Source organism: Malus domestica, chromosome 02, assembly GCF_042453785.1.
Source record: "Malus domestica chromosome 02, GDT2T_hap1".
NCBI classification, from domain to species: domain Eukaryota; kingdom Viridiplantae; phylum Streptophyta; class Magnoliopsida; order Rosales; family Rosaceae; genus Malus; species Malus domestica.
In genome coordinates this window covers 14,649,835-14,794,013 of record NC_091662.1, presented here as the reverse complement: position 1 = coordinate 14,794,013, position 144,179 = coordinate 14,649,835, and the positions used below count along the sequence as shown (strand labels likewise).

General features: G+C 38.3%; 6 protein-coding genes and 2 long non-coding RNA genes across 10 annotated transcripts; 7 read left to right on the top strand and 1 right to left on the bottom strand.

The window, feature by feature from the left end:
• Positions 1-5,375: 5,375 nt before the first annotated feature.
• Positions 5,376-6,155, bottom strand: LOC114820733 (protein RALF-like 34). Its single transcript, XM_029091971.2, has one exon. The coding sequence runs from the start codon at positions 5,996-5,998 to the stop codon at positions 5,594-5,596; it is 405 nt and encodes a 134-aa protein (XP_028947804.1). The 5' UTR covers positions 5,999-6,155; the 3' UTR covers positions 5,376-5,593.
• Positions 6,156-9,539: 3,384 nt separating this feature from the next.
• Positions 9,540-11,210, top strand: LOC114823760 (uncharacterized). Its single transcript, XR_003771709.2, has 5 exons — positions 9,540-9,598; positions 9,758-9,828; positions 10,412-10,511; positions 10,828-10,899; positions 10,997-11,210. It is a non-coding gene; the product is annotated as an uncharacterized lncRNA (long non-coding RNA).
• Positions 11,211-26,133: 14,923 nt separating this feature from the next.
• On the top strand, positions 26,134-27,360 carry LOC103403135 (transcription factor HEC2). Its single transcript, XM_008341962.4, has one exon. The coding sequence runs from the start codon at positions 26,357-26,359 to the stop codon at positions 27,179-27,181; it is 825 nt and encodes a 274-aa protein (XP_008340184.2). The 5' UTR covers positions 26,134-26,356; the 3' UTR covers positions 27,182-27,360.
• Positions 27,361-36,567: 9,207 nt separating this feature from the next.
• Positions 36,568-38,469, top strand: LOC139191229 (uncharacterized). Its single transcript, XM_070811805.1, has 3 exons — positions 36,568-37,373; positions 37,554-37,744; positions 37,874-38,469. Exons 1-3 carry the CDS (start codon positions 36,568-36,570, stop codon positions 38,467-38,469), a joined length of 1,593 nt encoding a protein of 530 aa, XP_070667906.1.
• Positions 38,470-58,832: 20,363 nt separating this feature from the next.
• Positions 58,833-61,445, top strand: LOC139192963 (protein ANTAGONIST OF LIKE HETEROCHROMATIN PROTEIN 1-like). 2 transcript variants are annotated; one of them, XM_070815907.1, is made up of 4 exons: positions 58,833-59,187; positions 59,282-59,507; positions 60,258-60,616; positions 60,714-61,445. In XM_070815907.1, the coding sequence occupies exons 1-3, from the start codon at positions 58,900-58,902 to the stop codon at positions 60,599-60,601; spliced, it is 858 nt and encodes a 285-aa protein (XP_070672008.1). In that variant the 5' UTR covers positions 58,833-58,899; the 3' UTR covers positions 60,602-60,616; positions 60,714-61,445. The 2 variants fall into 2 exon arrangements, 1 of the variants encoding a protein (XP_070672008.1); XR_011577557.1 differs by lacking the exons at positions 60,258-60,616; positions 60,714-61,445 and adding an exon at positions 59,602-59,985.
• Positions 61,446-66,389: 4,944 nt separating this feature from the next.
• LOC103407183 (uncharacterized) lies at positions 66,390-69,215 on the top strand. The gene is made up of 5 exons (XR_003768182.2): positions 66,390-66,750; positions 66,974-67,086; positions 67,251-67,286; positions 67,425-67,528; positions 68,053-69,215. It is a non-coding gene; the product is annotated as an uncharacterized lncRNA (long non-coding RNA).
• Positions 69,216-69,671: 456 nt separating this feature from the next.
• On the top strand, positions 69,672-72,981 carry LOC103407138 (triacylglycerol lipase OBL1-like). The gene is made up of 5 exons (XM_029091964.2): positions 69,672-69,795; positions 71,023-71,216; positions 71,328-71,361; positions 71,567-72,198; positions 72,544-72,981. The coding sequence occupies exons 1-5, from the start codon at positions 69,705-69,707 to the stop codon at positions 72,709-72,711; spliced, it is 1,119 nt and encodes a 372-aa protein (XP_028947797.2). The 5' UTR covers positions 69,672-69,704; the 3' UTR covers positions 72,712-72,981.
• A 20,923-nt stretch (positions 72,982-93,904) lies between these two features.
• Positions 93,905-97,934, top strand: LOC103418353 (triacylglycerol lipase OBL1-like). Of its 2 annotated transcripts, none has more exons than XM_008356479.4 (5): positions 93,905-94,374; positions 96,019-96,212; positions 96,454-96,487; positions 96,622-97,238; positions 97,595-97,934. In XM_008356479.4, the coding sequence occupies exons 1-5, from the start codon at positions 93,975-93,977 to the stop codon at positions 97,865-97,867; spliced, it is 1,518 nt and encodes a 505-aa protein (XP_008354701.3). In that variant the 5' UTR covers positions 93,905-93,974; the 3' UTR covers positions 97,868-97,934. The 2 variants fall into 2 exon arrangements, with proteins under 2 accessions (XP_008354701.3, XP_070671994.1); XM_070815893.1 differs by having other exon boundaries at positions 94,018-95,741; positions 95,813-96,212.
• Positions 97,935-144,179: the final 46,245 nt, after the last annotated feature.

Here is a 144,179-nt window from a genome sequence, read left to right as displayed (position 1 = left end):
GCTCAATTAGGGGAAGTGATGGCCCATGCCTTTCAGAATGCAATTCGTCGTCCTCCTCCTCAGAGAACACCCCTGGAGCCTATGTATAATCTGAAATTAGACCGCTTTATGGGTAATGAGGGTCATGAAGGGGCAGAAAAGTGGTTAAACCATATTGAGAAGACTTTCCAAGTGATGCAGAGTCAAGAGAATCTTTCTGCTAATAGATGGGTTGAGACCACTACTTGGTTTTTAGGACGAGAGCAAGCAACTTGGTGGGTAAATCAGACTTAGTTTATGTCACTTGAGATGGCAGCTGATTGGGAAGTATTCAAAGAGAATTTTAATAAAAGATTTGTTCCTCCGGAGTACATTGATCGTAAGAAGCAGGAGTTCACTCAACTGAAGCAAAAGAATATGTCGGCGCATGAGTATTATAGGAAGTTTACAGACTTATCTCGTTATGATCCTGATACAGCTGGTAATCAGGCAGAGATGCTTCGCCGGTTTAAGCTGGGAATTAAAAGGAAATGGCGGACGTTTGCTAGAGCACTTCCTTGCACCACTTATCATGAGTTTTCTGAGATTTTGGTTCGGATGGAGGATTCCGACAACCTTCCTAGTAACAGTGAGGATGATGAAGATAAGAATGATAATCATAAGAAAGATGATAGGGGTAAAGGTATCTCCACTCAGGGACCCCATAAGACACAGAATTTCAAGAAAAGTGGAGCGAGCTCGAGTTCTTCCAGCAGAGGATTTAGTGTCACAAGCCCGAAGAGAGGTGGAAGATTTGCTGGTGGACCCAGGTTTCAGAGATAGAGAGATTTTGGTGGTGCTGGTGCTCTGTTATGCCGCCGTTGTAATTTTAGACATCATGGAAAGTGTAGGAGAAGTGGTGGTGCTTGCTACACTTGTGGACAGTTGGGACATATGGCTGCCCAGTGTCCCCAGAGTCAGCAGAGGTCTCAGCAGTCTACTATGCCCCATCCAGCGCTGATTCAGCAGAACTTTGGATCAGGCAGTTATGGTCAGACGGGTCGTGGTGGTGCTTACCACTATCAGGGTGATGTTGCTCCCTATGCTTCCGGACAATATCAGTATTCCCAGGATCCTTATTCTCAGACTGGTATTCCCAAGACCCTGGAGGTTATACTTCTTATTCTTCCATGCTAGCTAGTGGATCTCAGTGGCATCAGGGAGGTCAGCCCCGACAGCGAGAGGTTGCTGCTAGTAGTGCAGGACCGTTTAGGCAGTCTAGCCCGTCAGGACAGGGACGTACTTCTCAGGGGCAAGGTAACCAAGGCAACAGAGGTTGTGGTGGACGACAGCAAGCTCAGGGACGTGTTAATCACATCTCACTGCAAGATGCTCAGAATCATCCGGATTTGATTATAGGTACGTTAAACATCCTTAGTCACTTTGCTAGAGTTTTGATTGATTGTAGTGCTACACATTATGTGATTTCTCATATGTTTGCTCAAATGACACAACCTCACCTTACACCTCTAGGATTTAATTTAGAGTTTGCTATGCCTAAAAGGGAAATGTTATGTTGATAGTGTTTATCCAGGGTGTCCAGTGATGGTAGATGGTGTAGTTATGCCAGCTAATCTTATCCCGTTAGATATTGTGGATTTTGATGTGATTTTAGGGGCGGATTGGTTGCATTATAATCGTGCCCATATAGATTGTTACGGGAAATTAGTTACTTTTCATCGTCCCGGACTACCAGCGGTTACTTTTGTGGGTGAAAGAAGTGGGGTGAGACATGGTGTTATTTCTGCTATGAGAGCAAAGAAGTTGTTATCGAAAGGTTGTCAAGGATACTTCGCACATGTGGTGTTAAATGATGTTGTTCCTAGCAGTGTGGAGGAAGTTAGAGTAGTCAGGCACTATCCTGATGTATTCCCAAATGATTTGCCTGGATTATCGCCAGATAGAGATGTGGAGTTTTCTATTGATTTGCTTCCAGGTATGGATCCTATATCTTTGACTCCATATAGAATGGCTCCAGTTGAATTGAGAGAATTGAAAATTCAGTTACAGGAATTAACTGATAAAGGTTTCATTCAACCTAGTACTTCACCTTGGGGAGCTCCAGTGTTGTTTGTAAGAAAGAAAGATGGAACTTTGAGATTATGTATTGATTACAGGCAATTGAATCGGGTGACGATTAAAAACCGTTATCCATTGCCTCGTATCGATGATTTATTTGATCAGCTTAAAGGTGTATGTGTGTTCTCTAAGATTGATTTAAGATCTGGATATTATCAGTTGAAGATTAAAGATGATGATGTACTTAAAATGGCTTTCAGAACCTGTTACGGACATTATGAGTTTTTGGTGATGCCATTTGGATTGACTAACGCACCTGCAGCTTTCATGAGGCTAATGAATGAAGTATTCCAGCAATATCTTGATAGGTTTGTCATTGTTTTTATCGATGATATTCTGGTATACTTTAAGTCTAAAGCAGATCATATTCGACATCTTAACTTGATATTAAAGAAATTGAGGGAGCATCAGTTGTATGCCAAGTTCAGTAAATGCCAGTTCTGGTTGAATCAAGTGGCATTTTTGGGGCATGTAGTATCGGCACAAGAAATTCATGTAGATCCTTAAAAGATAGCAGCAGTGGAGAATTGGGAACAACCACGAACCGTCATTGAGGTACGGAGTTTTCTTGGTCTAGCAGGTTATTATCGGCGTTTTGTTCAAGATTTTTCTATGATTTCTTTGCCACTAACGAAATTAACCAGGAAGGATGTTAAGTTCGAGTGGGACGAGAATTGTGAGCAAAGTTTCCAGCAGCTGAAATGGCATGCATGCATATTATGAATTATATGAATTAGTAATTGATGCATATATATGTGAAATGGTGTTATGGACACACATGTGAGTATCAGGTGAGTTTATGTTTTTCATGTGAATTATCGATGAAGTGAATTGTGTTGAAAGCTTAAACTTGCACCCCTGGTGTTAGTGCTTATATTGTTCACCCTGCACCGCACGCTCACCTTGGATCCAAGTAGGTGCATGTCGTACAGACCATGAGAGGGTTCCGACATGTCGTACAGACCATAGAGTGGTTCCGACTGTAGGTGATTTTAGATTATTATACAGCTGTTGATGAGAGAAGCACTAGAGTGTATTCTTACACCATTCTTATCGTACAGACTACTTCAGGTAGTTCTGATTTATGTGCAGAGTAGTGCCGTACAGGTCACTGTGGTGACTCCGGTTGGTTTAGATATTAAGCTATGAAATTAATCCTACAGGACCAACTGCAGGGTCTCCGGTTGATTCATTATGTCACCTGTTATATTGATGCATTCTTAATCTGTTATTGACATTTATTGCATGGCATACTTTCTGGTTTTGATAAATATTGGTGATTTGAGAAATTTGAAGAAGTATATGCATATTATGTTATTTTCTGGGAAAGTATATAGGTTTTACAGCGAGGGGTTAGAAATGTTATTAATTGAAATGTTTTCAAAAGCTTTGTTTTACTGACCCACTCAATTTTGTTTTGCGCCTCTCCAGGTTCTAGTTAGCAGCGATTGGTGGCCCACGAGGATTCCCACGACGTACTGACATACTACATAAATGTAGGACTCACATTCGGGTGTTGTAATTTAGTTATGATCCTACTTGACTGCACCTAGTAGTTATGCTCTGAATATGTGTGTTTCACACTTAAACTTACTCTAACATGCCAGTTGGATATTATTGCTAGTATTTGGTTTTTATTTCTTCGTATTTTTCTTATCTATTGCTTCCGCGTCGCACTTTTGGTTACGTCACACTCACGTGACGGCCAGCACGTCTTGATTCTAGGATCGGTGTGTGTTACACGTGGCGCGATGTGATTGATTAATAATCTTATCAGAAATCCATCACCAATAATTGTATTTTCGGATAATGACACGTAGCGCAACGAGAACAATTAAAAATCTTATCGGAAATCCATCACCAATAATTGTCTTTTTCGGATTATGACGCGTGGCGTAACGAGAACGATTTAAAATCTTATCCGAAATTGCAAATAAAATTATTTTGTATTATTTTATAACTTTTCAGATAATGACACGTAGCACAACGAGAACGATTAAAAATCTTATATGAAATTACAAATAAAATTATTTTGTATTAGTCTATAAATAAAAAAAATACTAATATTTTATTGTCTATTATCAGGGCTATTTAAGGGCTGGTTTGGTATTGTTGTGCTTTGAAAAAAAACTGCTGTGAGAATAAGCGGCTGTGCTGTGAGAATAAGCGGCTGTGAAATAAATCAGCAGAGCGTTTGGTAAACTTTTTTGTAAAATTGCTTTTGGAAAAAAAAAACAGTCTGATAGTGGGTCTTTTCATTAAAGGAGCACTGTAGCCCCGTGTGCTTTGAAAAAAAACCAGTTTTCCAAAGCTGCAAATAGCAGCTTCAGCCTTTTCCTTTGATTTCAGCTTATTCTCACAGCAGCTTCCAAAAGAAGCCATTTTTTTTCAGTTTACCAAACACTTAAAACCCTAACAGCTTTTTTTCATAGGTGCTTTTTTTTTAAGCACCTCACTCCCAAACTAGGTCTAAGTGTAACTGTGGAGATGCAAAAGACGGTTATTGTTAATTAATGGCAGTTTTTATTCACTAGGTGGATAGCATAGTGTATTTCCTAGAGGGTTCCCTGGAACTGCTCTAAGTATTTGCAACAAAGATTAGAATCTCCAGCTAGGTCAAACTTTTCAAAAGTAGAAATGGTTTCCCAAAAGTGAAACTGCAAATATTTTCCCTAACCAAGCACCGGTACGAGGATTATATGATTCCTACTTATAAACTATTATCTATATAAACACAAACAAAAAACTTTGTGATTAAAATCTTAACACTTTGTGTTTTGATTAATATTTAAACAGTAATGCCACACACGAGTGAGATTTTTCCTGCATTTTATTTTCGGCAACATGTAATAATTGTAGCAACTAGCAAACAACAATCGATGGTGGTTGTTGAAAATTAAAGGAGTTGGTAGAGGGTAGTTGAGATAGTTAAGTACAGTTAAGCTCATTTTAAAAATTATAGTTCGAGGTTAGTACTGAGTATCATTGAACCAAATAATCATTTGAGCTTTAAAAATAACAATATTACAATCTTAAAAAACTAAGGATAATACTTGCATGAGCTCATTCCTCAAATTGCAAACAACGTATCTTCATCGTAAAAATTTTGCAATTGGACATATTCAATCTTTTAATCTTCATTTCAAGATCATCCAAACAAAAATTCATTTGAAAAGTACATTGTTTAGTCATTCAAATATTTCAAATAAATCAATGGTATATGTATCAAGTAGCATATGCATGATGAACCATAGATTTATTTAGATCACTAAACGATATCCGATTCAAAAGATTAATTAATTAACTTACTATAACACATAATTAGATATATATAAACAAGCACATTACACTCTTAACACTTCTGCAGCAGCAACAAGTAGATGCTTAATATGCCATGAACAATAAAACAACCTCGAACGCTAATACCCAAAACTTAGCTAATTGCCACTCAGCCCATCTAAACCCATCAAACAACAACATCATCGTCTCCACCTGATCATCGTCTGCATCGGGCGATTCTAGAGCATCCTCTGAAGTAAGGACGAACTGGGCCTCTGGCTTTGAAGCAATTGTGGGTGTAATAAGACCTCCCGGACCGCGGCGGGCACGGGATGCGATTTGCCGACAGCGCGCCGTACGAAATGTAGTACTTCATCCTCCTCCAGAACAGAGATCTGCGCGCGTACGCGTTTTCCACGTCCAGTTCCAAGTCCTCGCCGTCCTCGTCATCCGCCTCCTCGAGCTCGTCGTCCAGCAGCGACATTGTGGCGGCCGGCCAGTCCAGACCCTCCGTCACTAGCTTCAAGCTGGTTTCGTCGATTTGAGCTTGGATGAGAGGACCCAGATGGAGAAAAATGAGGAAGCAGCAGAGGAGGAGAGTGAAAGGAGTTGGAGAAGCCATGGAAAACCTAGAGAGAGAAAATCATAGGTTTTTTGGAGGGGTATTTAGTGAGAGAAATCTAGAGGTAGATTTGAGTTGTTTTTGGGGTTAGATGGAGACAGAGGGGGGGCCAAGGTTCACATGTGAGTGAAGAGAGGTGTGAGTGAGCAGGGCTCAGCTGATTGGGTTACAGCTGGGTTTCTTCAACGTAGGTATTAACTCGTTTCTGGTGACACCAATTTCCGCGGCGTTATTATTTGAAAATTTATAGTACTTCAGAGAATTATGTAACACCGTTTTGCGATGTTATTATTTGAAATTGGGTAAACTGTCGGTTTACCCCCTGAACTTTCATCTCACTTTCGATTTTCCCCCTGAACTTTTCTATTGGAAAATTAAGGACTCAAACTAATTTTTTTAGCCAATTTACCCCCTACCGTTAGTTTTTCATATATTCCATCCATATTTCCGTTAAATGAGACCATGTGCATAACATGTAAGGATAGTTAAGTCATTTCAATTTAAAAATGATTAAAAACTGAAAATAAATAATAATAATAATTTTTCCTCTATTTTTTTCCGCTAATTCCTATCCTCAATTTTAATTTTCCCTTTCATTCCTATGCATGAAAAATAACATATGGTGTTATTGTCTTCATAAGTAGCTAAGTTAATCTTTTTTTGAAGCATGTACTACCATTTTTATTTTCTCTAACAAATTAATAATTTGACAAATGCTCATAGTGTTATTGTCTCCAAAGCAGTGCATTAATATAAGAAACATGTCCATAAAAAAGACTAGGGTTTCTTATATTAATGCACTGCTTTTGAGACAATAGCACCATTAGCATTTGTCAAATTATTAATTTGTTAGAGAAAATAAAAATGGTAGACAATAACACCATATGTCATTTCTCATGCATATGAATGAGAAGGAAAAATAAAATCGAGGATATGAATTAGCGGGAAAAAATAGAGGGAAAGTTTTGCTTTTTTTATTATTTTCAGTTTTTTAATCATTTTTAAGAGTGAAGTAACTTAACTACCCTCACATGTTGTGCACATGGTCTCACTTAATGGAAATATGGATGGAATATATGAAAAACTAACGGTAGGGGGCAAATTGGCTAAAAAAATTAGTTTGAGTCCTTAATTTTCCAATGGAAAAGTTCAAGGGGGAAATCGAAAGTGAAGTGAAAGTTCAGGGGGTAAACCGACAGTTTACTCTTTGAAATTTTAGTATATTTGATAACTGTTTCGTTTGTCACACTGTTTATCAAATAAGATTTTCGTCTTCAATTAATAAAAAAAAATGAAACTTGAAAATGATGTGGATATCAAACCGGGCCCTTAGAGTTAGAATATTGAATACACAGTTACCAAGGGCCCTTTCATATAATCCAACGGTTGTTAAAGAAAAGGAGGCAGATTGTTTGCGCTCCTGTTTGGGTGTCATTTCCATCATTTCTTATTTGTACGGTTACGGTTAAGTTACGTCAATATTTTATATTTTTATTGCTTTTTGTCTTAATATCTCTATAAAAAAATTAATATAAAATATCAACATGGCTTAATCATGATCGCACAAAATATAAGAGCATAGAAGAGCACCCAAACAGGAGGCAGATAATCTGCCTCCTAAAGAAAATTGGGCATCCATTGGACCGGATCGAAAAGCTCTAACTGGCGGAATACCTTATACTCCAAATTATGGCTTCACCTGTTAATGTTTCACTTAAATAACAACACATTTATTTTTCATTAACTTACACTAAAAGTGAGACATATTAATGATGTCATCTTCATAATCATTAAATGGGACCTCATGTTTTTTCAGGGACAGTAAAAAAGATGGTGTTATTTATACATCTACTTTTACTTGTCATACGTATTTCTTAATTTTTGACCTTTTAATCTAATAAATTGAGAAAATCAATGAATAAAAATTAACAAAAATGTTTGAAAGATAAAAAAAAGATATACGAAAAGAAGTAAAGAACTACTCCATTCAAAATGTTCAAATTTCGGGTTTGTGGGGTGGGAGTAGCTTTTGGGTGTGCAAGGGTGTAGGGTTAGGGAGATTGAGGTGGGTGTGGGATTTTAGATGATATGGGATTTGAGTGGGGTCTACTACCCTTTGTTCGGTTTGATAGGTGAGGGTGTTTTGTGTAAAAATGAGGCGCGGGACATTTTAGAATCTGGGCGGCGCGGGGTGTACAGGATAGGTTAGGGATTCGACAATAAAATTTGGTGTTTAGTATTTATGGTACATTTATTAATCCGTAATTAGATTGAGATAAATTGAATTGAGAAGAAATTGGAATGAGATGAAATTAGAATCAGATTCTTGTTGAAATTGTTTACTAAAATTGTATAGAATCAGAATGCAAATAATGCATATTCTATATTAGCTGTTTACCAATTCACATGAATTGGAATCAAAACCAGTTTGATTACTAAAATACTTTGTTCAAAATAGATATAAAACCGATTCAACGGTTCAAAGAGTATTAGAATATCGACGGAATGCACAAACCCCAGAAATAAAAAATGCAAAATATTGTAATCGGAGCAAGATAAATAACAAATCAGGGATGGCGGAGCTTACAAGATTGGAGGTAAGAGTTGAAAATTCGTCTGAAGGGAGAAAACCCATTTGCCGGAGCTGTGATTGGAGGGCTGTGCAGTGAAAGTTGGCGTTTGTATGTAGCAAAGTAGCTTAGAGAAGGAGAAGGGCGAATAGTGCCTTGTGATGGTGGGTGATGAGAATTAATCCAATGGTTTAACAGGTGTTGACGTTGATGTTTCGGCTGGAATCTGAAACCTGAAGGTGCTGTGTTACCGGAGATAAGGGTTTATTGGGCAGAAAAAACTGATTCCGAGTTGAGGGCTTTCTTCAGGAATCCAAATACCACCTATTGGTTGGTAATCCGATTCTAGGCAAATCAGGGATCTGATTCCCTATTTTGGTGGGCCCCACATACAATTTCATTCCCTCAATGTTAGTAAACAAATGAATCACTTGGAATGAATGCAATTCTCATTCCACTCACTCCATTCCCCTTATGTAAACACGCCCTTAGTGTACGCGGCTGGTCGGGATTTGTTATCGTTTATCATTCTTATATATATATATATATATATATATATAAAGGGAGAAGGCTAGTTTGGTGAAGCATTAGATAACCTCTAAAATACCCTTACTTAATGACTCTATGTAAATCAACAAAAGAAGGATAAAGAGGTAATAACATTAACAATAGAATTTGAAACCTAATGGAAAGTGAAAAGGAAGACAGTTGCCAGTTTAGTTATCAGTCCTACTCCAACTTCCCACGATCGAAACCAGAGAACAGTTTGACGATTCCCACGATGAAACCAGAGAGTAGTTTAACGATTCCCACGATCTGAGTTCAGTTGAATGTTCAACAATAACTACCCCCATACCACTGCCATATACAGATGAATAATCGAAAATAGCCTAATTTTCGAAACCAGACTTCGAGATGCCGTCTTGGAGCCCATCCTCTTCACACCTTCGATCCCGGACACCCACTTTCAAGAGCCCAATCTCCTGGCTATTGCTCATCTTCCCTTCTCTCTTCTGATCACCATATTTAAGTAAGTTTTCCATTTTGTGCAAATCCCTAACCCCAACTTTCCTTACCATTTAGCTTTTGATTTCAACTTTTGATTCAAGATTTTTTCCAATTGCAATTTTTTTTTTGGTCCCATCATCTTCACACTTTTTTTTTTCTATCTTTCCTTCTGTGTCCTTAGTAGCTTCCATCACTCTTGCTCTCTCAAAGATTGCACTGAGGCAAAACACGCACTCACTCAAAGACAATCTGGTAACCATTTTCTTTTTATGCGATACTGTCTTAAGATTTTTTGTATTTTCCTTGGTTTTTTTTTGGGGGGGGGGGGTTGTTCAAGTTCTCGAGGGATTTCAAGTTTTTGGGTTGATGATTGAATGTGGAGCTTAATGTGTTTTTTTTGTGGCATTTTTTATAGAGGTAATTTCTTGGTGGGTTTTGTGTTTAATGTAGTCAATTTTGGGTTTTGTAGATTGAGACAACAAGACTGAAACTCGAAGACGAACAAGCAGAGGAGGAGGTCGGTGAAGAAAAGAGAAGCAAAAGTAAAAGGAAAAAAGCGTGAGTTATTTTTTATTATTCTCCCTTATGAAGAGCAATTTTTGGATTTTTTTAATTAGTGTTTGGTGGGAGGTTCAACACTAAGCAATTGCATACCACCAGTATTTAGAGATGAGTAATCGGAAGGAGGCTAAGTTTGGTTTTCAGGAGTTCGTTGTGTGGTTTCAGAAGCATGAGATGAACGAATATGTCCTCTTTGTACAAGATATTTTTTTTATCCTGCATCTCTGTTTAATGCCGACTTTGTTTTGATATTTTTTTTTATTGTTAATTTCAGGGTACTACCAGTTTAATGCCGACTCTGATTCCACACTTCAGAAAGGTATGCCTTTAATGTATGATAAATTTAGCCAACTTGCTTCTCTTGATTTGGAAGGGTATGACTCCAATCACTTTGTTTTCCTGCATCACCAATTGTAGAACAAAAGCTAATCCAATTGCTAATCTTAGCATCTGCTTCACCAATTCACCATCATCTTTTGATTTTGAGTGCCTTTATCTGATAGAGGGCAAGTACACAGTTTTATATCTTGGTAAACAATATCAGCACTGATTTCTTTTGTGAACTAAATACATGCATAATATGTGGTTGGTTTGAACTTTGTTATACATGCACTGATTTCCTTCTCTGAAGAGCATACTACATAATCTTTCCAATTTTCACTAAAATTATCTCCACAACTCATTTGCAAGGCTATAAGGAACTGGATTTAGAGAGGGCCTACCAAATAGAGATTTCTTTTACACTAAAACCTATTTCTCTCAGTAATGCTACACTTTCAAATTTAAAAATTTCGTGAGATAATCGCTTGAAGAAAACCTTGATTGATTGTTGATCTTGATTGAAAACTGTTGATTTCAGCAAGCTAACTCTCAAAGAGTTTAAAAAGGAGGAGCACGAGCAGTATGTATTTCTTTTTCTTTTTTCTTAATTTTTTATAAATGATTTGGGGGTAAACATTGAACCTTATATCTCCATCCACCAATATCGATCTCCATCTCTGTTCTTCCACTTCCTTTCCACCTCTCTCTGGTACTTTTTAATTTAAAAATGTATCTGTAAATTTTTTTCTGAATTTTATTTGCTTTCTACAGTGTTTCGAATCTTGAAATAAAATTAGAATAACTGCATGTTTTCCTTTCACAGTTTACTTTTTAAGTTTTTGGATAGATTGACTTGACCTTCACATTTTTGTGAATTTTTGCGTTAGTTGAAAATTGGTATGAGACTGAAAGCCTATGAGCATGAAGGTGGAGATTGATTTTTATCAAAATGTGAAATCCATCTCCTGAAAAATCAATTTCAGGGCTTTACAAATATCTTCCAGTGCTCTCCCTCACCATTCCTGAAATCACTCTCTCTCTCATTATTTTAAATCATTACTTTACGCAAAGTAAAAACGAAAAACATGATAACTTTTTAGGACATGCATGATAGAAAAAAGAGTTCCTCTTTGCACAATATATTTAAAGTATATCTTGACAATTACACGTGATGCAAAAATGCCTTTCGCACGCCCTACACGTTAGTGCGTGTGGAGAGGCTAGTATTTCATTACTAGCATATGTCCCACACTTTGTGTGTGAAATAATTTTTATTTTTATTTTAAAATGGGAAGGAGAAGGAGAGAAAAGGAATGTGGATTAGAGAGAGAATTTTTCCCTGTTATATTTGATTTTTCAAAATTAAAGGATATTAGGATCACCCTTGGGTGAGGTTTTGAAAAAAAAAATTGTAAAATTTAATTTGTGTGAATTTACTTTACTGCCCATTATTTTGTTTTGTGGTAGAAGACAAAATTGTCCCTTTACAAAGAGGGTTTTATTAATGTAATTTTAGATTATTTGTCTATTTTTATATTTAACTTAATAGTAGATGAATAAATTGGTTTCTATTGTCTAAGAGAATCAAGGAGATTCTCTTAAAATGAGATTTTTTCATGAACTCTTTGTTACCTCATATCTTAACGTTAATTCTTGTGCTAACATTATAAAACATAGTGTTAAAAATATGAGGTGACTAAGAGTCCATAGAGAGTTCCATTTTGTAGAGTCTCCTTAATATTTATCATTATCTAATTGGCATTCACAAGAATCAAAACTAAACTTTTTCAGTTGTAAGTGAAGAAGAGTACATTAGACACTAGATCATAGTCTTAAATGACAACCTATAAGCAAAGTAACACTGAGTAAAAGTATAGGGAGCTTTACTTATAAAGTCAAAAAACCACAAAATATATTTATGAGGACTCTACTAGTATTGAGTCATTTTAAGAAGATAAAAACCCAAACCCCAATAAACCTAAAAAAAAAAGGAGCCAAAATATAAGCATGAACATGACATATGAAATATACTACTCAAAAAGTGATATAGAAATTCTAAAATACAAATATGCGTATGATTTGCTTAGTTTTCATTGTATGAGATTAAACTAGAATAGACAAGTTTCTTTTGTCTCACATCGTTCACCTTAGGAAACGAGCGATGGCGTTGAATTGAAGCCGATGTCAAGCCTTTTGGGCTTTTTTTTTGTTTGGGGGGGGGGGGGGGGGGGGTAAGCAACGAGGCCTTTCGGTTCCTTTTGTGGTTAAACAAATGAAAGCAAATGCTTGGCCCAACTTAGAATTATTTACTTTTTGTTGTAGGCCTATTTGATTGAGCGATCTAGGGTTAGAGAGAGAGAGGGGTGCGGCAAACTTTAGGGAGAAGAGAGATTAATTTAATTGTGAGGTATGTTTGATTCACCTCATTATGCCTTTATTTATAGTAGTAGAAATGGTAAAACATTTCCTTTTAGGATTACAACATTTAATAGGTAATCTAGTCCTAATAGGAATATAAGATACATTCCCAGATTCCATAGGATTTACACAATCACATTCCTATTCTAAATATGACTGCAGCACTTTTAGATTTTTGGAAATTTCGAAAATTTTCATTTTTCGGACATAACATCCGGAATAATCATTTCATTTTGCAAATTTTCGAATTGGACGAAAGCTAAAATTAAACTCCAAGAATTCCGTTTTGGAATAATCAGTTAATTTCTGAAAAATGTCGAATTGGAATCGGAAGCTAATATTAAATTTGAAAAATTTTGGGTCGGAATTGGAAGCTAAATTAAATTCCAAACATTTCGGGATGGAATTTGGAACTCTTGTTTACGATCCGTTCCATCTGAAACAGAGTCCTACTTCAAACTTATTTTCAATCCGTAAAAACTATTTTTTGCAAGATCAATTTCAAAATTTTTTGCACTTCTGCAAGATCTTTCACAACATGCACTTTTGCAAGATCAACTTAATTTTAAATTTTTTTTTTTTGTACTTTTCAAGATCTTTCACAATTCTAGTATACGTGCACTTTTTGTAATATCAGTTTCAAAACTCTAGCAATTCTGCAAGGTCAATTTCAAAATTCCTGTATTTTTGGAAGATCAACTTCAAAATTTCAGCACTCCTGCAAGGTCAGTTTCAAAATTCTTGTATTTTTGGAAGATCAATTTCAAAATTCTAGCACTTATGCAAGATCAGTTTCAAAATTTTTGCATTTTTGTAAAATCAATTTCAAAATTCACACATCCAAATCATCAAAACTTCAAAATAAGAAAACCTTCAAGAAATACTAGAATCAAAAATAAAAATTCCAATGGTTCTTATAATGAAAAAAAACACTCATAAATCTAGGAAAATAATAGGAAGAAGTAGGTAGGAGAGAGAAAGACGAAGGAGGAGAAGAAAGAAAGACGAACCTAAGGGGGAGGGGGTGCATTCAATTGGAATTTTGAGGTTCTTTAATAAATCTAGAGTATTCAATCAGAATTTTATGTGATTTTTTTTGAAATTCAATGTGTATTCAATCAATATTTTAAAATATATTATTGAAATCATTATAAGTGTGGGTATATTTAAAGAAGTTTAACGATCAAGGTGTATTCAATTAATATTTTTTTTTAAAAAGTTGAAGAATTTGAGGCAATTAGAGAGATTTCGATTTCGTAGTGTATTTTAAGCATTCACAAATATTACCTTTCTCCTGAGATTTCAAGGGAATTAAATCACAAATTTACATGAAATCTCTACAAATCAATTAAGCTCTATTAAAGTCCATGAATTTATAAATCCATCAAAAATTTAATTGAATACGAGTATTGGCGAGGTGAAAAAATTCCTTGGGCCATGAGTTTTGTTGAGTGTGGGCTTGCTTCTGTTGATCATGGATTAGATAGTATTTAGGCCCGACTCATTTGCAACTAGTTTTTTATTGGGCCTTAGAGCCCTAACTGAATCATGGTTTTAATTGAATACATTTTAGATATAAATTGTTATGCAAATGCTAGTTGGAGTTCGGCTGTAGGAAGCTAAACTTTGAATGCAAAAATTCCCCCTCCTCTTCTTGGGGGAGTTGGTGCTAAGTTATTTATGATAAGGTTACCTATTAAATTTTTTACAAGAGAAACTTCGGTTTGGCTGGAGCATTATTCATTTTACTCTTAGATTTCAAAGAGGCATATACAAAACTCAGAATTAATGCAAATAACTCATCAAAGGAACGTAGTTACCAAGATAGCTACAATTAGATAATTTATGACAAACAATAGGATAATCTAAACCACAAAGAGAGATATTCAAACTTAGGTGCATTGAGAAAAATACACTGATATTGCTATAGTCAACTTGAGTAAGCTCAAGTCAACAAGTTTAGATAATTTCTTTATCTCCTATCAGACTTATGAATTGTGTTATGAATAAGATTTCAGTATATATGCTCAAAGCTCTTCCTTTGGATCCTGATTGTGTCTAATCTTATTTTTCTAATTTTTTTTTGGGAGATTTTAAATGCGGTCCCTAGCTATTGATATACTTTGACTAAAACTTTATTGGGTTTCAATTTTTATTGAAGTTCCTTACATTAATGTATTAATGTATTTCCATGTCGGTTATTATATTTGAACTTGAAAATTGAAATTTGTAGTTGCTTATATTAATGAGATTCTAAATAAAACCCATAATTTGTGGGATTGAAAATGATAAAGATAAATTATCCTCCCCACCGTGAAAGCAAAATCAATAAAAAAAATAGATCATGTTTTGCCATACAATGTATGTACATATATAAAAAACATATTGTATACTATATATAAAATATCATGTTTTGCCATACAATGCATGTACATATATATAAAACTTATTGTATACTATATAAAACATATTGTATACTATACATATATATAAAACATATAGGGTACATTCATCAAAATTAATAAAAAAATAATATTACCATAAAACGTGTGGTAGATTCTTCAGACCCAAAACAGGGGTACATTTTTCAAAACCACAAAAAAAAAAAAATATTAGTCTTAATAACAGTTGTAAATTTCTTTAAATAAACTTGACATAGTTACATTCTCAAATCAATGAAAAAGAACGTACCCATATAACTTAAAAAAATAGATTAGAAAAAAAGTGAACGGGTTTTACATAAAAATAAAGGCTACATTGCACATTATAACAAATTAGTATATTTAAGAAGTAGTACACTTCCTCTTCACTTGTAAGTGAGATGTCTTAGGTTCAATTCTCGCCAAAGGTGAATTTGAACACATTATTGTTAGCCCATTGTGAGGCTAAGTCCACCCCTTCCCCTTCCCCCTTAGTGTATATAATATCGTTTATTCAAAAAAAAAAAAAAGTAGTACACTTAAGGTTAAAAAATTATACAAAATGGTTCATTTAAGATTAAAGTTAAAAATAATTTTATATAAACTTAAGGGAGCTTTACCTATAGAAAACACACAAAATACATTTTATAGAATCCCACTAATTTTGAATTATTTTCAAGGATAGACAAAAACTCAAACCCCAACAAACTGAGACCAAAAAACAAGCAAACCAAGATTTAAAATTTTTAGCCATGCCCCTAATAGACAAAGACTTGTACTTAATTAACCAAAACTACACACTAACACCATATATAAAAACTTCAAACTGATTTGGGATTTGTAAACGTTAGCTTCAATAAGATTAGTTTCACAATTCATGCGTTTCTGCAAGATTAGTTTTAGAATTTTTTGCACTTCTGTAAGATCAAATTTCATAATTATAGTGCAAGATCAGTTTCAAAATTCCAGTGCAAGATCAGTTATAAAACTCTAGTGCAAGATCAATTTTAAAATCCTAGTGCAAGATCAGTTTCAATATTTAAGCATTTCCAAAATTTAAGCACTGTTGCAAAAATCAGTTTGAAACATTTTAGCTCATGCATCAGTTTCAAAATTTCAATACTTCTGCAAGACCAATTTCATAATTCCAGCACTTCTGCAAGATCAGTTTCAAAATTCTAGCACTTATGCAATATTAGTTTCAAAATTTTTAACACTTCTGCAAAATCAGTTTCAAAATTTCAGCGTTTCTACAAGATTAGTTTCAAATTTTTTGTAATTTTGCAAGATTAGTTTCAAAATTCATGCATTCAAATTAATCAAAACCTCCAAATCAAATACTTAAAAAAAATTATTGAAATAAAAAACCAATAATAAAAAATCTCAATCATTCTTAGAAAAGAAAAGAAAAACTCATAAATCTAGGAAACAATACGGAGACGAAGAGGAGGGATTGAGAAGTATGAAGAAAAAATAGGAGAGAGATGGACAAAGAAGAAGGATGAGAGAGATAAGAGCATTTCCACCCCAAAAAGCCCCTAGGGCAATAAGCAATTCAGTCCCCCCAAGTGAATGGTAATTGACTTTAGTGAACAGTAACAACCCAAGTGCATTTCCACCTCTAAATTGAATAGCTCAGACAATTCGTATCAAAATATTATTAATTTTTTTTTATAAAATAATGAAAGATAATTTTATTTTTAATTTCGGATGATAAAAAAAGATTGGTTGAAAGTATTTGAAAATATTGAAATATATTTTTTTAATTTTAAAATTAAATTTTATGTATTTTATGTATTTTTTATATTTTGTTATTAATTTTTTAATTGTTGCTGATGTCAACTTACGTCACATGGCCTAGAGGCTAGGCTAGTCGATTTTTGCCTAGGTGATCAACTAGGCTCCCCAAGCCTAGTGGATTGGAATGGGGTGGAGGAGTTTTGGGGGAAGGGAAGGGATTTAATTCACTATCCCCTAGGGAACTTGAGAGGGGTGAAAGTGCTCTAAGGAGGAGGGAGGGGACAGAGACATGAGTGAGAATGAGAAGGTAGAGAGAAAAAAGACAAAGAAGAAATAAGAGGAGAGAGAAAGAAACAATACATAATGACTCATTTTCAATTATAAAGGGGTAAAATTATAAATGCAAAAAGCAATTAGAAAAACAACCATAACATCATTTACGTGCATATGAATAAATTTTGTCACTCTTTGAAATAAATCAAATCCTTGGTTTCTGTCCAAAATATAGTTTTATAATTTGGATAATGTAATTGTTTTTAAAATTAATGAGTACTGTTGTAAGCCTAATTTACTGAAATATAATAAAGATAGGGAGAGAGGGGCCGACTGCATAAAGAGAGAAGAGAGATGAGAGAGATGTGTATTGTGAGGTGTGTGTTTATCACCTCATTTAACCCTAATAGGATAAAAACTCTATTAGTAGTAGGGAAGGTAAATTCTTGACCTTAATAGGATTACAACTCTATTAGGATAACATCTAACCCTAGAGAATCTTCTAAGGATATCCCAAATACTTTAGGATTTGTACAATTACATTCCTAATCTAATATGCAACAAGCACAAACTTATTTTATTTTATTTTATAATTTTGGAAATGTTTTAAATTGAATATTAATTAGGAGATTAATGTATTTGTGAGTATTAAAACCCTAAATCAATCACCAATGTTTATTTTAAGAAATTATGTAACTAACATGTAAATTCATTAATACATTAGAGACTTCGATAAAAATTTGAAAACTAGTAAGACCTCAATTAAAGAACATTAGTAGCTAAAGACTGAATGCTAACTTTTTTGTTTTTTGTTTTTTTTTTCTAGTCTAATATTTACAGATATGCAAGACTATTCTGGAAATGGAGACTAGAAACATCATCCCCATATAAATGAAAACCAAATTTACTCGTGACTATTTTGCGAAAAAAAGAACACATGATTTGAGAGGAAGAGAGCGAGATGAAGACGGACAAAAGCAGAGATTCATGAGGGACAAAACCAATTTGAAAGGTAAAGCGAAGAAGACAGAATCGAAGCATCGAGATAAACAATGATTATGGCTATCATGGGCAAAACCAACAATTCATTGTAGAAAGTAGGCAACATTACAACTAACAAAGAAGCAACCGAGGGCATTTTTGCCTTTCACTGTTAATGAACAGTGCTAAAAAAACAGAGTTTTAGTATATGTATAATGTCTTTATACATATACAATAATAGTTTACTGCTTTCATGCTTATCAGCACCATGACTTTACAAAGATGAGATTGAGACAGACAGGTACTGTAGCCAACGTTCCATATATAGAGTCCATTATAGCTACAGATTAGCATGATTTGATTTCAACAGAAATGTGGTCCATTCTCTCGACCCCCTCTGTTTAAATTCAAACATATATAGTAGAAACTCGATGAACCAAACCAACACGGACGCATGAATGCTCGATACGACTCCCGACTCCCAACTTGAATGAATTTTTAGCATTTCCATTTTGTCTTCTGCGAGTGTTCATCACGCAGTCTCAGCTTAGTTGAACTATTTAACTTTGAATTCATGGATCAATTATGTCCAAACTAGTTCAGTTCGGGTGCGAGAGATCGTGGCCATTTCTTTGGTCAAAACGTTACCAAATTGACCATTTACGCCCAGTTTAGTCGACCCTTTCTTTATATATATATATTTTTAAACAACTTACATGACACCAGTAAATCATTATTATGAACTCATTTACTAATAATATAACAATATCTGAATGAAAACTTACAAATATTTTTGTAGCACGGGATGCTACGGTGACAATGTATCTGTTTCATGGAAAAATCCTCCATTTCCAAGTATTAAGAAATCGATGTCAATGTTTTTCTACAATGTACTGTTACCGTTTCCGGTTTAATTCCCCAGTTCTAAATTTTGGAATGCATAATCACATTATTAGGGCGTGGATAACAACAAATGACATGAATCACCCCGAATGCATGCAATTGCAAGATATTATAGGCTAATTAAGTCAAGGTTAGTGGAAGGACATTGAACTAGTTACTCTAGGCCGTGGCCATACTCATCAAATCAAAGTATCAATAACGAATCCCAAGCAAGGTTATAAATCATGACCTCAAGTTTTAGATGATATTTCCACCACCACAACCCTTAAATATGCAATGTAGGGTTGACTCTGCCAATTCACCAAAACTGCATAAAAGAAGCAAATGTGGAAATTTGTACTTGTTTTTGAAGTTGAATTTTTGAGAGGGCTTTTGCATTCACCGTCACCAAGATTCCTCTCTCTCACTGACTAAATTTCAACAAATACGGAATTTAATCTCTTCTGTTACTTTCAAGTTTCATCAAGTATGAAAATGGTTTCTTGAGCAATAATGTTAATGTGACAAGTTAAGGCAAGACAATCTGAAAGGAAGCACTTCTACAGTTGCTTTTGGCTTGTGCGTTTGAGGTGCAAGTTTTATACTTTGTTATGTACAGGCAGCTAAGGATATCACAGAGACAGAGAGAGTGATAGCTTCTTTAGAACAAGGACAAGCCAGGAAGTAGACGCAGGGATTGGTCCCTGACAAAGGGAGGCCCAACACCCAAGACATGCACCAAGTTATTTGTCCCGATCAACCAGATCCTTCGTGACCTCAGAGACAAGCCATGGTTCAAGATGCCGCCACCCATGAGGGGAGATGTGGATGCAAATTTCCGCCTTCTTCTTCTTGGACAAAATTGCACCTACAAAACAATCAACACCTTTGGTCAAGGCCAAGAACCTCACGTGTCCACGATGAATGGGGGGGGGGCTTTGGCCAAAGAACCTCCAATGCCAAAGTTAGAATTTAGAGAGAAAAAATGTTTAGAGGATTTTTGGGAGTTTTGCAAGAGTATCAACTTAGTTTTTTAGAAGAAATAGGGTCATATATATAGGGAATGAGGTGTTATTTGGTGATTCAATTAGCAATTAATATATTAATTAGGTATAAATATATTAATTGGCTAATTATCATAATAAAAGAAATGTTTTGGGAGGTTTTTGGAGGTTATAGAATGAGGATAGATGAGACAAATTTGTACTTGTTACCTATTTTGGGTACTCCTGATTTGGTTGATGGATGATTCTCCACTGCTCGCGTGTAGGAGACCCGGTATGCCTCGAGGGTAAATTTGTCATCTTCACCCAAAAATTTACGTGTCGCTTTGTGATTATTTTTGGCTCCACAAAGGCCCCCACACCTGCTGGGCTGCTCGTAGGAAAGTGCAGCAGGTGTAGAGATCTTCTTGCTCTAGGAAACTTAGGACTGCTTCCTGTTTTGATGTAGATTCCCTCTTTAATATGAAATTAGATCCTTCTAGGAAAAGGAAATAAATTTCTCTCAAAACCTATTTAAGTCCACCTTAAGTGGGTTATTAAATCAACTTTGGAGAGTGATTTATTCTACCCTACAAGAGAAAGAGAGCTTAGAGGATATTTGTTCCCCATTCTCTAGCAATCTTCTACATCTTGCCCGTGCAAAGGACCGTCTTTCGTAGCTTTCTTCGTCTTCTCCGTGCCACACCAATGTAATAAAAACTTCATTTTTTCTTACCTTCTTCTTGGATAGTGCTATTGCGGGGCAGCCGTCGGGGTGGTGCAGCACGTTGGCTGGCATGGGCCAGGAGTCGGCTTGGCATATGCCAAGAAGGTGGTGTGGCAAGGGCCATTGTTTGTGCTGTTCGACTTGATTAAAGCCAAGGATTAGCTCGGCATAGGCCGAGGAAGTGGTGTGGCATGGGCAACGGTTTAGGTTGCCATGTTTGGGCTGTTTGCCAAAAATGAGAAAACTGCTTGAGTTTGATTTCTCCGCTGCCGTAGATGGAGTAGTCAATGATAAAGCTGCCAAGATCGGAGCTATTGAAGATAAAGTGTCGGATGAGTGAACTGTTAAGTGCAAAAGTGGCTGCTGCCCTTGACCATTTGTTGCCTAGTTGATCTTCAAGCATTTGATCTTTTAAGCTATGTGGCCTTCTCGCACTGAATAGCTTACCCAGATGGGTGTTAGGGAATTAGTTTACCCTCTCGCACTGGAGAGCAATTAGTTTAGCCTCTCACACTGGAGGGCAATTAGTTTACCCTCTCGCACTGGATAGCAAACCCATATGGGTGTCGGGGAATTGGTTTACCCTTTCGCACTGGAGAGCAATTAGTTTATCCTCTCGTACTAGAGAGTAAACCCATATGGGTGTTGGGGAATTGGTTTACCCTGGAGAGCAATTAGTTTATCCTCTCGCACTAGAGAGCATACCCTTTTGGGTGTCGGAGAATTAGTTTACCCTTTCGCACTGGAGACCAATTAGTTTATCCTCTCGCATTGGAGAGCAGACCGTTTTGGGTGTCGGGGAATTGGTTTACCCTCTTGCACTGGAGAGCAATTAGTTTATCCTCTCGTATTGGAGAGTAGACCCTTTTGAGGCTTACCCGATCGTGATGTGTTGGTCTAAGCTGTTATTCCATATGTTTGGCTCGTCTATGTCGCGGCTGCGGTGGGTGTGGTATGTTACTAGCAGGCGAGCATGTAACTCATAGGCTGCTGGTTGAACTTGAGCCGGATTGAATGACTGCTTCTTTCCGTCTGCTGTGCTGCCGCTTCGATGTAATGTGGAGGATAATCCTTGCGGGCCTAGCTGTGAATGAATACTTCGCTTGGAAGGCTACTCATGTTGATTATCGGAGTACATCCTCAACCGTGAGTGTATGCTCGTCCGTGGGCTTAGTCGATAATGCACGCTCCTCTATGCGCTAAGATGAGAGTATACGCTATCTCGGGGGCCAAATCGGGAGTGTACTCTGCTCAAACGCTAGGTTCGTGGATGGTCGAGTGGCTGCTTGCTGGGATGCTGTTGGAGAGGTTCTTCATCTGCCATTGTCCTACTTTGGGACACCTCGTTTGGGGCATGTTGCATCTTGGTGTGCTGCAAGAGCTGGTTTACCAAGGTCGTTTGCTGTGCTAGGGCGCTTGTTAACTCTATGACTTGTCGAGACAAGTGTTGTTCACCATTTGGATTGGAAAAGCTTGGAAGGAATGTGCCTCCTTAAGCAGTGGAAATGTGGTAGACTCCGAGAGTGAGATTTGAGTTGGGAAATGTCAAATCCGCGGAGAAATGTGGTGAGAATGCCCCTGGTTCGATTGTAAGCCCAAAAATTTGAAACCGGGATGGTTGAACTAATCTTAGACTGATTTGGGCTACGAGAGTGGGCTGCTCGGCTGGAGTAGGCTGGGCCATGGGAGTGGACTGCTCATCGGGAGCAGGCTAGGCCACGAGAGTAGGCTGCTCAATGGGAGCAGGCTGGGCCATGGGAATGGGCTGCTCGTCGGGAGCAGGCTGGGCCACAAGAGTGGGCTGCTCGGCTGGAGCAGGCTGGGCCACGAGAGCAGGCTATGCCATGGGAGTGGACTGCTCGTCGGGAGCAGGCTGCTCGGCGTGTGATGCTCGCGAATGCGAGGCTTGAGCTCGGCTTGGCAACGCATAGGGCTTGCATTGGGCATGGAGTGACATGGCTCAGGCCGTGGTGGTAGAGTCATGGACCTCGCCGTGGGTGATTGCCATGGTGGCCACCGCGGTGGTTGCCAGGGTTGAGCCTTGTGGTGGCGGTGCTGCTTCCCCTAAGATCACATTTAGTCTTGTGGATCGCCGCGGTCCCATTTCTTGAATATTGGAATTTTCACTTGTGGAATTTTCTAAATTTCTAACCATTGTATTTCTCTATCACATTTTATCAAAGAATCTTTGCAAATAAAAATTTCTAATAATAAGAACGTATGAAAAATACAAATGAACTAGTAAATAGAGAAAATAGAGAAAAAACCTTTTTGTGCGAAAGTCTTCTACGAGTGTGAATCTCAACTCTCAATGAAAGCACCAACTTGTGGATGCAAATTTCCGCCTTCTTCTTCTTGGATAAAATTGCACCTACAAAACAATCAACACCTTTGGTCAAGGCCAAGAACCTCATGCGCCCACGATGAATGGGGGGGGCTTTGGCCGAAGAACCTCCGATGCCAAAGTTAGAATTTAGAGAGAAAAAATGTTTAGAGGATTTTTGGGAGTTTTGCAAGAGTATCAACTTAGCTTTTTAGAAGAAATAGGGTCATATATATAGGGAATGAGGTGTTATTTGGTGATTCAATTAGCAATTAATATATTAATTAGGTATAAATATATTAATTGGCTAATTATCATAATAAAAGAAATGTTTTTGGAGGTTTTTGGAGGTTATGGAATGAGGATGGATGAGACAAATTTGAACTTGTTACCTATTTTGGGTACTCCTGATTTGGTTGATGGATGATTCTCCATTGCTCGCGTGTAGGAGACCCGGTATGCCTCGAGGGTAAATTTGTCATCTTCACCCAAAAATCCACGTGTCGCTTTGTGATTATTTTTGGCTTCACAGGAGACACCTCCAAGATGGACTAGACAAAGTTCTGTGCATTCCATAGAGTTCTGGGGCACACAACCAACGACTGCACCACATGGATGAAGTACATTGAGAAGCTCATGAAGGAAGGCAAGTGCGACCAGTATGCCGATGTCGAACCACTTTCTCAGGAATTTTATTATCTTTGCTCAAGATTCTTTGCAGTTAATAACATTTGATTTGATTTATACCATTCAAAATTGTTTACAATTTCTACTTCTCAATGTTCAATCTTTTTATTTAACACTATTACCGTAGCAAATCGATTATCGTAATAAACTTTATTTATGTCATACCAAGATTATATGATACTAGTTACCGATATGTTGGATAATAGCAGCTTGGGACGATATCAATATAATGTGAATATTTGCTACAATAATAGCGCTACTTGAGAAATGTTAGACTAGAGGAAATTAATTCGTAATTATTATATGTATTGTAGGGTATATATTTCTAATTGTAATTTGTGTATAATTCCTACATATTAACAAAACTCTTTTTGTCAACAAAAAACAAGTGGAGAGACAATTTGGTATTTTATCACAAAATAAAAACATAAGCAGTAATGTAATTTCGCATAAACAAAATTTTGTTGATTTTATTTTTCTATTCTTCCTTCCATCTCCTAAACCCTTTTTTTCTTTTTAATCACAAGCACATATTGTGTAGGCTACATTCTAGTGTATATTGTAATATAACTCCTTGTATTGTTGTGTGAAAATATTACCTCCTGTATTGATGGGTAATAAATATTATAATATATATAGAGTTATTTAAGTAGAAAACCTACACTATTACAATTGAAAAATATTATTATAATTTATAATAATTACGAAAATAATTTCAAATCACTTTTCTAACTCTAAAGGGTATCTGATTATATGAGGAGTGAGAATTTCTACTGATGTATATAATACATCGAAGTATAGTAGAATTTGTGTTTGAGAATCAGTTCAATAAAATTATCTGATATCTGATATGTAGAACGCAAAATTTTCTTTTTACTTTTGCCCGCTGTACTGTGCTTATTGTTTCAGTCAGGACTCTGGCATCTCGATCTTCTGCCTAGCATTCCTTTTACGTCGACGTCAAATTTACTAATCTTAATTAGTTACCACGTCCATGGAAACTGAAAAGGGTTCGCAGAGTTCAAAGTATGTTACTATTAGTTAACAAGGAAGACAGAGAGAAAAATGAAGAGTTGTTTTCTAGGGTAAAGAAGCAATCAGCATCACCGTCAGGCTTCTATTTCACCTTGGAAAGCGTGCCAAGAAAAGCAGTGAGAGGAGAGTGAGAGAGAGACTACGAAACAGCAGTCACCCCAGGATAAATACAATCTCCATGGATCATGAGCAAGCCACAGACGGTGACTCCACCCACCCGAGTATTTCCAACGCCGGGACTTATCCCGTGACAGTCACACTCGAATGGTTACGACGTTTAAACAGATATAGCTGAACTCTCTGTGCAGAGAGATTCTTGAGTATTACAGCTGTATATAATAACGTACTTAACTTTATCTTCTTATGACATTAAAATTTGAAACTGTTATAACTAACATGTTTGAGAAAATAGGTTGTTGGGTATATTGTATACAACAGTGTGTTTCTATCTCTTCGCCTGGTTGCATACATAAAATGACTCAATCTTTGTTATGAATGAATTATACTTGATACATGTGTATAAACTTATCTTTTTGTGTTCATAATCAGTCAATTATGTATTAACAGTTAAAAATTGAACGAATAAGGTTAAAAACTGTTCATTTGCGATTTCTATAGTCGAACTCTAAGAAGATGAGTTATGCTATATGTTATTATCTGACACATTTCATGTGACTGTGGGTTCCTAATTGATCCTTTTGTTTTCCATAAAGTGAAATGTTTTAGGCAAAGCAAATATCTTCAAGTCAAAGAGATCATACAACAGTTATAAGTTCATGCACCATTCTTCAACCATCCCATCGAAAAAAGTCCCATCAACTTAGTGGTGATTAATTTCAAGCTTTCAAAAACTCTACCCTTAATCTGATGAGAATACTACTACTCTTTGGATCTTTGATCATTTGTTTTTGTTCAAAATCAAAAGTGATTGTTATTGTGAAACTTTAATCTAATAATATATTGATATATAAACAAATTACACATGATAATGTATTATTAGATTAAAACTTCACGCGAAAGTAAATTTATTTTATATAAATCTTTCTCTTACATGATGGGCAGTCTCTATCAGATGCATAAATTCATTAAATTTTTTTTTTAAAGATTTTTCTATTGGTTTCCAGAGATGCTTAAAATAATGGTCACTTAGAACTTGCCATATAAAGTCCTTCCCCACTTACAATGAAGCCTGCTGGATCCTGTAAATTGGTTTTTTTTTCTCAGTATTTAAATCAATTCTCACTTCCACTACTTTATTCGCTTCCTTTCAACTTTTCTCCATCCTCCTTATCCCTGTCACAGCACCAATCTAACCCTAAACAAAGTCCCTTCTTCCTCACTCATCACCTCCCCCCATACCTCTGCCTCCTCTGTTTCTCACATTATTTCCATCCTGCTCTCTCTCTCTCTCGCTCGCGTCTAAGAAGCCATGGATGTTGACATGCTCAAATCATTATCATCGTCATCAGCAGCAGGAGGTGATCATCATCATCATCACATGGACATGATGACAATGATGATGCAAATGCAACAACAGCAGCACTCTCCCGATCACTTCTGCAATGACTCTTACCCCAACAACAATAATCCCACATTTCCAGAGATAGATTTTAATTGGGTTTCAAATCCTAACCCCAATAATCTTGAATCCATTTCTCCACTACCAATGTTCCATAACCCAAATCCAAATGCAGTTCCTCAACAACCCACATTGCTAAATCCTGCATTACCCTCCTCTGTTTCCTTCATGGGAAACCCCGTCCAAGAACCCGTAACCCCAAGACTAATTAAGCCTTCTGGTATTAGTCTTACAGGACTAGCAGTCCCATCCAGTACTTCTCCATACGAGAAGAGAAACTCTATGGCTGCAATGAGGGAGATGATATTCAGGATAGCAGCAATGCAGCCCATTCAGATAGACCCGGAGGCGGTGAAGCCGCCGAAGAGGAGGAACGTGAAGATTTCGAAAGACCCACAGAGCGTGGCGGCGAGGCACCGGAGGGAAAGGATAAGTGAGAAGATCAGAATCCTGCAAAGACTTGTTCCTGGTGGGACTAAAATGGACACTGCTTCTATGTTGGATGAGGCCATACATTATGTAAAGTTTTTGAAGAAGCAAGTGCAGACTTTGGAGAGAGCTGGGGCTGATAGACTGGACGGCGTTGGATTCCAAGGGAGTGGCAGTCAGTTGGGTAATGTGAATTACTCTAGTTTTCGGAGTCAGTTGGTGGGTTCTATGCAGATGCTTAGATGATCAGAGACTTGTTTTGAAATATCATGTACTAATCGTTGTGTACGTTTGAGAGATTGTTTCTGAGGGGGGAATGTAAAGTAGTTGTTACTTGTTGATGATTCTTGATGTTATTTTTAAAGGAAACTTGGATGTATGCATGCTTTTAGGGGTTGCATTAATCCATGCAGAACAGGATTTACATGATCACCAAATGTCCCAGCAAGTTCAAGTGCAAAGATATGTTAATAAAATGAAAAAATAAAAATAATGTTGTTCCAAAAGTTAATCCATAACAAACAACCACAAACTAATCATCTCCAATATCGTTTTTCAGCCGCGGAATCAACCAAAACGAAGAAGCATCTTCCCAAATATTTCTTCCTTGTTCCCGAAACTCAAACCGACCAAGTGCATGACGTTTTCCCTTGACTACATCGAAAGGAGACCTCCTCCATACCCATCTACACCAGTAAAACGTCCCCCCAACTCTTGAGGAGAAAGACCACCTCCTGCGAATCAGATATAATAAGAACTCTTCGAAAGTCCGTTTCCTGTAGTAGTAGTAATTAGCTGCCAAAAGTTGAGTTGATTATCTCATACTCATTCATTCTCATTTTGATTCTTGGCTTCTGTGACTCTGGGTGAGTAGTAAACATGCAAACATGCCATAAATTGAGTGGTATTAAAATTGCGCATGATCATGAAGATGATACACGTATGTACGATATATATACACACACTAAGAACAGTAAATAAAAGACAATTGATAGATGATGATTAGTCTTTATTACACTACCGATAATAATGTGGCAATGACAAATGAGATGCATGTTTAACAAGCTTTTTGTATGTCCAAAGACTCCAAACTCCTACACCCAAAAAGTTGACAAGTGAAGTCTGGGTGGTGGGTGGTGGGTGGTGTAGTTAGTTATCACTACTCTCGCACGCTATTCTCCCCGGTTCAAGCCCGGGCTCAGACAAAATTTTGGCCAACTGATGCTGAATTAAACCATTTTTGTTCCAACATTTGTTCACTAATAGAAGTTGACGGGTAGGGGAAGCCTGCCAAAGAAGTTGACGACTCATCGTCCCTCTCAAATTGCAAAATGACAGAGGAGACAGCCTCTCAAGTCTTACTTTTTTATCGGGTGGTGCTATCAAGGTTTTAAAATATGCGCTAGTCGGGCGGCGGGATGGGGCCTAGCGATTTGGTGGCTAGGCGGATTAGGCAAATTTAAGCAAATCTGTTATATTTCGTGTAAGTAAGTGGCTGTTTATACTTAAAATATATATAATTTTATCATACAAAATAGAATGACGTATATATTATGAAGTATTGGAATATAATGAAAACATGGATAACAAACATATAATATGTGTTCATTTAAGTATTCAACAAGTCTTTACAATTTATTGAAAAAATAAAATGTAAAATGAAAGTTATCTATTTTCTGTCTAAGTGAGTCGCAACCTAGGCGCGTCTAGGTGGGTTAGGCGGGTGCCTAGGCAGTCTAAGCGAACGCCTCAGCAGGTCTAGTTGCCATTTCTTAATTTTTAAATGCCTAAGCATTAATCAAGGTGGTGACCAGCCTGCCAACGGCGGCACTAGGGGGGATTTTATGAACAATGTGTGTTATCCACACATTCATTTTTGCCTCTTACACACCCCTTTCAATTTTTGGTCGTTAAATTAAATGAATTCAAGAAGATCAATGAACAAAGTTAACAAGGGTATGTGAAAAGTAAAAAAAAAGGTGTGAAATAGCACTACCCTTTTCATTTATCAACGAGCATGGGAGATTCGAGCTCGAATTTTTTTTCTAATTTTTCCAAAATTCTGGTAAGAGACGTATTACTAGATAAAGAGTTAAATGGTTCTGTAGTTACTTCAAAATAATATTGTGCTAACAACCTGGTCTCTTATAATGTAGCTAGCATCTCATAATTTAAGGGATTGGCTACAAAACGTCTAACATACCCAATATGGAGAATTAGGCGCGTAAATACTTAGTGAAATTTGTTGAGGAAGAATGGATCATGCATGTACTTATAAGGAGTTGGACAACTATTCATTTTTGCCAATGTAAACCTAGAGAAAGAAACTGAAAAATAAAGAGGTTGCGTCATTAAACAAATTGGTAATATAGAGAGTAACCTAACTCCTTATAAACACATACAAGAGCTTTTGTATAGGGTGGACTTAGCCTGACAATGAATGAGCAAAAATGTATTTCAAATTCGCATTTAACGAGAATCGAGCCTAAGAGCTCTCACTTATAAGTGAAGAGGAATACCACTAGACCGTAGTACTAAGTGGCTTAATTATTGGGGTCTTATGGGTTGGATGCAAATATTTTTCAAGATGAAGTCATATAAAGAAGTTACTGTTATCTAATAAGTCGATCCTTCACATCGAAAATCCTCTAGCGAGCTAGGAGAAGGCATAGAACTAGGAATGAACAGCTAGTGTTTCTTCTAGCATCATTTTTGCCATTGTTTGCATCTGAGAATGGCTCATATAAACATACTTAGAACAATGACCAAATCATCAGCTAACTCATAACTCTTGGGTACGTGGTTCTTTTGTTCCAAATATTGAGAGAAATTCCAAAATTTGAATCTCCCATCCCTGATTAATAGAAAAGAATAACGATAGGATTAGAATTAAGCTACGTCAGTAGTTTGATTTCCTTCCATTGTAACACAGGGAAAAAAAAAAAAAAAGAATTCATGGCCAATCATTAAGTATAAACGCCCCCACCCCGATCCCTAAGATATATAAAATAAAACGAGCAGAAAACAAAAAACCAGAGAGAAAATTGATATCTAGCGTTTCTCCTGCAGTAGAGGTGGGTGGTAGGTTGCCTCCCATGGCAGGGTCGAATAATGGAAGCGTTCATGTCTCTACGATCATGCCTCACTAAAAGCCATTTATCTTGTCTAGCATAAAAAAACGAATGAACAAAATAAAAAAGAAAATTGTAACAAAATAAAAATAAAAATGTGGTCAAACCGCATCTATGTTATACCAAATAGACCCCATGTGAGATACTAAGCTTCCAACATCCAAAAGAAGCTTTCATTATTTGAGAAAGCAAAGTGCCAAGCCCCGTTTCTCATAAATCCATGAAATGAATTGACTCTTTCAGCCCCCGCAACAATTGCATGCATTGTGTCATTTTTCCGACACATACATTCTTCTATCATAATATCGATTTTCATATTCCCATCCCATCTCCTACACTAGCAGTAACAAAGTTAGTCACGTATAACAACTTTAGTTTCCTTAAATATATAAAAATAGAGTTCTTTATTGTATGCGTTAGTCATCAGACTCATAAGTTTGTTATTCTTTGCTAGGGCATAGATTTATTATGACACATTGAATTGTATTTTCGTCAAATGTGATTTCGCAATAGAGATGAACCCTTAAAGTATATGTTCTCTTGTCATACAATTTGACATGTTATTTTATCAAATTATATTTAAACTATTGGATTGTTGAATTCCACATCGGCCGTAGAAAAAGAGAAGTAACAGTTTAAATACCGTAATCCCACTCTAACTAACACCGAGGCCTTTTGTGATAAACCTCCATACTTGACGTATTATGCATGTGGTAATTACTAAGTTAGAGACAGTATCAGTGTTGTTGGAAGGGGGCCTTAGGCCGGGGTGGGCCCCCTTGGCCCCACACGATGATGGTGGGTTATGTGACCCTGTGTGTAGGGTGAGTCCTCTTGGCTCCACGTGGTTGTCGATGTGTAGATCTCTTACGTGTGACTCACTAATTGGGTCCCATGTAAGGGGGCGTGTTGAATCCCACATCGGCTGTATAAAAAAGGAAGTAATAGTTTAAATACCCTAACCCCACTCTAACTAACACCGAGACCCTTTGTGATAAAACCTCACACCTGACGGATTGTGCAAGTGGTAATTACCAAGTTAGGGACAATATAGGTATTGTTGGAAGTGGGCCTTCGGTCCGTCTATCTAGACCTGGCAATTTCTTACATAAACTGTTAACACGACACATAAACGACACGAAAATAACAAGTTTCGGATCAATACGATAACTAATCGGGTCGTTATTGGTCACACGATAAGAACCCGTTATTTAACGGGTTCTTAACAGGTTTACACAAAGGTGACATGCGGGTAACCTATTTCGACGCGTTATGAAAAATGTTATTTTGATGATTTTAATTTTTTAAACTACTTAAAAAACTTACTATAAATACAATAGCCATAGTGTATATTTATATATTGTATATTAAATAGATATTATTGTATTATTATTCAATGTAAATTTAAAATATTTAAGTTTTATTTATTTATTTATATAATATAGGCAAAGTGTGAGAATAAAAAATTATAAAACACATCAAAATAAAAGTATCAAGTAATTTAAAGATGCCAAACACATTAAAAAAACATAATAATTAATTTACAAGTGCGAAAAATGTGAAAAATTATGCAAGGCTCGTGATCGCATCTTATACGATATGAGTATGGGTACAACGTTGTTTGATTTTTAAAACCATACAAATCCTCATGAATAGTATTTTTAAGGGAGTTCAAAATAAATAAAATTCATAATCTTAATGTACAAGTTTAAAAAATGTGAAAGCATATATAAATGTGCAAGGTTCCTCAACCTTGAAATGTAAGTCCCTTATAATGTACTACTGTTTTTTTATTAGGCTCTTATTTTGGAGTATATAATACTTGAAAGACAAATGTTTTTTTATTTATAATATTTTGGAGTAATATTTATGTGACAATGTGGTATGCATATACTAATTTAGTATTATGGTTTTTTAGGTCAAATTATGTTTTTTATTTTCATTATTTGTTGATTTAAAAAATATTTTCTTTAACAGGTAACGGGTCAAGTCATATTACCTGTGTTTGGGTCAAAACTTGAACTTTGGGCTCAAGGAAGGAGTTGGCCCAAAAGGAGGACCGAAAGAGAAGATAGCCGAAGCCCAGTCGAAGCCCAGAAGGCAGGGAAAGGCCTTTTCTGACTTGGTGCAGCTCATGAAGACCACTTGCTTACCTACCCAAAGGCCAAGTGGTGTAGACTGATCAGCTACAGAGCCCATAAAGCACTTTATGATGGCATTACATGTAAAATAGCTGATGAGTCATCACCCTCAAACCGCATTCGGGCAAAGCTGCTGCTACCAAAGGCCAAGCCGAGTTGTCTATATAAGAAGAAAGAAAATCCAGGATTAAGGACACTCAATCAAACAAACAAATGCAAGCACAAACTCTGCTCAAAGCCAGATTTACCTTCAAAACAAAGCTGTAGTCAGCCTTCATCCCTTTCGGGATAACCCTCTCTTCAACCCTTTGTAATAGCTCTGCTACCTTGCTCAACCTTGCTGTAGTATCGATTCATTTTGTGTAATCTTTCTCTCTACCCCTCCAAGCTTTCAGACCTTTGACAAAACTACAAAGATAGGAACCTGCAAGACGAGCAACCTTACCCGATAAGGTTTAACCTTGCCCGACCTTCTTTGCTTTGGTTTTGTCTTTTCAATATGTTGTATACTTCCAGTTATATGCAAGTTATTTCTAGCAACATGACTATTAAAGGGTTTTCTCAGTACTTGAATCCGATTTGAATATATCGTCAGTGTTCAAACCAGATCCAAGTCCTAAGCCCTCGGGCATGTAAATTTGATCAGTTAAAACTCCTTGGCCTCAAGGCATAAAAAAGAACTTTATGTGGACTTAACCCATCCACGACAGTCCTTGATAAACGAGAAGTCCGAAGTTACTTGGGGCGCAAGTAATCAACCTACCTTCTAGTTTTCTTTCTATTATATCATGATTACCATAGAGCGCTTGAGCATGGAATGAATTCTAATGGAAAGCCTCAAGGCCTACACCTAAGGCCCCACAAAGGCATCCATTTGGATTCATTCCGTTCATCGATCTAAAAGGTCTAAGTATAAGAATGAACTCTAATGGGAAGCCTCAAGGCCTACACCTAAGGCCCCACAAAGGCACCTATTTGGGTTCATTCTACTTCTTGGATTCGGGTAATCAGAAGTATAATAGTTAGAAAACTCCTGCAATCACGAGAACAAATATAATGTGTTCGAGCACTGGTTTAGTTATTTATGGGAAGCCTCAAGGCCTACACCTAAGGCCCCACGAAGGCACCTGTTATAACTAACACGGTTTCTTGGATACATACATATACACAACTAAAGCACAACAACCATTTTACATCTGCCATGCTAAAGATGGCAGTGGCACGCCTGAGCACTTAAATGTTAACCTTGATTGTGAGCCTCAAGGCCTACACCTAAGGCCCCACAAAGGCACCTCTCAAAGTTAACGCTGTCCTTCTCTTTCAGCCTTGCCCGATAAGCCTTGCTTGAAGAGTATTGCCCGACGATACTTGCCCGACGAGACTTGCCCAACAACGCCCGATAGTGAAGCAGAAGCCCGACAGCAGCCCTCAACCGGCACCAACCTCCAGGGGAGCTGTGTGCTCGTCGGTCAGGAAACATCCCTGACGGAAATTCCTGACTCGAACATAGTTTTGGCACGCCCAGTGGGACTTCCCTGATCAGAAGATATATGTCAAAATGCCAGAAGGTTTACAAGCCACGTTACTACAAATGTTGCAAAGGTTGGAGAAAGCTTCCACAGGCTTTAGAGAAGAAACAGACCTGGTTCCTCCCGAGGGAAAAAGACTTAAAACCAGCCCGCTTGAAGAGCTGGTGGTAGACAAACCTGCAGTTCCCTTTTCAGAAGTCCCTGTAAATATGATCAATATGACATGGGCTGAGAAGGGAAAAGAAAGAATTACAAAGGAACCAGAAGAGAAGAGATTGGCTGAAAAACCTACAGGAAGGGTGATTAAAACACCCGAATATCCAAAAGCAGCCATAATCAAGGGGATGGTTATGTGCAGTAAGTGCCAATGCGAGTGTGAGCTTGAAATTCCCCCGGCTGGAGTACTCATTGACCGTGAACTAATAAGGAGAAAGGAAGAAGACGTCAGAAGAGAAGCCCGCGAAAAGATTAAGTAGGCAACAAAAAAGGACACTTCCCGAAGCGTCTTTCAACGACTAGGAGGTGATTCCCAACCTAAAGCTTTGTCAGAAGTATTTCGAAACCATGAAGTTTCTGATGAAGCGGAAGACATGGAAGCCAAAATACGAAGGGGTGCAGATCATCCTCAGTGTGGCCAGATGGGGAGGGAAATCAAGAAGATTGATAGCATGACTAATCCTGGTAGAAAAGGAGATCCTGCCCACCTCGGGCGAAAATGGTATGTAGTCGGGAAGAACGGACAGCCTGCTAAACCGATGGGAGCCTCTATGGTCAGGAGGGTTCAAAGGCAGCACAAAGCCTACATGAATTCCTTAAAGACCCCCACAACATCTGAAGCCTCCAAAAATCAAAAGTTGGAGAAAACAGCATCTGAAGGAAGTAGTCAGCGCCGATGGAGAAGTAAGAAAGAGGTGGAAAAAGCCAACAGCAAGACGGAAGGCGAGGGAAATCACGTGCTGCAAAGCCAACACCCCGGGAAGTACAGGATCTTGAGGAGGGCTCAAGAAGATGTAATCATGATGCCAACTCCTGGGTGGAAGCCAGGTCCTACCCATGCTGAAACTATTTCATCTGAAAGGAGACCACCTTCTCTGCCATTGGTGGATCCTTTTGGTGAAGTTCCGAAACAAACACTGTATGCGGGCATGAATCAACAGCAACAGGAGGGGGCACCAGAACCATTACTTCCAGCTGATGTGATGGCCTGGTTGGATGAATTTATGGACCAGATTGGGGACAATAAAGAAGGTCTGCCCGAGCCTAATAATTTCCATATCAACATGACATATGTGTTGTCCGCCACGTTTGGTGCCAGACCTGATCAACCCGCTGCTATGGAGGGTGATTACTTAACAACTGAGCCAATGATGGCACATGTCAATATAGAGGTAGTTGAAGAAGAAAGCTCGGGCAAGGCTGAATCCTCAGAAGCATCCAAAGGCGGTCCTCTAAGGATTTACACAGACGAGATGGTGTTTAGCCTCCCGAACAACTCGTTGGCCAATCATCTGAAACCCATATACGTTACAGCCTACTTAGAAGGTGTGCCCTTCAAAAGAATTCTAATTGATGGAGGAGCAGCTGTTAATGTGTTACCAGCCAAGCAGATGAAGAAAATGGGAAGAGGTGCGGAGGATCTTATTCCCACAGACCTCACAGTCTCTAGCTTCTTAGGCGCTATCACTAAGACTCATGGAATATTGCCTCTAGAAGTAGATCTGGGATCTAAAAAGATAATGCTGGCATTCTTTGTGGTGGACCGCACCTCCACTTATGGGGCCTTACTCGGAAGAGATTGGATCCACCAAGGTTTGGCCACACCCTCTACTCTTCATCAACAAATGGCTGTTTATAATGAAGCGGGCACAGAAGGACCAGGTTTTTGGGAGATGATAGAAGTCGAATCACGGCCATTTCTCCCCACAACCAATGTTGCGGAAGCAAGTTTCTACAACCCCAATGTAGGAATCTTGAAGTGTTCAGGAGCTGACGAGAACGGTCGCCCTACCAAGGTGACGGCCCAAAAGCTTTTGGAACAAGGAATGCTCCTTACTAGAGAGGAGTGGGATAGACCTTGTATCCTCCCAAATCCCCTACACCATCAATGACTGGACCAAAAGATGAGAGATCAGGTAATGGCAGTTAGATCCCTGATTAAAAGACTGCTGGTATACGGGAAGGGAAGAAGACAAGAAAGGGAGCTCTTGGACAGAGAAGAGCATGAATGGTAGGGGGAAACTTCAACCAGCCAGCATGAAAGCAGGGATTGCAGGGAAGAACTGGATAGGGCCATTCAAATGGCCGAGTGCATCTATGATCTAGATGGGCTAGACGACTTGCCCGAGAGCCCGGAGCTGGTCGAATTTTTGTGTACAGAGCCAGATAAGCCGCCAACAGAAGTCCAGGATCCTTTGGAAGTTATTAATTTAGGAACAGAGGAGGACCCGAGACCAATACAGATCAGTGGTTTATTGGGGGTTGATGATCGGGCAAGGATTGTTTGTCTTTTGCAAGAATTCAAAGACTGATTTGCTTGGCATTATACCGAGATGCCAGGGTTAGATCCAACCTTGGTAGAACATAGAATGCCCATCAAAGGGGGATATAAACCTGTCAAGCAAGCACCACGGAGGATGTCAAAGGAGATAGAAGAAAAGGTCAAAGAAGAGATTGAAAGGCTAGTGAAAGCTGGCTTTATCAGACCAGCTAAATATGTAGAGTGGTTGGCCAACATCGTGCCCGTTTTAAAATCTGTAACAAAAGCGGTACGATGTTGTGTGGATTACAGAAATATTAATGGCGCTACACCAAATGATGAGTATCCCATGCCCATGGCCGATTTATCCATAGATGCAGTAGCAAAACATAAAGTCCTATCTTTTATGGATGGGAATGCCGGGTATAACCAGATAAAGATGGCTCCAGAAGATATACATAAAACAGCTTTTAGATGTCCCGGTCATGTGGGGGCATATGAATATCTGGTCATGCCATTCGGGCTCAAAAACGCTGGTGCAACTTACCAGAGGGCAATGAATGCCATCTTTCATGATCTAATTGGCCAGAGCATGGAGGTATACATCGATGACATAGTGGTAAAGTCCAAGACAGAAGAACAGTATCTGGAAGATCTCAGACAGACATTAGCAAGGATGAGGATCCACAAATTGAAGATGAATCCAAAGAAGTGTGCGTTTGGAGTAAGAGCAGGCAACTTCTTGGGATTCCTGGTGCATCAAAGAGGTGTAGAAGTGGATAAGAACAAATCTCGGGCAATAATGGAGTCACCTTCACCTACCAACAAGGTGCAACTCCAGAGGTTACTGGGCAAAATTAACTTTTTGAGGAGATTCATTGCTAATTTAGCAGGCAAGATCCAGCCGCTGACTCCTTTACTAAGGTTGAAAGATAAAGAGAAATTTGAATGGGGACCACCGCACCAACAGGCCTTTGACAGCATTAAGGCCTATTTAACTTATCCACCAGTATTGGTGCCACCTCAAAGGGGAAAACCCTTGAAGCTGTATATCTCTGCCTCTGAAAAGTCAATCGGGAGCTTGCTAGCCCAAAATAATGAAGGCGGAAAGGAGCAGGCAGTGTACTATCTCAGTAGAATTCTGACCGAGGTAGAAACAAGGTATTCCCCAGTAGAGAGATTATGCTTGGCTTTATATTTCACTGCCAGTAAATTAAGGCATTACATGTTACCTTGTCACGTGCACATCATCGCCAAGACAGATGTGATAAAGTACATGTTGTCAAAGCCAATGCTCACATGAAGGATTGGGAAATGGATTCTAGCTTTATCGGAATTCAGTTTTCAGTACGTACCCCAAAGGGCAGTCAAAGGCCAAACAATTGCCGACTTCCTGACCGAGCATCGAGAATCTTCAAGTGAGGTGATCAATATCCCTGGAAGCTTAGAAGTTACTAGCATTTGGATCCCGCCGAGAAAAGATATTTCGGGCAAAGAAGACTGGGTCCAGCAAGAGATAAGAAGAGTGGCTGGTCTCTGGATCACTCATTGGAAGTTATATTTTGATGGATCCCACACTCAGAAGGCTTCATGAGCAGGAATTGTAATTGTAAACCCTCATGGAGTTTATCATTATTATTCATTTCTCTTGGACTACCAAGGGAATACTAATAATCAGGCAGAGTATGAGGCCTTAATTATCGGTCTGGAAATCTTGGTGGATCTGGGGGCAGATGAGGTAGAGGTCTTTGGGGGTTCAGAGTTAGTAATAAACCAGTTAAATGAGGAGTTCAAATGCAGACATATTACCATGGCAGGATATTACTTGGCAGCCACGCAATTATTGAGTTTCTGGGATTCTGAGATCTCGGTCAATCATGTTCCCAGAGGATCCAACTTAGCGGCTAACGAGATGGCACAACTAGCCTCAGGAGTGCCAATACAGGAGAGGAAATATGGGGTAGATGTCGAGATCCAAAGAAGAAACCTTCCTTCCATCTTAGAAAGGGGATTCAATCTAGATATAATGGTATTGGAGGCCGAAATAGAAGATTGGAGGTCACCTATCGTTCATCATTTGAAAGATCCTTCTTCACCTACAAGCAAGAAGGATAAACAGCAAGCAACCAAGTATGTCTTGTGGGCGAAAAACTTGCTAAGAAAAACTCCAGATGGGTTACTATTGAAATGCTTGGGCCAAGAAGAGTCCATGAGGGTAATGGCCGAAGTACATGAAGGAGTATGTGGAGCACATTAGGCTGGAACGAAGATGAGATGGTTGCTTAGGAGGTATGGTTATTTCTGGCCTGACATGGAAAAAGATTGCAAGTCTTATGCCCGAGGTTGTGAAGAATGTCAGAGGCACGGACCTCTCTAGCATGTGCCCTTGGTACCTTTAAATCCAGTGGTTAAGCCTTGGCCCTTCAGAGGATGGGCGATGGACTTCATCGGGCAAATTTATCCAGCTTCTAGTAAAGGGCACACCTTCATAATTGTAGCAACGGATTACTTCACCAAATGGGTGGAAGCATCAGCAGTAAAAACCATAAACTCAGCCACGGTCAAGAATTTTATCGAGACCAAAATTCTACACAGATATGGGGTGCCCGAGACCATAGTAACGGATCGTGGGCCATCTTTTATTTCAAAAGAAGTTGAGGAATTTGCAAGCAAGTACAAAATAAAGATGATCCAGTCCAGTCCGTACTATCCTCAATCAAATGGTCAGGCAGAAGCTAGCAACAAGATCCTGGTCAACATTATCAAAAGGATGGTGATGGATAGTCCAGAAAGATGGCATGAAAATCTGGGGAACACTTTGTGGGCGTACAGAACTTCTAAGAGAGCAGGAACAGGAACAACTCCTTATGCTTTAACTTTCGGGCAAAATGCAGTGCTTCCCGTGGAAATCAACGTAAGTTCTGTAAGAATTAAAAATCAGTTTGGGTTGCATAGTGAAGAGTATATCGAAGCCATGTGTCAAGGGATTGAGGACTTGGATGCCGCCCGAATTGAAGCTTTGAACCAGATCCGAGAAGGAAAGCGAGCTGTTGCCCGAGCTTACAACAAGAAGGTGAAGATGAAATCTTTCAAGGAAGGGGATTTAGTATGGAAGACAATCCTCTCTCTAGGAGCTCAGCTCAGGGGCTTTGGAAAATGGAGCCCGACATGGGAAGGTCCTTTCATTATTGATCGTGTTCTAGATAGAGGGGGATACTACCTGGCGGACCTTGAAGGAAACAAACATAAACATCCCATTAACGTTAAATTCTTAAAGAAATATTGTCCTACGTTGTGGGATGCCAGAGATTGTTATATCGAAGAGGATGCGAAGTAAAGCAAGCTTCGGGATATCATTATGCAAATGCGTATTTATCAAACATTCAAGATGATGGAGAGATAAGAGTTGCTGAGATAATGTATATTTCATTTCGACAAATTGATGAAATTTACAAAAGATTCAAAGCCAATGTATTACAATCAATTCTCCTCCTGGATGCAATGATATCTTCAGCTGATTTTCCAATGTCTTCATGGATGGAACCCGATCAGGTGATCGGGTTGTGCGGCCAACATGGGCCTGGTAGAGGATCCTCAGACAGGACCATTGCCGTATGTGATGGTCAAGCCCGATTTATCACCGCAACAAGCGGGACGACGAGCCTGCGAGAGGAAACCATCTGACCAAGGGTGTTGGAGATAGTGAGGTGTTCGACCAAGAATGTTGGAGACAGCAGTCTTTTGAGGAAAGCCCTTTTTCTCACGAAAAGGAAGTTTGAGGAAACCCCACTCAAAGCCTAAGGAACCCATTTCTCAATTTCTGAACGCTCGAGAAAGATGGAGAGAGTGAAGAAGATTTGATGGCTTGACAGAAGACTTCCAAACCAGAATTTATAGAAAAACCAGAGGGTAGTTCAGAGGTCGTGAGAAGCGCAAGAGGCACAGGGTTGCCTCCATCCTGTCTAGGAAACGCGAAGTTCCAAAAGATTGAGATACACGCATGCAGATATTCAATCAATGATGGCGCCTGGGATTCCAACCTTAGCATTGATTGAAGGAGGCACTGTTTGGGTCAAAACTTGAACTTTGGGCTCAAGGAAGGAGTTGGCCCAAAAGGAGGCCCGAAAGAGAAGATAGTCGAAGCCCAGTCGAAGCCCAGAAGGCAGGGAAAGGCCTTTTCTGACTTGGTGCAGCTCATGAAGACCACTTGCTTACCTACCCAAAGGCCAAGTGGTGTAGACTGATCAGCTACAGAGCCCATAAAGCACTTTATGATGGCATTACATGTAAAATAGCTGATGAGTCATCACCCTCAAACCGCATTCGGGCAAAGCTGATGCTACCAAAGGCCAAGCCGAGTTGTCTATATAAGAAGAAAGAAAATCCAGGATTAAGGACACTCAATCAAACAAACAAATGCAAGCACAAACTCTGCTCAAAGCCAGATTTGCCTTCAAAACAAAGCTGTAGTCAGCCTTCATCCCTTTCGGGATAACCCTCTCTTCAACCCTTTGTAATAGCTCTGCTACCTTGCTCAACCTTGCTGTAGTATCGATTCATTTTGTGTAATCTTTCTCTCTACCCCTCCAAGCTTTCAGACCTTTGACAAAACTACAAAGATAGGAACCTGCAAGACGAGCAACCTTACCCGATAAGGTTTAACCTTGCCCGACCTTCTTTGCTTTGGTTTTGTCTTTTCAATATGTTGTATACTTCCAGTTATATGCAAGTTATTTCTAGCAACATGACTATTAAAGGGTTTTCTCAGTACTTGAATCCGATTTGAATATATCGTCAGTGTTCAAACCAGATCCAAGTCCTAAGCCCTCGGGCATGTAAATTTGATCAGTTAAAACTCCTTGGCCTCAAGGCATAAAAAAGAACTTTATGTGGACTTAACCCATCCACGACAGTCCTTGATAAACGAGAAGTCCGAAGTTACTTAGGGCGCAAGTAATCAACCTACCTTCTAGTTTTCTTTCTATTATATCATGATTACCATAGAGCGCTTGAGCATGGAATGAATTCTAATGGAAAGCCTCAAGGCCTACACCTAAGGCCCCACAAAGGCATCCATTTGGATTCATTCCGTTCATCGATCTAAAAGGTCTAAGTATAAGAATGAACTCTAATGGGAAGCCTCAAGGCCTACACCTAAGGCCCCACAAAGGCACCTATTTGGGTTCATTCTACTTCTTGGATTCGGGTAATCAGAAGTATAATAGTTAGAAAACTCCTGCAATCACGAGAACAAATATAATGTGTTCGAGCACTGGTTTAGTTATTTATGGGAAGCCTCAAGGCCTACACCTAAGGCCCCACGAAGGCACCTGTTATAACTAACACGGTTTCTTGGATACATACATATACACAACTAAAGCACAACAACCATTTTACATCTGCCATGCTAAAGATGGCAGTGGCACGCCTGAGCACTTAAATGTTAACCTTGATTGTGAGCCTCAAGGCCTACACCTAAGGCCCCACAAAGGCACCTCTCAAAGTTAACGCTGTCATTCTCTTTCAGCCTTGCCCGATAAGCCTTGCCCGAAGAGTATTGCCCGACGATACTTGCCCGACGAGACTTGCCTGACAACGCCCGATAGTGAAGCAGAAGCCCGACAGCAGCCCTCAACCGGCGCCAACCTCCAGGGGAGCTGTGTGCTCGTCGGTCAGGAAACATCCCCGACGGAAATTCCTGACTCGAACAACCTGATAATATTAATGGGTTGATTTTGGGTTGGGTCATATTACCCGTTTACTTTAACCGGTGTTACACGACACGATCCGTTAAGATATTGGTATGACACGAAAACGATAAGAACACGAAAAACATGACACGAATGCCAAGTCTACGTCTATCTGATAATTCTACATGGATTTTTTTTTCTAAATGTATATTTTAATTGAAAATTAATAAATATAGACAATGCTATCTTTAAATAAGATCACGATGAGCGACTTAGTACTATGGTCTAGTGGTATTCCTCTTCATTTGTAAGTGAGGGGTCTCAATTTCAATTCTCGCTGAAGGCGAATTTGAACTCCATTATTATGACTAGTCTATTGTGAGGCTTAGCTCACTTCCCCCATGTCCTTAGTGTATATACTATCGTTTATTCAAAAAAAAAAAAAGAAAAAAAAAAAAAGTGATCACGATGAGGGTTCCTATTACCGCCGTGCTCGTGACTTTGAGTTTCATCTTGTTGTTTGTTTTCGTTGATGTTTCTTTGTTTTTTTCTTAGCGGGTTTTGGCTCCGTCCCCTCGCTTGTATTGTTTTATTTTTACTTTTCTTTATTTAATAAATTTGGAGATAGGGGACCGGGGGGGGCTCGTTCTATCAGGGAGTTAGTCATTTCTCATTGCTCTGAGCGGGAAGGAAGTAGCCTAATTGTAGTTGACGGCTAATCTTGGGGTTTGATTCTTTCTTTCTGCATTGTGTGGGTTTAGAGAGTAAGGTTTCTACTACTGTAGTCCGACGATCAAACCTTAAGCGTAGCTTGACTCACATAATCCATTATCATCCTTTCATTTAAACAATAATAATAAAAAAAGTAATTTTTAAATGGTTATTAAGCATTACGTGTGCAATTGCCAAGTTTTATTGTGTAGCAAAATAGTATTAGTTTATTTTGTTAGTGCAAAACTCTTATTTGTCTTTGTTTAAGGAGCATTGCAACAAAGTAACCGTCGAACAATTTTGGAGGTGCACTAAAGATGGGAAGAAGATACTATATATAAATGAAGATAAGGTGGTATTACCGTGTGAGCAACAATGGGATTTTTATATATCAAAGATGTGTTTATATGGCAATATAGTATAGATGAATGCAGACGATAAAATGGTTGGTTGGTTGGATTAGATTTTGGCAGAAGCAGGAGTAGCCAAATTAAAGGGGGCAGGTGGAGCACGCATATATATTATATTTGAACCAAATTCTCTCTTATGCATATCTATTAAAGGGGGCAGGTGGAGCACGCATATATATTATATTTGAACCAAATTCTCTCTTATGCATATCTATTAAAGGGGGCAGGTGGAGCACGCATAACATGACAATTCATTCCCATGTCCCTTATGCAAGGTGAGATGTATTTTGGATGGCATACAGTGTATCTCATGCAAATCAAAGGGGAGAAAGAAAAGACATATCTTGATACAAATTTGATTGCGAGGTTGGTTGGCCAAGTCACAGTTCAATTCATATGCTTGTAATATGTTTGCTAACTTAAGTATCCACAAACTAATAGTGCTTTGAATACATGTTATGCGCTTTAGCTAACTAATCAAGGATTTGTGTGTTGTAGACTCAGAAAGCTTTTTATACACTCAGACTTGCTGAGTTTAGATCCTCTATGTGGTAGCGGCAGATCACTTTCCGATGCCTAAGTCTATACTTATCTAAACGAGTAATGAGTACAAAGCTTGCAAGAGGAGTTAAGTTACCTTGAAACAAAAGGCAGAAACTAGCGGGGTTTCTTTTTTTTCTTGTGTCTAGGCCTAAGTGGAATTCTTTAGTGCGTACTGGTGTGACGTCGTGCAAGTGGTTAGATTTTACTATTTAAATTCTGACATTGCGCGTTGTCTAACCCATTTTGAGAGATAAAACGTCGGACACATGCTCTTTGCTTAGCTAGTGCCCATTTTATTCTTATGATTCGGGAAGGTGACTAAGTTGTGTTAATGCTTGCGATACCTCCTATCTATGTTCTGCTCAGTTAGTTTTAAGGACAACTATGATGGTTATTGAAGATAATATGTTGAGCCTTTGTTAGAGGCGATCCATCATTTAGTGCTTGTTCGCTTCCTATGACCGATCTCATCATTTGTTTGCTTATCAAATTTGTTACTTAATAATTGTTTCGAACTCTCCTCTCCATCTCCCTAATAATAATAAACCAAAAAATAAAAATAAAAACTATGTCACCTAATGACCATTTGCATGTGCCCTTTATCTGTTTATTCCTCTACCCGCAGGGCCTTGGGCGAGCCTCTTTTGTTTTATTTTGCATTGGGCTTTTGATCCCACATTCAAGGCTGGTCCTAAAATTTTTTAGGTCCGGGACGACACTAAAAAATATGCTCTTATTTTCACACATAAGATTTCGATAAAATTATACTTAGAAAATCATTTCAAACTCAATAATTTAGAAACATATAAAACTAATTGAATTTGTATCGAGAGAAGGGAAATAAAAAACCGTGGGATTACAAGTCGATAGATGATGAGTTTTGTTTACTTTCTATCTGAACTTTTAAAGTGTTTATATATAAATCGTTGTGTTTTTTCTTATTTACTAACCTTGTCCATATGGAACTAAAAAAATAATGATATTTTCGAGTCTTTAAGTGATATGTGTGTGTGTGTGTGTGTGTGTGTGTGTGTGTGTGTGTAAGCAATGAATGAGCACTAATTTAAACCTATTGGTGACACATTGACATACCCCGACCGGAGTCGAGGCATCCTGGTTGACACCCAAATGTGACGTAGCCAAAGTGTAGGTGATGTGTAAAAATATGAATAAATTTAAACATAAGCTAGAATTTATTAAGTAAATAAGAGAGTGTGTAGTTGTGGGAAGAACTCATAATACATAAGTAGTCAAGAGCATAGATGACAATGCGACATAGGTAAAACAGTCAAACCTAGTTAAGATAGTTATTACACAACCATAAATAAACTCTTACATTTACTTGGATAGATGTCAGAATCGCCAGAGATCCCTCGTTCGCCAAGAAGATTCAGCTAACTAAGTCCTGGAGGGGTGAAAAACAGCAAGTGTGAGTGGGCAAAAACAAATTTTTGAGAAACACGTTTCTTTTCATAACATACTAGCCCTTGCCGTAAAACAAGTATAGTTTCCAGAAAATCATACTACGTATATGTATGAAATCAAATGTAATTCATCAATAATTCAAGAAACACAACAAATCATAATATCTCAACCGTGGCATATGAAAATCAGGTGCTCATCAATCTTTGCTAACACATGAGTTCATGTAGAGAAATTCTAACATGAACAGGACTGTGTGTAATCATAATATACGCTCTAGTACTACAATCACGTAAAGACTGGCGCTAAGTAGATCATATACGAGTTCTAGTTGCCTATTGCAACCTAGGATAGGACATGCACCTACAATGGATCCAAGGTGAGCGCGTCGGTACGATGTGAACATACACGTGAGGCCTGGCCCTGGCCTTGGGCGAGTACTACACCGGTACAAGCTTGCATGATGAGCAGATAAAATGTATATGAACATGCCATGACAATTTATAAATCTCAACAACATAATAGCACTTTTAAAATGAATAAAACATGGCATGATAGGCATAATATTAAATCCAAATGCATTTATGGAAACCATAAAATTATATATATATATATATATATATATATATATAATATATAAAAACAAATGCTCACTCATTGATACGTAGTCGGATCGTAGCCTCCTAGCCAGCCTTCATTGACCTCGAAATTCCTTAGGATAATTCTCTCCTATATGTGAAACAACTATAGTAATTATTTAATTAAAACATACACAAAAAGGCTAGGAATTCCCCCATAGTTTACTCAAACAAAGGGTTTAAATATATGAAAACATTCTACACGACGTCACGGACCCACACACATCAATCACGTGCCGCCATAAAGCAGCACGCACTGCCAGCATGCGGCCACACGCGCAACCATGTGCAGGCCACACGCCTGCACGAGTTGGCAGAAAGTTAGGGAATATTCTGTCAAATTGACAAAATATTCCGTTAATTATAATAGAATATGCTAGAGTATACCTTAACGGCGTGAGATATTATGTCAACTATAACGGAATATTCTCGTTCTTCATCAATTCTCCAGTCACCATCGCCATCGCCACCATTTAGTTCGCCGGAAGCTGGAAAAGTAGGCTGAATTTTCATAAAATTTTTAAACTTCATAACTTTCTCGTTTCTTAACCATTTTCGACGTTCTTTATATGGAAATGAAGCTTGGGAGGAGAAGAATAAGTTTACACCTTTTGGGAGTCCAAAAAGTGGACAAAAGTGGACTAAAAATGGCTCGAAAGCCTCGACCTTATTTTTGACATCTCGAAACCGTGTGTTTTCGCTTTGGCTTGGCTTTAAACTTAGACTAGGGACCTCGGGGAGTTGTGTAGTGGCTTCTAACACTTCTAAAACCTCATAACTCGGACAAAAAGTGACCAGTGAAACTCGGTCCGAGTCGAAGCTTCGAGTTGGGAACTCAAAACTCGGTTGTTTCAAATTAGCTCGTACGGATGGACTTGTGGTGATGAGAGGAGTAAAATGGTGGTGGTTTGGGGTTCGATCTACAACGTTTTCATGGTGGTGTTTTGTGTTGCAGAGAGAAAGCGAGGTGCAGAGTGAGAGAGAAGAAGAAGAAGAAGAATAAGAAGAAGAAGAAGAAGAAGAAGAGAGAGAGAGAGAGAGAGAGAGAGAGAGAGAGAGAGAGAGAGAGAGAGAGAGAGAGAGAGAGAGAGAGAGAGAGAGAGAGAGAGAGAATTTGATTGGATGAAAGAGAGTAGGAATGAATGTGATTGGTTGGTAACTATGGTTGTCATATAAGGAACCGGTTTTTAAAAAGAGAATGGGTCCAAAATTGGACAATTCTAGAAGTGGAGAAATATCAAATTCATCCTATTTAAAACAGTGTCCACCAACACTAAATAACACACACACATGTACAATTTTACCCCTTATTAACAAACTTTAAGTAAGCATAATTTCTTTGTTACAAATCTGATTCAGGTCTAATTCGTGCTCATGAGTTCGTAATAACGAGTACTAATTAATTATGATAATAGGAAAAACAATTTAAATGCTGAGCAACAAGCGTCCACGTCAAATTTCACTTTGCCAAAAAAGGCGTATTCGTCATTTTACAAACTCGGGAAGGAAATTACATGAAAAATTAGGGACAGGTTGTCACACACGTCATATGATTTGCAAATTTGGTCTACCTATTACTCTTTGTTGAATGTTAGAGTTGAATTAGGACAAATGTTTAAAAAATGCAACCTACATAGCTACTAACTAGTAATGAAAAAGAAATTAACAACCAAACATAAATTTGTAAAAATTAAAAAGAATAAACATGCACATATCATTTCGAACTCAGGACCTTCCGTTAGTTTTAAACAACAAAAATTGTTGCTTCAAATTAAACCTCTTAACAATTAAGCCAAATTTCATAAATATAAACCCTTATGAAAAGAAATTTGTACTAGTTGGAAATTAAAAAGCACATATTGTTTCAAAACTGAGGCCTCCTCGTTAATTTTAAACAAAATAAACCACCGCTTATGGTCAAACTTTTTGATCATTTGGCCAAATTTTATAAGTTTATACTTTTATGAAAGGAAACTTGTAAAAATTGGAAAGTAATTAAACACACGTAGTGTTTTGAACCCAAGACCTTCTCATTAATTTCAAATAAACAAAAACCACCACTTCTAATTAATTTTTTTGTCATTTAACCAATTTTTGTTTAAATTATACTCTTATGAAAACATATATGAATATACCATTTTAATAATTTTGGTGCCCCATATTTTTTTGGACCCCAAATGGTCGCCCAGCCTGCACTAGGCTTGAGCCGGCCATGCCTACATTTCACCAAAAGAAGTCTATAGAATTGTTATTAGGGCAACAATAGGTTGTTGTTAGGCAAACAATTATATATGGAAGTAAGATATATTACAAACTACTAGAAAAGGAGAATTTTTAGCTGCTATCGTTGTATGCAACTATATACATGTTTATTATTACATGAGATATGCACATGGTTGTGTACTACTCGTGAAAGAGAAATATTTGTAATAGAAAAATCTAATTGGCATTTTAGGTATATCAAGACTAGTAGTAGACATGAACATAGTCACATTGACCGTAACATATGTGTTGTTCTTATGCATGTGAATTTGAATCTCGTTTCTCATAATTTTGACTATTTTAATTGGAATATCATCATATTGTAAAAAAATTTATATCAAGACTAGTATGTTTCAAATGGACAATGTTATTATCAATTAATTTAAATCTATCCAGCTCAAAAGAAAACTCATCCATCCTCTACTAATATCCATATATATGTCTTTTTTAGTTAAATAAAGTTGGCGTGTTTTCTAAAATAAATTAATAAATAATAATTTACTAACAATTTTTTGAACAATTATAAAACTTAGGTCTCGAATTTTGAGACTGCAGAGTTGAGGTAAAAATTATTTGCGTTCGTGTGTATAAGTGAATAATTATAGTTGGGAGGTGAAATTTTGGTTTTAGCGGATACAGTATTGAAGATAATCTAAGACTAAATAAGTCAAGAAGAAAAGAAAAGAAAGCATAGATTGTGAAAAAGAAAGTGTGAGTGAGACGAAGAACAACATCTAGAAGTGTAAACTGTAAGAAACAAGAGTTAACTGCATTTTTTTTTGTTAAAAATCTTCATATTGTTGTACATTGCTTCATGGTTTTCGACCTTTATTTAAAGCAAGGCGAATCCATTAAGGATCGCTAGACCCTACGAAAGACGGGAAAATGGTTCGAAAGGTCCTCCGAGGCCTTATGCCAGTCTGGTACAAGATCCAATAGTGTAACCATGTGTTTAATGAAATGTTGCTTTGCAGATCTCGACAAGGCTCAAAATGCCTTGATGGCATGGCCTAATTGATGTCTTTGCGCCCACTTAGTGCTCAATGTAATGTCAAATTAACATGACTCGGCATAAATCTCGGATGAACTTGGAAAAAAATTTATGTGCACCTCGCATTGTTTTTGTGTAAAAATGCCTAGATCCACCACAGTTTGAGGGCCTTCTTATAGAAAACCAAGTGGTGCACAAATTGTAATCACTACTTGTTATATGTTCATGCCTTTTATTTTATTTTTTTTATATGACAAATCTTCAAGAGTGGTGAGGTGACAGCTCTTAGAGGCCAAACTAGTTTGGTTCCCTTGGGCCAATAATGCATATCTTTTGATCTCTTTATTTCCTCTAATTCAAAGAGGGGGTAACAATCAATCTTCTGTCAATGCATAGATAAATATTTTACAAGTTGATATAGAAATCCCTACCACATGATCTTCATGATAAATCGCAAAAAATGTGTTTATACTTTTATACACTCCTTTATCTCATCTCATAAACCTGGTCAATAGTCAATCATAGCTAGCGAAATGGTTCCAGGTTCCCATTCCACCTAACTTATTATTATTATTTTTTTTTGTTTTTTATTTTTTTGCAGGTTCTAATTAAGCTAATTGGATCTGAATTTTTTTAAACCATAGGCCCCTCTCTCTTATCAAAATGGAAAAAAAAAAAAAAAATTCGTTGTTTCCATCTCACAATCCATTCGCCTATCTCATTCTCTAACAAAATCCGTTCACTGTCATATGGCACCATCATAGGACGATGACTTTGAAGACGCAGAGTGGCAGGGCTTGTGAGGAATATATTGAATGAGAGGTTTTGGAAAATTGGAAAAAGCAAAGATGTGGCTAAAGATCATCGGCACTTGTGGATATCAACTTCGAGAACTGGACAATAGCAGTCTCCCATAGGGACCTTAAGCTCTCATTGCTCCACACCGTTTCTTTTGTCGGATGGTGGTGGCTTGGTGTCTCTAGTATGAAAATGCCTTCTTCAAATCAAGATTCGAAGAAAGCGAGTACGAGTGTTTGGAGTTACCGAATAGTAAATCTGAATTAGAACCTTTAAGTATCCAACAGAATCATAAATTTAAAAGCAAAATCAAGATTTGGAGAAAACTAACAACAAAATGAAAACATGATACTTTTTGGTTCAATACTTACCTCCAAAATCATGTGAAAAAAAATGTAGTTAATTCAGTTGAGATATATTACCTTGTATTTAGGCTTAAATATCAAAATGATCCATGTGTTATAGCCATATGGTCAATTTACTCTCCGTGTTTTCGAGTTGGCTAATTTAGTCATCGTGTTTGTCTTTGTTAGCCAATTAAGGATATTTCATCTAATCTCTTTTAAAAAATTCATAAGAGAAATCATCACTACTACAATCGTTTAGTTGCTAGTTTAGTTGCTACTGCCTGTTCTCTAATTGTTGAACCTTAGCCTTTACCTCCGCCAACCGTTTAGCATTAGCTTCGTCCCTCATTCTCAATTCATTGTTTTCAGTCATCAACAGTGCTACTGAACTCCTAGATGATCTCTTGGAGGAATTAGAAGTAGAAGCTAAAGAAGATGCATACGACACCATATCAAGTGTCACCCCATGACCAAAACTTCGGACCCTATTCCTACTCTCCGAATCCATCGTCTCGACATAAACTTGTGTTCTAAGTTCATCAGTGTCGTCTTCGCCATACTCAATCAAAGATTGAATATTGCTCTCCATGGTTGCCTTGCAATACAATTGTAAAAAATTTATAAAAATTTGTTAAATACCGTTCAATTGAATACATCCATTTATATTGAATAGGCCCTGCAAGAGCTGCTTCATCTGCCAAGTGAACTGGGAGGTGCACCATTATATCCAAAAATGCAGAAGGAAATATTTTCTCAAGTTGACATAATGTCAAGGCAATTCTTGAATTCAATGCGGGAATCCTTCCTCAGACTCCATCTTACTACACAACTGTCTGAAAATTACACTCAACTTTAATAATACCATAGTAACAGATTTAGGCAAAACCGGAGGTATTGCAAGCGGGAGTAACTGCAGTATTAAAACATGACAATCGTGACTTTTCAACCCATGTATTTTTCGTTCATTCATGTGCACACATCGCGAAAAATTTGATGAATATCCATAGGGGACCTAAATAGTAGACAACATTATGCAAAATGCAGTTTTTCTTCTCTTTTCAACGTGAACAATGCTGGAGGTCGAAATGTTCTATTTCCTTCTCTACGTGGGTGTTGACTATGTCTTATGTTCAAGACTTCAAGATCTGCACGTGCAGCCAATCCATCTTTAGACTTTTCTATATCTAGCAATGTTCCCACTATATTGTCACATATATTCTTCTTAATATGCATAGCATCAAGATTGTGTCTAATCAACAAATGCCTCCAATAAGGTAGTTCATAAAAAATAGATTTCGTTTTCCATTGACTGTTACTACTTCTACTGCTCGAAGTTCATCTTCCATGTTGCCCAACTGAAGCATCTTTGTTTGGTTTTCGAAAAGTAAATCTCAATGTAGAAAGTTCTTCAAGACATTGTAAACCAGTCAATTGCCTTGGTGCACTACGATGCTCTCGCCGACCATTAAAAGTTGTGGTTTGCCTTCGAAAGCTATGATTATCTGCAAGAAAGCGTCGATGCCCCAAATAACAAATCTTAGGACTTGCCAACAAATAAATAGATTTTTTATCATGCATGCAATGTGGACAGGCTTTATAGCCATGTGTACTATATCCTGACAACATTTCATAAGCCGGAAAATCACTTATGGTCCATAAGACGGCATTCTTCGTAGTAAAATTTTGCTTGGAATACGCATCATAAGTGGGAGTGCCCACCTCCCACAAGTCATTCAACTCGCCAATCAATGGACGCATGTACACATCAATCTCTTTACCAGGACTGCGTAGTCCTGGTATTAACAAAGACAACAACAAATTCGGTTGCTTCATACACATCTAGGGCGGCAAATTGTAAACAGAAAACACCACAGGCCATGTGCTATGGTTATGCTTCATTTTCCCAAAAGGATTAAATCTATCACTGGCCAACCCTAATCAGACATTTTGAATTTCAAACGCAAACTCTGGATATAAATTATCTAAATGCTTCCATGCTGGAGAATCTGAAGGATGCCTTATAAACTCATCCTTAGGACATTCAGTTGCGTGCCACCTCATATGTTCAACCGTATGCTTTGACATAAAAAACAGCTGCAATCGTGATTTTAAAGGAAAATACCACATAACTTTAGCTGTGATTTTTTTCCTCAACCTATCCTTTACATTGGTAATTTTACATCTTGATTTACCACAAACTGAGCACACGGTCAACTCCAAAGTGTCTTTCCAATAAATCATCCAATCATTGGGACATGCATCAATCTTCACATACGTCAGACCCAAGTCATTTATAGGTTTTTTTGCCTTATAACAAAATTTAGGCAAACAATCCCCTTCAGGCAACATTCTTTTAATTAACTCGAGTAATGTGGTGAAGATCTCGTTCGACATTCCTGCTAAACACTTGATCTGATATAGTCTTACAACCGCCTCAAATTTCTTAAACTCCTTACAGCCTGGCCACAAATCTTAATCTGCCTCTTCAAGCAACCTAAAAAAGGTCTCCACCTCTTTTGGACGCCTTTCCCTAATAGAGGGTTCAGTAGACGGCCCAACACCTTCTTTCGTTAATGGTTGGACAAATACATCATTAAGAAAATCATGCATACCAGTCACCTCATCTCTTGCTTCCTCTTCTTCAATTGCCACAATTTGCTCTCCAATGTTGGGCTCACCATGATGTCGCCACCAAGCATTTTTATAATCTTTATCCATATCATACAATACAAGTTCAACAATAGTTTTCCTAACAAAAGTATATCGATTACAACATCTTTTGCAAGGACATCTAAACTTATCGGGGCCAACACCATTCGCAACTAGGGGTGGGTTCAAAAAACCGAAAACCGAAAAAAACCGAAAACCAAACCGAACCGAAACCGAAAAAACCGAACCGAACCGAATTCTTTTGGTTTGGTTCGGTTTTAGTGATCTAGAAACTGAACCAAACCGAACCGAACCGAATTAATTAAATTAATTTTTTTATTTAATTATTTGTTTTAGGTATTATTTTCTAAACCCAATTTGTAAGTTAAAATGTGCTAAACCCAATGTGTTGCCAAACTTTAAGCTTAAAATATTAAAAAAAGGCCTTTAAAAACTCTAAACCCTAACCTATTATTTCTCCCCCATATAAGGTTCCGGAACCAAACCTCCTCCTGAAGTACCTACGTCCATCTCCATAGCCCTGTCTACATCTGCCCCAGCTTTCTTTTCCAAATCTACTCTCATATAACATGTAACATAATCCATAAACATTTATTTCGGGTAGATTACTTGGGTAATTTGTGATGGAAAAGAATCCAACACACTAAATAAATCCACCCACGCATTACCTTTACTAATCAAGTTGTCAACATGCAGTTACTAGCAAACAACCCTGATCTTTGAACAACATCATACAATTTAACTTTTCTAAGTCATTTGTACGATTTTTGTGTTGTGAGGTTGTTAGTTTGGACTTTGGAAGACTTGATTGATGATTTTAGTTCAACTTTAAATGTTTATTTTCATTGTCTTTGATTCTAGTTAGAATGCTAATGTTATGATTGTGTTGGATATGTTAAAATTTAAAATTTCAATGTTTTTCATTTTTTGAAAAAAAACAAAAACAAAAAACCAAAACCGAACCGGAAAAAACCGAACCGAAAAAAACCGAAAAAAATTGAACGTAACCGAACCAAACCGAAATTTCGGTTTGGTTTCGGTTTTGGCAAAAAACCGAACCGATTTAAACCGAACCCACCCCTATCGTAACTGCTTGATCCAAAAACAAATTAATTCCAGCTGTATACACTTCCAAATTTCGGGGGTATCGTCAACCAACTCTTGTCCATGTTTTACCACTTTATGAGGGCAAAATATTACGTTGACACTAAGATCCCTACAATCTTTCAATCCCTATCATGTAGGCATAACTATTAGAGTTTTCAATTCCTATCTTTCAACCCTCGAACTCTATCATGATTGCAATCTTTTAATTTCCAACACCTATTATAGTAAAAACAAATTAAAATAACAACAAAGGGTTATCAAAATTATGCTCATCTAATCTTGATTGTTTGTTAAATTCAAGTTTTGTATATCCACATAACAATTAGAGTGCAAAAATAAATTAATTTAACAATCTATATTACTAAACACTATCAGTTTATGTTATATTTAATATTGTTAATTTAACATAAATGCTTATAAATATTATTTTATTTTCATTTTCTCATAACAATTCAAGTGACAAAATCAATTAATTTGACTAAATATTTACTAATTTAACATAAATACTACAAATTTATCTAATTACTTAAATTAAAATTTTTAAATAAATAAACTTGTGTATTATACAATTTAAAAAGTAAGGAATTTAGTGATAGAAACCTGAATTATGGAAGAATTTCGTCATCGATCAATTATTTATGTACTCAACTAGCTCAAATAAAATCCCTACAAAATTAAATTGTAAACAAAATTTAAACATAAGAGGAGAAAATAAAAATAATAGAAGCAAGAAAAACTTACCGTGAAGAAGAAGGAATAAATGAAGATGAAGAAGAACAAATAAGAAAGACGCAAGAGAGGAAGAAGAAGACACGGGGCATGGTATATAAAGAACACCAACCTGTTGACTACAACCACCAAGAAGATTGAAAATATTTAAAAATAAAAATATATTGTCCGGTAGAAGTGCAAGAAATGGTTCTTTAGCTGACATTAACTTTATGTCGGTTGAAAGCGACACTATTCTCTTTTTATACAACACCATCATTTAAAAAAAAAACTATGTTGGTTATAAGCGACATTAACAGTCTATGTTGGTTAAAAATTAAAAACTATGTCGGTTTAATCCGACATTAACATTCTATGTTGGTTATAACCGACATTACATCCAATACCATGTCAAGAGGCTGTTAGAAATGTTTTATCCGCCAATATATTATATAAAACTGACATCAGTCTCCGACACAATAAACCACTTTTGTAGTAGTGCATATCAGATATAATTACCCTTTCTATTTATAGAAAAAAGGCAAATCAATGAGAAATAACACATAAGAGATAAAACTTCAAATCTGAAAAATGAATAAGGTTGTGACGTAGAAAAGAGAGGGGGTAATGCTAGGGAGGAGGTCGAGGAGTTTGTTTGCTTGTTTGTTTTTTGTTTTTTTATTTTTTTAATTTTTTTATATATATAATAAAAAAGGGGGACAACTGGTGGCAAACCACGGTTATAAATAAGTTTATAATAATTTATAACCTTTTTTTTTTTTATAGAAATTAGATGGAAATGTCTTTAATTAGCTAATGGAGATAAACACATGACCAAATTGGTCAAATTGAAAACACAGGGATTAAATTAACCCAATGACTAAAACGTAGGGACCATTTTAATATTTAAGCATTGTATTTATGGTATTGGTATTTATTATGATAATGTATAAACCATGAGAAGTTTCATTATTCTTCTTTGCTTTGGAATTGGGTTTTGTTTTTGGTATTTTGATGTTGTACGTTTGTGGTTTAGCTTTATTTATTATTTGGGTATTTTGAATGTCTGTATATGCTACCATCTAAGGCTGAATAATTGTTATTTTGTGGTGCAAAATTGGGAATGTGGGTTGATGGTCGTTTTCCGGCAGCTGCGGCAAGCCATTCTTCCCCTAAACTTCTAGGACCCGTTTGTTTGACCGGATTAGGGAGGACTGGACTGGACTGGACTGTAGTCCCTTGTTTGGTCTGCACCAGGATTAGGTTTAATGGGATTAGGTCTGACTCGCTGGGATTAAACCCCTCACTACGAGTTCTAAGCGAAGCACCCCGATCACCCCCGGACTCGTAAGACCTCTTGCGCTCCTGCGAGAGAGAACCTCGCTCAACCTCGATCCTCGCCGTGCTCCCTCCTTGCCCTGCTCCCTCATCTTCGTCCTCCTCATCCTCATCTCTGCGTCCTGCTCGCCCTTAACTCCATCCTGCTCGCCCTCATCTGGTAAACTTCGAATCCGACATTATTTCTTCGATTTTTTTTTGCAGATCGTGATATTACTGGGCTTTATTTGATTTAGGTGTTTTGGGTTTGATAAATTTTCAATTATAGACCTCTGCACTTGAACAAATTAGGGTTTTGATTTTTAAGGTCAAATTGAGATTAGAATTTTCAATCATAGCTTGCCGTTGCTCTGGGCTTCGATTGATGGTTGATACATGCTTTTTAAGTTTGTATATCTTTTGATTCTGGTTTTCTAGGGTCTGTAGCTTTTAGATTTTAATTTCTTAACCAGTCAATTGTTGATTTGGATTATAAGTTACAAAACATTGTTGAGTTATTTGATTTAGGTGTGTGTGCAGTGTGTGTGTGTGCAGTGTGTGTGTGAATGAGTGTGTATGCAGTGTGTGTGTGTGTGCAGTGTGTGTGTGAATGAGTGTGTATGCAGTGTGTGTGTGAATGAGTGTGTATGCAGTGTGTGTGTGTGTATGCAGTGTGTGTGTGTGTGTGTGTGTGTGTGTGAGGGTAAGAGTGTGTTGCACTCTGTCCCCGTGTGTGTGTGTGTGTGACTGTGTTTGTGTGTGAGTGTGAGTGTAAGTGTGAGTGTGAGTGAGTGTGAGTGTGAGTGAGTGTGAGTGTGAGTGTGTGTGCAGTGTGTGTGTGTGTATGCAGTGTGTGTGTGTTAGTGTGTTGCATTCTGTCCCCGTGTGTGTGTGTGTGTGACTGTGTTTGTGGGTGAGTGTGAGTGTAAGTGTGAGTGTGAGTGTGTGTGCAGTGTGTGTGTATGCAGTGTGTGTGTGAATGAGTGTGTATGCAGTGTGTGTGTGAATGAGTGTGTATGCAGTGTGTGTGTGTATGCAGTATGTGTGTGCAGTGTGTGTGTGTGCAGTGTGTGTGTGTGCAGTGTGTGTGTGTGTGTGAGTGTGTATGCAGTGTGTGTGTGTATGTATGCAGTATGTATGCAGTGTGTGTGTATGTATGCAGTGTGTGTGTGTGTGTATGCAGTGTGTGTGTGTGTGCAGTGTGTGTGTGTGTGCAGTGTGTGTGTGAGTGTGTATGCAGTGTGTGTGTGTGTGTGTGCAGTGTGTGTATGCAGTGTGTGTGTGAATGAGTGTGTATGCAGTGTGTGTGTGTGTATGCAGTATGTGTGTGCAGTGTGTGTGTGTGAGTGTGTATGCAGTGTGTGTGTGTATGTATGCAGTATGTATGCAGTGTGTGTGTATGTATGCAGTGTGTGTGTGTGTATGCAGTGTGTGTGTGTGTGCAGTGTGTGTGTGTGAGTGTGTATGCAGTGTGTGTGTGTGTGCAGTGTGTGTATGCAGTGTGTGTGTGAATGAGTGTGTATGCAGTGTGTGTGTGAATGAGTGTGTATGCATTGTGTGTGTGTGTGTATGCAGTATGTGTGTGCAGTGTGTGTGTGTGCAGTGTGTATGTGTGAGTATGTATGCAGTGTGTGTGTGTGTATGTATGCAGTATGTATGCAGTGTGTATGTATGTATGCAGTGTGTGTGTGTGTGTGCAATGTGTGTGTGTATGCAGTGTGTGTGTGTGTGCAGTGTGTGTGAGTGTGTATGCAGTGTGTGTGTGTATGCAGTGTGTGTGTGTGCAGTGTGTGTGTGTATGCAGTGTGTGTGTGTGTGTGTGTGAGTATAAAAACAGAGTGTGTGTGTGATGGTAAGAGTGTGTTGCACTCTGTCCCCGTGTGTGTGTGTGTGTGACTGTGTTTGTGTGTGAGTGTGAGTGTAAGTGTGAGTGTGTGTGTGTGTGAGTGTGAGTGTGAGTGTGTGTGCAGTGTGTGTGTGTATGCAGTGTGTGTGTGTGTGTATGTATGCAGTATGTGTGCAGTGTGTGTGTATGTGTGAGTGTGAGTGAGTGTGAGTGTGAGTGTGTGTGCAGTGTGTGTGTGTGTATGCAGTGTGTGTGTGTTAGTGTGTTGCATTCTGTCCCCGTGTGTGTGTGTGTGTGACTGTGTTTGTGGGTGAGTGTGAGTGTAAGTGTGAGTGTGAGTGTGTGTGCAGTGTGTGTGTGTGTATGCAGTGAGTGTGTGTGTGTGTGTGTGTGAGTATAAAAACACAGTATGTATGCAGTGTGTGTGTGTATGTATGCAGTATGTATGCAGTGTGTGTGTGTGTGCGTGTGCAGTGTGTGTGTATGCAGTGTGTGTGTGTGTGCAGTGTGTGTGTGAGTGTGTATGCAGTGTGTGTGTGTATGCAGTGTGTGTGTGTGTGTGCAGTGTGTGTGTGTGTGTGTGTATGTATGTATGCAGGGTGTGTGTGAGTCTTTGTCAGTGTGTGAGAGTGTGTATGTCCGTGTGTGTGTTAGTGTGAGTGTGAGTGTGAGTATGTATGTGTATTTTGCACATTTGTCCATGAGTGTGTGTGTATGTACTTGGTTTATAACCATGATATTACAATGTGAATGTTTTGTATTGTGTGGGGTTGATGCTGAATTGCAATTTTTTGTGGTTGTTGGTTGCAGAGAAGAGGAGCATAAACAGAAGGCTAAGGCTAAGGCTAAGGCTAAGGCTACTGCATTATAGGTGTCCTTTAATTTCCCTCTTCACATGCAATGCCTAGCAATGATAGCAATCCTCATACTAGTGTTCTTAGACACATGTTTATAGATGTTTATAGATGTCCTTAATTTGTTTTTTGTTTTTTTTTTTGTTTGGATAGATATGGATCGAAGGAAGCTTTTATTGATCTTATTGTTAGAGATGTCTTATTTGGAGACAATTTGTATTTGTACGATTCTTATGGTGATGATGCTACGTGGCAAACAGAGACATGTTGAACGACCCACATTGACTAACCGTTCACTAGACGAGAGATTAGTTTGTGTTATCTGAATGGTATAATAGGGAATACTGATACTGAATGTGTCAACGAATTGAGAATGGATAGAAGGACTTTTGGCATATTATGCGACTTACTTCGTCAAGATGGGAGGGTAAAAACTGATGGTTTGGTGTCTGTAGAGGAACAGGTGTGTATGACTTTACAAATATTAGCACATCATACTAAGAATTGTAGTGTTGGCGGTAGATTTTATAGGTCGGGAGAGACTATAAGTAGGTATTTCAATAGCGTATTGCAAGGAATTTTGCGATTACAAGGTATCCTACTAAAAGTCCCCCAGCCTGTGCCTATTGATTCTACAGATCCTAGGTGGCGATGTTTTAAGGTATGATGAGAATTTTTTTTCATTTTCCCTAAGCTTTAACTCTTCATTCCCTTTGTATAAATTAACAACAACTTTTTTATTTTTTATTTTTAAGAATTGCTTGGGAGCATTGGATGGAACACACATTGATGTGCATGTACCTGAAATTGACAAACCAAGATACCGAACAAGAAAGGGTCGAGTCGCAACTAATGTGTTAGGTGTGTGTTCAGGAGATATGCAGTTCATATATGTGTTTCCGGGGTGGGAGGGTTCCGCATCAGACTCTAGAGTGCTACATGATGCAATTAGTAGGCCTAATGGTTTTAAGGTACCAGCGGGTAAGACTATTACTTAGTCTCAACTTTGTAAGTTAGGTTTAGTTCTGTTTGTCAACTACAAAACACTAATAAGGTCTGTTTTTTTTTTCATTAGGTTATTATTACCTTGTAGATGGTGGTTATACAAATGGTGAAGGATTCCTTGCACCCTATAGAGGAATACCTTATCATTTATCTGAATGGGAGGGACGAACACCTTCTAATAAGGAAGAATATTTTAACATGAAGCATTCTAAGGCAAGGAATGTAATTGAACGCTGTTTTGGCTTGCTAAAAGGAAGGTGGTCGATACTAAGGAGTCCATCTTTCTATCCGATAAGGACACAAGGTCGAATAATTACCGCTTGTTGCCTACTACACAATCTTATTAGGCAAGAGATGTCTGTAGATCCAATGGAGAATTTGCCAATAATAGAAGATGGACAAAATACAGAAGAAGGTGAATATGTTGGTAGTGTTCAAACATCGGACCAGTGGACTGCAATAAGGAATGATATGGCTCAGGAAATGTATAATGAGTGGAGAGCAATTAGGAACCAGCAACCGAACTAGCTATATGTGTTAATGATAACATTTTATTTTAGTATTCGTTTTTATCATGCATTTGTTAGATATTAGCACAATGATTGGATGGTATGCAAATTAATTGGATATTATGCAAGTTGATTGGATATTATGCAAGTTGATTGGATATTATGCAAATTGATTATTTGTATGGTATTTTCCTTCATTAAAATATTTTTTGTTTAGGTATGGATAACGAAAATTTTTTGAATGCTACTCAAGAGCCAAAAGGAAGAAGGCGTAAATGGGAAGCATTTGAGGAAGAAGTATTACTAGGAGTTCTTGAGGATTTTGTTGCTCGGAAGCAACGGTGTGACACCGGTGCTTTCAAACAAGGTACTTTGGTTGAAATAGCAAAAGCTGTCAATGTTTTATGTCCTCATTCAAATATAAAGGCAAATCCACATATTGAGTCCAAGTTGAAGAAATGGAAAAAAACATATAGTAGGGTCGTTGACATGATAAACACAAGTGGATTTGCATGGAATGATGTCAAAAAGTGCGTTGAAGTTGACAGTGATGACGCATGACAAACTTATGTGCAGGTTCATATCCTATTTTATTTATGCATTAGTTATATTCTTGCTGCTATATTTGTTACGCATGCTAAATTTTAGTTTTGCTATGTTGATATAATCTTAGAGAAATAAAGAAGCCGATGGATGGAGAAGCAAACTTTTTCCACTGTTTGATAGATTTGCATATATATTTGGAAAAGATCGGGCTACGGGTAATGTAGCCGAAACCCCTGCTCAAATGGTGGAGGAACAAAGTCATGATCATGTTGGTGAAAGTGATATTGGAGGTGAAAATTTTGTTTCTTCAATGAACCAACAAAGCCAACAAAGCACCCCATCTGAAAATAGCCAAAGAAAGAGGAAAAGAGCTGTGGGAAGTTCAAGTGATGGAACCGAGGCAATTATCAGTGGACTGAAAGATTTTTATGTTGAAAGTGGGAAGAGGATGCAAATGGTAACTGAAGCTTTAGTTCAAGGTACTGCAGATCATACTGACATAGCTAATGAACTTGAAGCAATGTGTCTCTCTCCTATGGATCAAATTGATGCATTGTCTCTTATTTTGGATAAACCAAAAAATGTGGGAGTGTTCAGGGCAATCAAACCGGAACTCAAGAAAGTGTTCGTCCAAAGGCTTTTAAGCGACAACGCAAGCGGATGAGGATTTTGGCTAATGTTAACATGGATGTATTTTATTAACGTTAACATGGATGTATTTTATTAATCATACAATCTTATGTTATGACTTATAACTTAGCTTTGCACTAGTATTTTGGCTTATGTTAACTAGCCATTTTGTAAATTATGGAGATCTATTTTGGCTAATGTTAACTAATGTTAACTAGGATTTTCTAAATTATGGAGATCTTATGTACTTGTATTTGTTGAAGTTGCATGTATTGGCCACTATTATTTTTCTTCTGTTGGGTGATAGAGTTTAAATCAAGCTACATTTGCAAATTAAACCCAATTCTATTAGCAGGTAATAGAAACAAAACAATTGTCAATTTTTTTTAAGATTCATAATATACATGGCAAAAATATGCTCCAATTAACCCATATCATGAGATTTGTAGCATTACTCTATTACACAATGGCAAAAATTTGTAGTCCTAGTCTAAGCAAACACAAATCTGGTGAACAGTACTGTTTTTCTTATCCTGCTTCTTAGTCCGAGACTGCACCAAACGCTTCACTAAGTTAGTCCAGCTTAGTCCAGTCTAAGCCAGTCCAGCTTAGTCCCGGCAGCTAGTCCAGTCCGAGACAGTCCAGCGCAACAAACGCACCCCTAGGGTTTTATCTACTGACCTCTGTAGATGATTTTTCATTTTGGGTTGAAACCCTTTTATGTATTTTTTTGTGTACCATTTTGTAAATGATGCAGAGAAGAATCATTCATGCTCTGCATAAGTGGCGTTTCTTTTTGTATGCCAGTCCTTTCTAAGGATATGTAAGAGGTACTTTGTCTGTTTGTACTTTATTTAACGAAAGTTCTCTACCACTAACAAAAAAAAAAAAAAACGCGTATGATGAAAAAAAGTCATTAATCAAGTTTACTTTCTTTCATTATTGCGTATTTATAGGCTTAAGGATTATATAGAAAATGTCCTAAACTAATTACATATTAACCCAGAAGTCAACAACAACATAGTAAGTTTATTATTTACAACACTTCTTTTTGAATGTTCACTAATCAATTATAGTTGTCTCGATAAAACCTAGCTCGAAAAACCCAGTGGAACAAAACTAAAGCAAAATAGAAAAATCAAGCACAATTTAAGAGAGAATAGAGAGAAGTGGAAGAGAAAATTCAAGTGTACGTTATTTCTCTTATAGTTCCTATTTATAGGCTTTAAATTTATATAGAAAATATCCTAACTAATACATATTACATATCGACCCAAATGTGAACAATAATATAATAAATGTTATTTACAGAGAATATGAATTTTTTTATTTGTTATCTGGCTTATCACCAACAGATAAGACAGATTAAACGAACCTAGCGTATAAATATATACTTTCAGTCCCTCCTTTCTCTATCAACCATTAAAAAAGTCAGGTTCGAGGTTGTAGTATTGTGGATTTTCCTGCAAGTCTCTGATAAAGTTGCATTCGTGCTCCATGCACGTTTTTTAATATAATTAAAGAAAGTTAAGATTTTATTATAAAATTAATTGATAATATAAGGATTGATTCAATCTCTTATAAGTTCATACAAGATCTCTCATTCCATCAATATAAAACTTATTCTCAACACGTAGTTGAGGTTTTATCATAAAACCAATTAGTAATATATGGAGTAGCCCAATCTCTTATAAGCCCATGCAAGATACCTCTTTCCATCAATGTGTGACTTATACTCAAAATCACTCTTATGTTCACAAATCGACACACACACACACACAAGATATCTCTTTTCACCAATGTGAGACTCTTTCTCAAAATCACTTCTATGTTCACAACTCCACACACACACACACACATACACACACACACATATATATATATATATGTTGGTACTATCTGCACACACTTTTTAGTTTTTCACACTCTTTTAATTTATGATCGTCGGATCAAATGAATTGAAAAATATTAACAAAAAATGTGTAAAAAATAAAAATAAATATGTGAATTGCTCTCTATATAATGTACTATACACATTAGATTAACAGACTTCTATGTTTTTGTCAGGTGGATTATAGGACATGGGCTTTCAATCAAATTTGTGTTTGTTATTTGCCCCACATGTTAAAGTATATTCCACATTTTATATATGAATTATCTTGAAGAACGCGTCAGTGAAAGTCCAAGAAAAGACTTCAGAGTAATTACCTAGTTCTTTCACTTGTAGCAGCCAACATAGCTGATCAAGAATAGTATTATTTTAATCTCGTTTATTTTGTGACCAAACCGTGCTATAAATAGTGCTAAGCGTGGAATTGGGAAAACAGAAAAGAAAACATTGGAAACTCAACCACTAAGAATACTCCAACATTCTCTCATGGCTTCTTGTAACAAGAGTTTCTCTTGCGACTACATGCTGTTGGATCCCAGCGATGTGGGATTTTTTGATCTACTTCACATCTTGTTTTCCAGTAGCTTGAAGAGGAGGAGGTTTGTCCACTCTTCTATGGATACCGAGGACGACCGTGACCGGAGGTGGCTCATATTTCTCTCCATTCACTAGTACAAAAACATGTTTGCGCGACGAAAACTTGCGCGACGCATAAAATAACGTCGCGCAAAGCCGTTTTGCGCGACGTACGTACACCTACGTCGCGCAAAACATCTTTGCGCGACGTAATCCTTCGTCGCGCAAAATTTTGGCGCCAAACCCTAAGAATTTACCGCTTTTTCCCACCTTTGCGCGACGCATGCCCACCTACGTCGCGCAAAGTCACCAACTTTTTTTTCTTTTCATTTGATCTGTTTGGGAGGCTAGAATGTTTGGAGTTGATGATCAAACTGAAGGAAATACCAAAAGAATTGTTTGCGTGACGTAGGCACATCTTTGCGTGACGTATGTGCGTCACGCAAAGAGACTTTATGTGACATTAGGAATGTGCGTCGCGCAATCAAACTTAAACTTTATTTATACTTTCATTAAGTATAACATAAGATTTTGTGGTATCCACTTGTGTTAATACTTTAAATTGACGATCGTATTAGTTCATTGTATTCATATAGGATCCAGGAGTGTAGCTGTAAAAAATCATCAAAATCGGAGTTAAAACTACCGTTAAATCGTGATTTTTCCTTTATAACCGTCGAAATTTGTTGTCCCGTTACTTGATCTCTGCATGCTTGTTTTTTGCCATTTTTGGCGTATGCGATCTCGAAGCATATACAAACAAGTTTGACGGTTGGATCGTTCAAATTAGTTTCGTACAATGTGTTTCCCATCAAAACGATAGATTCACTAACACTTAGAGTTTATTTATACTTTCATTAAGTATAACATAAGATTTTATGGTATCCACTTCTATTAATACTTTAAATTGATGATCGAATTAGTTCATTGTATTCATATAGGATCCAGGAGTGTAGCTGTAAAAAATCATCAAAATCGGAGTTAAAACTACCGTTAAATCGTGATTTTTCCTTTATAACCGTCGAAATTTATTGTCCCGTTACTTGATCTCTGCATGCTTGTTTTTTGCCATTTTTGGCGTATGCGATCTCGAAGCATATACAAACAAGTTTGACGGTTGGATCATTCAAATTAGTTTCGTACAATGCGTTTCCCATCAAAACGATAGATTCACTAACACTTAGAGTTTATTTATACTTTCATTAAGTATAACATAAGATTTTATGGTATCCACTTTTATTAATACTTTAAATTGATGATCGAATTAGTTCATTGTATTCATATAGGATCCAGGAGTGTAGCTGTAAAAAATCATCAAAATCGGAGTTAAAACTACCGTTAAATCGTGATTTTTCCTTTATAACCGTCGAAATTTGTTGTCCCGTTACTTGATCTCTGCATGCTTGTTTTTTGCCATTTTTGGCGTATGCGATCTCGAAGCATATACAAACAAGTTTGACGGTTGGATCGTTCAAATTAGTTTCGTACAATGCGTTTCCCATCAAAACGATAGATTCACTAACACTTAGAGTTTATTTATACTTTCATTAAGTATAACATATATCCACTTCTATTAATACTTTAAATTGACGATCGAATTAGTTCATTGTATTCATATAGGATCCAGGAGTGTAGCTGTAAAAAATCATCAAAATCGGAGTTAAAACTACCGTTAAATCGTGATTTTTCCTTTATAACCGTCGAAATTTGTTGTCCCGTTACTTGATCTCTGCATGCTTGTTTTTTTCCATTTTTGGCGTATGCGATCTCGAAGCATATACAAACAAGTTTGACGGTTGGATCGTTCAAATTAGTTTCGTACAATGCGTTTCCCATCAAAACGATAGATTCACTAACACTTAGAGTTTATTTATACTTTCATTAAGTATAACATAAGATTTTGTGGTATCCACTTGTGTTAATACTTTAAATTGACGATCGAATTAGTTCATTGTATTCATATAGGATCCAGGAGTGTAGCTGTAAAAAATCATCAAAATCGGAGTTAAAACTACCGTTAAATCGTGATTTTTCCTTTATAACCGTCGAAATTTGTTGTCCCGTTACTTGATCTCTGCATGCTTGTTTTTTGCCATTTTTGGCGTATGCGATCTTGAAGCATATACAAACAAGTTTGACGGTTGGATCGTTCAAATTAGTTTCGTACAATGCGTTTCCCATCAAAACGATAGATTCACTAACACTTAGAGTTTATTTATACTTTCATTAAGTATAACATAAGATTTTGTGGTATCCACTTCTATTAATACTTTAAATTGATGATCGAATTAGTTCATTGTATTCATATAGGATCCAGGAGTGTAGCTGTAAAAAATCATTAAAATCGGAGTTAAAACTACCGTTAAATCGTGATTTTTCCTTTATAACCGTCGAAATTTGTTGTCCCGTTACTTGATCTCTGCATTTTTTTTTTTGCCATTTTTGGCGTATGCGATCTCGAAGCATATACAAACAAGTTTGACGGTTGGATGCTGAAGAGTGATGGACTTGGCGTGTGCGATAAATTTTTTAATAATTAAAAAAAAAAAACAAATTACTTTGCGCGACGCTTTAATGTAATCGTCGCGCAAAACCACTTTGCGCGACGTCAAATTGTATACCCACGTTGCGCCAGTTGAAAATTTTGGAGGTAAATAGTGAAAGTTAGGCGCTTTTTTTTTCAATTTTCTAATTTTGGGAACCTTGAACCCATTCACCCCTTTCTTTCCAGTTGAAAACCTTGAACCCTTCCATCTTTACCGTATTCATCTCTCTTCCAGTAGACGCATATCCTCTTCCCATAGTCCTCATCTCCTCTATCTTTCCCTCTGGCTCCATCTTTCCCGTTTAGGAACCCTGTTGACTTCATCTCCTCTATCTTTCCCGTATCTCCCCTTCCCATAGTCCTCATCTCCTCTATCTCTCCTCTTCGCAACCTTGATCCCCAAATCTTGAACCCAGACCTGTCTTCCCTCTCTCTTTCCCGTATACCTATCTCTTCCCTCTCGTTCTAAACGACGGGCAGCCACACGATCGAAACCGACGGGAATCAACTCCCAAAATCAAGGTAAGGGTTTCTGATGCAAATGTTGGTCTGCTTACTGAATTTAGTTGGTCTGATGCAAAATTAAGGATGAATTGATTTAATTAATTTACTGAATTTAGTTGGTCTGATGCAAATCTGGGTTTTAGTTCTTAAGCTTCACTGGGTTTGGTCAACTGCCAACCTATCTAAGCCTTGTAATGCACTCTTTCATATTAGATAACAGTACCTTTTTGTTTATTTTCAGTTGATTCAATCACGCATTGGTTTGCAACAACCGTACTTGGTTTGCCTCGTATTCAGTCACACATTCAGTCACGCATTTGTTCAAAAGATAACTCAAGGTTGATCCAGTATAAGGTTATCCAATGATTCCAATCTGGTTTCTCATATGATTTTATTTTTGCTTAGCTGATTTACGCGTGTTATTAATTCACCTTTCCTTTTTTCGCTTTTCTGCTCTTTATTTTCTGTCACCTTTTAACATACCTGAAAATGATATGAATGCATACTTCAATTTTCAGGGGCAAAAGTTTCTAGCAAAAGTTAGTCTTCACAAGGTACTTGCAGATTCAATATTTTGCTAATGCATTTTAATTGATCAACGTATAAATAGATGCCTTCGCAACATGCTGCTATCTATTGTTAATACTTTCGACCTGTCGCTTGGATAATGGTTTTGTTCTTCTGGTTCACAGGTAAAAGTCATTTTCTTCTCAAAAACAGGGGTGCGTGCTGCTCCATTCATACGCCAAACTGCTAAAAATTATTGGAGTCATGCTTCTTTTGCATTCGTGCTATGGTAAGAAGAGGAATTGTCCTTTTAGTTTAATTCTTGAAAGAGTACTGTTCTCCAGGTTCTCCATATTTTCAAAATATTATGTGACTTGAGTCTAAAATAACACAAACACTACTATTGTGAGTTTAAACTTGAACTGTTACTATAAATTGGGTACCGAAAATTATGCATCTTTGATTTCATAGGAACTTATATGCTTTCCAACAGGTTTGAGGTAAAATCTACACCTGCTATAGTGATTTTGAAAAATCCTGGTGTCAAACCTGTTGTGTACCACGATTGTACATATAATTGTTAGTTTGATTGCTCTGGGGAGTTTGGTATTCGAAATGGGTTTTGGCTTTTTAGTCTATGAAAATGATTGCTGTGGGGAGTTTGCTATTCGAAATGGTATATTGGGAAGTATATATAATTGTTAGTTTGATTCATATAATTGTTAGTTTGGTAAAACCGTAGTTCCAGGTTGAAATTCTTTTCATTTCCGTTATTGCACCCTTTTAGAAAATTAACATTTTGGCATTTTACAGGCAATAGAACTATGGAAGACAAATATGAGGCATCCTCAGGCATCTGAGGTCGTCAACAAGGACATAATATCGCACTTTGTTCTTCAGCTAGTTTATTGCAGAACGTAAGAACTTGTAACATTTTATTCTCGTAAAAGATTTCCTTATTATATCTTATTTTATGTTGTTAATTTTTATTCTGCATAACAGAAATGTTCCTTTTGCTTATTTAATTGGCATTGACTTACATATAGTATTCATGCATGTTAGATGTATTCTTCAAAATCTTGTTCTTTTAGATAGTTGTTGTGAAAAACCTGTATTCTTGTTCTGAAGAATGAGCCTTGCATATGGCTTTTCCAGATTTGTAGGAAGTGTTAACTTTTCACAGGGGATTGAAACTAGAAAACATTTGATGCACATACTTATATATGATATGCCTGACTGCTTAACCCATTGCCTCGAGCTATTACGGTATTACCTTAGATGAGAATTTTACTTGAAAAGACTTAAGCAGTGCAGGACCCAACCATTTAAATACTATACTTTTGAGCAGTTGCATTATAACCCACATATCCCATGTAAAGTTTATTCTAAACCTTTCATGAGGTGGAACAAATCAGTGAAAAAATCTATCATTTTTGCTCACAAAATACACATACTGCCACGGTTTAACTGCTATTCTCCAAGAAGCAACATCGCAGCTTCCCCCAGAGACCCCGATCGAGGACGTCATTGTACCCAAGGATGCAGATGTTCAGATCGTGACTGAGGTCCTGGATCAGAAGTTCGGTCGTCGTCATGGTAAGGTTGTTCAGTGTACGGGGAAGGCGGGGGTTCGTGAAACGGGTGCCTCTTCTTCCAAATTGTCCACAGGAGAGGTCAATTCCTTGAAGGAGGAAGTGAGAACCCTAAGAGGTCAGGTTGCGGCCCAGGGTGACCATATTAAGGCCCAGGACGAGAGGATGAATATGATTGTTCAGGCCTTAGCGATGTCCGGCCTCCAAATCCCGACGATGCTAGCACCTAATGTTGCTCCACCTTCGACTTCCCAGCCATTTCGCCCAAACGATACCGAGTAGCATGATGTATTAAACTTAGAAGACTTGCAGTTTTTTATTTTTTTTGTTCAGACAAACGTACATTTTCATATATTCTATAATTAATTACTTTTTCTTGGTTTATTAATTATTGTTTAGAATTTAATTATAATATTTATTAAAAATTAAATAAAAAAAATATAAATGAAAAAAAAAAAAAGGTTTGCGCGACGCAGTGCCTACCTACGTCGCGCAAAGTAGCTTTACGCGACGTAGGTCTTACGTCGCGCAAAGTAGCTTTGCGCGACGCATGTAGGCACTGCGTCACGCAAAGTAGCTTTGCGCGACGCAGGTCCTACGTCGCGCAAAGCTACTTTGCGCGACGTATCTTTGCGCGACGTAGGTAGGCACTGCGTCGCGCAAAGCTACTTTGCGTGACGTAGGTAGGCACTGCGTCGCGCAAAGCCTTCCTTCACTGCCTTCGCGCGACGGTTCTTGCGCGACGAAGGTACGTTTGGCTACTTTTTGGGCGACGTATTTTTGACTTTGCGCGACGACGGTCTTACGTCGCGCAAAGTCTTTTTTGTACTAGTGATTGTGGTTCAAAAGTTGCTTCTGTTTATAGCAACGCCAATGGCGATGATTGGCAGGGGGATCGAGATCTGCTTGAACCTTTTCTCAAGTACTCAAAACTTGGTCGGACTGTTCAAAAATTTGCTGCGAGGTATATATAATTTGCTTCCCTTGCATGCATGCAGTTAATCTGTTTTTACAAATTTTTAGATTTACTTAAATTAATTGGTAACTAATCTCTTACCAGTATTCACAGTTGTTGCTGCTATTCAAATTAATACTCATTCTTATTATCCACAAAATTTGGTTAAAAAAACACAGTTTAATTACTAAAGCTATGTTATGATGAGGGTTGCCAAGTTTCAAGGGATTGTTGTCAAGTTATAAAGTAAGGATCATAAAATGTTGTATAGAGGGGATTAGAAAAAACCCTACATGAGCAGGCATGTGAGAGGGAATTGTAGATGACACCTTCCAAAAAAGGATTAACAAATCTCTCTCATATGCCTATGTAATGCTCCTGGAAGGTCTAATCCCTTCTATGCTACATTTTGTGGTCCATTACTTACTAATTTGGCATCAATTAATTCCTTGAAACTTGAAAAACCCTCATCCCAATATAGCATAAAGGTCTACCTTGCAGCATTCTTTTTCTATGTTTTTTTTTCTTTCACCTACCTTCTAGCGCTAGCATTCTTAAAAGAGTACTGCTACAATTACCATCTATTTGTACAATCTTAACTAGCTCTCTAATAGAGATGCTACAAATAGAGTTAAGAATAACATTTTTGTTCTTAAAATATTCTTAGTGTACATACGCAACTTATTTTGGTTAACTTTTAATGATGATTAATGTCACGAAGAATGGTAGCGTTCATGGAAACACTTAATTGGAGGCAGCACTGCTGGCCCGCTAGATCATAAGCAACTGGTATTTCTAAAGTATGTTAACAATTCTAATTACGAAGCTAGTTGGCAACTGGCGTTTCTAAACCATGGTCCTCGCTCCTACAGGAGAGAGTTTGATGCCTCTCGCACGTGATCATTAGTGAGAAGCCAATTTTTCTCTAGTATATGAAATAAATTTCAGATTGATAGTTAGCCTAGCTAGCCCAATGGTGAGGTATCCGTTTAATATATATTCGTCCCCGTTGGCAAATTTGGCATGACCGTCGTGAACATATGTAGCTAGATCCATATATTGTAGTAGTTATGATATATGAAATGTTTTTAATTTTTTTTCTTTCTGTTTAGTTATTATCACTTGTAGTTGTGATAGTTTAATCAATCTGTATGAATCATGAGGTCAATAGACAATACAGAAAATAATTAAGATTGGTGTTGGATATAAACGGAGTTAATTGATTATTATCCATAGGTGAGGATATAGTACCAAAGAAAGACTCAAGAACGTTCTTGTCGTTCATTGGAAATTTGGACAAACGAGTGGAGCTGGACAAAAGCATCAAACATGGAGATGTCAGGTATAATGCAGCACTCAGTATGATGGCTTCTAAAATATCGTACGAGAACAAATTCTACATCGAAACTACAGTCCAAGATCACTGGAAGGTTTGATGATTTTATTCATATACATCTTTAATATATCCAATGCTTCCAATAATTTATTAATATTGAATTAATTGTAAAAACATACTCTTCTTTTCCTTATTATTTTGGCAGATGGAGTTCATCGGCTCTTACGACTTCCGGAATGGTAAGAATTACTAAAACTACTCAAAAACTTTTTTTAATGCAACAATATTGGGTGGCCACACAAGAGTTCTGTCACATAATAGGGTAGTAATAATTTAATATATTAAATTCAAATTTGAATACTACTACACTGGCAAACATTTATACATGTAGGTATACGATCAATTGTATAAAAACAAAAACTGAACTTATATACTGTCTGGCAGATTATCAAGGAAAATCCACAACCCAAGCCTGTATTCTACGTGACAGAAATGCGGACCATGACATTATTGTTGTGGCCTTTAGAGGCACTGAACCCTTTGATGCGGATGCATGGTGCACTGACTTTGACATCTCCTGGTATCAACTTGAAGGGGTTGGAAAGATCCATGGAGGTTTCATGAAAGCTCTAGGTTTACAGAGAGATGTTGGTTGGCCGGAGCCAGAGAATATCAAACAAGTCGATGCCGGCCCAGGGGGCTTAGCTTACTATGCCATCAGGGACATGCTGAAAAAGCTTCTGCTTGAAAATGAGAGAGCAAAATTTATAGTAACTGGGCACAGTTTAGGTGGTGCACTAGCAATTCTCTTTCCAGCAGTTCTAACATTTCACAAGGGAAATGATTCAAAACTCTTGTTGGAGAGGTTGGAGGGAGTTTATACATTCGGGCAACCTAGGGTTGGTGATAAGGTTTTTGGGGAGTACATGGAAAAGAAAATGATACAGCACAAAATTAATTATTTTAGGTTTGTTTATGGGAATGACCTGGTGCCTAGGTTGCCTTATGATGACAAGGCCCTAATGTTCAAGCACTTTGGGAATTGCATCTACAGTAATAGGGAATATGAACTGCAGGTATAATCGTTTTCAGTTTTCAGCTAAATTAAAAACTAAAATAAAAAACTAATTAATTTGGATAATAATCATTTATATATTTTTTTTAAATTATAAACTAAAATTCTTCAATTTCAAGCTAAATTTAGAAAACTCATAAAAATAATTTTTAGATTTTTGTTTTCAGTTTTTTTTTTTTTTTTTTTTTTTTAAAACAAAAATATGAAAACGTTACCATACAAGTTTTACTCCTAAGACGTATACTCCAAACTAAGAACTTTAAAAAAAAAAACATAGGCCTTAATTTCAGTCCACATTATAAAATAGTTACATACTTCTTATATATGCTGTTGATTATATGTGCAGGTTCTGCCGGAAGAGCCAAACAAGAATTACTTCTCCCCAGAGAAGGTAATACCGATGGTGGCCAATGTTTTTGGTGAGCTGAAAAGAAGTTTCACCATTCCGTATATGAAGGGACCTGACTACAAAGAAGGGCGATTCCTCAAAATGGTTAGGCTAATGGGTTTGTAAAACCAGGAGCAGCGCCCATTGTCCCCAAGATTATGTAAACGCCACCAGATTGGGATCCTCAGATGTGTTCTTACAGCTCAAGCATTTCATGTGAAATTAACCAAAAGCCATATATAGTCCTACAACTCTAGCAGGACTCAAATGTAATTAGATTCAAGTTTCCCGATTATTTATTCACTTCAGGGTTAAAGACCTTTTTGGTTTTATACCTAAAGTCTATTTTGGTCATTTAAGTTTAATTTAACCAATTCGGCATTGTGATTTACAAAATTTGTAAAATTATTCACTTCAGTTAATGTATTAAAATTAAGTAAAGAAAAATACAATGGAAAACCTCAGGTCCACACCCTTCCCCACCTTCTCCTTTCCTCCCCTTCCGTCCTTCTCCCCTCGTCCACCCCCACCTCCCATCACCACCAACTATATCCATCAAACGCCATCCCCACCTCCTACTTTCTATATTGATTTGTATTTTGTGAATGTTACAGATTCTCTTCTCTCTAGACCAGACCAACTAACAATTTAAATTATTGCTGGAAACTTATCTAATTGAAATTCTAAGTTGATTTAGATCGATTGAAGTTTGTGTTAGGGAATGGATATTTGTGAATTTCTATGTGGAAACGGCAATTCGACGGCACGGGGGTGATTGGGGTTTGCGGAGGGAAGACGGGAGGATAAGAGAAACGACGAGGGCTTGGGGTTTTGATTTCATTGAAATGAATTTTTTAAATAAGTATCTTTAAATTTATTATTTTTTAATTAGTAAACAAATAATTTAATAATTATTTAACAGAAAGTTTACGAAAGTGACTGGGATTGCAAACTTCGTAAAATACAGTAATCAAAGTAGCAAAATTAAAAATACAGTGACCATAATAGATTTTCGGTATAAACACATGACCGTATTTTTTTTAACCCTTCAGTTTAAATACATTGCATTTATGTTTGTACAAACATACTGCCATGTCCAGAAATTGAGATTCGTACTGTTTATTCTATTTTATTTTAATGCCATGTGTTACTAGTACTACGATCGAGTAATATTTTTTTTACTAATTTAATTGTAACAGTTTACTTATTGTGAGTCTTAGCTCAATTCTCGTATTCTACTTGTATAAAAGAAAATCCAATCAATACATTAGCACGCAAGTCTAACATTATTCCTCTAATAAAAAAAATATTTTACAATAGCCATTGCGTGCCTTAAGCCATCTTTTTGTTCGCCTACATTAATTAAAAAAAAATTTATGCCTTACTCCATAGAATACTACCTTTTGGTTGTTGTGGGACATGCTTATCAGGAACATAATTTATCATCATTCATATGTTATGTCTTAATCTCTTCTTCCGTGTAATGATTTGTTTGCATATCCTGTTGGTGGATCTTTTGTTAGCAAGGTATTCGAAAATTTTGTATAGTAATGTTCGTAACTTAGGGCAGTTGTGATTAGCTAGTGCATCTCATTTAACACATTAGATAATTTAAAAAAAGAAAAGAAAAAAGAAGAAGAAATGATTCACTTAAATTGAGAAGTACTGCATTTGAAATTAAGTAGCTCAAGTGAAAAGCAAAAGTAAACTATTATTTTGTTTTAAAGTGCCCAAATTGATACTTAATAAAAGGAAATGATAAAGAAAATTTAGGAGAACCAAATAAATAAATAAATTTAATAGAAACTTAACTACAATACTTACATTTATTTAATATTAAACAAACAATTAATAATAAACAAACTAATATGTATCTTTAATCTGGAAAATTGCTCAAAGATCACAATTTAAAGGATGTCGCTGATACCTGTTTTTGGCATTCACTTATACGGAATAAGTAATTATTAAAGTCGATCATGCACGTTTCTCTCTATATGTGAAAATTAGGGTTTTTTTGGTCAATGTCTTCAGGAAATTAGAGTGGTGGTTGTAGGTGTGGACTTCCGCTAGACCTAGCATTCGTGTCGTGTTTTCTGTGTTCGTGTCGTTTTCATATCATACCCGATATCTTAACGGGTCGTGTCGTGTAACACCCGTTAAAATAAACGGGTAAAATGACCCGATCCGAAATCGACCAGATAATATTAACAGGTAATGTGACCGGACCCGTTACCCGTTACCCGTTAAGGAAAATATATTTTAAACCAATAAATAATCAAATGAAAAACATAATACTAAATAAGTATATACATACCATATTGTCACATCCAAAAACATAAAAACACATTTTTTTTAAGTATATTTTCACTTACCTATAGTCTTTAATAGATTTTTAATAAATGTAGAAGTGTAAAAAAATATAGAAAAAATATATAAACGCTCGTAATGACAAGTTTTACAACTTTCATGAAGAGCTTAACTTTGAAATTTGCCACTATAATCATATAAATCATAGATCAAAATTTAACCATTGATTGTTGTTTACATTTACGCTTCATTGTTCTCATCAAATTTTGTTTTTTCAGATTTTGTTTTTTGAAAACTTGATCTATTAGAGGATGCAGGAAGATGAACGGTTTGGATCGTTGATATTATATTCAGAGTTTTACGGTTAGTGAAAATATTGCTTGATGTTTATAAAGTTTCTACAAACTATATGACATCGACTCATATTTCAGTTAACCGTAAATATTGAAACGTGATATCAAAGATCTGAACCGTTCATCTTCTTACATCTGCCAGATGATCATGTTTTAAAAAAAGAAAATTAAAAAAATGAAATTCAGTAAGAAGAATAAAGTGTAAATGGCAATCGACGGTTAAATATAAATTTAAGGTTTATAAATTATAGTGTTGGATTTCGAAGCTGACCCCTTCATGATAGTTGTAAAGTTTGTCACTATGAGTGATTGTGTATATATATATTAACATTTTTTACACTTCTACAATAATTATTATTAATTTTATTAACTTTGCCCTCAAATAAAAAACATTATTCATGAAGGTTTGAAGGATTTTAAAAATCTAAACGATAATGTAAATATAACCATTATCTACTCGTGGAGGAATAATGATGAATCACGAGTGTTTATATATTCTTTCACATTTTTCATACTTGTATGTATGTCTTCTTAGTTCCTGCCTATACAAATACTATATTAGTTTATTTTAATTTTGGACAACAGCATGTTAAGTAAAATTTATCCTAGTAATGATAATAAAGAACTCTCATAATAAAAATAAATAATGACTAAATTTTTTTTTTAAACTTATATAGAGTAATAATACAAAACTATATATTTAATATAGAATATATTGTATATATTAATACGGCTATTGTATTTTATAATAAATCTTTTAGTAATTAAACTTTAAAATTATCAAAATAATTTTTTTCTTAACGGGTCGAAACGGGTTACCCACATGTTACTCGTTAAGAACCCGATAAGTTATCATATTGACCCGAAATCCGTTATTTTCGTGTCATTTTCGTGTCGTGTCAGAAACTGCCGGGTCTAACTTCTGCAGACGTTACGGATAAATTGTACAAGATGTACTTGTGCTGCATGCTCATTTAATAAAATAAGAGGAATAGGGCTCACTCCTACAGTAGTGACGCCGTGGACTAGAAACAAATGTGTATAATTATGTTGTGCGGGGCAACACTCAAGTGATGTCACTGATCAAACATTCCCAACATATACATGTATACATAATTATATATTTTTTGATACACCAATAATATTATACAGCATGACGTTCGAATTTTGTGGAATTTATCCCACAAAATGGATTATGTTGGAATCAAATTTATGCACATACATGGGCAACAATCGAGCACAAATCCTAGCAACTTGCAAAACAGTAAAACAATCGTGACTAAGCCTAGGACTGGGGGATGTGCTGGTCAAAGGCTCTTTGACGGTCAAGTTAGTAAATGATTTTAGACTGCAGTAGTAGTCAAGAGAATTGAAGTGTTTAGATTGCGTTACTATAGATGAACCCGGGATGGGTGTACTTATACCATGAGGGAGAGAGACATTTTTAGGATATAATCCTCATAGAATCCTATAGGATATCTAAAAGTAGATATTGCATCCTCTTAGGAGTTATGATTACTTACGACGCACACCAATTCCTAGATTGTAAGAACTCCAATACTTATAGGATCTGATTGTGTCCATATCCAGATCAGATCGCGTATCTTGCGAAACAAGCATGGTTGTCCAACAGAATCGCTACGACTTCACCTAGTGCCTCATAGTAGAGTGATGATGGCACCGCTACTTCGTTTGATATAGCTCCGCCCAGAGTTGGTGAGTCCATGATTGGACTTTTGAGGTAACTGTATTCGGATCAGCTTTACTCCGGCCCTAAAAAATCATGGTCCTATAATTTTCCCTAACTATCTGTCTAAGAGGCAACTTGTTCCTCTTGAGGATGGATTGTTATCCAAAGACCATGTCTTTCGAAGTAAGTTGGAATATGTACCATATGGTCTTCAACTTCTTGCAAATGATGTAACTTTTGGTTCTGCAGTGGTGGCGTTTCGGATCTAGTTGAATAACCTTGAACTCTGCGTTTCAGACCTTGTAATGATGATGTGTTGCACCTGTTGTGTGAGCACTAGAAACGAGAAATCTCTTCCGATAACCTACCCCAAAGTCATAATTGTTGGACCTGTTGATTCTGCGGTGAACCGGTCCGTATTCAATGGTGGGATGGCTTGAAATGTCTTTAAATATTAGTCACACCTTTACTCTTACTTCTTCACTGAATCTCTAAATTTTCCTTGTTGCCCCAAAGAACACTACAGTTCTCTTCTTCGATTTCATTTTCGCTGTTGCTATTTTTTCTCAAATTTCAGTGAAATCATGGCTGCCAGCTACTCTGCCCAACCTGCTTCTCCTACTAACCTCGAACCTCCTATGGTTAGGGTCTGTAACAAATGAGAAGAAGACACTACTATAATATTAGCTTTAGGTATCAGATGATAGTGGCAGTTTAATAAGCCATAATGTTGGACAAAAGATATCTGACACATCATTCAGTTAGTGTCGGCTAACAATGAAATTTTGTCGGTTATATCCGACATAAATTTCTGGCGGATATTTAGTGTTGGATGCAACCGCCAAAAAAATATTATAACCGCCAGTATTTTCAAATTCTTTTTTTTTATAAATATTTTTAACATATTTCGGCAGTTTTTAAGTTAATGGTGGCGGTTATAACCAACATAAATTAACTATTTTATTATTTTAGTTATTTTGGCGGTTATAACCGATAGAAATTGACTATTTTTTTATTTTAAAATGTTATATTGATTAATCCTTCATTGTACTATTCAGTACATTTAATAGTTTGGTAGGTATCCATTTGTTATGATGTTTAATCCTTCATTGTACTATTAAGTACATTTAATACATTAAGCTTGCTTTGAGTTTGGTGCATTTAACTCAAATTTCAATTATATATAATCTTTGTCGACCATTTAGCTCACACAAAGTTTTGTGTTGTTTGTATTGTGTGTTTTTTTACTTAATTATGTACCATAATATTTGCTTTAACTTTGGGCTACACATTTAACCAAGACTAGCTTTTGTAATGTTTTGTTTTCAATTAATGAATTGTGATTTGGTTCAAAGAGGACTTACATGGCACGAGTATACTGCAAAGATGGCATCACGTAGCAATGAAATAAAGATTTGTGTAACCTTTTGCCCACATAATCTTATTTAATTGGCACAGGACGCCATGGTGTACCTATGCCATTCCCCTAGTTCAAATACTTTTTGCTTAGTTTAGCGGATGTGTCCTACTATTAAACATTGTATTATGCCACTACTACAATATTAGCTTTAGGTGTCGGATGATGGTGCCGGTTTAATAAGCCATTATGTCGGATAAAAGATATTCGACACATCATTCAGTTAGTGTCGGATAACAATAAAATCATATTGGTTATATCCGACATAAATTTCTGGTGGATATTTAGTGTGGCCGCCAGAATAATCTTTGAATGTTTTTTTTTCACTCATGGTCTAGTTACCTAATCTTTGAATATGTTTTTGTTTTTTTTGCAATCTTTTACACATGCTATCTCGGAGTATATACAAACATATTTGACGGTTGGATCGTTGAATCTAGTTTTGTAGAATGCATATCCTATCAAATTGATAGATTTAACAAACACTTAAGAGTTAATATTATACTTCCATTAAGTATAAAATAAGGAAAACTAATGAAAAGGGTTTGAAAACTTTGAGTTTTAACGATAAGGACAAAATAAAGGGTTAGATGAATAGTATCAGGATTGACTGTTTAGTATAAAAATGTGGTTTTTCTTTAAAGTGAACAGTACCGGGAGCTTTTCGTTAAAGTTCCCTATAAAATAAGATTTATCCACTAGTGTAAATATTTTAAATTGAAGATTGAATTCATTCATTGCATTCTTATAGGGTCGAGGAGTGTAACTGTAAAAAAATCATCAAAATCGGAGCTAAAATAACCTTTAACTTGTGATTTTTCGTTTATAACCATCGAAAACTTTTGTTTTGTTATCTAATCTTTGAATGTTTGTTTTTTGCGATTTTTTACGTATGTGATCTCGGAGTGTGTACAAACAAATTTGACGGTTGGATTGTTGAAAAACGATTCGTAGAATGCGTATCGCATCAAAATGGTAGATTAAACAAACACTAAAAGTTAATGTTATACTTCCCCATCAACTAATGTAAATATTTTAAATTGAAGATCGAATTCGTTCAATGCATTCTTATAGGGTTGAGGAGTGTACCTGTAAACAATCATCAACATCTGAGCTAAAATAATCGTTAAATTGTGATTTTTCATTTATAACCGTCGAAAACTTTTATTCTGTTACCTAATCTCTGAATGTTTGTTTTTTGTGATTTTTTTACGTATGCGATCTTAAAGTGTGTACAAACAAGTTTGACATTGAAAAAAGTTTTGTAGAATGTGTATCGCGTCAAAACGGTAGATTAAATAAACACTTAAGAGTTAATGTTATACTTCCATCAAGTATAAAATAAGATTTTGTGGTATCCACTAGTGTAAATATTTTAAATTGAAGATCAAATTTATTTATTGCATTCTTATAGGGTCAAGGAGTGTAGCTATAAAAAATCATTAAAACCAGAGCTAAAATAACCGTTAAATTGTGATTTTTCGTTTATAACCGTCGAAATTTTTTGTTTCGTTACGTAATCTCTGAATGCTTGTTTTTTTACGTTTTTTTACGTATGCAATCTCGGAGTATTTACAAATAAGTTTGACGGTTGGATCGTTGAAAAAAAATTCATAGAATGCATATCGTGTCAAAACAGTAGATTAAACAAACACTTAGAGTTAATATTATACTTCCATTAAATATAAAATAAGATTTTGTGGTATCCTCTAGTGTAAATATTTTAAATTGAAGATTGAAATTGTTCATTGCATTCTTACAGGGTTGAGGAGTGTAGCTGTAAAAAAATCATTAAAACCGAAGCTAAAATAACCATTAAATTGTAATTTTTTGTTTATAATCGTTGAAAACTTTTGTTCTGTTACCTATCTTTGAATGTTTTTTTTTTTTGCGACTTTTTATGTATGCGATCTTGTATTATCTACAAACAAGTTTGATAGTTAGATCATTGAAACTAATTTCATAAAATGCATATCTCCGTTAAATTTACCTAAATTTTGAAGTGGGAAAAGTAATTTGTGCTAAATTTTTATTTATGTTTTTCAAGTATTGATTAGACAATATTTAGTTTGTGTGATGCCATTTTCATTGTACAATTATCTTTTTGTTTCTTTATTGCATATTTTACATGGGTTATTATCTATTAAACCAAACAATTATTTATTTAATTTTAAAAAATGTATTCTATTTAAATACATATTATTTATTTATTAAACCAAACAATTATTATTTTATTTTTCAAAATCGTAACAAAATTTTGGGGGGGTGGGGAATTTAAAATTTTGGGAGGATTTTTGCCGCCATTTTTTTTTCTGGCAGTTATAACTGACAGTAATGAAAAATTTCTATCGATTTATATTTTAAAAAATGTTTATGTCGGTTTTAACTGACAGTAATGAAAATTTTCTAAAATAAAACCTCTCAATCTCTTCCTTGTGCCGGTGTTTTCTCCCTTCCCCCTTCCTTCCCCCTTTTCTCCTCTCCTTATTTCCTTCTCCTTCTCTTCTCTCCTCATTTACTTCCAGTTCAACACTTGCAACTAAGAGCCTTTGGGAAAGGACAAGGTGAAATAATTCATTCATTTATGTATATGCGTGTGCTAGACATGAGTTCAAGCACAGTTGTCACACTGCCAGATTCAATTGGGAGGCTGAAGCTCTTGCGCTACCTTGATTTATCGACAACTGAGATTAGAAAGCTCCCAGGTTAGCTGCAAAACAGGAAACAAACTTGAAGAATTGAAGAATATGTTACTATTGTTAAACTTTGTGATGAATGTTTCTTCTTTGTATGTGTTTTTTTGGTATCGAAAAGTAATAATTTTGGTGGTTAAAGAACTTGATTTTATTGCTCCTTCCTAAGCAACCTAGCTGACCCCTTTTTGTTTAACTGGAAAATCACTGTTATGGTATAAAGAATAGTGCTAGGAGATTCTTTGAGATATTTGGTCATGGCCAAGAAGAACAAGAACCCGGGAAGGGGAGGGTACTATGGCAGTGCTTTTGGGCAGGCTGGTGAATGCTCCGATAGCTCAGGAAGAATTGACTCAGAAGTCACTGGCTCGGAGGATTCAAGTGCTCCGACGATGAAATCTATTCGTTTGAATTCTAGTGACTGTGACAGTTTTGGTGTGCCCATATAAATTCTTCCCCTGTCAAACATGTTGTCATCAGAGAGGAAGGATTTGAAACATTGGTTGAATATGGAAAATGCAGTGAATGCAGGGGAGGCTAACTTGAAATGGAAAGAAATGATTTGGAAAGTGGTTTATATTGTTTTTATTATTAATATATTTTCTGTCGGTTTTATCCGACAAGAATGCTTTTATTTATTCATTATTAATAAATTCTCTATCGATTATATCCGACACAAGTTCTGTCGATTTTAGCCGACATAGAATGCTTTTATTTATTCATTATTAATATATTCTCTGTAGGTTATATTCGACACAATTTCTGTCGGGTTTAGAGTATTTTCTGTCGGAAAATTTATTTCCTGACGCTGGCAATTCTGTCGCTTATTATATCCGCCACTGCATCCATTTTTTGTTAGATTTTGTTTAAAATCCGACAGTAATATACTTTTCTTGTCGGTTATCATAGTGACACTAATAAATGGTTTTGTAGTAATGAGAAACATTTCTCGCAAGTCGTAACCATCTCCTTAATAGGTGCCGGGTTTAGTGGGAATACACTGATGAAGTAATGGACGATCTCCCCACACCCTCAAACCCCTCATCGCCTTTGTACCAAAATCCTTCCTTGTTATCTTGATTTGGGGCTAAGATTCCCTTTGTCATAACTATGGAAAGAAATACTCATGCATTTCCAAATCGGCCTTTGCAACCTCACTCCAACATTCGTATGCATCATCTCATTTTCGAACATCTGAACGAGTGGTATCACGTTGGGCTAGGTTTGTCTGATTTCCTCGTCCTTTGCAACTTTTGGAAGAATGCCAAAACCCACTACTATTTTCAATCTCGGTCTGCGCTTCTGTGGTCTACTTAAATCACTGAGTTGTCTGGTCAAGATAAAGACTGGTACAAAGACATTCTACTAGCGGAGGGGAATTGGGAAAGTGACATATATGGACCAAAAACTCCCAGCAAACCCAAGAGCAAAATTAATTGTGTTTGTACCATACTTAGGGCCTTCGTATTTAGATTCAGTATAAATACTCGGGGGACTCAAATGTAATTATGTAATAAAAGAAAGTGCAAATATGTAATAAGTGAGTAGTCCTTATTCTATAAAATGACCCCTCACTCTCCTCATTAGGGGAGGCCAATTCCTAGGCCATGAGGATCCTCACACTCTTTCCCTCACAATCCTATCAGAAATACAATAATCAATGTGGACGTAGCCCAAACCTTGGGGTGAACCACGATACATCTTGTGTTATTTACTTTCTTGCAGATTCACGGTCGGATTTACGTTGTTCCAAGACCTCTGGTTTTGTGCATCAATATTTGGTGTCGTCTGTAGGAATTAACACGAAAAGTTATGTCGGTTCTCTCTCAAATTTTCACCTCCGCCGTGAATCTGCAGAAACCCAAGAACCAAACACCTGTAGAGTCACTACAAAACCCATCTCTCAAAAATGCAGAAATGAAAACTCCTAAACTCAACCACAGTTTCTTCTCTCTCCTCTTTCTATCTTGCTCTCTCTCTCTCTCTCTATCCATTTCTGTTTGGCTTTTGTGGTGGCATTCTGAGATCTGGTGGTGGGATTCGACGATCAGAGGGAAAAATGGCAGACCCGAAACTCGACGCACCCTTGATCCCACCATCGTCGTCATCACCATCCTCGTCAAGAAACCTCCCTAACTGCAAAAATTCAGTTACACTTAAATATGTGAAGCTTGGATACCATATTCTTATCACCCATGGAGTGTACCACTTTCTTTCCCCTCTTGCTATCGTTATCGCTGCCTAGATTTCAACATTTTCTCTCAAGGATCTTTATGATCTTTGGGAGCATCTCCAGTACAACCTGATTTCAGTGATTATCTGCTCGACTCTCCTTGTTTTCCTATCCACCGTGTACTTTGTCACCTGCCCTCGCCCGGTGTACCTTGTTAACTTTTCGTGCTACAAGTCAGAAGAATCTTGAAAATGCACGAAAACAGGGATGGAGAAGCAGAGAATCTGCAAGATCTGCAACAAGCGGTTCTCCAATGGAAAAACGATGAGGGGTCACATGAGATCCCACCTCACCAAGCTTCCTCTCCCTCTAAAGCCGCAGTCATCGCCGCAGCAGCAGCATCACTAACTCAGTGACTCGCCCGAGTTGTCGTCCCCTCAATTTTGACCTCGAACAGGGCCATGCATTCTTCTTTGGATTCATCCATGGTCCACGATAGCGGAAACATTGACAGTGAGTCCCACCCGCGAAACCCAACTCATAGAAGATCCAAGCGGCGCCGTAAAACGATTGGGAAATCATCGCTGACATTGCCAGCCGAGCCAAAGCAGACAGGGATGGGGGACCGGAGTCCGATGCTCCACCAACAAAGTCCGTATTGTCTCTCTCTCCCTCCCCTCCCTCAACCTCCGCATAGTGTTCTGGAGCTTGTGTTCGTCAGGGAACGGCTGCGATTGAGAGAGTCATGAAGAGGAAGGAGGAGGAATTTAATGGGGAGCTGCAAGTAGATAGAAAAAAAATGAGGCATGAAGAGATCGTTGTCGTCCTTGTCATCCAGCGGAGGATGAGGTGGCGCAATGAGACGATGTCAGGTGGACAGGTGTACAGTTGATCTGAGTGAAGAAAAGCAGTATCATAAAAAGCATAAGGTTTGTGCTTGTCTCTGGCCTCCACCAAAGGTTTTGCCAGCAATGCAGCAAAAAAAGGAGGAGTAAGAATGGATGTGCACGACCAGGCTGTCTAAGAAAATCTCTCTCTTTTCTTTCACATATTCCCCAAAGTCTCTTTTCCTTTACAGAAAAGAAAAATGAGGAGTAAGAATGGATAGGCACGACCAGGTTGTCCAAGAAAAGCAAGTGGGTTTGCAAGCAAAAGATACCTTACAAAGCAACATGGGTGGACAGAGAAGGAGTGGGGAGATCAAGAAAAGCATCAAGAAAAGCAGAAAGCAAAAGAAAATAAAAAGAAGCAGATATAATTGCGGTGGTGATGGCATGCAAGAAAAAGAATTATGGGCGTGACCCATTGAGCAGAGGGTCGGATTTATTTTTTAATGATGTAATTTATTTTTCATATCTTTCGGAGACATCTGTATAAACCTCATCAAAGGGTAATAATAATAATAAAAAAAACGGCAAGCCCAAAATAATGGGCTGTAATGTCGTGTGGAGGGCGAAGGCCCATATGCCCAAAAGAGCCAAGCCCTATGGCTCCAAATTTATTCGGCACCCTGCCACTATTATCACCAACCAGGTGATCAAAAGTACGCCCAGTACTCCCAAAATTATTCGGTAGCCTGCCGCTATTACTATCAACTAGGTGATCAAAAGTACGTCAAGTACTCCAAAATGATACATGAGCATCACTCATGCCAATCATACATAAACATTTCATGAGTATCACTCATGTCAATCATACATAAACATTCATGACCATCATTCATGTCAACATTCATGAGCATCACTCATGTCAACATTCATGAGCATCACTCATGTCAACATTCATGAGCATCACTCATGTCAACATCCATGAGCATCATTCATGTCAATCAACATAAACATTCATGAGCATCACTCATGTCAATTAGCTTCAAAAGCTTCATTTACAAAAGCTCCAGCTTCAAAAGCTTCATTTACAGAGCTTTAGCTTCAAAAGCTTCATTTACAGAGCTCTAGCTTCAAAAGCTTCATTTACAAAGCTCTAGCTTCAAAAGCTTCATTTACAAAAGCTCTAGCTTCAAAAGCTTCATTTACAGAGCTCTAGTTTCAAAAGCTTCATTTACAAAAGCTCTAGCTTCAAAAGCTTCATTTACAAAGCTTCATTTACAAAGCTCTAGCTTCTAAAGCTTCATTTATAAAGCTCTAGCTTCAAAAGCTTCATTTACAGAGCTCTAGCTTCAAAATCTTCATTTACAAAAGCTCTAGCTTCAAAAGCTTCATTTACAGAGCTCTAGCTTCAAAAGCTTCATTTACAGAGCTCTAGCTTCAAAAGCTTCGTTTACAAAAGCTCCAGCTTCGAAAGCTTCATTTGCAGAGCTCTAGCTTCAAAGCTTCACTTGCAAAGCTTCACTTGCAAAGCTTCACCTACAAAGCTTCAGTGCAGGGTATACAAATACCACCTCCGAACAACCGCCACTTCGGCCCATACATGGATTCAATTTAAAGTCTCCAACCAACAGACTCTATTGACCGAAGACGTGGGGGACTACACTATGTACCATATATTGGGCCTCAACTGGGCCTTATGAAAAACACTTGGGGGACTTAGCCCATTATTTATGTATTAAGGAGCGAGCCCTTATTCTATAAAAGGGACTCCCTCACTTTCATTAGAGAGCACCCATTATTCATGTACTGAGGAGCGAACCCTTATTTTATAAAAGGGACTCCCTCACATTCATTAAAGAGCATCGCCGCCAACTGAGCAATCGCCTCGCCACGAGCATCATTCCTAATCCATTATTCATGTACTGAGGAGCGAACCCTTATTTTATAAAAGGGACTCCCTCACCTTCATTAGAGAGCATCGCCGCCAGTTAGGCAACCGCCTCACCGCAAGCATCAACTCTAGCCTACCATTTATGTATTGAGGAGTGAGCTCTTATTCTATAAAAGGGACCCCCTCACCTTCAAACGCCACAAGCCAAGCCAACCAAAGGTAACATAAGCCACAAGCTGAGCAGCCTCGCAACATGTGCTACTTATAGTTGAGCATCATTTCACTTTGAGCACCGCCTCATATCAAATATTAGTTTAAGACGACATCTAGTTACTTCGGCCCACACATGGACTGAATTTCAAGTCTCTAGCCAAAAGACTCTCTTGACTGAAGACTTGGGGATCTACTGTTTGTACCATACTTAGGGCCTCCGTATTTAGATCTCGTATAAATACTCGGGGGACTCAAATGTAATTATGTAATAAAGGAAGGGTCAAATATGTAATAAGTGAAGAGTCCTTATTCTATAAAAGGACCCCTCACTCTCATCATTAAGGGAGGCCAATTCCTAAGCCATGAGGATCCTCACACTCGCTCCCTCACAATCCTCTCAGAAATACAATAATCAATATGGACGTAGCCCAAATCTTGGGGTGAACCACGATACATCTTGTGTTATTTACTTTCTTGCAGATTCACGGTCGGATTTACGTTGTTCCAAGACCTCCGGTTTTGTGCATCAATAAATTGCAATGTTTAGAATTTTGGTCCATGTCGTCCTGAACTTATCAATATGGCTTTTCACATCATCCTCACTCCACGTCGGAGTTGGAAGTGGCTTAGTGCACCAGACAGAGAGGGAGCACAGGGATGGCTAATATCATTGATTTTGTTCCAACTATCTTATCCCTAACCCCTAGGGGGTTGCAGCTAATGATGCTCTAAAGCCGCCAAAACGTACCAAATGTGCACCTGATATTGGGAAAGAAAAGAAAATAAAGAAGTCGGAAAAAGTTGCTCTGAAAAAGATTCATGTCAAGGTTTCTAAAAAGAAGATCAGACTAGCAAGTAGCTTTGGAGATGGCCATGATGTAGTGCCCGAGATCGTTTACCTCACTTCTTTGGCTGATGAAAATTTATAGCAAGCTCCCGTAATCCTTGGTGGAGAAAGAGGTAAGTCCATCCTCAAATAGGCACCAACGTGGAAGCATGAGTCATTGAAGAGGCAGCTGTAGCCTTCAGTGTAATGACCCGAAATAAAATTTATTTGGAAGCTAGATCCAATGGTAGGCCAGTAAAAGTCATGTTTAATCACAACTATTAACCATAATAAAATTTCCTTATTTTCCACTTACTAAAAAAATTATTTTGTTTCTTTATGGTTGCATCTAACCTTCTTGTTAGACTGCATACGTACCCTACGAAGGGATCAAGCTAATCGTAGTTCGAAATTACATACACACGATTGAATCACATCAAATGAAAATCAAATATTAACTCAGAATATCAAAATTAGCTTAAAAAGACAAAATCGGTCATCTGGCCACGCGCCACCGTAGACAGCGGCTTTTGGTGAAATTCAGACTAACTCTAAAAACTATCAAATTTTCTAGACATGTAGAACTCAATAAGGGAAAAAAAATTTCATACCTGGGCCGAAGTCCAATTCGGCCAGGAAGACGTCTGAAATCACCTCGATCAGTCGAAAACCCTAGAATAGGTGTTCTTCAGTTCGATCTCCCTGTTGCACCGCCGCCCCAAAAATTGTTTGGGGTTTGTTCCTGGGCTCAAAATGATTCTTTTGGTGGTGGTGGTCGAAGGAAGACTCTTCAGAATTGGTGGATCATCGGTGAGGAACCATCGTACCCACCCATGTTGTTCCTCGTGAAACTGAGGTCAAAATAACTCAATTTTTTGGCGAAAATGGGAGAATGGAGGTTGGGTGGAGTGTGCAGGTGGTGGTTGGGTGGAATTCATCGAAAAATGGACTAAAATCTCTAGAATTTGCTACCCATAATTGAGCCGGGTCACTCAAAGGAAACATGTCAAAATGAGATATGATTCCCTCATTCTTTCTTCCTTCATTTCCTCCCATCCTGATTACGTAGCCCTTCTTTCCTTTCCCTCATTTCTCCTCTCTTTTCTCCATCCTAGCCATACATGTGGCACCCAAATCACTGTTTTGACAAAACTGAAGCCTTCCAGATTAATGGTCAAATGACTATTTTGCCTTATCTTTGCTCGTTATAACTCCTTCATTATAACTCTGTTTGGTGAACAGTTTTTGCCTACGTGCTCATATGGTCAACCTTTATCCAAATATACCAAGAAATACTGCGAAATTTATAATGATAAAATACGTCCTCATATAATTATGTTTAGCCAACTAGGGACATTTTCGTCTTTTTCTATACGCCATAAATATGAATGCGTCGTAACTCTGAATACGACTATAAAATACATAATTAATAATAAAGTCTAGAAACGGGATTTCACATTTCCCCCCATTTGAATTTCATAAACATCAATTAATTTGAATTTCATAACTAAATCACATATTTAAAAATTATCAGGGTATTACATTCAGCGTCTTTAGCCTTTAACCATACGGCTGCACCTCTATGCAATCAAGTTTTAGTAGAGGGTTTGACTGATCAAGTGCCAGAAGATCCATCATTTCTCCCTAGTGCTAGTAGATGAGTATCTGATGAGGCGTCATGTTTGGTGATTAAGCCTGTTGTTGGGTTGGCACCACTTCTTTTGGATGAAAGCGATCTTCATAATGTGGGGCATGCCCAAGCATTGATTTGTTCTACTATCCCTCCTGCTGATTTTAGGGGGACAATGTTTGTGGAGACCTTCAAGAGAAGTGTTATTAGAGTAGATACACAATTAGCTCTTCTAACTTGCTTACCTCACATACTGTTTGCTACTTGTTTGTTCTTTTCTTATTCTTACCCCTGTACATTTTTTTAAGAAAACACTTGGACTGAAGCCTTGATCCCGTGCTCGAGTAGAATAAAATTCCAAGCTTGAAGTTGCTTACAAGAACGAGTTGGGTAGCAGGATCAAGTTTGAGCAGGCTTTGCAGGAAAAAGGTACCATACTTGAGGTGTTTTTTAGTGCAGAGCGGGCTTGAAGTGCTAAGAAGTAAACTCTAAAGGCACATTTAGATGAGGTGGAACGGTTGTTGGCGTCAGAGCGGAGTTCGTTGGATGCTGATAGATCTATTCTTCAATCAGACTCAGATGCAGCCCGAGAAGAAATGAGTCAAGCCGAGAAAATCCAAGCAAAAGTTTCTCAACAAAACAAGGAGGAGATCCTAAAGCTACGGCGACAATATTAAAAGGATATTGTGCAGGTGTACAACTAGGGATATCTTGACGGTTACACGGGCCAAGATCACCACGATAGATAAGACTATGCTGGCTTACTATAGGAGATACGAGAAGCTGATTTATTGGTGCCTTCTACTCTCGTGATTAATGCGTCGAAGCTTGCCTTGTCGAACTGGGGTAAGTCTTATTCCGACTTGAGGGGGTAGCAAGAGGAGGGAGTGTCGTCGTTGTCGAAGCTGCCCTATCAGCTCTCCTTCAACCAACTCTAAGGGAGCCACAAATGTCGACGATGCTGAATAGTCATCTTTTGTTTCTTTGCTGAGCCAGAATAGGGGCAATGGCCAATTCATAACTTGAACATTTTGCCCCAATCTGGGTTTTAAATATTTTTTCTTTATATGAGAACCTTTTTCTTGTTAGCACACACCTTTACTGTTGCATCTGTCGCTTAGTTTTATTCCATTGGCCATGCCTTCGGTCTGGTCAATTCTATAAAGTAAACTAACTTCGGAATGGTGAGGGAGTCTTAATTCGACACGGGGTGGTGTGGGTGCTCTCACTGCCAAAGCTACCCCTATCGGTTCTCCTCTGGCCCACTATGAGGGCACCATAAATGTCGACAATGCAGTAATCTTTTGTTTCTTTGTTGAGCCAAAATGGGGGCATGTCCAATTTATAACTTGAACCTTTTACCCTGGTGTCGGTTTTAATTATGTTTTCTTTGTCTGAGAACCTTTTCCTTGTTAGTGCACACCTTTACTGCTGCATCTGTTGCCCTAGTTTTATTCCATTCGCTGTGCCTTCGATCTGGTTAATTCTCCAAAGTAAACTAACTTCGGAATTGTAAGTGACAAATCGGAGAACGAGTAAGCTTGTGGGTCCGAGACAAAGCTTGGCAACTTCCCTTGATGATGTTGATTCAGAAGAACATCATCTCCCAAACTTAGTGTCCATAGAGGTACCCATTGGATATAAAATACTTGACTCTTAAGAAGGAGGACTATTTCGAATTTCACTACGCGCTTAATCTTTATATGTTAAATTGGAAAAGGCATTGTCCATACAATGTGTAAGGTTTAATGGGAGAATGTAGAACTATTTTTAATATTCTAAGATGGTCCATATGGAATAGTCCATACAATGTGTATGGTTTAATGGGTATCATTATTTGTAAATAATCCTATTAGTCAAATTATGAGAAATTGTTTCCTATCGTATTACGGTGATGGGTGGTAATTGATTATGGGTTTCAAAGAAAACGGGTCATCTCTTTGCCTTACTTACATATATTGCACATGTACATCTAATATGCACTTGACAGAAAAACACGATTAGAGTTTTCACATGCAAATAGAGGCAAGAGAGAGAACACCTATTTCCTCCGCTGCTGACAAAACCGATTGGGATCTCATAGTGTTTGCCATCACGGATCAAAGTACATTTCGTTGTTTCTTGTATTTCCGCATCTATTGCATATGTAAAAATCATGAAATTCAATGATCTTGGCTTAATTTGATTTATATTTCACAGTTTCACCCAGAATAGGATCCTCGCATGTGTTCCTCCCTCGCACGAATTCTATGAAACCAAAATCGATATAGTCCTGCCCACGGTTTCATTATTATTAATTTCAAATTCGCCATGAATTTGTAGTGTGTATGCAAGTATATACCGTTTACTAAGAAGGGTATTGAATTTAATTAAATCTTTAATTTTTTACATTTTTTTTCACGGAAAACAAATGCATATATTTTTTTTAAATGGGAACAATTGGTGGCAAGTCATTGTTATCCATCCATTTCGGAGGCCAGGATGACTCATAAAGGCATTTTAGCCTCCTCTTGGCCACAAGTTTGACTTCCACACCATCAGCAGGTTTCATACCTGAGACCTTCAATTTTTAGTTTGAAAAAAGTAAAATTAAATAAAAAGGCCACTAGGTCGTGATTAATGCATTTTTTTTTAATTTGGAAAACCCTTCTTGTACAACTATTACAAGTACAATTAAATAAAAAGGCCTAACGGGTTGCAACTACATTTAAATATAGAGGTGTGATATTTATACATTATTTTTTACTTTTCACATCATCCTTATTAATTTGTATCATTTGATCTTATTCAATTCATTGGATACGAAAGCCGGAATTAAGAGGGTGTGTGGGAAATAAAAAAAAAGTATAGATGGAACACCCCTTAATTATAATATAGGGGGATGACATGATTGATAGGTTTTCACTCTTAGTTAAAATATCTTATATTACATATACAGTGAAATAATAATATTATGTGACGGTGTTCAGAATGCGCCAATATATATATATATATATATCAAAATACAATATTCATGTTACCTGATGCATTAGTGCCCATCAAATGACAAAAGTCGTGTTAACGTGTGAGTTGTCCTACTCATTTATTCCCACTCAAAGAGTCAATTTTAACCCAAAGTGGTGGATCCACACAGTAATACGGGCTGTTTGTTGTTGTGGGTGGGGGCCTAATTTGAACGGGTCATATGCCACATAGTATTTTTATCATTAGCTGGCTCGTGAAAATGTATTTACTTTCTAAATTGTTGGACATTTTAAGCACCCCGCACCAAACCAAGTTTCCAAATAAGAAACGTGAGTTTATAAGATTGCGACAACCACATCATTGACATGAATAAAACCACACCTTGTGCGCACCAGCTAGGCTAATCTACCTTTGTTGTGATGTATGCATATTTAGAAGTTCAGATATTATAGGACATAAATTTTGAGAAATATTTAGAAGTATATTATATATACAAAGTTTGTATTAAGCAAAATGTATATTTCATTTGACTTGGAGGGTTTAAGTTTTATATGATTGATCTTTTGGCCATATTTGTTGGTCTAATAATTATTTTTTTGGTTAAACAATAGATTTTGTTAAATTAGTCACCAACGAGATTAGAACTCATACCGTCATAAGGGCTCAACTTTTTTTCACCACTGTGGTAAAATGCCACTTGCGTTAGTCTAATAATTGAGTAATAAGAATCTGAAATATTTGGAAGTTGAGATATTATATGAAACCTAAGGAAGAAAGGAGTGGTTAGTAAACTGCAAATGCACCAAGGATTTTTTTAGATAACATAAAATTTCAGTAAGAGCGGTAAAGAATTTACATAGATTAGGCATGTCAAACGTGTCTCAAAGTGAACCTTACTTAGAAAGAACCACATGTGAAATTCCTATAGCAGGAACATGAGGGCACACATCTTAAAAACCACAAATCAATAATTACAAATTTATTACAAGTACAATACAATTCCTCAACTACAAATAGCTCACATTCAACTAACATGAAAGATAACATTCACAAAGGCTGAACTATGCAAGCTGAAGAACTACCGCATCACTCTATGATAATCTTGAAATTGCCGACAAAGAAGTCATACTATGTATCATCTCCAATAAAACTTTGTGTTTCATCCTCGTAGTTCTTTATCAAGCACACGGATCACTAAAAAGATAAAAGGCTCTTCTTGAGAAAGTTAGAGAGTGACCACAATCACTAAGATTCTTTTTGACAGAGCTACCACACCTAATAACTCAAGATGGTTAAAAGATAGGGACCTGGCTTCTCTGTTTATTTGTACGGTCACGGTTAAGCCACATCAACATTTTATATTACTATTGCTTTTTATTTCATTATTTCTATAAAAAATCAATATAAAATGTTAATATGACTTAACCGCGACTGCATAAAATAAGAGAGGATAAGAATGTATACAAATAGGGAGGGCAGAGAAGCCGAGTCCAAAAGATGGAGAGATGCAGAGAGGTAAAGATATGAAGTGACCAAGAAGGATTGTTGCCCCCCAAAGGCAAAAGTTGGCGACGGAGGATTGTTTATCTGTAGCGGTTAGGTTTATGCAAATGCACCAAAGCTAAAGAAAACTAGCTAAAATTAGGGTACAATTATTATAACTTAATAAATTTGTAGCTGTCACATTTCTTTTCAAAGGGATCATAATTTGTGAACGAAAACGACAAGATTCTAATTTAGTAAATTATTTATTTCTTTCTTGCAAAATTTAGTAAGGATGAGAATAGTGTAGAGGTGGGTTGCGAAGAGAATAGATCATTTCTAGATCTCTTTCATTAAGGTTACCAGATCAAACTCTTTTATTAAGGTTAACAGATCAAGTAATTTGAATTTTTGAAATTTCATCTAATAGTAAAAAATTATTATAACTTTTGAGATGTCAAAATAGGTGGGTCATTAGATGAAATTTTAAAGATCCCGATCACTTGATCCGATAATCTTGGTGGAAAAGATTCGAAAATGATCACTTCTCGGTTGTGAAAGTGTATGTTTGGGAATGAAACATAGAAACCCAAAATATCCGAAGGAACCTCGAATTGTCGATTCTTGAAGCAAAGCAAATGGGTCCCATTTTTACTCAAGGTCAAAATTTAGTAAGGATGAGAATAGAGTGGAGGTGGGTTGTGAAAGTGTAAGTTTGGGAATGAAACAGGGAAACCCAAAATATCCGAAGGAACCTCGAAATTTCGATTCTTGAAGCAAAGCAAATGGGTCCCATTTTTAATTAAGGACTAAGAAATAGTAATTATATAACCTAAGCACACAAATATTACCTGAAGAGCCAGCTGGCCTTTACCAATATCTCTACCTAATATTTAGGTAAAGTTGACCAAAAACAGGAACACATGGTATCCTTAAAGCAGTATATACACACACACAATATCTTCCACCAACACACCAACGCACCAACGCACCAACGCACCATGGCCTGCGACAAGGGATTTTCGAGTAGCTATTTTCTACTGAAGCCAGAAGAAGTTGGCTTCTTTGATCTGGTTCACATTCTGTTCTCCTCCAACGTTGAGGAAGGAAGGTATGCAGATTACTCTAAGAGTGAGGGCACAGTCACAGATGATACGATCAGCTTCAGACGCAGATGGCTTATGTTTATCTCCATCTTGGCTCAAAAGTTTCTGCAACTTGTGTCAAAGCCACTCTCAGTTTTAGGGTCGGGGATTGAAATGTGTTTGAACCTTTTGTCAAGCAACCGCAATATTTTTGTGCTCGTACTCAATTCCTTCCGAGGTTCGCGTGCTAACTATTATTAATTTCCTTCCTTGTGTTTATCATATATTTTGGATGGAAGTAATTATTCTCTGAAGTTTCTTCGAAGAATAATCCTAGATAAATCAAAATTTTAAACTAAATGATGTCACCAATAAAAAATAAGCACGTTCATCAACATTTACATAATAATCTAATCATTAATAACCACATCATTTGATTTACAAAATTTTGTTTAAAAATTTAATTTCTCTAACATTACTCTTTTTTCGAATGGTTTGCTTAAAATAATTTTTTTTTGACAAACGATAAGACAATCTTAAATTACACTGAGGATGATTTGAACTTAGATGTAGAGAAAACACACCTCTAGCCAACTTATATAATCTAATATCTGTTGCTTATAATACTAGAAGATCATGATTAACGATTACCTCATTTCTTTTTTATTTCTTTTTAAAATTGAATTGTTCTTTTGATTATATATGTTAGTATGTTGAGGGTACAAATCTCAGGTAAAGAAGAAATTTTGTACATACGTATAAGTAATTGAGTTATTCTCCATATTACCAATTAATTTTATGGTGAAACCTCAACTTTAGACATATTATCTACTACTTAAAAGAGGAAACTGCATTCCAAGTCGTATAATCCATTTATGCTTTGCTCCTTTTGTTTGATAATTAATAATTTTTAGTTCATATACATGTATTTTGAATTGAAACATTGTTGTTCCAAAAAATAGTTTTGTTTGCAAATGTTGAGTCAGATAAGTTATTAAGGGTATTGCGTGGGTATTGTGCACTCAAATTTAAATTTCTTTTTGCATCAATAGACTATATATTTGTGTGTGTGTAAGTAAGTATTTTAACATTGAAGCTATTGAAATGTGTTAAAAAAATTAATTCATCGTGTTCTGAATATATAATTTAATTAGCTATTGACATGTCTTGAAAAATTAATTAAATATTTTTTGTTGTGTAATTGATGAAGGCAACATTGCCATGGTTTAATGATAGTGTGTAATAATACAAATTATTCAGATCCAACACATCCAATCAATTGAACCAAGCGGTCACCCTCAATTATCGCTGTTGTGGGTGAACAATCATGAAATTTCCTTGCCCGGGCCCCAGACAGATTATAAAGTCCACAACTCTACTAATGTATGCAAAGCAGATATTTTCCTTGGACATCTGTCCCCCAGAAATTTTATGTGTTTCAGGTCGTATAATTATTTCACCTGCATTTATAATATGAATACATAACAAAATTGATTATCCAAATTTAAAGGTACATAATAATAAATAAGTACACATCTTATAATTTAGTGAAATAATACCACATCATGGTATTTCGGATACACCTAAAAATCTCTTTATTAATTGGTGTTCAAACCACAACAATATCGGACTACTTTTAAGACTATCTGGCTTATAGGGATCGATGCAAGTATTAGGCCTTTTTTGGTCATAATGGAGAAGATCAAACTCTTGACGTTCACCAGTTTTCCTACTCATCCTCATTGCTTAGCTAACCCAATGGATCAATTAGGGTTCATGCCACTGAGGTTTCCAACCAAGGAAACAGACCGGACCAAGATAGTTATAAGTTTGTGATTCTTTTTCATGGAGACTAAAATGGAGATGGGTTCATGTTGTTCAGGGAAGTTGGTAAAGCCAGATAAATCATCAGCAACATTTCTGTCATTTATAGGGAATATGGACAAGCGGGTGAAGTTAGACAGTAGCATCAAACATGATGATGCCAATTACCATGCAGCACTCTCTATGATGGCTTCTAAAGCTTCTTATGAAAACAAGACCTACATTGAAACTACTGTGAATGATCACTGGAAGGTACATATAATATATCCTTTAGCAGTTTGATTGTATATATATACACTTAGCAATTAGGGTAATGTTCTCTTGCCAAATTTCATTGCCAGAGTTAAATAGTCTAACAATAGACAGTCTGGTAAAAGAACATTTATATGCGTATATACATTTGTAGTGTTAAATATTGAACATATACACTTTTTACAGTATTAAGTATTGAGTACTACTTTTATAACACCAAAATGCAATTGCTCTTGAGCAGATGGAGTTCTTGGGATTTTATGACTTCTGGAATGGTAAGAAGCTAGTAACCTATCACTTTGTAAGTACTTGCTGCATTCTTTTCAAATTGGCCACAAGTCTTTGTGCAATTCTTATGAAAATAATAGCATTTTGAACTACGATTAATGATGATTTCTTTTCAATGCAGATTATCAACAAAAAGCCACAACACAAGCCTTCTTGCTTCGTGATAAAACTGGTGACCGTGACACCATTGTTGTGGCCTTTAGGGGAACCGAACCTTTCGACGCCGATGCATGGTGCTCCGACTTTGACATCTCATGGTACGAGCTTTCAGCCGGGGTTGGAAAAATTCATGGTGGCTTTATGAAAGCTTTAGGCTTACAAAAGAATGTTGGTTGGCCTAAAGAAATCAAACAAGAAGATGGGCAGCCAGCCGTAGCTTACTATGCCATTAGAGAGATGCTAAAAGAACTTTTGAGCCAAAACGATCAAGCGAGATACATTGTGACAGGGCATAGTTTGGGTGGGGCTCTAGCAATTCTGTTTCCTACAGTTCTGGCTCTGCACAATGAGGCATGGTTATTGGAGGGGTTGCAAGGGGTGTATACATTTGGGCAGCCAAGGGTAGGAGATGAGAAATTTGGAGAGTTCATGACAGAAAAATTGAAAGAGCATGGTATTCGATATTTTAGATTCGTTTATGGTAATGATATGGTGCCTAGGTTGCCTTATGATGACAAGGACTTAATGTTCAAGCATTTTGGGACATGCCTCTACTATAATCGGCAGTATGAAGTGAAGGTAAAGCCTCTCAAAATTATTCCTTTCAGATAACAAAAAAACGTTTTTACTATTAAATTTTTTTCAAAACTAATAATTGTGCTTTTTGGAATGACTAAAAGTGTTTTCTAACAATAAAAATCTCTTCTCACTACATTTGCTAAAAACTTTTTTGGATCCTAAAAGCGTTTTTTGAAGATTTCATGCAGCACATTTAAGTGTTTTTCTAAAAAGCACTTGAATTTTCTATAAAAAAGAACAAAAATCTACTTGTTTCTAATTGAATATGTAATAAATACTTGAGTTTGTAATAAAGTTCTCTATGGTAGCACACTTTTGAAAGACCATTCTCTTTTTTGGTGCTTTTATATGGGCAGGTTGTTGCAGAAGAACCGAACAAGAATTACTTTTCACCATTGGGGGCAATACCAATGATGATAAATGCCTTCTGCGAGCTGATTAGAAGCTTCACTATTTCACGCACAAAGGGACCAGACTATAAAGAAGGATCTTTTCTAAGAATTTTTAGGGTCATTGGCTTGGTACTTCCAGGCGTTCCATCTCATAGCACCCAAGATTATGTTAATGCTACCCGGTTGGGATCATCAAACGTATTCCTCCCACCCAGAAACATACCGCAAGAAGTTTAGGGTTTAAAATCCTCACCCTTGTAAAACCATAAAAGAAGATTAATAACGGCATATGTTTCGTGTGACAGTATTTCTCTTCTCAACGCTGATGACAAAACAGCAACACAGACAGAACAAGCTGACAAGAGGAATCGCTTAATAGTACTATGATATAATGTAAAGTAAAAGAATCTTATATAGATAGTATTGAGTGCAATATAAAGTAGAGTGACAAAGGAGAGATTAATTTCAGAATCTTATCTATAGATGTATATAAAAAGATAGATCCTTAGAATATTTGGAGACTTCCTCCCTAGCCTACTAATAGAAGTGGAATCATGTAAGAAAGTAGGCTTGAGGGGAAATCAGTCCTTTATTCTAGAATCTTTTCTTTGAAAAAATCCAAGTTTTAGTAGTATCAGAGCCATCCTCTTTGGCGGCTCGACCTCCCATGAAGGTTGCATGGAAAAGAATTATCAGAGAAGAGAATTCAAAAAGATGGTAGAGAAGGAAGTTGTGTTAGACATGCCGAGAAAAGACTTCGGCCATATTTGCTGGTTCGTTGCTTGAACCTAGAGAGATTAATGGATAAGCCTAGTGTTTAAGGTAGCCTTTTAATTCATGCAACCGATGAAAGTTATCTACGTTTGATTGCCATTGGGGTGGCCAGGAAATATAAATAACACCTTTCGGGGCATAGAATTTTCAGTGAAATGAGCGATTGGGCACCTGACATTTAACGTTTTTCTTGGTTTTGAATTCTAAGGTAGAAAATTAATAAAAGAGTGATGATGAGTCTACAAAGGTCAAAGTGACCTCCTGAGGAGGAATGCCGAGATTCTGGTCCTAGGGATGAACTGGTGTCTCTATCGTCACTTTTGGTTTGACAGGAAGCGCCGCTTCATGCCCCGAACCTACTTCGACCCCATGAGGGTTGACCTAGCCAGTCACCTCGACCACTGGTTGAGGATTAGTAGTTGGTAGTTTAGTTTGTTGAGGGTGCCTAACCAAGGGTACTTCGCTCTCGTTCTCCTGGTAGTTGATAGTTGGTAATTCAGTTGATTGTTTGTTAGTCGGAAGATTCAGTTAAAATAAAAGGAGAACAGTCATTAAAGAAAATGGTCGTACCTCTTCTTCTAGGACGATCACTAGAGTCTTCTTTGGATTTGGGGAAGGTTTTCTCTCGGCCGTGGTGGCTACCGCCTCCAAAGTAATAGATGTTGGGCCGATATCAACAGGAGTAACGGCTAGCTCTAGAGGTGCAAGTTCCTCGACCACAGGGCGACGACTGGTTCGACTTCAACGGCGACCTGCGTGGTAGGTCGAACCACGATCGTCTAGCCCATGGTTAAGATCGAGGGGTTTTGCGGCACTTCTGCGAAGACCTGGTCAATGGGAGAAGGGAGAGGGACACTAGGAGTGGTTGCTCCCATGGTTTGACTTGAAATGACATGTATTTCCCGTTCTCCTTTCTTTGCGATGCGTTTTTTAGGGCCAGGCAACGTTGCCAGTCATCTCGACCTCCAGATGAGGTTGTTTGCTCGGTCCGGTTGGAATAACATGGGCCGTTACTAGAGTTGGTTCGGCTAAGGGATGAGCGATGCTCGCAGCCTTCTTGAGATGAAGAGTGAGTTTCTTTTTTTTTGCAACCATCGCAACCACATCGGCCCATTTGATGGCATGACAACCTAAAAAACTGAGTTCGAGTCAAAACAAAGTTTAAATAGATGAAGTTAAAAAGATAACAGAGAAATAAAGAGATGTATACCTTGAGCCGTTTCTTTAGATCTTGGGGCAAGAATCTTCCTCGGTCGGTCACCAAAAAGTTTCTTCGAAACTTCCTTGGCCGAGGTACCAAAGAAATCCTTAACGTAGGCATCCCACCAATTCACGAAGGTGCTAGTACAGTCGGTTTCTAGGGTATACGGCAGAAGGTGGAATTTATTACACCGCTCTTGGAATTCTCTTTCGGCCTTCTCACATTCCTTCTCCGAAGAGCCGGATAGGAGTTTTCTACTCAAGAGTGAGCAAGAAGTGAGGAGGGCAGAGGACAGCCCTGGAGGTAGCCTAGTTGATGGGCCACGAAATAAGGATGGTAAACTCCCAGCTAGCCCGTCGAGCATCACAATCATATAGAAGGTCACGAGACAGGACAAATAGCCCCCAGAACTGTCAAAGGTCGGTTTCCTTTGCTTCTCCCTACGTCGATGTAGGGAGCCTGATGGAAGATGGATATTTCTGGCGGCGGCAGACCAGAAACTCCTCTTTAGATAGATCTTCAAGGCCAAAGAAATATTTGAATATGCCTTGTCTTTGGTCTAGTGAGCAAGAAGGGGGTGTGAGGCCAATTGAAGACCCATTGCCCCAGAAGAGTTGAAGCTAGGGATCTCCGCTCGCAACGTATAGAAGTAGACCTGTAGCCAAAGTTGGAAAACACAGAGCGAGCCGTTCTGATGCAGATTGATCTTCTCAACAGAAGCCTCGACCAAACATCGGTTGAGGTTGGCAAGAATGGTCGAGCTAAAAGCCAAGTCATAGCCACTAGCTAGGGCTTTGGCCACCAGAATGTTCTCGGCCAAGCACTTGTTCAACTTGGTACAAAAAATGAATTTATTGTACCAGTATAACAAGAAGGCCTCGTGCTCTCCATTTTTGAAAGCTTCCCCCTCCGAGCCAGCAAAGTGGGTGATCAAGGTGTTATAGTTGAAGAAGTTTTGGTAGAGGTCATCTCATATGTCTTCTTAGCAAAGTGAGGTGTTACTAAGTTACTAAGCTCGACACATTGAAAGCCGAGTTATTTTATGATTGGATATTCACAAGTACATTTTAGAGTTCGGCATTCCAATGGCCAAACCATATTTACCATCAAGACATTTATCACATTCGAGTATTTGTGTCTATATAGTCTGGTGCCAGTTCGGCGTACTTATACTTTCACGAATATAATTACTGTGACCGAACCCAGCGCTGACGATCTGTGAACTTCACAAGACTAGTAGCCTTATCTTCAGGCTCTAGAACCCAAAGGCCAAGACTGTTCCTTCCTCGGCCGCAATCGCGAGACGTAGAAGTCAGCAGCGCGCCCAACGTGACATCAACATATTCTACTCCCCGGCCGATCTCGACCGACGAATTGGCACGCCCAGCACACAGCTGACTTGCACGCCACGTATGCTTGGTGGTTTTTAGGGTCAACAAAATGTCAGAAATTAAAAATAATTTTTTTATTATTTTATAATAAAAAATTTAATAATATTTTAATAAAATGGATTAGGCTATTAAGTTTTAGGGGTGGAGATTCACTTGGCCAATTACTATTCATTGGACTCAATTAAATGAACTTTGGGCACACTCATTTTCCCTTAAATCCTTTTCAATAATATAAAATATCTCAAGTGTCTAGAACAATAAAGAGTCTTGTATAGCTTGTGACAGCAACTTCGGCTGTACAAGCTGGACTCTAAGTATCAACAACAACAATACCTTTTGTTCCAATAAACGTCGAGCTTCCTCCTCGTAGTTTTTTTCTTTATGCACATACAAAAAGAAAAACAAAAGCAATTTTAATTCTGAACAATAGTCGTTTGCCAGATAGTTGTAAGCCATAGATAACACAATTACCATAACTCTTCTTGTCCGAGCAAAAGAATGACAACAACCAAAAGATAAAAACACGGAAGAGAAAAGAGAGAAAAGACAGAGATTACTGTCGGTCCCGAAGCCAACGACCGAGGGATTTTTTTTTCTCTGGAGTGTCCGTCATACCAAAAACGTGAAGCACGAACTTAATAAAAAATAAAATAAAATAAAACGAAAAACCATCCCAAAAATTTCGTGGAACACGAGTAATGAAATAGTTTCTGATATTATTCATGCCATTGGTTCAAAGTAGCTTTTACAAAGGCAAAGTATGTTTTCTTTTTCAAAATGCTTTTGAAGTCATCTCTAGACTTTTGTGGGATAGCTCTCCCACCTCTGGTTCTTTATTCTTTGTAACATCATCTTTGGCTTATTGAACATAAAGTCTCACTATAATTATTCTCTAACCAAATGTCTCATATGTGTATGCGTATAATACACATTCTCTGTTCATGGGCTATTGTTCAAGACGTTTGCTTGATCGGTTTCTGTTTTTTTTTTTCCTTTAATACTCTTAACTACCATTGCCTAAAGGAGATTTAATTTAAGACTTTAAATGTACAGTGAATACTCTTTAAGGCTTAACTAAAAAAACCCATCAAAAGTAAAATTCTTCTTGGGTATTAACAAGGTATGTGTCACATAAATAGTTAATGGTATGTGTGACATGGATATAACAACCATCCATTATCTGTGAAAGAGTGATGCTATCTGGATACAAAATTGACACACTTACTATCACAATTTCTAATACATGTAAAGCTCACGCTAGTACATTTGTACACTATTAGAGAGCGTATCTGTCTATTATGATTGTCCAAATAGCTTTATAGTTTGTGAAAAGCTCTTTTTAAGAGAACCATTATGTTAAAAGATTCTTTAGGTTTAAAAATGTTTTTTTTTCAGCCCAAATGGTTATTGAAGTTGACATAACTCCTTACTTTGGTCCTTGACATTGAAAGTGGATAGAATTGGTCCCTGAGTTGTCCACCGTCAATTATTTTGGTAAATGGAAAAGAAAGTTGAGGGGTTGATTAGACAAAACTACCCTCAATTTAGAGAAGATTTTTCATGAAATGATAAAAATGATTGACGGTGGGCAAACTCAGAGACTAATTCAATCAATTTTAAATCTCAGTGACTAAAGTAAGAATTTATCCCAATCTCAGGAACCATTTTAGCTAAAAAGCCTTTAAAAATAATGGATGAATTGGACTTTTTTTGTACTTTTTGTTGAGGATAGTGATCCAATGACTATAGAGTGTGCCACTTGTCAAAGATCAATTGAGTTAGTTAGGAAATGTTGTTAGAGTTAGTTACTATGACTTGCTGTGTAAGAAATGAATGTATAGCTGCAATATATAAGCATTGTACTACTACCATATAATCAGAATGAAATATACAAACTTCTCAGCTAAATTCTCTCTCTCTTTTCTTCTCTTCTATCTCTCTTTCTATCTAGTATCGGATACACAATGGTTTACATGGTATTCTCACCTACAAAGCTGATCGCTTGACGTTCGATATTGGTTGCTTCCGCTCATAGCAAACAATTGCTGTTTCTCTTTTTGCATTTCTTGGAGCTTTGGGATTTCTCCATTTTCTTTCTTTTTCGACTGGTTTTTTATTGCACTCGAAGTGCTCGATACAAGTCTTCGGCTGGTTTTTCTATACAAATTTCTTGGTTTCTTTCAACAATGGTGACCGCAACACAACTACAAATTGTTCAATCGCCTATTACCTCTCTAATTTCAACCGTATCAACGTCTGTAACAATGAAGCTTGATGATACGAATTATTTGACCTGGAATTTTCAGATCTAACTTCTTCTTGAAGGGCATGGTCTCATGGGATTTGTTGACGGTTCATCCTTTTGCCTTCCTCAATTTCTCACACCTTCATCAAGCAATTTAGAAGTTAATTCATGCGATTTTTCTTCCTTGGTTGAAAATGATGAATTCAAGATTTGGAAGATGCACGATCGTGCATTAATGCAATTACTTACAGCTACTCTTTCATCTCCAACTGTTTCTTGTGTGATTGGAAGTATTAGTGCTTGTGATATGTGGACAAGGCTGAAGGAACATTTCTCTACGGTTACTTGTACAAGTATTTTTTAACTCAAATATGATCTTTAGACTACCAAGAAGGGTCTGATTCGATTACAACATACCTGCAACGAATTAAATAGGCTCAGGACTACTTAGCTACTGCTGGTGTGCTATTTAAGGATGATGATATTGTTATCTTTACTCTACTTGGTTTACCCTTTGAGTTTAATACTATCAGGTCTATTATTCAAGGTAGGGACAATGTGATCTCAATCAAAGATTTGAGGGCTCAATTACTTGTTGAAGAAGCAATGATTGAAAATGTTTAAGCTCCATCATTTCAAACTACAATGGTGGTTGGTGCAAATGGGGGTTAATCAAAAGGATCTCAATCTCAAGGTTCATCTTCTGGGAGTTCTTATAATCATTAAGGGGGTTAATCTGCATATAAGCCCTTCTTTAACAAGAATAAGGGCAGAGGTAAGTTTCAGTATAGATTAAGATTTGGAAATAAGCCATTCTACAACAATACAACTTCTGGAATTCTTGGTACCTCACCACCAAGACAACAATTTTATAACAATTCCTCAATGCCACCTTGTCATATTTGTGGTAAAGTTGGTCATCTTGCAGATACTTGTAGGTTCAGCAATGTTGATGCTTCAATTCATAATGGTTGCCAAATATGTGGGAAAAAGACTCACAATGCTCAATTTTGTCACTTTAAAAATGCCAACATCCAAAATAACTCTTCTCCAATGACTGCAATGCATGTCACTGCATCTACACCACCTATGGAGTCTCAATTTGATGCAAAAATTAACTTAACACACAAATTAAAACTCTCTTTTGACAATTGTAGTATATGTATAAGTAGGGATCGTTCTGGACCGGGGATTAGGAGGGCTTGCTAATAACCTCTAAACTGACTCAAAAATATAAAACTAAACTTAAAAACACTTCACAAGACTCACAAGACTCCAAGCAAATTTAAAATACTCAAAACAGCTTAAAACAACCAGTTAAACTTAAACTAGATACTAGGAATGACTTTGGACGAAAATTGACTTTTACTTGAATCAAAACACTTAAAAAGACAAACTAAAATAGATTCTAACTAAATAGACACACTAAAGTAGAGGGGGATTGAGTTTTGGACGAATTTAGAATAAAACAAGTAACTAAAACTTAAGACAGATTTTGGATGAAATAGATGGATGATAAGCTAGCTAGAGGCTCTTTCTCCACACATGACATGTATGCAAACAAATCAATTTCCAGGTACTCCTTCATTGAATTATAAACTACAATGCCCCAAATTAACCGTGACATCACTAGTTAACCCTTAAATTTTCCTTGTATTATTGGATTGGATGACATCATTCGACAATCCAAAACATTCTTCAAAAGTTCCCTACATGACATCATAATAGAGATACAATCAAAGATCATTACGTTTAATGAAAATCATAAGCATTGACAAAGCACTTGCAACTATGACATCATGTCACTCGTGCTAGGAATTAAACTTAACGCGATCGTTTATAAGCGACCTCCACTACTTGTAAATATAAGTTTGTAACGATTATGTGAAACTTTCTTATATTCTAGCAACGTATTTATGCATGCCATTTAAGTGTCAACCCTTAATCAACAAATACAAATAAGTTATCAATCAAATAGTTAAGCCAATTGCATTCACGATTCAAGAACTCATAACTGGAATTTATCAACTCAAATTGCACACATAATCATGGCTTTGAAATTACCCCTAGGCAAGAGGGGTTTAGCCACTCATGTTCACAACAAAACGAAAGATAATGAATTTAAACATAGTAAATAAAGAACGAGTTACACCTAAAACGCTCCAATCTTCAAGCTTGAAATGCCAAAGACCTTCTTTTTCACCACCTTGTTGCGGCTTAAGTGTCTAAGAATGTGTATGGATATATGTAAGGGAATGACTGAATGTGTTTAGGTTGAATGGAGGTCATGGCAAGGAAAGGGAAATGAAAATGCATGGAATTGTGTTTTGGGATGTGGGAATGTGTAGAATGGTTCGCCCCCCCCCCCCCCCAATTTCTTTGTGTGTGGTGTGTTTTATGGTTCGTGAGAAAAGACCTTCCCCCCTTTCTAAAACTTGTCCGTCTAGAATGTGTCTTTCTGCCCTCCAAGTTGTCCATGTAGAATGTGTCTCTCTGCCCTCCAAGTTGTCCGTGCAGTTTGCATGTGTGTGTATGAGTGATGTCTCCACTTTTTGCATATGTGTGTGCTGTCATGTAATCATCATTTCCACATAACATCATTTCAGCTAGCAATCACACACTTTCTGCCCATGCCGTGTCTCTCATTTCCTTTGCTATCCGTGTATCTCCCCTTTGCATGTGTGTGTATGAGTGATGTCTCCACTCTTTGCATATGTGTGTGCTGTCATGTAATCATCATTTCCACATAACATCATTTCAGCTTGCAATCACACACTTTCTGCCCATGCCGTGTCTCTCTTTTCCTTTGTTATCCGTGTATCTCCCATTTGCATGTGTATGTGCTGCCATGTAATCATCATTTCCACATTGTACCAGCTGTTACACTTGCACACACACATGCTGATTTCCAGCCTTCTAATCTTCAAAAACGTCCATCCTCATGTCTCCATGCTTGCACTATCCAATTTTGGCCCAAAAATGCTCCAAATAGCACTTTCTTGCCAACTTTGTTATTAGGACCTACAAACACACGAAAATAGCTTAAAACATTCTTATAAGCAATAACTAGCTAAGTAAATGCAAGAAAACTTGTTAATTAAGTCGCATAAATATGCTCCTATCAAATTCCCCCACACTTAACTTTTTGCTAGTCCTCGAGCAAAACAAAACAAATGAAACAAACAAAACATAACCTGGACCTTCCAACATTTGCCTCAGGGATTTTCAATGAAACATGACATGCCAAAAATCACCATTCACATAGATTTAAGCAATCCTTACCCTCGAGCATCCTTAATCATAGTCACCATTCACTAGCTCACATTTAATTAATTAAAACAACATTTTGAATGTAGTAATATGTCTTAGAGAATTCCCTCAATTCCTTACTAGATACACTCTTATTTTCACACAAGAATTTTTTACTACGCTCCCTATACTAGGTATATGTGAGAAGATTGATGTAAATATGAAAACTAGTACTCACATATGTTTTTCAACAAAGAAGCAAATTTTGAAATTAGTAATTCATGTATATATATGATCTCATGAATGGAATGCTACTACCTAGAAGCGAGAACTAGAAATATCATATGCTCATACCAATTTCAAACTCCACATATTGAAACACACAACACTCAAGATGGAAGTCAAAGGTTGTAACGGGGTTAAGGGTGTTGGCTAACAAAGAAAGGTAAAGGTAAACAAATGTTCTTAAAGCAATAGTGAGCAAAGTGATGATTTTGACACTTAGAATTCACTTTTTGTATGTAAAAATCTACTTAAACACAAAGGGGAAGTTCATGCAACACTTAGGGTCAAATTTAAACTTTTGGACCCTTTCTTCAACAATCAACACTGAGTTCATTCTCACTTATTTTCAACTCTTTTTCTTTCTTTTCTATACTTTTCAACTCTTTTTTTTTTTAATTTATTGCCGTGCCCTATGGCACACAAAGCATACACTTTGAAAACATTTCCCCCACACTTGTTTTCTGCAATAATGTTATCAAAAAGGTATTCCTTCTAAATCATGCTCCATTATACTTCAAGAACAAGGGTATGGAAAGTCCTAATCTAGGCTAGGTAGGGATAATGTGGTTAACAAAGAAAGTAGGCTAAATAAAGCTCAAAGGGGTTAAAACCTACAAAACAAATAACAAAGGTGGATTCGGTAATTTTGCTTTGGTTCACTAAACAACTTCATCTTGAATATGTGTTATGCAAATCAATGTCATGCTTTGAATGGAATGGGCATGAGTTCTAGTATTTAGATCTATAATGATGAAACGCATTCTAAGTAGCAACCAAGCAAAGAATAATGAGATCATGCAACGACGTTTGAAAACAAGACTGCATAGATTAATAACTCTCCAAATAAACATTTAGGCTCAAGTCTCTCAGGGATGTAGCGTTAGTTTGAGTTCCTTTCTTCAAGCATGTTACAACAACTGATTTTTTTCTTTTGTGATTGCATGTGAATTCATAAACTATAACTACAACAAATCATAAACCAAATAGTATATCAAACTTCCATCCATGTTTGTAACTTTCTTTTAACAGTCATGCACTTAAAAATCAAATCCTCATTATTGTGTTGGAAGGTACCCTAAGACACAAACATACAAAAACAACTCAATTTGGCTTTTTCAAAACAATTTTTCAAATTTTTATCAAATTTTTGGATTTTTATGTCAAAACACACTACAAACACTTAAAAACAGTGAAAAACAACATTGTAAGTGATAGGTGAATAAAACCCACGCAATTGCATAAAAACACTTGTTTACCCCCCCCCCCCCCACACTTAAATCAAACATTGTCCTCAATGTTGCAAGCATAGACTTACACTCAAACAAGAAAATAACATAACTAATAAAACATGACAAGTATGGCAAAGTAAAAACAAGACAGAGTAGAGTTTAAGAACGCAAATCTGGTTATGGAGATAGATGATCTTGTTGACTTTCCACAACTTTGATTTCGAACTGGTTTGGAATTCTGAGCAAGGAATATGAGAGTTCCTTGGTTTCAAATCAGACTCATTATTCTAGGTTGATTTGATTGTGCAGTCTGCATTCTTCTCTGCTTGTTTCTTCTGCACGGCAGGCAGACACGAGGTAGAGGTGATGGCCTGTTTCCTTTTTCAATCTTTCCAAGTGCCGACCATTTGCTTTCTTTTTCCTTGTCCCTAGCTGAGGATGAATTAGCACATTGTCTCCACATGGTTCAAGGTATCATTTTCACTTCCCTTATCTGTTCTCCAGGAAGATATGGTATATTTTCAGGAAGCATATGATGTTGAAGATGAGTACTTGAGAGCAATGCTAGGTAAGCAATCGGGAAGGTGTTCCAGGTAGTCGGTTCCAGATCGGAAGATTGATACCAAGTGCTGGCTGATTGCTCTCTTTCTCCTTGTCCTGTAGGTGAAAACAAAGACAATGAGAAGGATAGGGAGAAAGCATGATATGAGATACTCTTGCTTTCAACCTTCATGATATGAAATATTTTTGCTTTTGATGAGTTGTTTGCAGAGGTACCCCAGGGAATAAGGAACACTGAGTGACTCGAGAGGCTTCGTTGGGAAGGCATTCTCGGAGATGAAGAAAGGTTATGTATGTCTGCCTTGCTATGGAAGGTGAAGGTTGACATTTATATGAATTAATAACTGGTACTATTCTTTCACTCTTGTCGGCAACCGTTGGATGATTGAACAGTAAACTTCACGTGCTTTCTACTTCACCATAAATCTTCGACCGATTGCTCGTAATTTCTGCAAGGCTGAGCGTGCATGTGACAGGTGATGACACGTCTGAAAAAATAAGTGCCTCTTCGATTTCTGAGATCGGCATTTCGATAAACTGCTCGTGATTTCTGCAAAGCTAAGTGTGCACGTGACAGGTGCTGACACATCTGGAAAAAGCAGGTGCCTCATCGATATCTGAGATCGGCACTTCGACAAATTATTCGTGATTTTCGCAAAGCTGAGTGTGCATGTGACAAGTGATGACACGTCTGAAAAAGCAAGTGCCTCTTCGATATTTGAGATCGGCGCTTCGACAAATTATCCGTGAGTTTTGCAAAGCTGAGTGTGCATGTGATAGGTGATGACACGTCTGAAAAAGCAAGTGCCTCTTCGATTTCTAAGATCAGCCCGTGGTCTCTGAGCAGCCCAGCTTTTGAGGAATAAGGCGTCTCTTCGATTTTTGAGCGGGCGCCTCTTCGATTTCTGAAGCTTCATCGAGTGCTGATTTTTATAGAGGCACGCATTATGTTTCAAAGCACACTTGAATTACCACTTGTAGAAATTCCCTTCTTACACTTCTGAAATCTTGATTTGTCTGACCTCTTCTTCAACACCTTAGGAAATGTCTTGCCAATCTGACTGTCGTATTAACTTGAATGTTGGGGAAGATATTGACATGTCTTCTCTAGACAACATTTGGCATCTGTCCTTCGTATCCCCTAATGGTCTTCTTATAGTTAGGGATTCTATGATGATGAATGATACAACGGCTTCGGTGGTGGCCAGAAATCTTCTCACTCCTAGAGACACTAAGATACTTTCCAGGCGGTTCGACGAGTTGGCTGTTCAGGACTCTCTGGCCTACAGCGTCCGATGTGTAGGCTCAATATCAAACATGGGCCAACGTCTTCTTGCTCGATCTCGTCAGGTTGAGTCGTTGATGGCTGAGGTGGCCAGTCTTTGGCAAGAGGTCAGAGTGCTTAGGCACGAAAATAAAGAGTTGCACATGCTCGCAACTAATTACTCAATAAGTATGAAGAGGAAGCTTGACCAAATGCAGGAGTCCGAGGTTCGGATTCAGAGTGATCATCAAAGGTTTGTTGCTTACTCCAGCGGCAACTTCTGCCTTCGTCATCTGGCGCTTCACCAAGTGTTGAGGCTCCGAAAAATCAATCTCTGGTGCTTCGTCTTTCTGGAGGTCCGTCAAATGTTGAGGCACCACTTGACCAATGAAGGCTTCTTCCTGCTTGTTTGCACTTTCTTGTATTTTTCTACATTTCTACCTAATGTTCCTTTTTTCATGAAAATGAATGTAAAAACACCTTGCATATCTGTCAATGTTTCAAAAATAAACCCACACCAAAAACAATTAAACAAGCAACAAATAAAAATGACAATCATGGCAAAATAAAAATGCAGAAAATGGAAGGTTTTTAGGAACGCAAAACTAATTGTGGAGCGATTCAAAGATCTTCCTTATTTGAATACATGGGTTGCCTCCCAAGAAGCGCTTGCTTTAACGTCTTCCAGCTGGACGAAACTTCCTTCTAAGCTTGGATAGGGCCCGTAGCATGGAATTAATCCTTGAATGGAAGGTGATACTTGATGTGATCCGGCAATGGTTTAAATTCTAGTGTAGGTGCTCAATTACGAACACCACATTTTTTAAGGTTGCAGGGATAGTGGACTTGGCCAGATTTGGTGTTTTGAGAGTTATGACTTGTCTTGTGTCATAAAATCCAACTTCTTTGGGAATTTTTGTCTCAAGTGTATCTTCTTTGATGAATTCTAGACATTCCTCATCCACTTTTTGCTCTTGATTCTTTGGAAAGGTTTCGAAGATGCCTTTCTCACCTTCTTCTTCCTTGGATTGCATGATCCTGCAAGGAATAAGGACATTTGGTGAAACGGGGTCAGGACGAATTGAATTTAGGCTTACTTTGGTTGTAGTGGACGGCATATGGGGCTGCGGCAAGGGTGGTTCTTCCCTTGCCGTGGCCTAGTTATTCTCCTCTTCTTTGAGCAGCAGCTGTTCATCCATGTTTTGGCTTGGTTTGGACGTCTTGGGTTCACCTCCAACCTCCATAGCACTTTCCAAAGTGATAGCATCATGGATTTCAAAATCTTCCTTCAAATTTTCAATAGTTGAGTTGGAGAGTTCACTTTGCTCTTCAATTTGTGCCGTGAACTCCATAATCTCTCCAAGTTGATTTTTCAATTCGCTCATCTCCTTAGCTTGATTGAGCATTGTTTCATTTTGATTTTGCTGCCCTTGCACCAAATAGGTTAGTAATTGAAGAATTTGATCACTATCTGTGGACATACTTGAATTTGATTGGAATTGTTGTGGGGGAGGTTGTGGTGGCTGCATAGGTCTTGAATAGAACTCCTCTTCTTGCTGCCAATATCCATCTTGTTGGAATTGTTGAGGTTCTATGTAATCTAAATAATCTCTCCAACCCGAATTGTAAGCGTTGGAAAACATGTTGTTCCATGATTGACTATGGCCTTAATCACCCAAGCATCTTCATTCACAGTGAATTGAGAATATTGATGAGTTGGATATCCTTACCCATAGGACACACTATATGTAGGGACACTTTGCATTGTGGTCCTTTCGGCATATTGTGACAATTGAGAAGTAAGTTTCGCCAATTGAGCTTGAATGGTAGCAAAATCCATGTCTTACTTCTCTAGTACCTGAAATCAACAAAACTAAATCAAATATCAAAAGTAAAAATAAAAGACACAAACAGAAACAAAGTCAGTAACTACAACAAACGACACGAAAAAGAAATAACGAGGGATTAGCAAAGTTTGCTAATCCTTGGCAACGGCGCCAAAAACTTGATGCGAAAATTAACTTAACACACAAATTAAAACCCTCTTTTGACAATTGTAGTATATGTATAATTAGGGATCGTTCTGGACCGGGGATTAGGAGGGCTTGCTAATAACCTCGAAACTGACTCAAAAATATAAAACTAAACTTAAAAACACTTAACAAGACTCACAAGACTCAAAGCAAACTTAAAATACCCAAAACAGCTTAAAACAACCAATTAAACTTAAACTAGACACTAGGAATGACTTTGGACAAAAATTGACTTTTACTTGAATCAAAACACTTAAAAACATAAACTAAAATAGATTCTAACTAAATAGACACACTAAAGTAAAAGGGGATTGAGTTTTGGACGAATTTAGAATAAAACAAGTAACTAAAACTTAAGACAAATTTTCCATGAATTAGATGGATGATAAGCTAGCTAGAGGCTCTTTCTCCACACATGACATGTATGCAAATGAATCAATTTCCAGTTACTCCTTCATTGAATTATAAACGACAATGCCCCAAATTACCCGTGACATCACTAGTTAACCCTCAGATTTTCCTTGTATTATTGGATTGCATCATTCGACAACCCAAAACATTCTTCAAAAGTTCCCTACATGACATCATAATAGAGATACAGTCAAAGATCATTACGTTTAATGAAAATCATAAGCATTGACAAAGCACTTGCAACTATGACATCATGTCACTCATGCTAGGAATTAAACTTAACGCGATCGTTTATAAGCGATCTCCACTACTTGTAAATATAAGTTTGTAACGATTATGTGAAACTTTCTTATATTCTAGCAACGGATTTATGCATGCCAATTAAATGTCGACCCTTAATCAACAAATACAAATAAGTTATCAATGAAATAGTTAAGCCAATTGCATTCACGATTCAAGAAATCATAACTGGAATTTATCAACTCAAATTGCACACATAATCATGGCTTTGAAATCACCCCTAGGCAAGAGGGGTTTAGCCACTCATGTTCACAACAAAACGAAAGATAATGAATTTAAACATAGTAAATAAAGAACGAGTTACACCTAAAATGCTTCAATCTTCAAGCTTGAAACGCCAAGAACCTTCTTTTTCCCCACCTTGTTGCGGCTTAAGTGTCTAAGGATGTGTATGGATATATGGAAGGGAATGGCTGAATGTGTTTAGGTTGGATGGAGGTCACGGCAAGGAAAGGGAAATGAAAGTGCATGGAATTGTGTTTTGGGATATAGGAATGTGTAGAATGGTTCGCCCCCCCTCCCCCCAATTTCTGTGTGTGTGGTGTATTTTATGGTTCGTTAGAAAAGACCCTCCTCTCTTTCTAAAACCTGTCCGTCTAGAATGTGTCTTTCTGCCCTTCAAGTTATCCGTGCAGAATGTGTCTCTCTGCCCTCCAAGCTGTCCATGCAGAATGTGTCTCTCTGCCCTCCAAGCTGTCCGTGCAGTTTGCATATGTGTGTATGAGTGATGTCTCCACTCTTTGCATGTGTGTGTGCTGTCATGTAATCATCATTTCCACATAACATCATTTCAGCTAGCAATCACACACTTTCTGACCATGTTGTGTCTCTCATTTCCTTTGTTGTCTGTGTATCTCCCCTTTGCATGTGTGTGTATGAGTGATGTCTCCACTCTTTGCATGTGTGTGTGCTGTCATGTAATCATCATTTCCACATAACATCATTTCAGCTAGCAATCACACACTTTCTGCCCATGTTGTGTCTCTTATTTCCTTTGATGTCCGTGTATCTCCCCTTTGCATGTGTATGTGCTGCTATGTAATCATCATTTCCACATTGTACCAGCTGTAACACTTGCACACACACATGCTGATTTCCAGCTTTCTAATCTTCAAAAACGTCAATCCTCATGTCTCCATGTTTGCACAATCTAATCTTGGCCCAAAAATGCTCCGAATAGCACTTTCTTGCCAACTTTGTTATTAGGACCTACAAACACACGAAAATAGCTTAAAACATTCTGATAAGCAATAACTAGCTAAGTTACTTGTTGAAGAAGCAATGATTGATCATTTCAAACTACAATGGTGGTTGGTGCAAATGTGGGTTAATAAAAAGGATCTCAATCTCAAGGTTCATCTTCTGGGAGTTCTTATAATCATCAAGAGGGTTCATCTGGATATAAGCCCTTCTTTAACAAGAATAAGGGCAAAGGTAATTTTCAATATGGATTAAGATTTGGAAATAAGCCATTCTACAACAATACAACTTCTAGAATTGTTGGTACCTCACCACCAAGACAACAATTTTACAACAATTCCTTAATGCCACCTTGTTAGATTTGTGTTAAATTTGGTCATCTTGCAGATACTTGTAGGTTCAGCAATGTTGAAGCTTCAATTCATAATGGCTGCCAGATATGTGGGAAAAAGAATCACAATGCTCAATTTTGTCACTTCAGAAATGCCAACATCCAAAATAACTCTTCTCCAATGACTGCAATGCATGTCACTGCATCTACACCACCTATGGAGTCTCAATCACCACTAATTTGGCACACGGACTCTGGAGCAACAAGCCACTTGACAGCTAATTTGAACAATTTGTCCCTAGTTACTCATTTTCCATCAATTTGAACAATTTGTCCCTAGTCACAGGTTCTTCTATATTGCAGACTCCATTTCACAATTTGAAACTTAACTTTATTCTATATGTTCCCAAAATATCACAGAACTTGCTCTCAGTACATAGAATTTTCTTTGATAACAACTGTTGGTTGATATAACAACTGTTGGTTGATATTTGATGCATTTTATTTTTGGATTCAGGATAAAGCCACATGGAGAATTATGTTCAAAGGTCTTTGCAATAATGGATTATATCCTATCCTATTTTCATCCTGTCATTCAAAGCAAGCCTTACAACCTGCAACATATGTTGAGAAACAAGTACACTTCAGTTTGTGGCATCACAGATTAAGTCACCCTTCCAATCTTGTTGTGTTTCAAATGCTTAAAAAGTCTAATGTTTTCATAGCTTTTGATCTATTACCTAGCATGTGCTCAACCTATTTGGGGTGTAAAATCACCAAATTACCATTTTAGAACAAAACAAATAGGTCTGTTACACCATTTGAAGTAGTGCATAGTGATGTATGGGGTCCTCCTCCTTACTTGTCTATTGAAGGGTTTAAATTCTATGTAACCTTCATAGATGAATGTACTAGATTCTATTAGGTTTTTCCAATTGTTAATAAAGTTGTTGTTTGTGACACATTCGTTACGTTCTATCAATTTGTGTTAAATCAATTTTCAATTTTAATAAAGACATTGCAGAGTGATGGTGTGGATGAATATATAGGGAAACAGTTTCAAGCCTTTCTTGTAGCCAAGGGTATTAAGCACCAGTTATCATGTCCCTGTACACCAAGACAAAATGGCCTAGTAGAACGAAAACATCACCATATTATTGAGACAACAATAACCCTATTGCAAACAACTCATTTATCTGCAAATTTCTAGTCTTTTGCATTTCAAACCTTAGTGTACCTTATAAATAGAATGCCTTCTCAAACCTTGAATCAAAAATCACCATTTCAAGTATTGTATGAATCTGTGCCTGATGTACATCACTTAAAGATCCTTGGATACTCTTGCTACCCTCTTTTAAGACCTTTAAACACATCAAAGTTACAACCTATAACCACCAAATGTATTTTTCTAGGATATACATCAGAATACAAGGGGTATATATGTTATGAGGTTGCTAAGAAGAGGGTTCATATATCTAGGCATGTCATATTTGATGAAGGGGAGTTTCCATACTAGACACTTAGTTCTGTACATGATCAACTTTGAGTTTCACCATCACTTCCAATGTCAAATACATCAGCTATTACAACAAATTTTGAAAATGTCTTAGTTATACCCCAACCAAATATCTTTATCACCCCAACCTCTAGTGAGTTTAGTCCATTAAACATTGAGGGTTCATTTCCTACTTCATCTGTTTCTGTGTCATCTATCCCAGTTTCATCACATGTGTCAATGCCATCCCAATCCATTATTGCAAATGAACAAAATGTCTCAGATTCAAATCATGTGGTTCCTGATTTCCAACCTGAGATCCTTCAAGTTATCTTATCAATTCCTCCAATGAATCTGTATCCAATGCAAACTAGATCAAAGAGTGGTATCATCAAGAGAATGGCATTGTTATTCACTGTTCATGAAAATGGAGGTATTAATTTGACTACTTTGGAACCTACAACTTATAAGTATGCACTGAAAAGTTTGGTTTGGGTTGAGGCAATGAAAGAAGAACTTTTTGCATTACACTCTCAGGGTACATGGAGCTTGGTGCCTTTACCACCTTACAAGAATCTAGTTAGGTGCAAATGGGTGTTTAAGATCAAGAAAAATGCAGATGGCTCAGTTGGGAGATACAAGGCTAGGCTTGTTGCAAAAGGGTTTAGTCAAGAGGAAGGGATTGATTATGGAAAAACCTTCAGTCCAGTTGTTAAACCAACAATTGTCAGATTTGTATCAACATTCGCAACTCACTATGGATGGTCATTAAGGCAGCTAGATGTGAAGAATGCTTTCTTGCATGACATTGCAGAAAGAAATTTATATGTCACAACCTCCTGGTTTTGTTGATTCCATCATCTAGATTATGTGTGCAAGCTACACAAATCATTATATGGTTTAAAACAAAGCCCTAAGGGCTTAGAATGAGAAATTTACAAGCTTTCTTCATCTTAACTTATGCAGACTCTTCACTATTTGTCAAACAAAATGGCAGCTCAATAGTCATATTACTTCCCTATGTTGATGATATTATTATCACTAGTAGTACATCTTCAATGATTAATGAAGTAATTAGTGCTTTGATAAAAGAGTTTGAACTTAAAGACTTAGGGCAACTTTATTATTTTCTAGGAATACAGGTTATATCTCAACCTGATGGTTTGTTTATGTCTCAAGCAAAGTATGTAAGAGATCTTCTTGCCAAGACAGAAATGGAAGACTCAAAATCATGTGCTACACCATGCTTGCCTTATAACAGATTGGTTCTTGATGATGGGAAACCTTGATAGGAGCATATTTATGCGACTTAATTGGCTTGTTCTCGTGCATTTATATTATGTTTCGTTAGCTATTTTAGTGTTTAAAGTTACTTTTGTGTGTTTTCAGATTCTAAAGGCAAAGTATGCATTTTGGAGCCTTTTGGAGCAAAATGGAGCTTGGAATGATTATCACATGCTTGGAGAAAAAGGAAGGATTCCTAATTGAAGAAGGATTCCTAATCGACGAAGGATTCCTAATCGACGAAGGATTCCTAATTGAAGATGGATTCCTAATCACATGAGGATTCCTAGAAGAACAAGGATTCCTACTCCAACAAGGATTCCTACATGAAGTAGGAAAGTTAAGCCAAGGTTTCCTATTTTGGTTTGACCTTTCCTAATTCTAAAAGTCCTTATGTTCCAGCCACTTTGAAGACTTCATATGCATTCTAGGACACAAAACAAAGGCCCTAGAAATCTTTTGGACAAGTGCCACACCCCCCTTACCCTTTCCTCTTCCTTGCCGTGCAAGGGAGAGGGCTATTTCCTGATTTTAGGCATTAAAACACATACCTTTTGTGTTTTTATCTCCTTGCCGCATATCCCTTGCAATTTCCTTTTATTTCTGATTTGATTTCCTATTTCTAAAAGCTTTTGACTTAATTTCTGTTTACCAAAAGAGTCTAGGGTTTTTATTTTCCTAATCCCTTTAAATAAACATCCTTGAGCAGCCACAAACAATCCCCATTCATCCAGAAAATAATCATTCACGCCAGAAACCATTCTCCATCTTCAACAGCCCCATTCCTTCATCATTCACCCAAATTTCTGCCACAAAACCACCCTAGCCGCACCACCCATCAACCCTAAACACTTCCATACATCCTCCATCCATTCTACATCATTCAAATACCCAAGAACCTGCCCAAAGTCCCTGTGCCGCAGCAAAGGAGAGGAAGAAGAAGTACTTGAAGTTTCTAGCCGTTCAACATCGAATCGTTGGAATATTTAGGTGTTCTCTTTCTTATATTTAGAATGTATGAATCTGTTTTCCTTTGTTTTGTGAACATGAGGAACTAAGCCTTTTGGCTAGGGGGTTATTCAATACCATGATTATGCTTGCAAGATGAATTGATTACGTCTAATTGTTATTTCATGAATTGTGAATGCAATTTGCTTAACCGTTTGATTGATGACTTATTTTTGTGTGTTAATTAAGATGGCCAACTTAGTTTTCATGCAGGAATTTGAAGCTAAAACATAAGGAAGTTTCACCTAATAGTTACAACTTTATGTTTGAAAGTAGTGGAGGTCGCTTATAAACGATCGCGTTAAGTGAATTCTTGGCAAACGTTTCATGCTTTTCATAGTAACAATTGCCTCGTCAATGCTTATAGTTTTCATGAAGCTTAATGATCTTTGATTGTATCTTTATTGTGCTTTTCACGTAAGGAACTCTTAGAGAATATTTTGAGTTGTTGCATGTGCATTCCCATCCAATTCACTAATTTTAGGAAAACTTGAAGGTTAAAAAAGTGCTATCACAGTTAACCTAGGGCGTTGAGATTCATAATTCATTGAAAGAAACAATTGGAAATCAAAGTTGAATGCAAGTATATCATATGTGGAGAAGAACCCTCTAGTTGATCTATCACCCATCAATTTACTTAACTTTGTCTTAAAATCTGTTTACTTTGTTCTTTCTCTGTTTTAATTAATTTCGTCCAAAATCAAACCCACCTTATTTCTTTGAGTCATATTACTTAGAACTTGTCTTAGAATATGTTTTTAGGTGTTTTAGGTCATTAGGAAACCAAAATTCGTCCAAGTTGTGTTAGAGTCCCAAAACTGCCCAGAAAGTGGTTTTTAGGCAGTTTTGAGTGTTTGGTTGCTGTTTTGATTCTTTTGGTTCGTTTTAGTGTTTTAGAGTTTAGTTTTGCATTCTTTGAGTCTAGTTTCATATTTTAAACTTTGTTTTACAGATTTGAGTCAGTTTAGAGTGTTTTAGCAATCCCTCCTAATCCCCGGTTTAAGAACGATCCCTACTTATCCATACTACAATTGTCAACAAGAGGGTTAATTTGTGTGTTTAGTTATTTTACGCATCAAACCTATAATAATCCAGGATTATATAGAAGCTTAGTTGGGGCTTTGCAGTACCTAACATTTACTAGACCTGATATTGCATTTGCAGTGCATCAGGTATGTCACTTCATGCAAAATCCAATGGAATCACATTTCACTGCAGTAAAAAGGATACTTCGATATTTGAAAGGCATAGTTAACTTGGGAGTCAAGTATATCAAAGGTGACTCAGATGTAAAAGCCTTTTCTGATGTAGATTGGGTTGGTGATCCCAATGATAGAAGGTCAACAACATGATTTGTGGTGTTTCTATGTTCCAATCCAATATCATAGTCTTCTAAAAAGCAGCAAATAGTTTCAAGATCTTCAACAGAGGCTGAATATCGAGCATTGTCATCCATCACTGCTGAATTGGACTGGATCAAATATTTGCTATCATTTCTGCAAGTTTCGATTCCTTATCAACCTATTCTTTATTGTGATAACATGTCAGCCATTGCCTTGACTTGTAATCCTGTATTGCACTAGAGAACAAAGCATAATGAGGTTTACATTCACTTTGTTAGGGAAAGAGTGAATAAAAAGCTGCTATAGGTTTAATTTGTTCGTTATGCAAAATAGTATGCAGATATCTTGACAAAATGATTATCTGCACCTCTCTATCAAACTCAATGTCACAATCTTAGTCTTGGATTTCTTACCACTGAGCTTGAGGGGGGATGTTGAAGATAGTGATCTAATAGCTATAGAGTGTGCCACTTGTCAAAGATCAACTGAGTTAGTTAGGAAATGTTGTTAGAGTTAGTTACTATGACTTGCTGTGTAGTTGCAATATATAAGCATTGTACTACTGCCATATGATTACAATGAAATATAGAAACTTCTCAGCTAAATTCTCTCTCTCTTTCTCTCTCTCTCTCTCTCTCTCTCTCTCTCTCTCTCTCTCTCTAATATCGGATACACAATGGTTTACACTTTCAAAGTTCATCACATTGTCAAATCAAAGTTAATTCTCGATTCTAGCTTACATGCATGATATGAAGTTCATCACATTGTCAAATCAAAGTTAATTCTCAATTCTAGCTTACATGCATGATATGAAGTTTATTGATGTTTTAGCAAGAGATATTGGCTATAATATGCTATTTCTCAAAGACTAGGAGGAGTTCTTTCTCAAAATACTTATCGGCCTATTCACATAACTTAGTGCTTATAATCAGAACCGTTTATATTATAAATTATTTTGTAAGGATTATCTCTGTAAAGAAATATCAATTAAAACTAAGATCGTTTAGTCAATCAACTACAACAAATAGATAGATGGTTTATAATGTTTTTACCAAATACGCAATCTGTTTTTCTATAGTTCAATGATAAACAATCTTAGTTGCATGTAATTGTTTTTTTTTTTAAATGATCTTTATAGAGTGATTTATAATTTGAACGGTTCTGATTGTAAACAAAAATTCTATAAAAAATCACAAAGTATTTTAAGCAGAAGTTTCCTCTCAATCTTTGAAGAGCCAAATCTTTCTCTTAACTTAAAAGGAGATTTCAAGTTAGTTGTACCTCATTTCTTCATAAGAACTTTTAATTGCTGGGGAAAATAAAAAAGATCGACAGTGGCAAAAAAAAAAATTAGCATCACCAAGCATCATAAGCCTTTCCCACTTAAGACTAATTAAGGGCCTGGTTTCTTTTGCCTCCTGAGACAATGGCTTCTTGCGAGTTTTCCAACAACCTTTTGGTGTTGAGACCTGTTTATACCATATTTAGGGCCTCGTATTTAGATCTCGTACAAATACTCGAGGGACTTAAATGTAATTATGTGATAAAGGAAGGGGCAAATATGTAATAAGTGAGGAGTTCTTATTCTATAAAAGGACCCCTCACCCTCACAATTGGAATAGGCCATTTCTGGAGCCTTCTCACCCCTCTCAAAGCTCTCACTCTCAAAGCTCTCTCTCCCTCAAATAAATACATACTCAGTGTGGACGTAGCCCAAACCTTGGGATGAACCATGATACATCTTGTGTTATTTACATTACTTGCAGATTCACAGTTGGATTTACGTTATTCCAAGACCTCATGTTTTGTGCATCAACATTTGGCACCGTCTGTGGGAATCGACACAAAAAACTATGTCGGTTCTCTTTCATTTTTTCACCTCCACCGTGAATCTGCAAAACACACAGAGACACAGACAGCTACGCTCCGTTTCTCCAACAATTTTCAAGAAATGGTACATCTTTTTACTTCTTCTCTCACTCTCCACCTTCACTGTTATTTCCTCTAGGCCTTCAGGCATGCAACCATCACTCCCACCCGACGCTCTCGCCCTCGTTGCCTTCAAATCCAAAGCGAATTTACACGGCGCCCTTCCATTCTCTTCCAACGCCAGCGCCGTCCAGTCCTTCTGTGAATATGACTATTTACCAGACATATGTTCAGTGGACCGGTCCCGCCTCTAAACCAGACCACGCTCCAGACGTTCAATGTTTTCGGAAACAACCTCACTGGCACAATCCCCGTCACTCCGACTCTGCTACGGTTCGGTGCTTCGTCCTTCTCGTGGAACCCAGGCCTCTATGGTGAGATTGTGAATAAGGAATGCAACCGAACGAGATCCTTTTTTCGACGCAACTCATGTTCACGAAGCTCTGCCGCCTACGAGGGCACTCGGGCAGAGCAGTGCAGAAAATATCCACGGCTTTGAGTTGACTCAGCCGATTCACAAAATCCCAAGAAGAACCGCCCTCATTATCGAGTTTTCCATTGGCGTCTTCGTCCTGATCTGCTCGCTCCCCTGTTTCGCAATCATGGTGAAGAAACAGTTCGAATCCGTGATCGGACTCTTCGGCCCGAACTTCGGCCCGACTTGGAACAACAGCCTCCTCTTCCAGAACGGCTGCCTCATTCCGGCCGATTTCGTTCAGAAGAAGTTTTAATTCAGAGAGCTGCAGGTCTAGCGCCGATAACATCAACTGCCTGTCTCAGCCGCACAACTAGTCAGAAGTTATGCGATTCGAGGACTTGAGTCGGACCGGGTGCAAAAACTTGTTCAGGTCGATTTTGGTTCAGTCAAATGGGGAGTCGCAACTCTCGCTGGATTTCGAAACGGTGGAGTGGGGATTAAGACTTAAGGGACTCTGCGACTGCGATCCGAATGCCAAGGGTACTCAGGTAAAGCTCGGCGAGAGGACGGATGGGTACCAATGCAGATGCGTTGATGGTTTCGACAGCGATGGCTTCAATCATGGGTCGGGCTACCGAAGAGATTGAGAGACAGAAAGAATGGCGCTAGGAAAAGAAAAAGGAAAAGCAAGTTTGCAGGGAGGTGGAGAGACAGAGCGAGGTGCAAAAGGAAAAGAGAAAAAGAAAAAGAAAAAGGAGGAGTGATGGGCACGACTAGGCTGTCCAAGAAAAGCAAGTGAAGTTAGCCTTCCAGTTTCGCCAAGAGATAGAGACAGAGATGCAGTGGAAAGCAAAAGGAAAAAAGAAAGAAATAGAGTGGGAAAAGAAAAAGCAAACCAGAAAAACAAAAGCAAGGAATAAACATCCCACCAGAATGATGTAATTTATTTTTATCTTTCGAAGACATCTGTATAAACCCCATCAGAGGGTAATATGTATAAACCCCATCAGAGGGTCGTAAAAAAAAAAAAAAAAAAAAAGGGCAAGCCCAAAATAATGGGCTGCAATGTCATGTGGAGGGCAAAGGCCCATATGCCCAAAAGAGCCAGACCTTTTATTATCACCAACCAGGTAACCAAAAGTACGCCCAGCACTTCACAATTATTCGGCAACCTGCCGCTATTACTAACCAGGTGATTAAAAGTACGCCCAGTGCTCCAAAATTATTCGGCAACCTGCCACTATTACCACCAACCAGGTGATGAAATGTACAACCCGTACTCTAATATCATTTGGCAACTAGCCATTCATGCCATCAACTTGGTGATGAATGTACAACCCGTACTCTCCTTCATGCCACCAACCAGGTGATCAAAAGTACGCCCAGTACTCCAAATTATACATGAGCATTACTCATGTCATTCATACATAAACATTCATGAGCCTCACTCATGACAATATACATAAACATTCATAACCATCATTCATGTCAACATTCATGAGCATCACTCATGTTAACATTCATGAGCATCACTCATAACAACATCCATAAGCATCACTCATGTCAATCAACATAAACATTCATGAGCATCACTCATGTCAAACAACTTCAAAAGCTTCATTTACAGAGCTCTAGCTTCAAAAGCTTCATTTACAAAAGTTCCAGCTTTGCAAGCTTCATTTACAAAGATCTAGCTTCAAAGCTTCACTTTCAAAGCTTCACCTACAAAGCTTCAGTGCAGGGTATACATACAAATACCACCTCCGAACAACTGCCACTTCGGCCCATACATGGATTCAATTTGAAGTCTCCAGCCAACAGACTCTATTGATCGAAGACTTGGGGGACTACATTATGTACCATATATTGGGCCTCAACTAGGCCTCATGAAAAATACTTGGGGGACTTAGCCCATTACTTATGTATTGAAGAGCGAGTCCTTATTCTATAAAATGGACTCCCTCACTTTCGTTAGAGAGCACCCATTATTCATGTACTGAGGAGCGAACCCTTATTTTATAAAAAGGACTCCCTCACCATTATTAGAGAGCAATGCCGCCAGCTGAGCAACCGCCTCGCCGCGAGCATCACTCATAACCCATCACTTATGGATTGAAGAACAAACCCTTATTCTATAAAATGGACTCCCTCACCACCATTAGAGAGCATCGCCGCCAGCTGAGCAACCATCTTGTTGCGAGCATCACTCCTAACCCATCACTTATGAATTGAGGAGCGAACCCCTATTCTATAAAAGGGACTACTTTACCACCATTAGAGAGCATCGCCGCCAGCTGAGCAACCGCCTCGCCGCGAGCATCACTCCTAACCCATCATTTATATATTGAGGAGCGAGCCCTTATTCTATAAAAAGGACTCCCTCACCATCATTAGAGAGCATCGTCGCCTACTGAGCAACCGCCTCGCCGCGAGCATCAACTCTAGCCCATATTTATGTATTGAAGAGCGAGCCCTTATTCTATAAAAGGGACTCCCTCACCTTCAACGCCACAAACCGAGCCAACCAAGGCAACATAAGCCACGAGCCGAGCAGCCTAGCAGCATGTGCTACTTCTAGTTGAGCATTATTTCAGATTGAGTACCGCCTCACATCGAACATTAGTTCAAGACAACATCTAGTTACTTCGGCCCACACATGGACTGAATTTCAAGTCTCCAGCCAAAAGACTCTCTTGACTAAAGACTTGGGGGACTACTGTTTATACCATATTTAGGACCTGGTATTTAGATCTCGTACAAATACTCGAGGGAATTAAATGTAATTATGTGATAAAGGAAGGGGCAAATATGTAATAAGTGAGGAGTCTTTATTCTATAAAAAGACCCATCACCCTCACAATTGGAGAAGGTCATTTCTGGAGCCTTCTCACCCCTCTCAAAGCTCTCACTCTCAGAGCTCTCTCTCCCTTAAATAAATACGTACTCAATGTGGACGTAGCCCAAACATTGGGGTGAACTATGATACATCTTGTGTTATTTACATTACTTGTAGATTCATGGTCGGATTTACGTTGTTCCAAGACCTCCGGTTTTGTGCATCAACAAGACCTAACAATGCGAACCCCGTCAAGCTCTTATGTTTTTATGGTCTGGCTACATAGCAGGAGGAGTAGATGCTATGATAGAGCGCCCAAAGGGAGAGAAGGAAAATCTCAAACGTAAAGCGCTTATATTTCTGTAACTCCTAGTGCAAATGATTTTATTATGGATAGCCACACCCTTGAAACATATTGGTGCAGCGATCGAGTAGAGGTTGAACCTTCCCCTTATAACTAACCAAAATTGGCTTGTGCTCTTTTTAAATCTTCTGCAAGGTTAGACCTCTCAAAGTTATTGCTTTGCATGCAAACTTTATCTTCTTTTTTTCCTTCCTTTTTTTGAACTGGACTGAAATATTGCATGTACATCTATCAAAAATAGTACTTGCATTTTGATTCTTAATCTAGCTATGTCCCTTAATTAAAATTCAGTTTGATTAACTGAATCGGTTAAGGAGGGGATAAATGGTGTTGCCAATATCAACATGATTTACTAGTCACTTAGCTGACCACCTTTCATCGGAGAGCGAAAATTGTCCTCTAACTAAATGGTCTTGAAACATAAGACTCTTATGTTGCTTGGATATGAATCTAGGGCACATATTAGGTTGACTATTTCTTGAACTTACGGTTTAGATTTAATTGGCAACTCATACTACGTATTTTCTCAAACAGAGAACCAAGTTGTGGAGCCAAAAATAATCACAAGGCGACATGTGGATTTTTGGACAAAAGAGGACAAAAATACCCTTGAGGTACAATGGGATTCCTACGCGCGAGCAGCGGGCAATCATCCTTCAACTAAATCAAAAGTGCCCAAAATAGGTAACAATTCAAAACCTATCTCATCAAATCCCTTCTACAAGGTAACTCCTAAAACCTATTTCATTCCATATATCTGTTACCTCATTTCCTATTTTTTAGCTAATCAATTAGCTATTTATTTTATTCATTCCATAACCTCTAAAACTTTCTTTCTAAAAATGTGTTAATTGGCTAATCAATGGATTAATTGCCTAATTAATCCATTAATTGCCAAATAAATCACACATTGAACCACAAAATACACCCAAAAAACATCCCAAAGGCCGGCCACCTTTTCTCCAAAGGGGACCGGCCATACTCTATATATTGAACCCCATTTTCTCTAAAAACCTAAGTCCACATTCTTACAAAACTCCAAAAACTCTCTAAACACTTTTCTCTCTAAATTCTAACTTTGGCATCAGAGGTTCTTCGGCCAAAGCCCCCCATTCATCGTGGGCACGTGAGGCTTTTGGCCTTAACCAAATGTGTTAATTGTTTTGTAGGTGCAATTTTGTCCAAGATCAAGGAAGATGAAATTTGCATCCATAAATTGGTGCTTTCATTGAGAGAAGAGTCACACACTCGTAGAAGACTCCCGCATCAAAAGGTTTTACTATTTTCTTATCTATTTGTAGATTTTTCGTACGTTCTTATTATTAGAATTGTTTATCTGCAAGGATTATTTGATAAAACGTAAAAGAGAAATACAATAGCTAGAAATTTAGAAAATTCCAATATTCAAGAAATGGGACCACAGCGATCCATGAGGCTAAATGTGATCATAGGAGCGGCACCATCGCTACGGGGCTCCACCATGGCAACCATCGTGATGGCCACCAAGGTCACCACTACCTGCGGTAAGGTCCATGGCACCGCTACCACGTTCCGAGCCATGCCATCCAAGCTTACACGAGCCCAAGCCCAAGCCATGCCATCCAAGGCCCATGGCACCAAAGCCACAACGCAAGCCTCGCACTTTCATGCATCACGCACTGAACAGCCTGCTCCCATGGCCAAGCATTCTCTCATGACCAAGCCTACTCACACGACCCAGCCTGTTCCTGCGGCCCAGTTTGCTCTCGTCGAGCAGCCCACTCCCGTGGCCCAGCCTACTTCCGCCGAGCAGCCCACTTTCGTGGTCTAGCCTGTTCCCCTAGCCTTCCAAGCAACCCAAATCGATCCAAGATTAGTCAAACCATCCCGGTTTCAAATTTTCAGACAGAAGATCGAACCGGGAGCATTTTTACCATATTTTTCTTCGGATTTGACATTTCCCAACTCAAATCTTGCCCCCAAAGTCTAGCACACTTCCACTGCTCAAGGAGACGCATTCCTTCCAAGCTATTCCAACCCAAATGTAGAACAACATTTGTCTCAACAAGTCATAGAGTTGACGATCGCACAGCAGACGACCTTGGTGAACCAGCTCTTACAACACACCAAGATGCAACGTGCCCCAGATGAGGTGTCCCGAAGCAGGACAAGGGCAGACAAAGAACCTCTCCAGCAGCGTCCCAACAAACAGCCATTTGACCAGCCACAAGCCGAGCATTTAGGCAGTGTACACTCCTGATTGGGCCCCCGAAATAGCGTATATTGCAGTCTTAGAGCGCGGAGGAGTGGTACTCTAGACTAGGCCCACAGACAAGCATACATTCACGGTTAGGGTCACACTCTGATAGTCAACATGAACAACCTTCCAGGCGAAGTGTTCATTCTCGGCTAAGCCCGTAAAGAGCATCATCCACCTTACATCAGAGTAGGCAGCACGACAGATAGAGAGAAGCAATCACTCAATCCAGCTCAAGTTCAACCAGTAATCTGCGAAGAACTCGCTCACCTGCTAGGAACGCGTTACATGCACCGCATCCGGGCATAAACGAGCCAAACACATGGAAGAGCAGCCTAGATTAACAAGTCACGGTTGGGGGCAGCCGAGAGCTCCACTACCTCAACAAAGGTAAATTCAAGAAGAAGTAGAGAGACTTTTGACCAAGCGATTGCGCAATTTCCAACACAACGAGGTCACCGACGAGATACTACGACGGAACATGACCAACATAAGTATGTCACCCTTTACGGATGAGATAGAGCAGGCAGAGCCTCCACACGAGTTCAACATGTCACATTTCATATCTTTCAAAGAGGATGAGGACCCGGAGAGACACTTAAAGCACTACCGAAGCACAATGATCCTCTATCGAAACAACAACAATCTCATGTGCAAGATATTCGCCACCACTTTACAAGGCGATGAGCAAGATTGGTTATACACCCTTCCGCCACAATCCATTTGGAGTTTCTACGAATTTTCTTTGATTTTCACCAAAGAATATTCATCCTATTGCTCGATCAAGAAGAAGTCCGACCATTTGTTCAACGTAAAAAAGAACCCAAATAAGTCGTTTCGCAACTATGTGAAGAGGTTCAAAGCAGAGAAGGCAAGGATAGTCGGATGCAATGACTCGATAGCTAGAGCAGCCTTTCAAAAAGGACTTCCAGCAGACCACCCGTTATTCGAAAAATTGATCATGAAAGAAGATCTAACTCTGGCAGACTCTTTCATTCTGGCAGAGAAACATGCACTTTGGGACGAGGTTCGCCAATGTACATTCAATGACTTGAAGAAGTATCCGGCATCACCTCCCTACTATCCAAACTGAAAGCAACGGAGGATTTAGTTGTATGTTTAACGGTATCTAAAGCAACAATAAGCTCTACCATCATACGATAAGAGCTAGAGGCCCGACTACCTATATTCCACAGTTCAAAAGCTCTCATCGATGCTATCAGAAATTCAAAAGCTAACTTTGGCAATAGTTGTTACAACCTAGAAACTTAAGTTTTACTTTCAAACACACGCAGTCATCCTCATGACTCACTATTCCGCCCAATCCAGACGCGCAACGATAAAGGCATAGACCCTGGCGGATGCAAAGTTTTCTAATGAACGCAACAACTCAGCCCAAAAGACATGCCAAGGGCAGACGAACACTGGAATGACACATTCGAAAGCATGTTTTATCTTCGTCAGCCTAAAAGATTTTACATATGAGCAACATGTACCGGCAGTTGAACACCACCTCTTGTTACGCGTCACACGGCCCCGGCCGACCCTTGCTCCATAATTTTGCTCTAGAGTGGTCCAATACCGGCAATTGAGCATCTCCTGCTACGTGTAACATGGTCTTAGCTTCACAACTCCCTACCAAGCATTCATGACGCAATAGAGCGGCTCAACAACGCTCCGAAAGTAGCTAAGCACACCCTAGCCGCGCCTACTCCACTCGATGGAGACTTCTGGCATTTACATGTCGACGATGCATCCAAATACAAAGGTTCGAAAGTAGGTGTAGTCCTTGTCACCCCCAAACAATTCGATACCTGAACAGGCGATCACTCTAGGCTTCAAAGCATCCAACAATGAAGTAGAGTACGAGACCCTGCTAGCAGTCCTCTGAATAGCAAAAGACTTGGCAGTGAAAAAGCTCACAATTCATTTTGATTCCCAACTAATCACTAGCCAGATTACTTAAGAAGTTTCAGACTTACACCATCATTTAAGTTCCACAAGCAGACAATGCTTACATGGACGCATTAGCCGGCATAGGCTCCGCCTTCGACTACCAACTCAAACGCTCTATTCCGGTGGAGTATTTAGACAAGCCAAACATAGAGGTGAAGCCAGCAATTGAGATGTCACAGATCTCTACTGCCTAGCGCTTCCCGATAACCTGAAGGTTCTAAGCTCAATCCACGAAGGCGTTTATGGAAATCACTTCGGAGGTCGATCCTTAGCATAGAAGGCTCTTAACGTAGGCTACTGTTGGCCTACTATGCACCGAGATGCTAAGGAGTTAGTACAAAAGTGTGACCATTACCAACGCTACAAGCCGGTACCAGCACTGCCTGCCAACGAGCTACACCCACAGACGAGTTCTTGGTCGTTCATACAGTAGGCAATTAACATGGTAGGAACTATACAGCCTGTTATTGGGTGTAGAGGCATGATGATCGTGGCAACCAACTACTTCACCAAATGGGTAGAGGCAGAACCCATCACAACCACAACTTATACAGACATAAAGCGCTCCATATGGAGGAATATCATTTGTCGATTTGGCATCATTCAATCCATCATCACCGACAACAGCCCATAATTCATGGGCAAAGATTTGGCCAAGCTCTTCCAAAAATATGGCATCAAGCAGCACATGTCCATAGCAAGATATCCTCAAGGTAATAGGAGAACCGAAGCATCCAACAAAATGATCCTCGACTGCATCAAGAAATCCCTCACTAACAAGAAGGGAAAATGGCCAGACAAACTCCCCTGATGTCTATGGGCATATCACACCACCAAAAGACGAGCAACCGATTAGACTTCTTTCTCTTTGGCATTTGGCTCAAAAGCAATCATTCATCCCAATGTCATCAAGCCAAGTATCATCGATCTACTTCCACGCATTGAGGAGATGGCCATAAGCTTATATTTGGCAGAGGAAAAGCGCGAGTAAACCATAACCCGCATCGTAACCTACTAGTAGCAACTTTTCTCCAACTACAACAAAAAGACCAAGATCTGGCAGTTCCAATCCGAAGATCTAATCCTAAGAAAAGCCTTCATCACTACCCCCAAAGAAGGTTCCAAAAAAGATGGATCCCATATAGGAAAGTCCATACAAGGTCAGTAGAGTATGCGGAAAGAGTAATTACACCCTTGTCACCATGAAACGACAAAAATATCGAAAAGCAGTGGAACACCTACAATCTGAGGAAGTACCATATGTGACCTCCCGTTATATCAAAGCCCGAAGACTCAAGCAGCTTGACGGGCACTACCTCATAAGTTGATAATTATCCAGTTGTTATACAGTTCATACCTTACAGCTAAGTTCTCGTTCGTTTTTCAATGAAGAATTCAGAAGTAATCATAACTTGGCTCAGCTGCATGCTTACAACAATTGATCACTCATGCACTTCAAAAGAAGACTGCGCCCTTCTTAGGGACTCATCGCAAGAATTACGCCCCTCAAGTGACCAACCATGCTCTCCAGTGCGAGAGGATAAACTAATTGCTCTCCAATGCGAGAAGGTAAACCAATTCCCCGACACCCACATGGGTTAGCTCTCTAAGACGGGAGGATAAACTTTACATTTCGAATATCCAAATGTGGATGAGCCTGGCTGCCCTAGTATAACTAGATGCACGATGGCTTACGCCGGGATTCCTAGAAGAAGCCATAATGGTCTTTTTCAAGGCTTAGCTAACTGAAGGATTTTGGGTCTCTTGGCCTAATCCGCGAGGAACCAGGCCCTAGAGACGGAGGGGGCACATTACGCAGTACGCCCTACAAACGGCTGCCCTGGAACCCTAAAGCTGCTACTGAGTGCACTAAGGTAGCCTACGATTTCCGAAAGACTGCCTACGGCTTGCCCTTCGAGCAGCAAAACCACACTAGACTTATACAACAGCACATTCTTGTGAAAGGTTAAACAAGCTAGCGTGTATATATGAAGCTTTATCCATAGCTGACATGCTACGTAGTCAATAAGCTTCATATCTGCCAAGTGCATAACAACCTACACCAAGTCCTAAAGTGTTGTGATACTTGCTACGCAACCTACGGAATTGGAGAAAGCTAACGTTAACAGCCTAGTGGTTACGCGGACTTGTCTACTTCTGTAAGTAAGGCATCCAGCTACCAACCCTATGGCTAACAACATTACAAAGTTCTATGCCAACACCTACAGCTGCATAGGCTACACGAGCATGTCTGCTTATAGAAAAGTAGCACATCTGCCACTGGTCTATAAAGTCTAAAGGTTAGGGCATGAACAAAAGAAATGAAGATGAAGAAAAGCAAAGGAAACATGTTTATAAATAACTAACAAAGGCCGAAAGAGTTCAAGCAAAACAAGAGTTACAAGGAAAAAAAAACAGAAAATCCTAAAGGCTACCTAGAAGACTACACTTCAGCAGCTTGGACATCCCATGACTACCCGGTCGCCACACATTTAGCAGCCACGACTCTCTTAGCAGTGGCATCATCTAGCGTTTCACCCTTGGCTGCCCTAACCTAGGCACCAACTTCTCCAACTACTTCACCAATGGAAGCCTCAAAAGTAAATGCAAGCAAGTATTTCGGAGAAATAGAGAAGGTCTCAAAACCTCGAGCTCATCCTTCTCACCCTTCAGCTGCTCATCCTCCTCGAGTAGACCAACACGGACGCGCTGCAACTCATCCACTTTCTTCTTTAGACTTTCGTTGATCTTCAGTACACCTTGAAGTTCCAACAGTTGGGGTTCAAGCCTATCAACGACCTTCTTGAAGTGGATCACTTGATTATAAGCAGCAATCTACTCTTCATCCTTTGCATAAGCAGCAAAACAAAGCTCAAAAACTACAAACTCAAGATCTTGAATCTGAGGTATATAACATCCAATCTCCTTCTCTGCATTTTCATACTTAACTTGGATCGCGTCAAGCTTAATCTTCAAGTCAACAATATTTGGGCGAGAGGTTTCAAGCTGCAGAGAAGTGGGGGCAGATATATTAGACCTTTTCAAAGCAACGAGCTCAGAATCTAACCTCTTGATCTCATCGACCAAGGAATAAGCTTAAACTGCCATAATCTTCGCCACCTCATTGGCAACCTTACTATATATACATCATAGCAAGCAGAGCAGTCATTCTATATTAGGTCGTATGCTTCGCAAAGGAACTTGGACAAACAAACCTTTCTAAACGCCATCAACAAACTTGGCACAAATGTCCATGTCTTCAAGTAGATCTGGTTTCAAGAGCACACAGATCTCAGCAGCCTCCCTACAAGTAGGCTTGGTGGATTTCTCACAGCTACCCACGTGAGCAGTCTCCTCCTTCCCAGCAGGTGAATCAGTCTCAGCAGCAAAGGGAATGGGCCTTAGCGCCACTTTAGCAGCAGAGTCCACCTTATTGCTCTTCATAATAGCAAGCTTTTCCGAAAGAGAACCAAACTTAGCGCCCAATGGTGGCATAGACTTCGGCAATGGGTGCATGACAAGACCTCTACACTGAGCAATACTATCAGCACTCATACAAGCCATTCTTGACATGGCAAGCACCACATGCTCAAATCTAGTAGCTTTATTTTTTTTTCCATTAGAACAAGCCATTCTCGACATGGCAAGCGCCACATGCTCAAATCTAGCAGCTTCATTTTTCTTCCCATTGGAAGAAGTTATGTTAATCACAGGCCTTTCGACAGTAGGCGGACCTTCACAAGCAGCGGAGGAAGTCTTTAATTTTTCTCAACTGGCATCTCTTGAGCAGGCGGGGAAGATCTTTTTTTTCCACCTTCATTCATAGTAGGCTCCAGGACAGCATTCAGATGAGCCAATGCATCTGCCTTGATCCTCTTTACCTATTCTCTTGGGAGCAACCTACCTTTCTCCCAATGAAGAGGATTAAGCAACCAACGTCATTCATAGTATTCAGCAGGGGAGCTCAACCCATACCAGCTTTTCCTTCATTTTTCTCTCGGACCAGTAGGCATAAGGCCTACATGCCCAGCATTTCAGCAGCTCATAAGGCTCGCGACCTCCTCGTTTATCTCAAAGGACATGAGTCATGCGGCTCACCTAACACCGCGCACCAACGCCTCAATCCGCAGCCCCAGTCGTATAGCTGTCCTTGGCTTTAGCCAAACTAAGCAGCTCAAGCAGTGGTCTCAGCCACAACACTTCCTCAGCCCATGTCGAGCCAACTCCTAGCCCCTGCCAGCCGACGTGTCGAACCACCCCGACGGCTGCTCCACAGTAGCGCTATCTAAGAAAAAGACAAGGAAAATTAAAATGTTCTTACTTTGGTGTGGCGCGGAGAAGACAAAGAAAGCAACGAAAGACGATCCTTTGCACGGGCAAGATGTAGAAGATTGCTAGAGGAGGGGGAACAAATATCCTCTAAGGTCTCTCTCTCTTGTAGGGTAGAATAAATTATTCTCCAAAGTTAATTTAATAACCCACTTAAGGCGGACTTAAATAGGCTTTGAGAGAAGTTTATTTTCCTTTACTAGAAGGATCTAATTTTCAATTAAAGAGGGAATCAACATCAAAATAGGAAACAATCTTATGTTTCCTCAAGCAAGAAGATCTTTACATCTGCTGCCCTTTCCTGCAAGCAGTCCAACAGGTGTAGGGGCATTTGTGGAGCCAAAAATAATCATAAGGAGACACATGGATTTTTGGACAAAAGAGGACAAAAATACCCTTTAGGTACAACGGGATTCCTACGCACGAGCAGCGGTCAATCATCCTTCAACTAAATCAAAAGTGCCCAAAATAGGTAACAATTCAAAACCTATCTCATCAAATCCCTTCTACAAGGTAACTCCCAAAACCTATTTCATTCCATATATCTTTTACCTCATTTCCCCTTTTTTAGCTAATCAATTAGCTATTTATTTTATTCATTCCATAATCTCCAAAACTTTCTTTCTAAAAATGTGTTAATTGGCTAATCAATGGATTAATTGCCTAATTAATCCATTAATTGCCAAATAAATCACACATTGAACTGCAAAATACACCCAAAAAACATCCCAAAGGCCGGCTACCTTTTCTCCAAAGGGGACCGGCCATACTCTATATATTGAACCCTATTTTCTCTAAAAACTCTATATATTGAACCCCATTTTCTCTAAAAACCTAAGTCCACACTCTTGCAAAACTCCAAAAACTCTCTAAACATTTTTCTCTCTAAATTCTAACTTTGGCATCGGAGGTTCTTCGGCCAAAACCCCCTATTCATCGTGGGCGCGTGAAGCTTTTGACCTTAACCAACGATGTTAATTATTTTGTAGGTACAATTTTGTTCAAGATTAAGGAGGAAGAAATTTGCATTCACACAAGTTAGCTTTTCTTTTAACACCGCGGGTTTTAATTTGTTAAATGGTGGAGTTCATGAAATAATAAATTATGAATGATTGTCATTCTTCAGCCATACAGGTGGTGTAAAGCAAGATAGAGAATCCCCAACTTTCATGTCAGCTGTTGGACATACCGATAAGTGATTGAAGTTGGACAAGGCCATAAACCGGGAAGATAACAGATATTATAGGGCACTCTCAGCAATGGCTGCTAAAATAGCTTATGAGAACAAAGCCTTCATTAAAACTATGGTAAAAAGTGTATGGCAGGTACAAATTATCTATAACGTACAACTGCATTGGTTACACAAAGATAATCTTTACCAATCGATTTCATAAATTTATATATGCTATAATAATGTAATTTGGTGCAGATGGAACTAATTGAGTTCTACGACGACTTCTGGAATGTTAAATTATTAAGATCATTACTCAAATCTAATTGTAATCATTTTACAAATATTTTTCTAGCTGCAGTTTTTCAAGAGAAAAATACCACACAAGTTTTCCTTTTTCAAGATAAAACTACTCAATTGATTGCCGAAGCCTTCAGAGGCACTAAGTTCTTTGATACAGACGCATGGTGTGCAGATTTTGAGATTTTCCCTTCAACATTGTTCGCGTCAGGAATTTCCGTCGGGGATGTTTCCTGGCCGACAAGCACACAGCTCCCCGGGAGGTTGGCGCCGGTTGAGGGCTACTGTCGGGCTTCTGCTTCACTGTCGTGCTTTGTCGGGCAAGTCTCGTCGGGCAAGACTCTTCGGGCAAGGAATGTCGGGCAAGGCTGAAAGAGAAGGACAGAGTTAACTTTGAGAGGTGCCTTTGTGGGGCCTTAGGTGTAGGCCTTGAGGCTCACAATCAAGGTTAACTTTTAAGTGCTCAGGCGTGCCACTGCCATCTTCAGTATGGCAGATGTGAAATGGATGTCGAGTTTTGGTTGTACATGTATATACCCGAGAAACCGTGTTAGTTATAACAGGTGCCTTTGTGGGGCCTTAGGTGTAGGCCTTGAGGCTTCCTATCAATAACTAAACCAGTGCTCGAACACATCATATTTGTTCTCGTGAATGCATGAGTCTTATAACTATTATACTTCTGATTACCCGAGTTCAAGAGGTAGAATGAACCCAAATAAGTGCCTTTGTGGGGCCTTAGATGTAGGCCTTGAGGCTTCCCATTAGAGTTCATTCTTATACTCAAACGTTCTAGACCGCAGAACGGAATGAATCCAAATAGGTGCCTTCGTGGGGCCTTAGGTGTAGGCCTTGAGGCTTCCTATCAGAATCCTTCCCATGCTTAAGTGTTCTATGATAATCATAATGTAATAGAAATAAGACTAAGAGGTAGGTCGATTACTTGCGCCCCAAGTAACTTCGGACTTCTCGTTTATCAAGGATTGTCGTGGATGGGTTAAGTCCACATAAGGTTTTTTTTTATGCCTTGAGGCCAAGGACTTTTAACTAATCAGATTTACATGCCCGAGGGCTTAGGACTTGGATCTGGTTTGAACACTGAAGATATATTCAAATCGGATCCAAGTACTGAGAAAGCCTTTTAATAGTCATCTTGCTAGAAATAACTTGAATATAATTGGAAGTATACAACATATTGCTAGGCTAATGAATGAAAAGACAAAAACAAAGAAGGTCGGGCAAGGTTTAACCTTGTCGGGCAAGCCTGGTCGTCTTGCAGGTTCCTATCTTTGTAGTTTATCAATGGTCTGAAAGCTTCAGAGAGGGAGAGAGATTTACAAAAGATGAATCGATACTACAGCAAGGTTGAACAAGGTAGCAGAGCTATTACAAGGGTTTGAGTGAAGGTTTTTCCCGCGAGGGATGAAGGCTTGTCCCGAGAGGGATGAAGGTTTGGGCTGACTACAGCTTCGTTTTGAAGGCAAATCTGGCTTTGGGCAGAGTTTGTGCTTGCATTTGTTTGTTTGATTGAGTGTTCTTATTCCTGGTTTTTCTTTCTTCTTATATAGACAACTCGGCTTGGTCTCCTGTAGCAGCAACCTTGCCCGAATGCGGTTTGAAGGGTGATGACTCATCAGCTATTTTACATGTACTGCCATCATAAAGTACTTTATGGGCTGTGTAGCTGGTCAGTCTATACCACTTGGCCTTTGGGTAGGTAAGCAAGTGGTCTTCATGAGCTGCACCAAGTCAGAAAAGGCACTTTCTGCTTTCTGGGCTTTGACTGGGCTTCGTCTGACTTTCCCTTCGGGCCTCCTTTTGGGCCAGCTTCTTTCTTGAGCCCAAAGTTCAAGTTTTGATCCAAACAGTGCCCCCTTCAATCAATATTTAGCCTGGAATTCCAGGCGCCAATATTAATTGAAAAAGCTCTTTTATTAAAACCCACGAATCACTTGCGTTTGAACTCTCCAATCCCCTGTGTTTACAGCAAGAAATCCCTCTTTGAGGTTTCACCCTCATCATCTTCTTTGGTATCCCCTTCTCGAACTTCATCAAATGGCTTCGGAATCTAGCCAAACCCAACCCTCCTATGAATCTGGCGAAGGAATCGCCACTCTGCGTCGTCTACTCAACGGGCTGCATCGCCCTCGGGTAGGTTTGCATTCCGAGCTTTTCTTTGAGGTGCATGGGGCACAATCATTGGGTCCCGCCTGGATCTCTCGGGTCCCTTCAGTGGTAGAAAGCAACATGCCCAGGGATAATTGGTTTCCCCAAATCCCTATTCGGCTAGGTCGGGCATCTCTTCATCCAAATGGTCATCATACCGACGAAGCTTTCCTCTGATGAACGACCATGCCTGGGCTCAGTGGATTGATGAATTAGAGCCCACTTTTAAGAAGAGATGGATGGATAATGGTATTTATGAATTAATCATGCTCTCGAAGATTTCCATCATTCCCAAGCCCGAATTGCTTGTTTCTGCCCTCATTTTCTGGAATTCGGGCACGAATACTTTCAACTTTCGTATGGGCCCCATGTCTCCAACCATCCTTGACATGGCCCAGGTTTTCAGGTTAAGGCCTTCAGGCAGGATAGTGGACGTCACTCAAGACTGGGTCCCGTCCTCTACCACTGGAAGCTCAAGTTGATCTACTACCTTCCTTTCTTTGAATTATAACTCTGCAACTTTCAAGAGTTATGGGACCTCCTTCAAATGATTCATTCCTTTTGTAAAGGAGAATTTTGGGGCGGGCTCTTCTCGGGTTGATAAAGATCAAGAGCACATGTATTTCCTCTTATACTAGCTCAACAAACATATCTTCCCCAACAAGTCTAAAGGGGTGAGGGTTGAATGGATCCCCTTAGTATAAGTTCTTCATAACTTTGATGATGTAGCTACAGGTTCACCTCCTTTCCCATCTTTATCATCTCCTTTTTGAAATGACTCAAGGCGAGCCATTTGAGACCAACTTGAATGGGCCTATATAGATGATACAAACTTGGCTTCAATGGTACTTCCCAGAGTTTTAGGCTGCCAATTTGGAGTTCCCGGAGGGTGTGGCTCCTGCCCGAATCTTGGCTGAAGCTGCCCCTACAGACCACTCCACTTTTGCCTGCTTCTACTTCTTCAGAGTTTGTAGGACTCGATCAGACTTAGAATGGGGTGCATCGGTCTTGATGAGATATCCTTGGTTTTCTGACCAAGTCTTTTAAGATGCCCCTAGCGACGATGCTACCCCCTTTTGCAGGGAGAAATTCATTAGCTGCATTCAACCGAGAGACCTAGCCTGGGGAGTTCGGGGTAATAGATATGACCGAGGTTTGGAGGGGTACCATCCTAACTTTTGTAGCAGGTAGTTGGGATTTAGGCAGGCCATTCCTGTCCCGTTCTTCGACTCTATCCATTGTGGTACTTCATTCCGGTTACTAACTCCACATGAGGTGACATTCTGAGCTGCTCGTCGCAGTCTCGACGTAATGAGTCAAGCGACCCGAAAGTCCATTGTTCTCAATTTTGAATGTACTTCGTTCTTTTCTTCTTGGTGGGAAGACAAATGGACCAAGAAGTATGAAGGAGATTTGAAAGAGACTCATGACCGCCTTTTCAACCAACTTTCTCTTAAGTCATACCCCAGCTCGGGCGAGCTTGAACATTGGAAGGAGATGATCCAAGAGAAGAATCGGTCACTTCTGATAAGTACTTTTCTTTCAACCTGATTCTGTTTCCCTTCTGAAGACTTTCTATCCTTACTTTTGTTTGACCCTGCGGCCCCAATGGATGTTGAATCAGAAGCCATTGAGTCCGAGGATGACTCAGATGATGCTGCAGTTCTCCATGGGGCGGCCGCAGAGGCTGAAAGACGAGAAGCTGGGGAAGGTGTGGATGTCTCAGAATCCTTTGAGGATTCAGGAGCTGAAGAAACACCCGAGGCAATTATTAAAGCACCCAAGCGAAAGAAAGCGGCTGTGATAAAGGCTTCAGATCCTGATCCTGTACTTCTACCCAAAACCACACGACCAACTCTTACTAGAAAGAGTAAGAGAGCAAAAACTACTGCCTCTCTTAAGTCATCAGCCCCATCTGCTCCAATCCCTGAGGCAGGCAGAAAGAAGCAACAATCTTCCAGTAAGTTTCTGTTTTCCTTTATCAAACTGCTACCTTTCTCCTCTATCTAACTGTTTCTTGTTTTCTTTGAAAAACAGGAACTCAAGCATCTAAAAGACCAATCATTGCTTCTAAGGAGGAACCATTAAGAGCTGCCATGCTAAAAAGGGCTGAAGAATTGCAAAGTACCGTCCTCAAAGAACTCGAGGTATGATTTATATTTTTTATATGTACATCCCTTCTTGTTTTCTCAGAACTAAAAATTTGTTTACTGTGAATCAGGACGCAAGAAAAGAAAAGCTTTTTCCGCCCGAGGCCTCTCCACAACTTGCCCGAGAGACAAGTTTCTCTTCTTCCCAGGTTAACCCTTCAGAGGTGCTTTCTCTTCCTTTCTAACTCTTGGATAACTCTCCAATTTCTAGACCTAATGCCTGAATCTTTCTCTTCTTCTATTTGTATTTAGGCTGGGGCATCTGCCTCCGTGCCTAGTCATAGCCCTCTTCTGAAGTCTGTGGTTTCTTCTACTGCTCTGGATGCAACTCCTTCCTCTCAATTTGATCCATCTACAGGAGTTATGTTGCACTTCGTGGATAAGGACAGTAACTTGGTGAGCCATTATTTTCACATTGAAATCCCGTATATTGCTTCCAAATTAACTCCCGCTCATGTTTTCTGCAGCCTTCTCCAGTATATGAGCCACTTCCTCCCTTAGTGGTATCAGATAATGAACCCATAGTTCCTGAGATTCCTGTAGCCTCAGAGGTAGCAATCTCGCGGGTATCTGTTTGCCCGACAGTTAATATTGATGAACCTCCTTCTCCTCCTCAAGACCAAACTCAGGTATAGGAATATTTTCTTCTTGTTTTCCTCATACGATTTATTTACTAACAATTACTGCTGTCTCTAGATATCTCTAGGGCACTGGTACAGGTTCAGGTGCAGCTCTATCCTCTCTTGCTGGTGGTAAAGAATCTTCCCGCCAACAAGGAATTAGTACTCTTCCTGGTGAAACCCCAGGGCTGAGTCAGGTACATTTCTTCCCTCCAAAGCCTCTTTTTGCCTCCAACTGTATTTAGATTGTCTTGATCTGGTCTTTTGGTTTTTGTGCAACAAGTTCCAAAAGAAATTTCTCCCCCTCATTTGGTCCGTAAATCAAAACGCTTCCGTCTTCATTTATCTTCTGGAGGTACTGAGATTCCCCCTTCTGGAATTGAGAAGATCAGGCAGACAGAGATTGCCCCCCAGTTGGCATTACTCCATTAGAGGGAGCTGCAGTGCAGGATCCTCCTCCTTTTGCATCCCCAAACCCTGCTAAGTTGCCCAGACTTTTTGAAGCACTTGGGCTGCTTGAGACGAGGTTGAGATCCTCAAGACATACTTCAACGACCTCTAGTTCTTCAGAGCAACAACAAGTCTTCCAAGAATGGGCGAGGAAGGACTTTACTGCATTATTCAGCCTCAAGGCTCTTTGTGATTTAGAAAAGGTCACAACTGAGTCTTTCAAAACTTGTCGGCTATCAAAACCTCAGCATGATTCCTTTCTCTCTTTCTTTGAGAATTTGAGGGCTCTTAGGGAGCAATACCAGAGAGCTGATAGACAAGCTAATCGGGCAAGATGCTTTAAGGAGAAAGAGTCAAGCGTCTCCGCTCAAGTTGATCGGTTGATGGACGAAAGCTTGCGGATAAAAGAAAGGGTTAAAGTTGTTACTTCTGAAATTCAAAAGCTGGAGGAACAACTGGTTGCTCTTAAAGCTGAACAAGCAACTCTTCTGGATACCCTTGAAAACCAAATTGAGGGAGTAGAGAAGTCAAACTCGGAGTTAGAGCATACTAGGTCCTAACTTGTAAATAGCCATACTGTTTTGGCCGAACCTAGTAGGATATTTGCTATTATGCAGACATACCATTCTCGAATAGTGACCCTGAGTGAAGATGTCAATTTTTTAGAATAAGATGATTTGTAACCCCTTTCTTATTGGAATGAACATGTGTTTTATCCTCTGCTCTATTCTTGGTACTGTTTGAATTGACTTCGGGCAACTCTTTGCCCCCTTGTTTACTTTCTTCTTTCTTCTACTTCCCTCGATAGCACCAATCTTAGGACCTGATCTTGGTCCCTTGGTCCCCTTCATGGCACTTTTATTCATGCAAAGGTGTTGGGACAACCTGAGACCTTTTCTTTCTCTGCGGTACCAAATGGTGACCCTGGCTCTTCGAAAATGAGGTTGATCATATTGATAGGAGCCTCAGGGAAAGGGTTAGTATCCACCATCATACTGGCTTGGGGCGAGTCAAGTAACAGTTTTCCCTTCACTATAAGATCTTGTATCCAATCTCTAAACTGGACACAATTAACTATGGAATGGTTGAAGGTATAGTGCACCTTACAATACTTTTTCCCCTTGGGTTCTTCTGGTTTGGGCTTCTTTTTGGTATTGTCGGGCAAAATTACTCTTGCCCGTACCAGTTCTTCATAGATCTCAGGTGCCTTGGCCAAATCGAACGAATAACTCTGGTACTTGGGTGGTTTCATGGGGACGAAACCATCATCGTTCATTACGACCTTCTGATCTTTGACAGGTTGGACTAGCCCTTTTACCGTCAGTGGTTTGAAAGGTGTAGTCATTTCAGCGGCACATACATCTATGTTTTCTTCATCATGGCCATCCTCACGCTCTGGCCTGGTTTCTCCCACTTCCACACGATGAATTGCAGCTTTGTTTTTGTAGAAGGGAGGGACCTTGGAAGTGTGCTTCACTTGTTGCTCTTCTTGCAACAGCCTCTCATACTTAGTGGCAGCAATTACCAATTCTTGCAGCTCGTTGAATTGTGTATCATAAAACCTCTTCCTCAAAGATAATTTTAGAGCCCTTTGAGCAATTGATATGAGCTGCGCTTGGTTGACGGGGAATTGGCATCTTATCATTGTTTTCCTGAACCTCATCATGAAGTCCTCAGTAGATTCATGATCGTATTGTTTGACTTCAACAAGGTCATTGATAGTCAATTCTGGCTCTATTCTGTAAAACTATTCGTGGAAAGCCATCTCCATTTGCCCCCAGTTGGCAATAGAATTAGGGGGTAATAGAGAGTACCACTGAGATGCTAAACCCACCAATGAATTCCCAAACAACCTCAATTTATAATTTGGGTTGCCCTCATATGCCACACAATGATTGGAGAATTTGAAAATGTGGTCTCTGGAGGACACGCTACTGTCTTCACCTGTGAACGTTAGGAATGCAGGCATCTTAAAGTTAAGAGGGAATGGATTGAGCTCGTCAATATATTCAGGATAAGGCTTTTGGTAAGTGACCCTGAACACTGGGCGAGCCCGCGGCTGAGCATTTTGAGCTACTGTCCTTCTTAGCTCAGCCAATTCTTCCCTCAGCTGCTGAGTAGCTGAATTATCATCATGACCGATGAGAGCAGTGTCGATCTTTGGGATCCGGTCGTTGCCCGTACCTGCTTCTCTCCTTGGTTCGGGCTTCCTCCAATTAGTTCCCACTCCCTTACTAGCCAACGGGGGTGGCCTGTAAGGTGGAGGTTTATCTGAAGTAGTGGTGCCCTCCTTTTTGCTAGTCTCCCCTATCATTATAGGCATTCCATACTTCGTTCTCTCTTGCTCGTTCTGCCTCCTATTATTAAAAGATAATAATGGGAAGCTGGGAGGCTCTTTTTCCAGAACTAGCTCTATCATAGGTTGATTCCCTTCAGGAACCACTTTATTCTTTCCCTTATCCTTTTCTTCTTCTAATAATGGGAATAAGGGAATGATTGGTTCACTTCTCATGGTGACTTGGCTCATCCCACTTCCTGAGCCCCTTTTGGAGTAGAAAACTCTAGATCAAGTCTTCTCTGTAGATTTCCTGTTAATGTACAGAGCCTACTCACTTCTCCCTTGATTTCCAAGGAGATTCTTTCCATGCTTTTCAGTACTTGGATCATAGTAGCTTGTAGTTCTTCACTAGTTCCTTTTCCTTCCAATCTCTCAGATGCGGTTGGGCTTTCTAAGACCACTCGTCCTGATGGGGAAGAATGATCTCCTGATTGATCCGCCATTCGTAGGAAAAAAGGGTGAGAGAAACCCTTTTGTCGGGCAAGATCACAAAGTGTATAGTCCCACTGGGCGTGCCAAAACTATGTTCGCGTCAGGAATTTCCGTCGGGGATGTTTCCTGGCCGACAAGCACACAGCTCCCCGGGAGGTTGGCGCCGGTTGAGGGCTGCTGTCGGGCTTCTGCTTCACTGTCGGGCTTTGTCGGGCAAGTCTCGTCGGGCAAGACTCTTCGGGCAAGGCTGAAAAAGAATGACAGAGTTAACTTTGAGAGGTGCCTTTGTGGGGCCTTAGGTGTAGGCCTTGAGGCTCACAATCAAGGTTAACTTTTAAGTGCTCAGGCGTGCCACTGCCATCTTCAGTATGGCAGATGTGAAATGGATGTCGAGTTTTGGTTGTATATGTATATACCCGAGAAACCGTGTTAGTTATAACAGGTGCCTTTGTGGGGCCTTAGGTGTAGGCCTTGAGGCTTCCTATCAATAACTAAACCAGTGCTCGAACACATCATATTTGTTCTCGTGAATGCATGAGTCTTATAACTATTATACTTCTGATTACCCGAGTTCAAGAGGTAGAATGAACCCAAATAAGTGCCTTTGTGGGGCCTTAGATGTAGGCCTTGAGGCTTCCCATTAGAGTTCGTTCTTATACTCAAACGTTCTAGACCGCAGAATGGAATGAATCCAAATAGGTGCCTTCGTGGGGCCTTAGGTGTAGGCCTTGAGGCTTCCTATCAGAATTCTTCCCATGCTTAAGCGTTCTATGATAATCATAATGTAATAGAAATAAGACTAAGAGGTAGGTCGATTACTTGCGCCCCAAGTAACTTCGGACTTCTCGTTTATCAAGGATTGTCGTGGATGGGTTAAGTCCACATAAGGTTCTTTTTTATGCCTTGAGGCCAAGGACTTTTAACTAATCAGATTTACATGCCCGAGGGCTTAGGACTTGGATCTGGTTTGAACATTGAAGATATATTCAAATCGGATCCAAGTACTGAGAAAGCCTTTTAATAGTCATCTTGTTAGAAATAACTTGAATATAATTGGAAGTATACAACATATTGCTAGGCTAATGAATGAAAAGACAAAAACAAAGAAGGTCGGGCAAGGTTTAACCTTGTCGGGCAAGCCTGGTCGTCTTGCAGGTTCCTATCTTTGTAGTTTATCAAGGGTCTGAAAGCTTCAGAGAGGGAGAGAGATTTACAAAAGATGAATCGATACTACAGCAAGGTTGAACAAAGTA

Bases quoted from the DNA above. Each gene is read 5' to 3' on its own strand.
- LOC114820733 (XM_029091971.2), bottom strand. From the start codon at position 5,998: ATGGCTTCTCCAACTCCTTTCACTCTCCTCCTCTGCTGCTTCCTCATT.
- LOC103403135 (XM_008341962.4), top strand. From the start codon at position 26,357: ATGGATGTTGACATGCTCAAATCATTATCATCGTCATCAGCAGCAGGA.
- LOC139191229 (XM_070811805.1), top strand. From the start codon at position 36,568: ATGGCCGATTTATCCATAGATGCAGTAGCAAAACATAAAGTCCTATCT. The intron at 37,374-37,553 runs GTATTCCCCAGT...ATCGGAATTCAG, and splicing joins CTGACCGAGGTAGAAACAAG to TTTTCAGTACGTACCCCAAA. The intron at 37,745-37,873 runs GTCTCTGGATCA...TGGACTACCAAG, and splicing joins AGAGATAAGAAGAGTGGCTG to GGAATACTAATAATCAGGCA.
- LOC139192963 (XM_070815907.1), top strand. From the start codon at position 58,900: ATGGATAGAAGGACTTTTGGCATATTATGCGACTTACTTCGTCAAGAT. The intron at 59,188-59,281 runs GTATGATGAGAA...TTTATTTTTAAG, and splicing joins CTAGGTGGCGATGTTTTAAG to AATTGCTTGGGAGCATTGGA. The intron at 59,508-60,257 runs GTAAGACTATTA...TTTTTTGTTTAG, and splicing joins TGGTTTTAAGGTACCAGCGG to GTATGGATAACGAAAATTTT.
- LOC103407138 (XM_029091964.2), top strand. From the start codon at position 69,705: ATGGCGATGATTGGCAGGGGGATCGAGATCTGCTTGAACCTTTTCTCA. The intron at 69,796-71,022 runs GTATATATAATT...TATTATCCATAG, and splicing joins GTTCAAAAATTTGCTGCGAG to GTGAGGATATAGTACCAAAG. The intron at 71,217-71,327 runs GTTTGATGATTT...TTATTTTGGCAG, and splicing joins CAGTCCAAGATCACTGGAAG to ATGGAGTTCATCGGCTCTTA.
- LOC103418353 (XM_008356479.4), top strand. From the start codon at position 93,975: ATGGTATCCTTAAAGCAGTATATACACACACACAATATCTTCCACCAA. The intron at 94,375-96,018 runs GTTCGCGTGCTA...CATGTTGTTCAG, and splicing joins CGTACTCAATTCCTTCCGAG to GGAAGTTGGTAAAGCCAGAT. The intron at 96,213-96,453 runs GTACATATAATA...GCTCTTGAGCAG, and splicing joins CTGTGAATGATCACTGGAAG to ATGGAGTTCTTGGGATTTTA.